The 119,261-nt window shown below is 39.4% G+C and overlaps 2 protein-coding genes across 5 annotated transcripts; both read left to right on the top strand.

Moving 5' to 3' along the window:
* Positions 1-6,976: 6,976 nt before the first annotated feature.
* On the top strand, positions 6,977-70,605 carry taf3 (TAF3 RNA polymerase II, TATA box binding protein (TBP)-associated facto). Its single transcript, XM_053508770.1, has 7 exons — positions 6,977-7,331; positions 8,738-8,998; positions 55,181-56,832; positions 64,990-65,066; positions 67,129-67,372; positions 68,674-68,780; positions 69,979-70,605. Exons 1-7 carry the CDS (start codon positions 7,166-7,168, stop codon positions 70,091-70,093), a joined length of 2,622 nt encoding a protein of 873 aa, XP_053364745.1. The 5' UTR covers positions 6,977-7,165; the 3' UTR covers positions 70,094-70,605.
* A 14,271-nt stretch (positions 70,606-84,876) lies between these two features.
* gata3 (GATA binding protein 3) lies at positions 84,877-102,195 on the top strand. 4 transcript variants are annotated; one of them, XM_053508705.1, is made up of 6 exons: positions 84,877-84,980; positions 90,507-90,914; positions 92,709-93,278; positions 96,066-96,211; positions 99,044-99,169; positions 101,463-102,195. In XM_053508705.1, exons 2-6 carry the CDS (start codon positions 90,686-90,688, stop codon positions 101,748-101,750), a joined length of 1,359 nt encoding a protein of 452 aa, XP_053364680.1. In that variant the 5' UTR covers positions 84,877-84,980; positions 90,507-90,685; the 3' UTR covers positions 101,751-102,195. The 4 variants fall into 4 exon arrangements, with proteins under 4 accessions (XP_053364680.1, XP_053364682.1, XP_053364681.1 ...); XM_053508706.1 differs by lacking the exon at positions 84,877-84,980 and adding an exon at positions 90,102-90,327; XM_053508707.1 differs by lacking the exon at positions 84,877-84,980 and having other exon boundaries at positions 90,101-90,914; positions 92,709-93,221.
* The last annotated feature ends 17,066 nt before the right edge of the window (positions 102,196-119,261 follow it).

Here is a 119,261-nt window from a genome sequence, read left to right as displayed (position 1 = left end):
GGCTTATACACCAAGATGTCCAAAGGTCAACAGTACAGAGAACCACTTAAAATTGGGACTAGATTTAAAACAGCACCCTGGATTAATCCCATCAGTGAACTCCCATGGGTGCACTCAGTGTTATTGAAGTGGTGTAAAGTTACTCTGAACCGATTACCGCTGAACCCAATTGACTTCACGAGGCTTGCATTGTTACTTTTAATAATTGGAGAGCAAAACAAGTTTAGTCTTCTCTTTTTAACCCTTTGTAATATGAACCTTTCTCCTATTTAATAAAGATTTAGAGTCAAGTGTCGCAGGATCACATTGGATGGTGTTACATGACTGCAGTTTAATAGGTCTGGGCTCGCCGATTAGCCTGTCCGATATCACTGCACAAGGGGAAAGTTTAGTTTGGCCCAGATAACATATTCATTATTTAAATATTTGCTAATGGATCCTTGCATGGCGAGGTTCTTGATCGGGGTTCATTTTATCCATCGCTTCATGTGTAAAGGTGAGACTGTTTTCCAGTCGGTTTTAAATGACCGTAGATGCATAAGTAGTTTAGTGCCAGTTTAAACCGAGAATACAAAGTCAACTCCGATACTGCTTAATGCATAAGTTAGAGAAAGTGACAGATGATGCTTGCTTAGATACTAATCCAGGGCCTTGTCCTTAAGATTAATGTTTTTTTTCATTATTATTGTTATTTTTATTGTTATTTTATTCCGGCACATGTCATTTAACTTAATACCTCAATCAGAAGGTCTTTCTGAACTGAAGTGTCAGAGGGACAGTCACACAAGAGGAACAGGGGTCATCCTGTATCTAAGCTGGTAACCTGTCTGTGAAGTAAAATCTAACACGCACTGGTCAGCACTATGGCCTTGCACCACCAGTGTCTGGGATCGATTCCCGCCTCAGGTCTGTGTACATGTTCTCCCTGTGATTGTTGGGTTTCCTCCGGGTATTCCGGTTTCCTTTCACAGTCCAAAGAGATGCAGTTGTGATTAATGTAATTGAGAGTGTGAGTATTTGCATTTAGATAGCGGGCACGAAGGGTAGAGGGCATGTCAAAAGAAACTGGTGGGTGAATGAAGCTTTTGCGTTGGCCAATCAGCGTGCTGAAAGGTAGGGGGCGTGCCGAAAGGTTTCTCATTGGTGAAAAGAGCTTCTGCGTTGGCCAATCAGCGGTGATCCTATTTATATGTAAGTACCTTTATTTTAGCGTGGAAGAACTGCGGCAGTAAGGCTTGGTGTGGTTATTCAATATAAATAATTTTTTTCTTTATTTTCGCCATTTAATTGTTGTCGACAGACACATATTACTGTGAGACAAAACACAGACAGGTTTTCCCTCTAAGTAAGGGTTGGCAGTTTGTATCGGTGTCCGTTTTGCGCTACAGATGTTTTTAGGCCTCGTCATTTTATTCTGACTGAGAGTTTGAAGGATTCTGTTCCATGGACTGCTACTACAGCATAAATAAATGAATGAATAAACAGATTGAGTGTACAGGTTGGGTGGAGTACACTCTTAAACGGACCAGCTCTGCCTCTAAATAAAATGTTATATTGGCTAAAATTGTCTGTTTACTGAATAAGTGCCGCTTCAAAGGTTACTAAACTGTACCCATCCTCCTCTTTATTGTGGTGTTTTATGAACTATTACATTATACATTTTACATTATGCTCATATCTATTTGTAAAATCCTATCTACCGTTAATAACATGTATATATTGACCACCCACTGTAAATTTATAATTATAGTTACTTGCAATATGTATACTATGCTTACATAATATCCTGCACATTATGTTCATATCTATTTGCAAATTTCTGACTACAGTTAATAACAACCTGTATATACGGCTCATCCACTGTAAATGTATAAGTATAGTTACCAGCAATCTGTATAATATCCTTCTGTAATAGTTACCTATAGCTTCTCCCTGCACATATACCTCTTAAGTGTACACAGACTTTATACCTTTATCCTGCACTTTCTGCTAATTGCACTTTTGGTTGGACCTAAACTGCATTTTGTTGCCTTGTACTTGTACATGTGTAATGACAATAAAGTTGAATCTGATCTAATTTGGAGAACTTGGAGAACAACAGAGGTAAGATAATTGAGTTACTGTTCTGCAAAAAGGGACAGTTTACAACACAGAAGGCTGAAAACAGTGCAATAAGAATAGTGCAAGTGTGCTTATTTTAGTTGATTTAAGTGACATTTTAAAGAGCAATATAAAACAGTATAAAAACCGGTGAACAAAACAGTATAAACAAGAATGTTTTTAGTTTTTATGCAGTTTTAGTAAATCTACAGAAAAACAACTGTCAGTTCAAAACATTCTGAATGACTAATTCTGTAACTTTTTTTGGTCTTGTTTCACCAATACAAAGTTAATAGTATTCCAAAAATAATAAAATTACATTAAAACATTTATGAACAGCTCGTAGTACTATATTCTTTTAAATAATTGTAATTTGATTTTGATAATGGGTTTAATACAGTTAAGGCTAGAAGGAATACAGCTCGAGCTCTATTGGGCATGCGCACATCAATCTAACGTTTTTTCTCTCTCACTATACAACAATAAAACTTTTTGTATTACAGAAAGGATTAGTTTTAGACGTGAAAAATGATACAATAGGTATAACAATTCATTTCATTGTTAGTTTCCGGTCAGAGCTATTTATTCCTTCTAGCCACGACCATGACTCAAACGCGCGAGGATGACGTCAGTAACCCGTGGCAACGCAGTAGAATGTTTAGAAAGGAAAATTTGTAATATTGATATTTTACAGGAAATTTTTTTTAATTTTAATATAAAAAATTATGTTGGCTACATTACTTAAACGCATTAGAAAAAACAATAGCGTTTAATATTAGCCTGTTATGTTTCCGATAGAGGTCGTAACCTTTAAACAGGCAACTTGTGCAACCAATCATGAAGAGCTTTCGGCACGCCCCCTACCTTTCGGCACGCCCCAATCTTTCGACACGCCCATTACTCCGAGCTGCAGCTACCCCTGTCTCCCTCTTGGTTTAGGTTTAAGTGTATGCGCATGCGCAGTTATGTATATAGGACTAAATATGGCGGCCACCATGGAATAAAAAATGAACGCAAACCCTACGCTTCTTTTAAATAATAATAATAAAAAAAATTGCACGCCTTTTTTCTGGACATGACTCTTTACCAGCGGAACTATGAAGACTACCACGAACTCTTTTTCCCAAAAAGCGATATTTAAAACGTAAACAAAAGCGCCTCGCTTTTCCTCCATTATCCATCGATTTATCTGCGCTCTGCTTTTAGGATGATAAAAATGGCGCCTGCGGTGAAACGAGTGCAGTTATTATGATTTACACACCCGATGAGATACGTTGGGTGGCTTTCTGGATTATATTTATCAGGGAAAGGTCATTATATGCGAAGTAAAGATGTTTAAACGAAAAACAAGGAACCTCTTCAATCACATCGATTGCTCTGTGATCGTTATTTTAGGACCTAGATCCTATCGATTGCTAAATTCGATTAACCTTTGCGCAAATACGAATATAAACTCAGCAAAAAAAAAGAAATGTTCCTTTTTCAGGACTGTGTATTTCAACAATAATGTTGTAAAAATCCAAATAACTTTACAGATCTTCTTAAACAATTTAAACAATGTTTTCCATGCATGTTCAATTAACCATAATCAATTAATTAACATGCACCTGTGGAATGGTCGTTAAGACCTTAACAGCTTACAGAAAGTAGGCATTTAAGGTCACATTTCTAAAAACACAGGACACTAAAGAGACTTGTCTACCGACTGTGAAAAACACCCAAAGAAAGATGCCCAGGGTCTCTGCTCATCTGCGTGAACATGCATTAGGCATGCTGCAGGGAGGCATGAGGACTGCTGATGTGGCTAGGGCAATAAATTGCCATGTCCGCACTGTGAGACGCCTAAGACAGCGCTACAGGGAGACAGGAAGGACAGCTGATCATCCTCGCAGTGGAAGACCACGTGTAACAACACCTGCACAAGATCGCTACATCCGAATATCCCACCTGCGTGACAGGTACAGGATGGCCACAACAACTGCCCGAGTCACACCAGGAACACACAATCCCTCCATCAGTGCTCAGACTGTCCGCAATAGGCTGAGAGAGGCTGGACTGAGGGCTTTTAGGCCTGTTGTAAGGCAGATCCTTACCAGACATCACCAGCAACAACGCCGCCTATGGGCACAAACCCACCTTCGCTGGACCAGACAGGAGTGGCAAAAAGTGCTCTTCACTGATGAGTCACGGTTTTGTCTCAGCAGGGGTGAAGGACGGATTTGTGTTAATCGTCGAAGGAATGAGTGTTACACCGAGGCCTGTACCCTGGAGCGGGATCGATTTGGAGGTGGGGGGTCCGTCATGGTCTGGGGCGGTATATCACATCACTATCGGACTGAGCTTGTTGTCATTGCAGGCAATCTCAATGCCTTGCGGTACAGGGAATACATCCTTCTCCCTCATGTGGTACCCTTTATGCATGCTCATCCGGACATGATCCTCCAGCAGGACAATGCCACCAGGCATACTGCTCGTTCTGTGCGTGAGTTTCTGCATGACAGCAATGTCAGTGTTCTGCCATGGCCAGCGAAGAGCCCGGATCTCAATCCCATTGAGCACGTCTGGGACCTGTTGGATCGCAGGGTAAGGGCTAGGGCCATTCCTCCCAGAAATGTTCAGGAACTTGCAGGTGCCTTGGTGGAAGAGTGGAGTAACATCTCACAGCAAGAACTGACAAATCTGGTCCAGTCCATGAGGATGAGATGCACTGCTGTACTTCAAGCAGCTGGTGGCCACACCAGATACTGACTGGTACTTTTGATTTTGAGCCTCCCTTCAATTAGGGACACATTGTGAAACATTTTTAGTTTATGTCTTATGGTGTTGACTCTTTTAGTGTTCATACAAATATTTACACATTAAGTTTACTGAAAGTAAAAACAGTTGAAAGTCAGAGGACGTTTCTTTTTTTGCTGAGTATATATTAGTATTGTACACTTGAATCATTACAGGCCAGTACAATGGTTACTTGCTGGGGGACAGAGGATTGTCTTGTCTGCCCTATTTAATGACACCCTACCCTGAACCTGATCCTGGACCACAGACACGCTTTAACCTGGCTCACAGCCAAACACGGGCCAAGGTGGAGATGACTATAGGGATCCTCAAGTCTAGGTTTCAGTGTCTGCGTGGGCTCTGTATTAAAGAAGATGGCCCAGAGGAACCTCTACAGATTTTTGCATACAACAGAGATGGAAGACGGGATTTGTCGAAATTACTTTTTTTTTACTGAAAAACAATTAAAGTAAAATTAAATAAAATGTGTTTTTTTTAATGACATTGCTTTATATCGCAACAGATTAATATACGCATAAGTTCTCACCTTAAGGCGACGCTCCAGTAATTCGATTTCTAGTGTTGCTTTTTTAATGGATAGCCTTTTCTCTTCCATTTAAGGTCCATCTCCATGTCACTTTTTCTTATTTGTTTTTAAAGCTGGACATAGGATTTACAAATAATTAAATAAATAAGATTCTGTCAGACAATAAAATTATAATATGTTCAACTGCACACAAATTCTTACATTGATTAGATTGTGCATTGAGGTTGAAGGGCCTTCATCCGTGGGTAAATCCCCAGGTATGGACTGTAAAAGAACAATGACAATTTATTACTTTAATGTAAAAAGGGGGCATGTATTCTACCTCAGTGGATCCACCAGCATTATCCCTTTCTGTCACAGCAGATGTGGTCTCTACATCTTCATCCTTAAGGGAAAATATGCAAGTATATGTTATCTGGCAAAAAAATAAAATAAAAGCAACTAAAGGTACCTGTCAACAAAACACTTACAACTGTAACAGACTGTTCTTTCTGAAGTGTCCAATAATACAATCCCTTTATTAGTATCTATAAGAAAATACAACCCATAGAATTCTCAATATTATCAATGTAAAAAACAATAATGCAGGAAAAAAACATGACAAGGTAATACAACTAAGAGCACAGTAGCCTATACATCATATGCAGTTAAATACAGTAAGCCTGCATAAAAACATAAAGCATGTTCAAAAGCCTTTAAGTGATAGAGATAGTCATTTATTAAGTCGTATAATGAAAATAAATCATAATGGTAAACTTACATTTCACCATGTTAGTGTCACTGGTCGCCTTTATTAAGGGACAGAGCCGCTCCTCAGATGGGGTGAGGGGATGTGGTGGTGGACCCCCGCCGGTTAGACGGGCTTCAACCTTCTTTCTATTAGCTTCTACATGACAGAAAGAATATACTAAATCATGTTCAATAAATAGTTCAGTGATCGTGTAATCAAATATTACCTTTTTGCAGAACGTTTTTGTGTTTCGTTTTCACTTGGCTTCTGGCTCCAGAAGGATTACACCTCATTAAATAAGAAACCATAAATTCCTAGTCAATATACATTGGTATTTTGGAAAAGTAAATGCTTTAATTTAACAGCCAAAAGGATGCGGATGGGGTGTTTAAATTTTTTTTGCATTATAATTAAAGGGGAGGCGATGAGGCTGTGAAGTATGCCGCTCTCTCTCTCTTTTTTTTTACTTTGATTTTCCACTTTGACTCGTGAAATCGGCGATCCATTGAAAATGTCTGTATGAATGCACCGTGCACGCGCACTAACTCTGGGTAACCAGCAGAGGGTTGATTAAACTTACTCTTATCAGGTGTTTTGGAACCGACATACTCGCGGTATGCGGGTTTGGGGTTAATTAACCCAGAGGTTAAGATTAACCAAATGGTAAGTTAACCAAGCTTTCTGGAATACCCCCAGTTAAAAGTCAGAGGACGTTTCTTTTCTTTTCTTTTCTTTTCTTTTCTTTTTTTTTGCTGAGTTTATAACACGTAATATCTTGATGCGTTTTAGGAGTGGAATTTTGCATTAAGTATGTTTGAGCAATGTAAACATCGTCGATCAGAGGCGGCTCGAGTGCGCATGTCCGATCGATTTCTCGGCACTCGGCAGTCCTGGAAACTAAAGATGGCGCCCGCTATGGAAGAAGCGCCGCCGTTGTTATTCGCGTAAATGTGACCCAAAGTCAGGCGAACAGCGCGCTTCCGTGGATTTGAAGGCTCGTGGCCGGCGGGGAGATGTGTGAGAGCTACGCGCGCTCGCTGATGCGGGTGGCGGTGGCGCAGCTGTGCCAGGCGCTGGGCTGGGACGCGGTGCAGCTCTCCGCCTGCGAGCTTCTCTCCGATGTGCTGGAGCGCTACCTGCAGCAGCTAGCCCGCGGCTGCCACCGCTACTCCGAGCTCTGTGAGTCCCAAAGCACTGCTTCACCGCGCTCTATGGGTGCACACACACATACACACACACACACACACTTTCTCTCTCTCTCTCCTGTACACACCCGTGTCTGTTTATTTACAGGGTTAGCTTATCCTGGAGAGCAGAGTGCCTTAGCATGCTAATGCTAGCTAGCGTAACTTAGCAAGTTAGCAAGAAGCTAGTCGTCAAAATAGAGAGAAAGTTCTGCATCACGGGTTCCTCTGCGGAGTTTGGAGTCTGGAAGTGAGAAAGTGCTGTCTGATAAACTATTATTAACACTCTGCTTCAATCAGAAACTGTCACGTTGTTCAGTGTTGGACTTGGACAGAAACAGGACTTCCCAAACTCTCCACATCTGTCACACATCGCCATGGTGATTTCTAACACCAGGATCATTGTTTATTTCTGCAGAAATTGTGACAAACACTGTGTTTAGGTACTAATGAAAAGATCTGAACGTTTCTTCTGCGCTAAACCCAGAGCTTTGTGTCAGTTCACAGCAGCTCAGTTCATGACTGCAGGAGGAGACCCTGTGTGTGTGTGTGTGTGTGCATCAGACAGCTCTTACACACGGTTTAGTCAACACTTTCCCTCACAGCATTAACGGTTTTATCAGAATCATAACTTAAACAGGATCTGGCAGTTGGATAGTGTTGAAGGGGAAATAAAGATAAACTGAATGGTCTTTGCTGTTGTTGTTCCTGTTATTTCTTTAAGTTCTCCCTTTCATTTGAGTAGGTTCACATCTTTATTACATTATAACACTTCAGACATCACTGGAGGTTCTCCTGTCATTGCTGTACGGTCCTCAGGCATTGCTGTAGGCTCTCCCGTCATTGCCATATAGTTATCGGTCGTTGCCGGGGGATGTCGCCATATGTTGTTGTGGGTCGTCCCCGTACATCGTTGCTGATGGTTCTCCTGTCATCGCTCAGGCATTGCTCTGGGTTCTCCCGGCCTGGCGCTGTGGGTTCCTGTCAGTTTTGTAGGATCTCCCTGGTTCTCCTGGGAATGCTGTAGGTTCTCCCTGTCCTGTCATTGCTATAGTGTTCTCAGGCATTGCGGGAGGTCCTTCCCATACGTCGCCGTGTGTTCTTCTGTTATTGCTGTGGAGTCCTCAGGCATTTCTGTAATTTCTCCAGCTGTTGCATTAGGTCCTTAGGCGCTGCTGTAGTTTCCGTGTAGGGATCCAGTAGGTATTTCCTTACATTGACGTAGGTCCTTTTAATTGTAATATACTGTATATAAAAACAAAAACAAAAAACACGAGTATCTGCCAGGAAAATTGCAATTGGTGCAACTCTAGTCTTTAGACACCGCTGTAGGTTCCTTCTGTACATATTTTTCAATTTTTGTCTCTGTTTCTCACACCACCCTTTTACCCCTCTCCTCAGATGGACGGACAGACCCTGGGCTGAGTGACATTGAGCAGGCTTTCGGACTGATGGGGGTGAGCGTGGCGGAGCTGGAAGACTACATCAACAACCTGGAGCCCGTGGGGTTCTTCCACTCCATCCCCCAGTTCCCTATCAGCAAGAGCAGCGTGCTGCAGTTCCCCACCTCCACCTTTGACGCAGACGCCCGCAACGCTCTGCGCGGAGACAAGAGGGAATACATCCCAGAATACCTCCCTCCCCTCGCCCCGCTCCACCAAGGTACGTCTTACAGAATGGGGTGCGCTCTAAACGTGTCTCGGGAACGTATCTCAGCAGGTCAGACAGATAGGATTTTCCCAACATCGCACAAAATAAAGAAATGATAAAAAAAAAAAAAAAACTATAATAATAAAAAGTGGATAAATATTTATTCATTCTGTTTATTTAACATACATACTTTTTCTTGTCATTTAACACTTACATGTCTTTATTCCAGTTTAAAAATCTAGTAAATGTCACATTGTGTCAGTACATCTCGAATGATTTTTTTAATTTTTATTATTATGATGTTATTGTAATTGCTTATTCTTCTCAGGATGTCCCTCCGGCCAAATGTATAAATCTTTAAATGTTAATACTATAAATAATGCACCGCAATGCTCAACAACGTTTTTTAAAAAATAATCTCAACAATATCAGAGTTAAAACGTAAACATCACTCGGGATGTAACTGTTATAATAAATGTCTCCCTCTAGAGGTTATCCTTTTACCTGGAACGGATTGGTCAGATTTTTACATTTTTTTTTATGTTTGTTATTTATTATTATTATTTATTATATTTGTCATCCAGTAATGATACTGATATCGATTCCACCCTGTGTGGTTTAAGCACTTCACAGTTAAACCTTCTCACATTTAATCACTGTAACTGTAAATATAATAAATTATAAAAGTAATACTGCTAGATAAAAAAAAAATCATGTGAACATTGCCAACTGTTAAAAATAATTTTTTTCTCAGTTAAGTTTTTTTTACGTTTTTTTACAGGATTTAATCAGATTTTATTATCATTATTATTTTGAAATCTGATCCTTCATGCTATTTTGGTGTCAGGTTGGTTCTTTTGTACATCCGTATTTAAACAGTTTATCAGTAAATCATGACCGTATTTAACAATTAGTACCAACTCTTATTACGTAATGTATTTTTAGATGAGTCTAGAATCTTTATTATTTGATTATTGACTCGTAATCATGTTTTAAATCATGCCTCGAATCACTCGGCTTTCCTTTACTATTTTGCGCATGTGTGAAAGAGAGACTCGTAGTCGAGCCAGAATAAGCTTTTGTGAGAGGTGTGTGTGCGTTTCCTCAGGTCGAGGAACACGGAAGCAGTCTGCTTGGACCGGTTGTCCTCTGTTCAAATTTTAGTCCCTTTTCCTTCGTCTCACCTGCAGACATCCTCCTACACTTCCTGTCTGGCTCCTGTCCTAGCGTCTGGCACCACACATTCGCGCGCTCGCACACACACACACACACACACACACACACACACACACTCCTTCTCAGGACACACACGGGGAACTACTGTCAGCGGGTGGTGAAGAGGCAGACATGATCGGGGTTGTTTTAGGTCAGCCAGGAAGTGGACTCTGTGTGTGTGTGTGTCTGTGTGTTTGGGGGGTTTGCTGGGGGTCTGGTCCGGATGGCAGAAAGCCTAGGTAGTAGAAAGGTGTGTGTGTGTATAAGAGAGAGACTTCAGCCAGGGCAGGAGGCCTAACTGGGCTTGGAGCCAGCGCTCAGCTGGGTGCTTCTCTTTCATTTCTCTCTCTCTCTCTCTCTCTCTCACACACACACACACACACACAATGCAAATGCACTCCAGAGTTACTGTTACCGCTGAAACTGCTGCAGTTGTAAACACAGCCATATGTGGGAGCTGTTTATCCACAAACGTCCTTCAGTTCTTTATGACTTTTATCTAATCGAATACAGTTACTGCTATTTTGACTCAAATATGCCTAATGCTACTATACAGGGTAGTAAAATTAAACAATAAATACGATTGCAGATCTCCTAATGATTTGAATTATTTTGACTAATTTTCTGAGCTGAAATAGAAAATCAATTTCTTTCCCTCTTTCGATGCAATTATTCATTATTTACTTGTACCGCAGTGTACCTCTACCATCACCTGTTTAGCTTATTAAAAAGCATTATTTTTAAAAAGCTCTTACAGTGCTACTGTCTCCTCACGCTCCCGGGCTTAAGGGTTCGATTCCCGCCTCGGGTTCAAAAACATGCAGATTAGGTTAATTGCCGGTCCCAATTAGCCCATAGTGTGTGTATGACTGAATAGAGAAGAGTGATGATGAAAAACCTGTGTGTGTGAGAGAGAGAGATGAGCGAGATGAGAGAAAAGAAGAGAGAGAGAACTTGTGACACGCGACTTACAGAGGACTTGCACGTGAAGCCACGAGCAGCGGGTGAGTCTTCGCTCCATGCAGTCCTAGAATGTGGAAAAACCTGATCGGAGATCAGATCATGTGACATCGAAATGTGCTCCTGTTTTGTTTTTTCCCTTTCTAATTGAGTTCCTCTTCCTGATTGACTGCTTCACCCCTTTATCTGTAATTATGCACCATGAAACGCGCAACGTCAGCTTTGTTAGTTACGCAATAACGCAGTCGCACTGTTTGAACACCAGAGGTCCCTATCCGCACATGCTATGAATTTAAATACACAGACACAGTCGCGTTCGTTCACAGAGAACCCGATCGAGCCCTGTCTCGTTACTCCTGAGAGACTCATGCGCAACTTGTAAAGTGAACGATGGATTGAAATATGAAGAAAAAATATATATATATAGTGGCGGTATAATAATGAGTTCCTAGAAGTGACCTTGTGGGGTGTGTGTGTGTATGTGGATCAGGAGTATCAGAAGCAGGGTTTGAGCTTCTGGATATAACAGATGGTCTGATTGTGGAGGTAGCACAATAAAAATTTTTTAAAAACACATACAGAACTGAGTTCTTCATCCCCACACGTCCTCAGTCCTCAGGTCATCGCTCGAGACTCGCCGTAACTTTGCTCTCATTGTCAGCATTCCTGAGTAAGTCCCTCAGCAGTAGCTGCGATCTGCAGTACGTCATTCACAGAGATCCTCCGCAGCAGTGATGCGTGTACAGAATTACACACGCTCTCGGCTCCGCTTCGGCCGGGGGTTGGCAGGAAGCCACGCTGACGTTGCGCAAGATTTCGTTTCAAACACGGAATAGTGAGCACTTTGTGGGCCTCATTTATCAATCTTTCAGCAAAGTTGTGTGTAAGTAATTCGATCGAGTCGAGGTTTACATTAGTTAGTCTTCGTGTGTGTGTGAGAGAGAGAGAAAGTGTGTGAGTGAGTTTTGGCTCCTCGATTCCTGAAATCATCCCAGTTTTAGAAATACACTTTTCATAGTGATTACAGCTTCCTAAGCGGGCAGTTTGTTTTATTCTTTTTTTTTTAAATGACATGCCAACGTGGGCCATGTTTAAAAAAACAAAACACACACACACACAGCAGGTTAGTCAGAAGGTAGGGCCCGAATTTTGTATAAAAGCACTAAAACAATACTTTCATGTACAAAACCATTCACTATTTCCAAATATAAATTGATGGAGATTAAAGTAAAAAAAAAAAAAAAAACTTATGTGGGCTTCTGGGTTTTGCATGAAAATAGAAAGAAGACAAGTGTGAGAAAGTTACATAAGAACTCCCCAGCACGCTCAGTAAAACCTAACAGCTGTTTTACTTATAAATCTGTAATCTAACACTACTGATTGTTTCCAAGCAAAGAGCTGTCACATCTTTAGTGCTTTTTACAAGTTATACAAGTTCTTTTATGTAGAAATGTTTTTATAGGTATCTCTGCTTATGTTTTTTTTTGTTTTTTCGTATGTTCCAAAGACGTTTCCACACTACTGTAAGTAAAACAGCTGTAAGTTTTACTAAGTGTGCTGCAGAATTAGTTCTTCTGGTAACTTTAATACACCTGCTCCATTTTATTTTCATGCTAAACCCAGGGGCCAACATTAGGTTTTTTTATTTTTGTTTGTTTTTGTTTCCATCTGAAAACTGATCAGTCATCTAATATGCGTTCTTTACAGGCATGCAAATATTTCAATATTTTGTAATCTTATTAATATAATTTTTTTTTTTGCATAACACAGACATAAACATTTAACATTTGCACTAAGGATTAAGCCTTTGACTAAGACTTTGCCTAAGACTTTTGCCCAGTACTGTATGTAGATGCACATCAAAATCTAATCATACTGACAAAAAAAAACTTATGATATTTGATCTGTTAAAGCTAGTGTAGAGTAAGAGACATGTCTGTTAACAATGTCAGGTCTCTGCATTTGTGCTGAGCAGGAAGTCTTCCTCCTTAAGGAAGTTTTAGGACTTGTGCTGCAAGACAAACTGCATTTTTTTTGTTTGTTTGTTTTATATTATTTAGAAAATGTACACGTGGATGACGTAACCTGCACATGAGTGAAAGTAGATTGAGGAGAGGTAGTTCTTCGTTTACATTTACACGTGATTAAAAGGAAAAAAAAGTGTTTAAATGTATTTAAATATCAAAATTAGTGAGCTTGCTTTAGCTCACTTTACCCTTGGTGTTCTTTCATACCAGGCACTCGGACCTTTATCCCGCTTTGATTGTGTAATATTAATGCTCCATATCAGCATGCTGTGAGTCAAAATAAAAAGTGGTCTCAAGCGTTGTATAGTGGGACGTCCTAAATGAAATATGAAAGCTAAAAGTTCCTGAACCCGGGAGTGGGCGGCTGGTTAGAAAGTGTGACCTCATTAGCTCCGTCTGTCTTCTCGAAACCATAGCTGATAAAGTAGGAAGGCATGCCAGAGGGTTGGTTTTAACATTTATTTGCGTGAAGGTTGACTTCCTTTTTCTTTCAATCACTTTGTGATTATTGGCTTCCGCAAACTGATATACACGTTGTCCCCCAAGTTATGAACGAGTTCCGTTCGTAAGTCAGATTTGTTTTTAAGTTTGACAAAGTGAGTCTTGTATGCCTTTGACACAAACATACAATGTAAAGCGTACCAATCCACTTGACTAAATCTGTCCTCTTTTTCCACACTGCCATCATGTGGCCAAAAACCATAATCGTGCCTAAGGAAATTAATCTCGCAGTGAAATGTTGACTCTGTGTCTTTAAATCATCTATTCATAACTTAAATGTTCATAAGTCAGGAACTATCTGTATATACTAATACAGACAATATTAATAATAGTAATAATGTGACCGCTGCTGGGGAGCAATGGTTGGTACGAGCAAGTTGGTATGAATTATTCACTCCTTGAGTGAAAACAGCAATTGAGTTATAAAAGTTACTAAAAGCATATAATTTATTCAATCTCTGTCTCTTTTTCGCAAAACCCGGGCGAGCTTGTCCATGAGGATTCCTGAATTCAGAGGATTTTCTGAATGCTAATTCTTTTTTAACATTAATATAATTTAGGTTGGAAACAGTGACTTCGGTCACGCCACACTGTTGTGATCTTATAGGGAAATAATCAACATTGTAAACTACTTGAGCACTGAAAAAGTAGTGAGTCATAGACATCTTGATGTACCAATATTTCTGAAAAAAGGTTCTCACACTCGTTTAGAGTTGTGTGTGAGAGAGAGGGTCTCAGTCTGCAGGCGCTTGTTTGTCTATTGTGCTGAAGCTTATTGTCGTCAGCTCCAGAGGGAAGGAGGGATGGCAGAGCGAGAGCGAGCGATTGCATCTGTACACTGAAATTACCAGCGATCACGCCGAGTGATAAACAGCCGCTCTATGCAGAGAGAGCAGGAGCGATAGGCACAAGATGAATACAAGTAGGAGAGAAGAGGTTTCTCTGCCTGGTGCAGTATGATGATGTGAGATTACCGCTCTGTTTCAACTTATTAGAGTCATTCAGGTTAAGGCCAACTTCTGTCCAGTACGATGGGACACCAAAGAAAGGAACAGGGAGAGAAAAAGAAAGAAAGAAACTTGTGGTGACCTTGCCATATTCAGCTGTTTTTAACCTTCAGTGTTCTTGACATGTTTGCTTTGGCAGTAAGAAGAATTGAACAGAGAGAGACAGAGTGAAACTGTTATGTTTTTGATTTATTTAATTCACCACTCGGCAAATATTCAAAACCACAAATTAGTCTCTCTTGTTATTCATGCCATAAAAAGCACCATGAGTTTTCCCAGCACAAGTAAAAAGCAAGCAAAAAAACCCCCACACTTTTTTATGTGCTTTTTCCCGAGCTTTGTAGGTGAACGTCCTTGCAAGGGTCGTTTTTATTTATTTAGTTTTGTTTTTTATATGGCCATCTTATAGTGTATTATATAATGGGATTAATAGTATTAATACTTATTATAAATTAATAATTTATATAATATTTTATCATAATTATATTTACTTAGTGCTACACAGTTAATTCCACAAGCATTAAAAATGGCGAATACGGACCTGTGCAATTGTTTAATCACAAAAGACTTGGGACTTTTTGTTAGTCAGTGATTTTAAGTATTTATTTTGTTTTAATATTATTGAAGTAAAAACTAAACATCCTCTTAGTGAGATCATCTGTGCCATTATTTGCTGTTAGCCAGATAAATACATTTACATACAAAATTCAGTAGTTAAATATGGCGGTTAAAATCATGGTAAAATAATCGCAATGTGACCTTTACGAACTTTATTTATTGTATATAGGAAAACACAAAGGGGCGTGATGAGTATTAAATATATAGCTATAAAATATACCGGACCCTGATGTTTTTTCTTTTGATAAATAAGAATAAATAACTATATACCGGAGGTCCGTTCTTCGTACGTCGCTTGACACATCCGAGATGAACTGACACATCTAAGATGAGATCATCGTGCTAATTACGATCTGGCTAAGTCGGTTCTTCGAGCACACCTGTTGTTGATGATTAGTATAGCTGGATTGAGTTGTCTAGGATTATTGCGGGTTCGTGCGTTGGTTTAAAAGGCGATATGCATCGACAATAGAAACACTGATCACAGGCCCTCTGATTGGTTGATGAAATAGAAAAAGAGCGGCTCAATTTTTTTTGTAACGTGTCATAACGTGTTATGCGCTGAAATGCCCCACTGCCATGGATTGCCCCCCTACGTTATCGCTATCAAATATTATATTAGAACATAAATTCATAGGTTTATGGTTTTCAAATTACAAATTACATGAGACAATAAAATAAAATAAGCAATATGAAAATAAATATGTTGTACATGAAAAAAATAGAAATATTATGTATACTTTTATATTGTTTATTTTATAATAAAATTTGTTTCGTCCAATTTATCATTATAAAATATTTATTTTTAATATATAATATTATATATAGCATATTTTTATGACAAACCCCTGAAAAATAAATGTGTTACAAAATAAACATTATACACGAATTTGTATTAATGGTCTTGACGGCTGTCTCGTGCCTAGGGTTTATTATAATAGTAATATCATATTTGATAACAATAAACCTATGAATTTATGTTCATATATAATATTTGATAGCGATTATGTGTGTGTGTGTGTGTGTGTGTGTGTGTTGTCCATGGCAGGGGGCATATACTTTTCTTTTTCCACGTGAGTCAGTCGTGCTCTTTAACCAATCAGATGTGACCTCGCCATTTCAACCAATCATAACCTGCCAGGAGCGCAGGCTAAATCCCGTTTACATGAAATAAACCTGCTCCCGAGCAGGTTCAAGCTTACGGATATGTTGCCATGACAACAAATGCTAGAAGCGCATCGAAGAACGAAACAATCCAAGATCAGGACAAATCCACAACAATCAAATCCAGCTAACTGAGTTAGCGACGTACGAAGAACGGACCCCAGTAAACTAGTTTTTTTGTTGTTGTTGTTATTTTGGTGCCCCCCACCTCCTCAAGGTGGGCGTGGCTATACACATTATTTAACAGAGACAATCAGCATGATAGTTTACTGTGTATCGAGAGAGAGTTTCAAAAAAAAAAAAACAGAAGTAAAAACATGACTAATTTAAAAAAGTAAGGTAGACTATAAAAACTGAACCTTTCAAGGTGAATTGACAGATTTATGTATGTCTATTCTCCCTGCAGTAAGTTTAAACCCAGTTTGTCTCACACCTTCCAAAACCACGGCGATAATAAAAAGCAGTGATGTGAAGCGTCAATATGAGATAAAATACGAGCAAACATATCCACCACAGTCCGAGGTGAGGTCGTGTAAAAGACAAAAGCCGACAACACCACAAGAAAAAATAAACCCAAAATTCAGATTCAAAAAAAGTGTATGGACCGGACCTTCTTAAAACCTTAATTCTGTAGCCCTGATTTAGAAGAACAAACTCTTCTGTCCTGAAGACTTTTCTTTTTCCTGTGGTATTAAACCTACTGACTGCTACCAACAGACGACACCTATGACATCCGAGGCAATGTTAAACAAGCACCTTCATACAGTAAGCTCTGTCTGTTTTCAGTAGCTGTTTGTTTATTATTGACGCTCGTTCTTAATGTTGGAGAAACTCAGTTTTTGACAAACTGACAAATTGATTGTTTTTATTAATCAATTTACGCATAGTTACTCAGAAATGTACAAACAATAAATGATGATTTAACATGGATGAATTCCTAAAATGGGCCTTTAGCAAACGAAAAAAGAAGGAAAGAAAAACGCTCCCGTCTTCTGCCAATACTCGTGTTTTGTGAGAGTATCTCTGCTTTTTCTTGGTCAGTTCATGGTCAATTGGTGCAGTACTGTTTTGTATTAAGGAGCGGAAGATTGTTAGGAGAAAAGGACTCGTGTTACACCGCATCTAAATGTTTATAAGACACTTCTGGTAGTTTTTAATAGTACAAAATCTATAATAAATATAGCTGCTTAAGACAGTTGACAGTTAACATCAGTGATCAAAACTCAAAACGCCCCAAAATAAAATGAATCAGTTTGAATCAAAAGTCTGCCTGGGATTCACAACTCTGTTAAAATGATGAAGATGATGATGATAATACAGCTGTGACTAAATGGAAAAAAACTATTTCAACCTAAACGTTCCAATTTTTTTCTGCTTAAACACACACAAACGGATTCCAGTCAGTACCTGATTTATCCAGACTCCAGAGAGACATCAGTATTTAGCTCATTATGTGTTTTCTCAGTGCTAGCATGCTGATTTATACCTCAGTTTTTCAGTCCGTCTGTCTGTGTGTGTGTGTGTGTGTGTGTGTGTGTGTGTGTGTGTGTGCCCCTAGCCTCTGTTAAGTTCCGAATTGAGTGCGGTTTCGGCGTTTGAGCCGCCTTGTTATCGGGCCTCTTTTGAAAGCCTCACAAGGGCGTAAAATGATTAGAGGAACAGCTGACAATGCGTGAAGAGATTTGCACCGTTTCCGCGGCGGCGGCGACAATGTCAGGTACAGGCGTGACACCCTGAAAAGAGAAAAGGATGAATATTAAAGGCGCCCTTCTGTTCTCCTTTTCTTTCCCCGCGACGGAAGAAACGTCTTTGCGTCTTCTTCAGGTAAGGAAGGTCCCGAGGCCCGTTTTTCTATCGCCAAGTGCGCCCTCACTTAGCCAGGAGAATCAGGCCTGATGAAAAGTGTTTCATCTTTTAAGTATAATTCTCATTTTACACACACACACGCTCACACACACTCACTCTCTGTGTCTTTCTCCGAGTCTCGTGCTACTTGTGTGTTTTCCCAGGCCAGTTCCCATGCAGTGTGACACTCTGAGCTGATGTAGTAACTCCTGTATTATCTCTCTACTCCTCTCTTATCTCAATGTATTTCCCTTCCTCTTTCCCAGAGAGAGCGAGGCTATCTGCGCTTTGTACTTTTCTGACTATTTATGTCGGACAAGGTCAGAATCGTTTAAACTTGCCTGGCTCGCTCAGACCCCGCAGATAAGATGCGAGCAGAAAGGATAGAGATCGATGGAGAAGTGCGCATCTCTCTCTCTCTCTCTCTCTCTCTCTCTCTCTCTCTCTCTCTCTCTTCCGTCTCTCAGTTTGTCAGCCGTGTCCATTTGTCTCTTTAAGAGTCCGCGAGGCTGCCGTAAAACACAGTACTGCTCCCTAAACGCGCCACTTTGCTCACCCAGATCAAATCAGAAAGCAAATTAAAATGCTATCAAATAAATCCGAGCCGTAGATGCCTGTGAGGAGCGACCGCGCAACGAAGCAGGAGTGCTGCGCTCTCTCTCTCTCTCTCTCTCTCTCTCTCTCTCTTTCAGAAGCATACAAAAGCCAGATAGAGATACTGTTCATACATAATAACGAACAGTGGGTGTATCTACAGTTTCCTCTTGTTATATAACAGTATGTCACTCATTTGGGGTGACGTGTCGTGGAGCAAAGAGGTCGGAGGAAAAATGAACAGACATGAAGTCAAACGGACACTTTACACAACCACGATGAGCAGAAAAGCATCCCAGAATGCAGTACGCAGTCAGAATGACCCCTGCATCCGCTGTCTAGGTTAAACGTTTGGTTACACCTGGTCTGTGTTTTTTTTATTGTGTTAAAAAAAGCACCGTTAGTTGTTATATTAGGATTAGCTACTAGTATTGAATCTGTGTGTTTTATTGATAAGCCACAGTGGAGCATAATGGGAAGCTAAACAAGTTCTGATTAGTCCATTAAAGTAAATAGTTATCAATTGTCAGTGTGTGTTTAGTGTTTGCATCTTGCAGATGTATTTGTGGCATCCTATCCTGATTTATTTATTTTTTTCCCCCACGCTTGAAAGAGAATAAGTTTAGAAGCTGTGATACCACTTTCTCTCACTATATCCTCTTCCGCTTCGCCGAACAGAGTGGAATGAACGGCGATTAGCGAAGCCATTTATTACCACACACACCCACACCCTAGTGCTTTTCAGTGCTAAATGTGTTAAACATGCTATTGAGCGTCTCACATCCGTGTTTCTCTCTCTCTCTCTCTCTTTCTCTTTTTCTTTCTGTCTCTTTTTTTTTTTTTTATGTTTGAGGCTTGTGTGTCGAAGAGGAAGAATCACTTCTTATGTTACTCTGTCCAGGCTGTATGATAGATGGCTCAGCACAACCCTAATGCCCCCTGTCACAACCGTTTACTTTCGTCTGTCTGTAGCCTGTATATAGATGTGAGGGAGAGAGGGAGAAGGCCTCGGAGCGCTGCTGCGTTATGATTGACAGGGCTGGGATGACTCCCTGCTGTACAGAGCCAGGTACTGCATAAGAGAGAGAGAGAGGAGGCAGAGAAAACCCCAGTGTGTGGCTCGTGTTGAGGGGTCAGCTGACCCCAGATCAGTCCTGTAGAGAGGGCCGCCCTGCTCACACTAACCACGTACTAACTCAAAACGTCTGTGCATGTGTGTGTGCACGCGTGTGGCAAACACAGCTAGTTTTATTTACTTTTTTTTTTTTTTTTTTTTTTTAAATCCTATTTTTTTTCCCTTTGCCTCTGTGTTCAGGAGAGACGAAGGAACAAGAATCGATCACGAACCAGGTTCGTGACATGATTCATTTGTTTGTGTTGCAATTCCTGTATCGCCGCACTGACTCCAAAATGAAAAGTCTTAAGCACCATATTATATGCTGTCCAAATTAATATTTCCTTATATAACTTAATAATAAATAACATTACAGGAGAATATATGCATGGCTGTGAAGGAAAAAATATAAATTACAAGACAGACCAGTTTTCAGATGGAAACAAAAAACCTTATGTACACACCTGAAATCTGCATAAAAATAGAAAGGAGCGAGTGTGACAAAGTTACCGGAAAAACTCGTATTCTACAGCAAACTCAGTAAAACCTAACAACTGTTTTCTTATAAAACTGCAAAATCTGTGTCTAAAACTTCTGATTTTAAGCAATGCGTTTTCAGTCTAAATATTGACTGTTTATTTTATTGCTCTTTATAGAAGTTTCTTTTATGCAGAACTGTTTTCAAAAGCACCGTTGCGTATGCCATATTTTTTTATGTGCCCAAGACTTTTGCACAGTACTATAAGTAAAATAGTTGTTAGATTTTAGAGTTCTTTTGGTAACTTTGTCACACTCGCTCCTATCTATTCTTATGCAAAAGACTTTTGCACAAAACTGTGTGTGTGTGTAGATAGATAGATAGATAGATAGATAGATAGATAAATAGATATGTATATGTAAAATGTTGGTATTCCACTATAGTCCAACAGGTGGCGCTCTAACCTATTCCCACGTTTGCACCCTGTGTTTAGGAGCGAATTATTTGCTAACACAAATCAGGATCGCTTCCCTCACAGTATTCGGGCTACACATTACGCCCTGTACACCCATGGTGGCCTCTTTAATAGAAACGCATGTAGCAGAACCCGCTCATTCGGTAACTATCCAGTCAGTTAATCAGTCACTGACCTGCATTAACTGGAGCCCGAACATCCAAACTGAGAAATCATACAAGTATTTCGTGTTAGTTTTTTTCCAGTGAGATTTCCACACACAGCGGTTCTGGATGTCGTATAAAAAAACTGTGAAAGCGGTCAAAGGTTGTGTGAGCAGCACAACAAGAAAACCGCTTGTCGATTAGATGCAAATAACAACTGCGCTAAGCAGAAAAAGGGTCTCCGAACACACGGCTATATGACGGCACAAGACCACATCAGGTTCCACTCGAGGTTACGCTGGGAGCAGGCAGGGATTTCTGATGAAGTCGTCAGTCAGCGCCGGTTTTCAGAGAGGTTGTGAAAGCTATACGTTTCACACCATGTTCTTCTCACAGGTCATATAATCAGCCAGCCGTGGCATGAAAGAGGTCCAAATCTCGCGCACAGGGTTCTAAAACCGCATGATTAGAAAAGCATCATGGCTGCCTGACAGCTCCAGCATCCCGAGTTTGATTATAAGCTATGCTGCATGTGTCTGTGTAGGTTTCCTCAGGGTTCTCCAGTTTCCTTCCCCAAAACAAGCCAGTAGTGGGCATTTAATTTAAAATACCTCCTACCAGTGAATGTCCCTTATTGTTAGTGCTTAACCCTTAAAAAACTTTTTTTTAGCAGTTGTTATTTTTTGTTGTTGTTTATTTATTTTTTTGCATTATAGTGTGTTAACAAATGTTGACAGACTTCCAAATTGTGCGTTAAAATTTGCATGTTTAATAACAACGATAACTTTGGTGCTGTGTGACATTAGAACAGTTTGTACACAGTGTACAGTTTGACATCTGAAGCCGCCACAATCGACACACGCTAGGAAGACCTCATGTTTCTTATGTTTAGACCTATGTTTTTTATTTTTTATTATTCATTTATTTTATTATTTATTTATTCTTTTTTGGGCCAGTGTCATGTTTTAGCACAGATTAGTGTCGTTTAAAGATTAAAGACAAATAAATGAGGAAACGAGTGACTGACGTAAGGAACAGACATTGTCAGTAACATGTTTTCGATGTCCCAATAAGGCCTGTAACATGTTTTCGTACTTGGTTTATAATTTTTTTTAATTAGGTATTTTATGAACCACACGGCAAAGCATTACTGTATTTCATTCGCAATTTCCCGTGTACAGCCAACTGAAGAAGCATCACGTGTCTTGGGTGATTCACTGGATTTAAGGAGAGACCGGGTACATTGACTTTATCTACTAGCGTTTGTCCCGTGCGGTTCCTGCCTTCTGTCGTCTGCGGCGTTTCTCTCACTGCTATGATCAAGTCGTGTGCATCCTCACTGAATGTCTGTCACCAACCTGTGCTGTGTGTAAAATGTCTTTAAGCAGACTTCATACACTTATTCCAGGTTCATGTTCCGGTTTCTTGTTACTCTATATTTATTGTGTGTGTGAGAGTTATTCTTATAATTGTTTTTCTCATCATCTTTGGTCAGGATTTTCTTATTCTTGCTTTACCACGTCCTCTAAGGTGCACATCGCATGGTTCTCCTCTTCCACACCGCTGCTGCTGTGCGTCTGAACTTACTGAAGCGGCCGGAGAGAAAAACAAAACAAACAAAAGGTGGAAAGTAAGACAAAGGAGGAAAAAATTTAATTACTAAAAAAAAGAGCAATGTTATTTTTTTCCCCCAGATGTATCAAAGCGTTTTCTTCGCTTATCATTACTTCAGGATGCTTTGATTCCCGGCTGTGATGTGGGACTTGCGTTTATGATTTATTATTCTTATTTTTTATGATAATAACAACGTTTTTTTTTTTAAGCATTTCATTTTCCTAATGACGATCTTATTAATTTCTCAACACTGTGTGAAATACTTTATAATTAATATTTTTTAAAATATTATTGCATGTTTTTAGCAACCAAGTAAAGCATTCAAATTTTATATTTATATTTTAATATATAATTTATATTTCTTCGAATTTAGATCAACACCACGGATTCATCAGTTTTATTTCAGATTCAAAAGCAAAGACGAAAAGCGTTAGATTATTTTTATTTGGAACAGAAAGAAGCGGTGTGTATTACTGAACCACCTCGCAGTACTGCTTCTGCCTCTAGATGGCACTGTTGCATTAGCTAATTAAAGCACTTCACCTTTTCTCTCTCTCTCTTTCTTACACACATACACTTTCAGTGTCAATGTCAGCCTCCTTTTTACCAAGCCAGGTTATGTTACTAGCTGTGTGTGTGTGTGTGTGTGTGTGTGTGAGTGTGTATATATATAGCTGTTTTGTAATAAAAAAATTTTTCTTATCATGGCTTCAATTATGGCTGGACGACGTGACAAAATTCGATTACAGCACAAGAAGGTGTTTTCATTAAACACGAGGAGGTGTCGTATGGAGGTGTTGAGTTTAAACCCTTTGTGTGTGTTTTTTTTTTTTTTTTTTTTTTTGTAAAACCGGCGTCCTAGTTCATCAACATCAGCGCTCCTCGTTAAGCAGGATGAAGATGGCCGACTCTAATTAATACTGGTCTTTATTTAGAGCGTACACTCTGTACTGTTCGGGCTGTGTTTGCGTTACTTGTCTCGTTTTATTGCTTTTGTTTATGTCTGTTTTATTCACATGAACACACCGATTCTGATGGCGTGACATTTTATTGTATGATATCTTAAAATCTGTGACACCACAGACGCATTCATGCGTTCCATGAATCCACGATGCACCTTTGTGTGTGTCTGTCTCTCTTTCACAGACACACACATACGGTTGCGCAAATACAAATATGTTTACTTCATGAGATGTAAATGGAGCATTGTACTACTAGGGGTTAAGAAATAAGTCTTAAGTTTTCTAAAGATCAAGTTTAAAGAAGTCCAAGTTTAATGCTGCACCTAAAGAACCAGTGTGTTATCTAATGCTGAAAAAAAAAAAAAGGAAAATATCCGGGGGAAAAAAAAATCCATAAAGGATTATTTGATAATTTCAGTTATTTCAATATTTGAAAGTTTGTAAATATTGAAATAACTAAAATTCACTTAAATTTAGAAAAAAAAGTGTTAGTTTGTTGTGCTGTAAAAGTATAGCAATAATAATTTAAAATAATAATAATAAAAAAAACACGATATTGAAAGGTTATTTGTCCATACTTTTTTTTTGTCATATTTTTACTTATATGTAAAGATAGATATTTTTGAAGAATTTTTCTAATTGCAGTCTTATATTTTAGACATTCCACAATAAATGTAGCTAAATACTTGTTTAACTTACTAAGTTATCTCCCTTGGATTTTAAAGGCAGCGTACCTACTGTATTCCGCTGTACATTTTTTTTGAAAAGAGACTTAAATCGTTTAGTATTTGACTTCACTTGAATTCCTAATAGATGTCATACAGCATAAATTTTTTTAAGTATTGTGACATGATCTGTTTATTTCGACCATCCCAAGTTCGTGGTCAACAATGGACTTTTTGATGGGATGTACGCTACCAGTCAAAAGTTTGGACACAACTTCTAATTCCATGGTCTTTCCTGATTTTTCTTTATTTCTACATTATAAAACTATACTGAAGGTGTCCAGAAGCCTTTATAACTGTTTTAATCTGAGGTGCTGTTTGGTAATTGGTGGTAATTGGCAGAGGTAGGTTTTGGTCGTGCTTTCCTGGGATTGTTTTCTTTTTCATCGTGGTGCTTGATGGGTTTTGCACATGAACTTGACAATACTGTTCATGAATAACAGACCTTCATGTCTTAAAATAACAACTGACTGTTGTTGTTACTTAATTACCTAATGCCATGTGTTATTTAATATTTGGTGAAGAAAAAATCAGTATTGTTTTAGAATGTAGAAAATTAGAATGTGTGTCTAATATTATGACTGGAAATGTAAATTAATACACGTGAAGTCACCCCACGTCTGATTTACACAGTTCACTCATCCTGTGCAAAACAATCATAATTACTACAGCTATCCTCCGGCTACATCCATAAAAGATGTTTTAAGTCTTTAAAACTTTTTTGGAGGCTTTTAAATGATGCAAGTTATGTGTATTTTCCTTTATCATTAAATTTTTTACATGGCGAAAAGATACAGATTAAAAGCAGCTGATTTGGGGTTCATTGTTGTATAGAACCTTTACATTTGTAAAAAAAAAAAAAAAAATTGGTGTATTATGGGTTTTTCTAATTTTTATTTTGATTGCTTTTTATTTTTTTACGTACAGTCTTAAGCAGCTTATTTCTTCATATTTTGCTTCCAAAGAGACAGACGACAATGTCTGACGTTTTTTTCTTTCTTTTTTTTTCTTTCATTTTCAGTCCAGTTTCAGAGGAATGTTTTTGTTGGTTAGGCCACACAGTGACGTATGCATCGTTTAAGCATAAAGGTAACTTAACCCAGGGTAAGAAACGGGTGCAGATGATGACAGATGATCAGGTCGGTCGGTGATTAGTATACTGCTGATGCTAAGTGCTGAGTGGTTAGAACAGACGAAAGGGGAAACGAGGCTGGTGCCGATGCTGGTACATGAGCAACCATTTTTTAAAATTGTATCTTTAGGCACTTTGCAGCCTCTCAAAGTGAAACATTTGCTCTTTAAACTACATCATTGTATTTCATTTTATATAAAGAAATAATAGCCTTAAGTCTTTTACTCAGTGCTCTATGCTTTGAGTAAATTTGAGTAAATTGAGTACTTTAATGGGTATTTAATTTTTTTCACCCACCCCTAGTGCCCAAAGATTTCTTTAATAATTTTTTAATAAATATTTACTTCGGTTTTTTATCACCAGTTTGTGTGATTTTTTTTTTTTTTTTTTTTAAGTGAAAATGCTGTAAAAGCTTTAATAACACCTTTTAGTTTTGGCCTAAAAAAGGTACGTAAGTAGGTAATGAGTCTATAATTAGGAGAATTATTAATGAAATTAAACCGGTCTTATGTAACTTATGTCTCGACAAAGTCAAAAAGCCCTCGGGATCTGTACCGTAGCCGTTGGAGAGTCTGTCTGGCATCTTTTTCACAGGTTTAGCTGAGAGTGGAGTGTGTCCGGGAGAGATCTCCAACAGCTCTGTGCTTTATTTGACTTTATTTTGATTCTGTGGCAGAAAGATTTTGATGGATGCTGATTAATTTTGGACAATTTGGTTGTGTGTGTGTTTGTGTGTGATGGATGAGTTATAATGATAGGCCGTTACTAATTGAAGCAGTGGAAGGGAGGATGCGGAATGTGAATGGTTCCCCAGAGAGAAAGACAGGCCCGCAGACTCGGCCATGTCTCCATGCCGCGCGCTCTGGGTGGGTCACAGTTAACCGGGGTTAAATGTCTCCATTTGGGTGTGGTCACACGTCCTGATTTTTCTGAATAACTCCCAGCCGCACCCACCTGCCCGTCCTGCATGTCTCAGACCTGATCATGAGATATCTGCTGTGGGTTTCCCTTTCGTTTCTTCAGCTCGAAGCAGCGATTAACACAGGAACAAAAAAACAACAGAGTTTAATTTTATGAGGTGATCATTTAGAAGCACTTCTGTCGCTAAAATGTTAATGTTGGCCAGCAGCTTGCTAGCAGTCATGTTTAGTAACTTTGCAGAAACAAATTAGTGAATGTTAAAGCTACTATTTTGCATGAAATTAAATTAAAAACGTACCTTAGATCACTAGTGAAATTACTGCCAAAAAAAAAGTAAACTTAATTACCTGAAGTTAATATCCTTGTGCAATACCAGACTCCAACAAAAGTGTGTGTGTGTGTGTGTGTGAATTTGTATCTGGGGGAACAAATGAACATCTGATGGATGTCTCTGTGATTATTATTTTTTTATTTATTTACCCCTCTGGAAAATTTTTTAAGAGTCTACACATTTTCACACGTCTCTCTGTTTGTGTGTGTGTGTTTGACACACGTCCTCTACATCTCCTGATTTGCCACGAATATTCCTTTCCCTTTCTGCAAACTTCGCCTTTCGCTCAAAAGCGCACAACTGAGGCGGCCCTGCATTCGAAAAAGCCTTCTCGAAACCTCTAGCGCGCTTCTTCTTGTTATAAGACACCTCGAAAATAAATGTGAAAAGAGCAGACTGCTGTAATAGCCACCATCGCCCCACACACATACACACACACACACACACGTACGTGTATACGCACACATGCTGCATATCTGTGAAGCATTAAGCAGTGCCAGGGAATTAGTTTGTGTTTATTGTGCTAGCAGAGAGGGTGACTGGGTAAGCACTTAATACCAGCATAGACCCAAGAGGTGGGAGAAATGGTATTCTCTGTGTGTGTGTGTGAGAGGAAATGAGAGAGAAACGGGGGTAGCGGAGTGGACCGATATGCTTATTTATAAGTAAATAAAACAATATTTAAAACAAATCATTTCAGTTAACTATTTCTATTACTATAATTTATTTTTATGGGAAAAAAAAATGAAAAAAACTTCCTGGACTATCAGTATCGTCAATCAGAATCAGATTATTAGCTGGTAATGCACTGATGGTACGATTCACTCCTGCACATCGTCATCAGTACAGATGTTGGCCTGAAGCGCCGAATCATAACGTAATGACATACAAACGTATGACCTCAAATTACTTTTATCATCTGGGTGTGTTTTGTTTTTTCAGTTTCTTCCTAATTTGGCTTTTTCCAAGCTCTCTCCGCTATCACATGAAGAATAGCACATGCTCCCTCTGAGAAACGTGAAGCCAACCAATCACATGGTTTAAAAACTGCTGTGTCATGGAGGAACACACTAGGTCTTCTAACGAGGCGAAATAGCGCTTGTGTAAGCTGGTGTGTTTGGCTTTTTCAAAACGTGTAACTATGTGTAAAAACGTGTTTCTTTTGCGCCACACAGAAGCCCGTGCACTCGGGACAGGATCGCTTATGTCCAAGGCTGATCGATCGCGGCTGAAAACCCAGACAATTCCAATCACAGGCTGATCTGTATTATAAATGTAGAAAATCGTTTAAAATTTCAATTTTGGCATCAATGTGGCAATACATGAATCTACACGCAAAAGAATCTGTTCATAACATCACTATCTTTGCGTTATATATACACTGTAGGTGGAATCTTTTCCACCCAGCACCTACCTGCAATAGGTTTGCTATTTTTACTCGACTCTTTTTCCAACATGTACATGCACACACACACGCACACACACACACACACTTCGAACACACACTTTCCCCATCCCCGCTTAGGTCCTTGCTTTTACCAGTTCACCTGTTAGCTTCCAGACGCAGATAATAACAGAGCAGAATTATGACCGGACTTAACCCAGCCTTTTGAATCCACGCTTAAGAATCTTAAGAATTGTCTCGGCGCGTTCGTTCAGGATACTGAAGCGGGTCATAATTACTATACAACACCGGATAGATACAAACCAGTAGTCGAGTGAGAGAGGGGCAGTCAAGCATCGGCATCCTACCAGATTACACCCATCAGCTCTGTGCTGAGAGACTCTCAGACACTCACACACACACACGCTGTTATCTACATAAGGAATGAAATGGTGCATTTATACCGTTTCAGCCTGGACTGTTATTGAAGCTTCCCACATCAGATAGATGAGTGAAAAATATACCACAGTGTGTCTGTGTGGGTGAAATCAAACCTCAGGCAGCGTTTTGCCGCCTGAAAAACCCTTTACACACGTACAACAAAGCAACGCCAAGTATGCTGCGTGTGTTTTTAAAAGCGTAACTTTTGTCCTGCATGCTTTCTCCTTCAACCTTATTTCGTCAAGTGGGCTCTTTTAACCAGTGAGGAGGTAAGGGATCAGGCGAGGGTGTGTTGTCCTCGTCCATCAAAAAGGATTTTCTTTTTTTTTTTAAATTTAACCTGACTGTTTGTCAAGCGTTCTCATCAAAAACTGGCATTTTGCTGACTGACTGATCCACACTGTTGAAAGGCGAGCCACTCGGGACGTCAATAAACTCGGAAAAGATCAGTTAGGAACCCTGCAGCAGCACCACTGTCGCATTTAACCCACGTTCCAAATACCATTAATGCCGCCTTCTGTGCTTCAGGGTTTAGATGAATGAGCAAGATGACAAAAAAATGCTTCTGTACTTCACAAAATCGTACATATTTATATTAAAACGTACATACACAAGTCTAGCATCATCGGTTTACTGTGTAGTTTTTAATACGGAGGTTGTTTAAGTCAACCCAGGACTTGTAATGAAATAGAAGCTAAGTACAATCATAAGACTCTTGATATCCGTCTGTGTGAACCGTACACATAGTCGTTCTCCTACACCATTTACACATGACAGGAACTTGGCTGCTGCATCCAATGTACAGTCCTGACCTCGCTTCAAGCCATTAAAGGAGTTCCTGGGAGGCCAGTGTTTTAGACATGAAGCACGCGGAGACATCATCTTGATTTTCTCTAACACTTGTTAAATACATGCATAAGTGCATTAGTGTAGCAGATTATAAAGAGAAATAAATGAAGTTTTTACTCTCATAACTCTGTTCAGCTATTTTGCACAATCAAAAGTCCTAGTTTGACTTGAACACCTTGACTAGATGAACCCTAAATCCAAAGGAAGTTCAGAAAACTAGTGGATTCTGTAAATGTTTTCCCAATAATCATCATCATCATCTTCATCATCATCATCATCATCATCATAAAAACATGCGATTTGAATTAGTAAACTAATCAACACCTCCTGACCAATCAGAATTAACCATTCAACACAATATAAATATTTCTTAGAGTAAATTAGTAGTAGTAAAAATGTGTATGCTGTAGTGTTCTATGTTTTAATATTTAAATTTATTTATAAAAAAATTCCAGATAGATTTGCATCATTCTGTTTTTTTTTGTTTGTTTTTGTTTTTTTAAACCGACAGCATTTAGTTCCAGACAATGAGAAAGCGAGTGGGAGAAGCGACAAAACATTGGGCTGGCGCGGGAAGACTGAGAAACCGTCAGGGAGATGGGGAGAGAGAGAGATGGAGGGAGCGATGGCTCGCCCGCTGAATACAAACAGGGTTTTTCCATCCTGAGGTTTTGCCCTCATGGCACCGGGAGAGGCAAGGAAACAGCTTAGATTAATGCACTGATAGAGACGGAGAGGGGGCTGTGTCAGGGGAACGAGGGAGAGAGGGAGCGAGGGAGCACGCCAGACAGAAAGACGAGTAGAGGATTAATTAAAGTGATGGACAAGTCATCTTTTAGAACAAAGTTTTTTTTTTTATTTATTTCTTTAAATATTTAGTTAACTTGATGGTTATATTGTTTTGGGATGTGTTGTTGGGAAAGCACACTTCGCAGCAGAGTCCACCTTCAGTGGTGATGGAAATGGTAAAATTTGCTAATAATAAAAAAAATAATAATTATTCATGTAAACAATCAAGCTTTTATTTAATGATAAGCGAACCTAGATATTAGGTCTTATACGCAACACGACTTCTCATAACCTGGCCACACGGTTGACGTGCAGACCGTGTTATTAAAATTTTGGACATACAGCATTAGTTATCAGTTGATACTCCGAGCTCTGATATCGTCCCCGTAACACTGGGATCAAAACCCAAAACCTAGTTCTCGCACACCTGATCGATTTACTAGGAAATCATAAAACCCCACTGTTATTGTTTTCTAGTTTCTGTTTATTTACATTCATTTCTGAATCTTTTCATCTCTCTGCATTTTTTTTTCTTTCTCTCTCTGTCTCCACACACACACACACACACACACACACACACACACACACACACACACACACACACACACACACACACACACACTGGTATCAGGTATATCAGAGGTTATATCAGCCTGTAATTCCGCTGTTGATATAGCGTTTGGGCCTGTGTGTGTGTTGTGCTTCTGTTATCATGAATCACAGACTCTCAAGTAAGTGTGTGTGCGTTTGTGTGCGTTTTGTATTTGTGTGTGTTGGTTATCAGCGATCAGAGCGAGGTTGTCTAGGTCATATGTTGCTTTATATTTCATCATCTCCGACTTCTTATCTGCCATTCCTACATATAACCAAGCTCCTAATTCTTTTTCATGGCGCGCGTACACACACACACACACACACACACACACACACACACACACACACACACACACACACACACACACGCACGATATTACTGTTACAGCCTTATGAAATGCATTGACGCTTATGAGTTTAATGTAGTTTAAGATACATGCAAGATGTCAAACACCAGATTTCACACATTGTCCAGTTTATTAGGAACCCCTACCACGTGGCTATTTGTTATTTTATCAGGAAATGATCTTATAAAAATATAAAGAAAGAGAGCACGATTGCCACTGCCGATTCCACTCTAGAATCGCTCCGAGCACAGCCCTGATTCTGGCTCGGTCGTGTATATGGAGTCTTATCAGGTGGAATTGTGGGTATTAAACACCTCGTTATGACAGCCGGAGTGAGAAGACATCCGACGGCTGTTGCTCTGGTGCTCAAGTGTTAAAGGAATTATGAAACAAGATTTCATCTCTAACTGCACATCTGCAAGATGAACCAGTAAGAAAGGTTCATCGCGAAGGAGAGTCAAAAATTATCTGCACTCCGGTTATATTGAAACCTCTGTTCACGGTCTTATCAGCGTTTTCCGTTCAAGGCTCCAGTCCAGTTCCAGTCACTGCTGTGCAGGTGTGAACGGTTTACATCAGTTCATTTGTAACTGAGAAGAGAAATGGATGTCCCGCTTGTGATTTTCTCAGAGCAGCGTGCAGTGATGGGTTTCATACGGTCTGAGGGTGTACCCAGTGTCGAAACAACTCACAGAAGAGAATAAACGCAAGTGTTTCGAAATCTGCAAGCAATATTTGGACCGATACTCTAAGAAAGGTGGAAGTTTTTTTAAAGAGAGTCATTACTGGTGACGAGATACGGGTTAATAACTACGAGCAGAGTATAGAACAGAAACATCCTCAATCGCCGACAGGGGGAAAAGTTTCAGCTGGAAAATCGATGCTTAGAGTTTCCTGAAATTCTTAAGGGCCAGGATTGGTGCATCATCAGGAAAAATTTAAACAATGCTCCTGAAAGCAGCCCTGCCAGGATGAAGATTTGCTCCTGAAGATAAAGTGAAGGCTGTAGTGCATTTGTGACTTTCAGCCTGGCACAAAAATAAGTGGATATTAGTTAGACAAAGTGTATTGAAATGAAAATGATAAAGTCTTGTCTTTTTCGAAAGTGAAAAGTTTATTAAATTCTATAGCCAAGAGTGCGGACAATTTTTGACTCACCCTCATGTCTCAAGATGAATCCCCTGTCTGTTAAAGGAATCAGTAACACTGTGACTGTTTCTCTTTCCTTACTCACTGAGCGATGTAGTGTCCGATTAGCCGTTTCCTCTCATCTATTTATCTAAAATGAAGTATAATTTTACCCGTTTAGTTTAATTGTCCTTTATTAGCAGCGTTTGGGAAGTAGACTCAATCTCTCGCTTTCTTACTGTTACACAAACACACACACACACACACACATACACAATCTCAGACAGTGGCTGGCCCGGTGTTGACCTGCGTCCATGCATTTATCTAATAACATGATTTAAAGCATTTCCTGCCTGGGCCATAGGGTTACTAGAGGAGGAGTTTCTTTAAAATGTAAGGGAAAAGAAGTGAGGAACACACACACACACACACACACACACAGAGTCTCTGTGAGAATGTATTAATGATATAATTATTAATGCTGGTAAGTAATCTTGTAAAAAAAAAAAAAAGTAGAAGTTTTATTTTTGTTTTTTGTTTGTTTGTTTGCTTTTTGTTTTTTTAATCCAAACGTTCAAAAGTTTCACCGTCAATTTCCTCACAAGGTTAGAACTGGTAGATATTTCTCCTCTGTTTTTTTAATCCTTATAGGCACAGTGGGTCCTCACTAAGCTGTAGAAACACACGTTTGTTTGTGCTTATGATTATGTATTGATTTATTCTCTGACATTGAAACTTTTCTCTCACACATCACCTTGAAAGAGTGTTATTCAAAGCTAGGACAGTGCAGCACCACACGCACGGGGCGTTCAGGTCAAACCGAGATTATTGATATGTTAGGAGAGTAAAAACTGTCTTTATTTCTTTATTTAATCCCCTTTTACACTAATTCACCTAACCCAGTGTTTCACTAGTCCTTGGATATCATCGAGGTAGAAGGTTTTCTCAGTACGCTGGAGCCGTGATCGGCGTTCGTGCTTAATATCTGGAAGCTCTGGCCTCCCAGGAACCCCTTTTAGTGGCCCATACATGGCTTGGAGTGAGGTCAGGACTGTACGGGGGACATGGCAGTAACTTTCCTGTAATGTGCAAGTGGTGTTGGTGAGTGTGTGTGTGTACAGCTCACACAGACCGATGCGTGTTTTCCTACAAGTTCAAGTCAGTTCATTTTTAATGATCAGGCGCCTCAGCTGAAATCCTCATATGTGGGATCTGGATGTGTGCGGCCTTTTTACTGCAGTGTGTGCGCGCGTGCGTGTATGCATGGGTGTGTGCGTGTGCGCCAGTATATGTGTGTGCGCATGCTCCTCTGCGTGTGTGTGTGTGTGTGTGTGTGTGTGTGTGTGTGTGTGTGTGTGTGTGTGTGTGTGTGTGTGTGTGTGTATGCGAGTGCGTGTGTATGCGAGTGCGTGTGTGCACATTCTGATTTGTTTGAGTCTGATTTATTTTGAGAATGCACCAAAGTTCTGTACTAAATATTATTTAAATATTATTACTTTCACACATATCGAAGGGTTAGTGAAAGCAGAGTTTTAGTACTGTGTGTGTGTTTTCCTTTTCTTTTCGAGTTGGTGGGAATTTGATAGGAATGTGGGAAAGGCCTTGACCAGGTTGTGATTTGTCTAACACGTGTTGTACAGTAAGTAACACACTAGTGAAAAGATCATGCAGATGTGTTGTATTGAAACACACCATTGTTTATTTGTTCAGCATGTTTATTTTGTGTGATGAGGTTTTTATATTGTTATCCAGTTGATGTTAATGTGCTTTACTGTAACCTACATGATGTTTTTTTTTTTATGTTATTAGGGTTGCATTTGAGAAGAGCATGTTTTGGTTCATTGTTTTCATCACATTCAGGGACGATCTTTAAGAACGCGGTACTGGATACATATTTTTTTATTATATTTTTTTTGCTCACCCAGAAGTGTTTGAAGGGGCGTCCGGCTCGGCCGCTGCCTCCAACGATCTCGTCACGCTCAGATTTGTTTTCTGTTCCGTTGTGAGAAGATACTCTATCCTCATGTCCTCATGATATTGTCACAGAGTTGTTGTGACTGGTATCATTAAGCATGAAATACATTTCATGACAGGACAATGTACGCCAAGATAGCATCACCCGCTATCAGATGTTAGTACCAGCGCAAGTAAATGAGCACAGTATCAGACTCGTACACTAACACCAGCATTCATTTTAATGTGTCGGTTATCCACAGAAAAAAAAAAGCACCACAATATGCAAACTGTCGTACACACTAATACCCGGAATGTATTTATTTTTTTAAGCTGATTGTTAAGGATAAGGGAATACTGTTTGTGGTTTCGGACACATCCGCTGCTCACTGGTGGTGACTGTCTGACCTATATAGAGAATATTGTGTGTGTGGTTTGTAACACAGAGGCATCACAGTGATTGGTGGAGATCTGTTTGTGTGTGTTATTGTGACCCACGTGGTTAACCAGGACTGAGGTTTGAGACACAGTCAACTGGTGGTCTCTAATGGTTTCTATAGTCTGTATAATAATCTGACAGTGTGCTGTTTCAGACACTTGTTCGGGTTTAGTGGATGTGAATTTTGCCTTCTGCGCTTCAATGAGGACCAGTGCTGTTTAAATAAATAAAAAAAATTTTGGTACAGTGGTGCCAGTGGGTTAAATAGTACACCCAGTCCAGTAGTGTTTAAAATTAAAGGGAAACCATTATAAAATATTGTGTGTATGTTTAGGATTATCGTATCATTCTAATTCATACACAGTCACATTTCATACAAACTTAAATAATTATTTTGTGTAAAGCTGCGTTGCGACAATTTCAATTGTTAAAAGCGCTACACAAATAAAGTTGAATTGAATTGATTAGGTCACACGCATTGTAAAGAAAAGCAAAATTTAAAGGAAACTAATAGATCAAATGTTTTTTGTTTAATACAACAATTAGCTCTATGATTAACACGCTAACATTGATTACATCACAGTAAACTGGTGAGAAGATCTCGGGCACTCAAGTCCCATTTATGTCTGTTGGGACCGAAAGCCAGGCCCGTTCCCACAGAGAAAGCAAATGCAGCGTAAATCACTGAGGGGGAAAAAAGACCCCGTCAATGCTGGATATGATAGAAGGGCGGCAGGACACCCAGTGCACCCATGGGAGGACGCACCAGACAAACACATCCGATCCACACATCCCATAGCACCCAAACACTCACCCCTCCACACACCACCGCACACCTCAACAGGTGCTGTAGGGTCATGTGCTGCCCAGGTGGAACACACACACATACACACATACACACACACACACACTCACACACGCACTACATCAGGCTTAATGTCTGGCTGATCGGAGCGCTCTGTTCCATCCGTAAATCACATTACAATGTTTGTACACGTCTAACTCCGTATCCGTTTCTGATCACGGTCAGTTTTAACCATGCTGTTCATTCACACACAAACACACACCCTCCTCCCCACCTCCCCACCCCAGTCTGTACACTGTCCTTTTCCTGTTTTCCCATCACTCCCTCCGGAGCGTCCCTCGGCAGCTCCGCGGCACGCAGCTGATTGGCCGGCTTGGGCGGCGGCGTAATTGTTGGGACTGGTCCGTTTAGGCCTTGGTAATGGCTTCCTTTTTTTTTTTTTTTTCGGGGAGGAAATAGCAAGCAAAATGTAAATTAAGCAATTATGTGTCTTAGCGAGGGCAAACAACAGTGACATTATAGACTGTAAGCCGCGGTATTTATAGACCTTAATAACCTTAAGTGGGCCTGTTTGGAAGCTCGACAAGGGAATTAATGCAGTCTAAACAGGCTGGATTCTGTTTGACTCGGCACTCGCAGCCGTCACGTGTAGGAGACAAAGGAAGCATCTCGGCTCGTCGCGGTACTTACACCTGAGATATTTCCAGCTTAAATTCTCCTTCGCTTAATCCCAAAGCAAAGCACGTGAAGAAGGACCTTAAGATCCTCCGATTGTGTTTTTGTGTCAGTATCACTCGCTGTAGATTTTCACTTCGTGTGCCAGCCTAGCGGTCACGCCCACGTTTCTTTTGAGGAGGTGCACACACGCACAGTCAATAGACATGCTTGTTTCAGTACGAGGGGCGTTCAAGTCAAAACAGGGCTTCTGCTTAATGAAGGTGTAAAACCAATCGGCTAGACACGAACCAAGAGGTGACGACCGCAAGGATGGTGATGGTGGTGTTGGTGTGAAAGTTGAAGCTTTAAAACGTTCTGTGTTAGAAAGGCACGGCATCGCTGGGTTTAGGTCTACAGGATGCAAGGATTAAGTCCAATCAGTGCTGATTTAGAAGGTGTGAGCTTTAGAGATGTGCAGTGATGAGATTTCCACCCAAACATAAATAATTTGATTGTGTAAAGCTGCTTTGTGACAATGTCAATTGTCATTTCACACACAGAAATCCAGTTCTGTTTTTTTTTTCTTTTTTTTTTTCTCTCCTTACAGGTCGATGTCTGTCTATCATCACACTGATGTAAATCAGAATAAACAATATTAACGATCCTGTCTGATTTCCGGATCAGAACTTTCTCACATGCTCAGGTTGCAGGTCTTCCGTCCGCACCAGTGGCTCCGTCTTTAAGTTGCACCGGGGCTGTGTAAGTTCATAACTGCTGATTTGAGGCCTTCGATGTGAGCTGGAGCATCGAGTCGATCCCACCAGGAAATATTTCCGCATTGCTGATTGTGCTAACGGCAGCACAATTGTATTTTTTTCTTTTTTCTTTTTTGCCAGAGTAAGCATTCAGGCCTTCTTTTAATTTTTTTTTTTTTTTAGCTCAGCCCCTCATCCTAAATGCACTTGCAGTGTTTTTTTTTTCTTTTCCTTTTTTCATTTTATTTTTTTTATTTATTTTTTTTTATAAAAGATCGAGTCGCGTCCGTCTCAAGCGAGGAGGCGGTTCAGGATTATTTTTCCTCCCGTTTCGAGATAGAGCAGCTTTATTTTTTTCCCGCTTAGCCCGAGACTCGGGCGCTTGTTGACCCAGCGGTTTCTACGATTTTAGGAAATCAAAATAAATTGTGAGAATTAAGGAAGTTATCTTAATACACCAAGGGAGAAATTTGAATATGTAGACTATTGAGCTTGGCCTCCTGGTGCGTCTTGTTTATTTGTTGGTTCGAGTCGTTAGTTCAGTTTTCAGATCTTTAGAAAGTACGTCATATTTTCTTGAAGGTAAATAAAGGGATATAAAGGCGTACGTGAGTACACCTCACCTGCATGTGTCGCTCTGAATGGCGCGCCAGTTACGGGATAGTAGCGCTGCTAACTTTTCTTTTTTTTTCCCCTCCTGGTGCCATCCTGTCGTCTGTTTTCTTTTTTTTTTTTTGTTCCCTATTCTCTCCCTCATAGAGGCTAACAAGAGTATTCCTAGCAAGAGATGCAGATCTCTCTCTCTCTTTTTCCTCTCTCTCCCTCCCTCTCTCTCTCACACACGCTCGCGCACACACTCTTCCGTCGGCGTTCAGCCGTTACGAGAAAGCCAGACTGCTGGCGCCGGCCTGTTTGGGCTCCACATGACACTCACACACACTCACATACACACCTACATTTACTAACCACTTGAACTTCTTACTTCTTTGTAAGTTCTGACAAATTTTTTATGCCAAGCAATTGTTACTAGTGAACAAACAGCATTATTACACATGACATTTGTCTTTCTAACACCACTCTCTTCTTCTTCTGTCTCTCCCTCTCTTTCTCTCCTCTACACACACACAATGGTGTGCGTTCACTAGCTGTAAATGAGGCGTATTGTTGTGTTGCGCCGGCTGTCTGCGAAACAGAAGAATGTTCTAGAGTTCGGAGTCGTGGCCCTCATGCAGGCTGGGAGTTAACCAAATTTCTATCTTTCCCTTTTTTCTTTTTCTGTTTTTTTTTTTCTCATCACTTCTCGATCTCTTTGGGTGTACCTCTCTTTATCAGTATCATCCTCCGATCTTCACCAGAGGTGAGGAGTTCAGAGACACGAGCTCAGGTAGACGGGAGAGACCTCTCTTCATCCCATGTCCCTCTCTCTCTCTCTCTCCCTCCCTCGACTGAGACACACCGAATAGCCTTTAAAGCAGCAGTGATGAGGACGCGACACGTTGCTGATCCTTTCGTCTCATTCTTCAGTAATTTGTCACACAATACCTGACTGTTGTGTTCATGTTAAAACTCCAGCTGTGTCGACTTTACTGTAAATACTTGAACATGTACTGAGTTGAGATCGATCCGTTCCTATTTCCCCCATAGTATTTACTGTATGTATTTTCTACACCTGGAGCACATGTGGATGTGCAGCGCTCGTCAGGACACAAGCCGGGGAAAAACATGGACTCGGGAGGAGGGGGACCAGGCCCGGCCATGTCATGTGACTCTTTATTTTGCTGCGCGAACACTTTTCGGAAAAGTTTATTTGACTTTTTCCTGAGGTACAATGTTTACCGAGTTGAAATGTCGATTATTTATCCAGGCTAATTTGAAGCAGCGCTCCCTTCTCACACTCACACTCTCTCTCACACTCTCTCTCTCTCTCTCTCTCCTCCTTTCTTTTCGCATAATTCCGGGCCAGCAGCGAAGGAGCGGAGTCAGATGAAAGATTAAATAAATAAATAAAGCGCATTGGCTAACATTCCCCTCCGATTGACCCGACCCTCTGACCTCGCAGACACTCACAAAGAGGTCACGGCCCGGCCGACTGAATACTCTCACACTTTTTTTTCTCTCTCTCTCTTTCTTTTTTTCCTCCTCCAGAGAATTTCTAGTGAACTGTTCCTTTTATCACACCCTGATCAAACTGTACAACACATCACACAAAACACACTTCCACGTCTCTGTAATGCGTATTGTGAAGCTGTAAATCCTGACGTTACGTTCGCCGCCAGCGATGGGCGTCGCTATTAGAACGGTTCATCATTTCATCAGTCATGAAAAACTAATCCTGTCTTCTCATTAGAGTTTTCTATTCTCCTTCACTAATACAAGAGGCTGGTTTGTTGACTGAAAGCGCTAACGCATAGAGGAGTGTATTAATTGAGTCCGTATCAGATGTTGGTCCCGGAGAGACGGCGGGAGTTAACACTGATAGGAACGTATGCACGTTAGCAGTCGAACAAATTGTATCACTGGGAAATTGTGATTAAAAAATAAATAAATGCAGTGTGTGAATTAGGTGTACAATATATGTACATATACTGTCTGAGCGCATGAGTCTTTTTGAATTGTTTGAAGTTGTGTATAAAAAAAAGTAAGTTAAATCTAGAAATATTTTGGATTAAAGAATAGAAAACATTTTTAAATCTTAAAGGGAAGTTAAATAATTAATTTCATAAAAATTTTCTGATTTTTTTTTATTATTGATTGATTTATTTATTCCCCCCTAATATGCATTTCACCTGGCTTGGAGTCAATTTGTTAAACCTCATTATATCAGATCCTCAGGTGTGTCGCCTGAATGTTCAGCTCAGTAAAAAAAACAAAAAAAAAAAACACCCTAAAGTACAATCCGATTTTTTTTTTTTTTTTTTTTTTTTGTACAAAGTGAGTTAATATCTAGAAATTTACATTAAATTAAATTAAATTAATCAGTGAGCTACATTTATAATAGATGATGTTTTTTTGTTTGTTTTTAAGATGAAAACTTTTTTTTTTATTATTTATTAAAAATGGTGGAGCTTTGTTTTAAAAAGAAAAAAGCGTCCTAGGTTTACATAGTGTTTTTCACATGTGCTAAATAAAATAATAATACTAATTCAATTTCATTAAGTTCCCTTCATAAGATCAATAAAGTGTATCTATCTACCTATCCATAATAATGTGTTTAAACTAATGAAAAAGACAATTTGTAACATAAAAAAATACAATATTATTAGCACAAATTATTTCTAGTTCATATAATGGTTATTATAGTTTCTAGTTTATTCTATAATGAGAGAGAGAGAGAGAGTTAACTAGAGAAAAAGGTCAGTAATTCACTTCTATTTGCCTTATTATTTTTGTGTAATATGCACAAACCTTTTTCCCCCATAATACTTAATCTTAGTCTTTATACAAATTAAACATAATGGCTTATAATCGTGTGTCCTCCAAATAATCTGTAGAAATTCTGTTAAGATGTTTGAGTCGAGATGAAGAGTAATGCAACGAGTATGAGATAACACCATGGCATCATGTTGAAACGAGGAAGTGTTCAAATATTTATCTGAACGATAAAATTAAAGCGTCATTTAAACTGTTTCATGAATGTGGTGCCAAATATTTAGAGTCATTACTTTCTCTAGGGAGTTTATTATTTAAAGGCTTTTTATCTGAACTGCTTTATCCAACAGGACAAAAATTTTCCTCATTACGAGTATTTTTCTTTTTTTTTTTTAAAGCTAAGAAGAAATCAGGAGCCATGTTTAATATTTTCTTGACATCTTTTTTTTATTAAATAATGGTTAAATTAAGCAGAAATTCTATTAAGATGTTCGAGCAACTAATAATCAGTGAGTTCTTTTGTAAGAAAATCAACTTTGACCTATAGATAATTGTGAATGCTAAACATATCGTTAGATGTTACATAAAGCAACAAACAGTTTGTGGTGAGCAAGAACCTACAGTTAGTTGTGCAAATTGATGTTTTACAACAAGACGAGCTTAAAACATTTGCAAAGAAGGTAAACAAATCCTTGCTTAGATGAAACATGGAATGTATGCTGTGTAGTGCAACAGTTAAAAGGAAGCCAGGAGAATGCACAGAGGTGACTGCAGCCGTTTAGATTTCTTAAGCAGGTTTGTGTCGCCAAATGCTTTGTCTAAGTTTATTTGTGCGTGGAGCTTCTGCATCAGATGGCTGTGCGCGCGCACGCACGAAAATGTGGTGTGTCTGGATGCCCGACGTCCTGTATGAGTCACGTTTAACGTCGGAGTGATAAGGTGCATATTTGAGCACATTTTTTGATCTGCAGATTGACTTGTCCTGTTTGCGCGTTTGAGAATGGGTTGTTTCAGGGGTTGTGGAGAATGTAGGCTATTGTTTGTTTGGTAAAATATTACATCGTGTGTGTGTGTGTGTAATGTATATGCGTGTATGTGTGTGTCTAGATATAAATATGCACCACACATGAACACACACTGTATTTTACAAAATGGACAATAACATGTGTATGCATGCTATTTATTTTTTAAAGATGCTTTTAAACAGCTAATTTAATTATACACACACAAACATTACCCTGTATATATAAATAAGCTACTTATTTATTCATTTTGTCATCATTATAAGATTTTTAAAAAATGAACTAAAATAAAAAAATCATTATAATAAGATGTAGCAAAGATATTCTAGGAAAGTCTATTGGCCATAGATTACAAATAACTAATTAACAAGTAACTGATTTTATCATAACCGTAGTGGAATTGGTAATAATCTTGAATTTGTATGTTATTCCAAAAGTGTGAAATTGTGAAGGCAAAGTTTGTAACTTTATAACGATAAATCAAACAAATTTTATTTATGTTTAATGTAAGTATATAATTTTATTAGTATCATGTTGCAGTAAGTTTTAACATGATGAACAACGAAACTTGTTCAAGGTGTAGAAAAGGCAAATGTGCCGCCCACTTGACACTCAAGTAAGTGATAAAGTAAGTAACAATGACAGCATTGTAAGTAAAGTGGAAGCAGTTTATCTAACCAATATTTAAATTTTTTAAATTTATTTCCCAGTAGGCTTTTGTCAAATTTATAAACTGCAACTATAAAACTGTACTTTCTGCCAAATGTCTGCCAAAAGTCACCTAGACTTAACTATTTAACCTTTTAACTATTTTTATTTAAATGATAACATACACATGTACAGATAAAGTCCCACTTTTTTTCTTTGATTGGTATATGTTTTTTTATTAATCTGAATTTGGACCTTAACAGTAGTTTGGGAAAGACAGTAATTCATTAATGATATTTATACATTTAATATTTATTTATTTATTTGTGTGTGTGTGTGTGTACGAGATCAGCAGCAGCACCCGCAATAGCCGAGGCTCATCAGCTCCAGCAGCAGGCCAGCCCGACTGATCTCTGGGCAGAACAAAGTCGTCCCAGCGATACGCCACCACACGGTCCTCCTTATCTGTTTACGCTGCGTACTTTTTCAAACACAAACATTTTCTTTAGATGCGCTGGGAACACGGCGCCGATAGACATCACACACACACACTAATTGCTTCAGATAGGGAGCGCGTTATTAGCATCAAAACCGAGCAGAAGAGTCGTTCTCCCTGAATTAAAACAAACCTCTGTGATTTTTTTTTTTTTCCTTTCCTTTTTTGAACCACGCACACAGGCAGAGATATCGTACTCCCTCCCTCCCTCTGCCGCTTTAAAACCATTTCAAATCTGGAAACAATTGGTGAAATATTTTGCCGTATTTTCATTCGGTACTCTTGATTGGACCTGTTAATGGTTTTCTTTATTGTTTCTGCGACTGCTGAGACGTATACAGTGTAGGCTGTGTGTGTGCGCGCGTGTATGAGCATTCACATAAGTAGGTGCATAGGCTCAGCCTTCATTTCAACCCGGCTCTTGGGTGTGTGCGTGTGTGCATGTGTGTACGTTCCTGCTTGGCCTGCTGCGGGGGCATTCCTCTGCCGGTTCACTGGCAAACCTCAAGTAGGGCCCTTTTTTCGACCCCTCTAATTGCTGAAAGACATAATTGTGGGGCACTTTGAAGTAAAAGTCGATTTGCCACGAGTCCGCTCTTAAGTGTTTGACTCAAGCAGCTCTTTTCCTGAGAGCTCACCGCGATGTATCGATAACGCTAAGTCAATTTGGGTCTGTTTATTTAACAGGGCCAAAAACATCACCGTTCCCTCGCGTTCATTTACCTTGAACGACTGCACATGTTTTTGGATCACACTTAATAGATTATTGCCGTCGAGCAGCTTATTATTAAGATCAGCTTATTTTGGCTAGTGAGGTCGCTGCACACGTGTGTTTGTGTGTGTGAGGGACAGCAGGTGTGTGTCCGTTTAGCAGCGCGATGTCGTAGCTTTCAGCGCGTGTGTAGGTGATGACAGTATTTAACGCTTTCTGGCACGGCGCCTCCACGCTCTGCTTCTCAATGCGACTCAAATTAGTCATCAGACACAACGTATGCACTAGCACTGAACCCGTGGGCGTGTTGGGTGTGTGTGTACGTGTCCTACGCCACCCGACTATGTTTATTGTTTACTGTTCTCCGTTGGCGCCATAGCTCGGAAAAACAGAAGCCTTAAAAACACTTTGTTTTGGGGGGGAGGCCGAGTTCTGCGGTATTCTAATCGCAAAAGGCGATCAGGGCCCCTGATCTACGGATAGAGAGAGAGAGGGAGAAAAAGAGAGAAGGGTTGCATTCTGCATCCTGAGAACATGTGGGTGCTCCAGCCAGTCTGTCTCCTGTAAGAAAGAATGAGAGAGAAGAGAAAGAGCTGCCATCAAAGGAGAGAGAGAATGAGAGGTTTCAGCATGAACGTCTGCAAGGTGTCTACTGTAGTTACCGCTTTATTCCTCTTACGCCGTGCAGAGCGCAAATCTTGGCTGGTGCCGATAATGCATTTAATCTTACTCTTCATCTCTTCATGATTACTACATGATAATCATTTATGAGATCGCAAAAACATTCCAGTTATGTTTAGCCAGTGCTTTAGCGGAGAAATCACTGGTTATTTAAAAAAAAAGTTTTTCAAACTGTAATAGAATTCATTCAGAAGTACTGTATGGCATTGCTTTATTATTTCCTTCACACGAGAAACCATTTGCTTTGATTAAAACTTTATTATGAACCAAGAAGTTCAAAACTATGGTGTAAAAAAATAAAAACACCATGAAACAACTGACACTATTAAGTTTATTTAAAATGAGGAACGGTGCATAAATCTACACTAATATAGTTTTTTTAATTTCACAGCTCACATCTTTTTTTTATTTACACAAGCTTACACGAGGATGTGCTGGGAATTTGGTTGTATCCCACGTTTTGTATTCCCAGTAATGTATACTGAATATTAAGAATTTAGAATCACAAGGTACTTTTCGATACATCACATCACAATACCTCGTTACCGATTTCGTGACATTAGCCCTATAAAGGATAAAGCGCCACTTGTTCTTCTAAGGTTTTTTTTTTGTGGTTTCTTCACATGCTCAATTTTAAAAAAATGATTAGAAAGGAATCTGCTGTCATTATGATGCCTGAGAGTCCCTCACACAATCACACAATTTCACTGCAAAGCTCATAGACACTTGCAGGTATGCCCATGAAACCTGGTACACATTTCGAGCTCATTGAACTCAACAACTTCACATTGCATGTCAGGGTCTTTGCGCAACAGAAAGTCAGTTATTTTGGGTCGTTTACAAAAGGCACCCAATGGATTTGGATCTACTTCTACTAGCTGATTTATACAATCGCCAACAAACCAGGCCTGTGTGACGTCATTACAAAAGTTGCGGATATCACAATGACATCACTTTTTTTTTCTTTCTCTCCAACATCTGGGAATTTTTGAAGATCTAAACATAAAATTCCTCTTTGTTCTAAAATGATGTCATAATGGTATCGGTATGTCCCACGGTGCTTGGGCCCGCTCATTGTTGCTTGCAACTATATTTTAAGTTTTTGTTTCCCCCGGATTTTTTTACAGTTCTAAACAAACTTGCTCACCACACTTGATGCTGTGCTTTGTGTGGTTTAGAATGCCCTACCTGTAGGATTATAGAAACAATTTATCACTTTAAATAAAAATGTACATAAATTTTAAATGTTTTTTTATTATTATTATTATTTATTTTTGAGTCAGTGTGGTGATATGTTAAGTGCCATAGAAGAATCATGATATGTAACTGAATCAACTCCCCCACTCAGTAAAGTTAGGTAAAACATTGGCTCAATTCAGCCAAGTACAAGTGAAGAGAAAGCCAGTCCATTTTAATAAATTATTCATTTGATCGGATTATACTTTAATATACAAACAAGGCTGTCAGGTGTTAATCCTTTCAGCAGGTGGTTGTGATGGGGGTTGAACAGAATGTTCCCGCGTATGATAAGGGAGGGTTTGGGCAAAATGTTCTCAGGGTATGATCAGAAGGTTTGAGGTTTGATCAGGAGGGATTTAGACAGAATGTTCTTGTTGTATAAGCATATTGAGTTCGCACGGGAGGTTGTAAGTTGGGTGTGGAAAGTGGTGGTTGGGTTGTGTTTGGACAGTAAGTTATAGAGCTTAGCTGATGTTGCTGTGCCCTTTAGATAGATGGTTAGGGTCATAAGTGTCCTTGTTCTTGAGTTATTTTTGCCTTTCTGTCAGTTCACAAGACATTTTGTCTCAAAAACTGATGCTCACTAGGTTTGTTTTATTTTCTGTACCATTCTGTGTAAACTCTGTTTATGTGTAGTGTGTAAAAATCCCCAAATCCAGATTCCACATTCTGGTGTTTGATTTGTACATGAACACAAACTCTTGACCTGTATTTGTGTGATTTTTATATTTTGTCTTTTTGCTACACGACTGAAAGACTGGATAGTCGCGTGTTTAAATAGTCGTGCAGGTGTTGCAGATAAAATAGCTCTGGAGTGTATATCCGTACTTTATATATTCACGTTACAGTTTGACGCTGTGACAAACGCCCTGTGTGTTTATCGTTAAACAGTTAAAGGAAACTTTTACGCCTCCCACACGATTTGTCTGATTTACTTTTATTTATGCTATACATCATTTATCATCCTCGGTCTTTAACACAACTGGCCTGAAAAAGGTGCTCTCAGGCTAAACACGGTGTACCGGCCCCCCATTCGTCACTGCTGTGTGTGCGTGCGTACAGGTCACAGCGGTCACTGTCACAAGGTAAATCCAACATCTACCCTACGACTGAAAACTTTTTCTCTTTTTCTCTTACACAGAGCTGCAGTGCATTGCTGCGCGCACACACACACACACACGGAAACTGCAGGGTGTTTGATGGTACACTGGGGTGATTAGGAGAATCAGTAGGCTGTGGTAGAAGGCCTTGCAGTAAAAGGGGGAAGAGGGGGGAGCGAGAGAACGCAGCAGCTCTTATCACAGGCAATTAATCAGCCAGACTCATATTGCGGGACAATTATTCAAAGCATTTCTTGAATAAGTTACAGGCGGAAGCCTCTGAAAGTCCCCCCCACAAAATCTCCCCTGGACATGAAGGTCATGAGAGCGGGGAGGTTAAGGGGGTCTGCAGCCTGAGAGTGTGTGTGTGCGCGTGCGCATTGCAGCAGGCAAGGTCGAAGTTTTTTCAAGTAACACAAATTCAAAGAACAAACTTTACCAAAGTTCTTTCTTATAAGAATGATAAGAAGAACAGAGCACACTTGGGGTTTGATCTTGAAGGGTGACTTGAAATTCTATTTTCACTGACAACTCACATGTACTTAAATTCCGATACTGAACAATTCAAGCATGAAAATTTTAAGTGTGAACGAACAAACAAACAAGAACATGTATTAAGGAATCTTTATAGACAAAGAAATCTAGTGCAGATATTCATCACAGAGTTTAGTGTGCCATGTTGTGCAAGGTTCTGTTCAGGGGTTCAAAACGTCTTGTTTCAGAAGACATTAGGACATTTGTCGTCTACAGTACCCATCAAAATATTGCACCTTTAATTCAATGTTTTTGTTTGTGATCTATTTTCCCATATTCTAGAACAATACTGGATTCTTTTTTCAAAACTATGAAGTAACACATGCAATTGTGTAATCAAGTAACAGCAGCACCAGTCATGGTTATTTTAAGACACGTAGATTAGCTGTTCAGTATTTTCAGGTGCATTTGCAAAACCATGGGTCTCAAATCTCTTCCAGCATAGATGACCGGCATTGCAAGATCTCCGTAACCAACACGAATTCCTGATTTTGTGTGTACTTTTGCCCATCATTCTTTATAGAAGGTACTCCTGTAAGAGTCTAAATCTTAGACACTTTTTATTTTTTTTTGTAGAAAAAAACATCATAGTTCCTCTGACCGTAGAGCGTGTCACGCTCTAGTGTTCTCTCGGTGTCTGTATTGATCTGTGAGTCACTTTTTTTGCTATCCATATTAACATTGATCCACCTCAGCCTTAAAGTCTGCCGTCTCTCTGAAAATAGATATATTTAATTTGCCTCAGTGGTATGATAACACTTAAATTTACACTAATTGATTTTGTAATCTCTTTCAGGTAATTGCAGAAGTGGGACTGATGCACTGCTGCTGGTTTGAGTGTGTATCGAAGTTCGGCGTATCGTGTTTTTTTATTTTTTTATTTATATATATATTTTTTATTAACCCTGAATCTGAGCAGGGAATACAACAGCATATTATTTTTAGACCGATTGGTCAAACTAATATAATAACACCTATTACCTTTTATTTATTTACTTATTTTTTTTAAGTGCACACTTGTAGCAGTCTGTGTTTTTATTACTTTATAACCATATAGTAAACTAGCATAATACCGTTCCATTCCGAGGCGTTCCTCTGTCATTTGAAGAAAACGCCTTCTCTGCGAGGGACGCCTAGTGCTCTTTTAAATTTATCGCAGTTTACGTGAGCACTAGGGCTGCAACTAACGATTATTTTGATAATCGATTAGTTGGGAGATTATGTTTTCGATTAATCGATTAATCGGATAAAACCTAACCACTTCTTTAATTTGATATTTCGCTTATAACTATATATATATATATATATATATAGATATGTGTGTGTGTGTATATATATATATGTGTGTATATATATATATATATATATATATATATATATAAAAATCAGGGTATTATTTATGTATAAAAATTAACTTTTAAAAATGAAAAAGCCACATATAGAGTTTAATAATCTTTAATTTTGACATTTTAAACCTTAAATGAAATGTAGTATATAATATATACAGTATAAATATATATAGTTTAAAAAATACACTGATGTATTCAGTTGATAAGATATAAACAGCTAAAATAATGTAATTTTGTATAATAAAATGATGTATGCATAAGTAAAACCAGTTAATTACAAGTTAGCTTTGTAGTGGACTATAAAAAAAACTGTAGAAATGCTAATAGTCACAAATGTACTGTTATTTGCATTTGCTGAAAACCACAACAATCACTAAATGTAATATTCTACTGTTATTCGCACCGTGTAATTTAAGCTAATCTAAAGTAGCGCCATTTAACTAATCACTATTGCTCATGAGGTGATTGCGCAATGTGACGCTAGCGAGTAGCACGTGAACAGATCTAGCGCGACTGTCCCGAGGTTAGCAAACAGTTTAAACAAAAGCACTTAAACTTTTACACGATGAAGGGATACAGTTTTTACTGACCCTGCTGACGTTTCGCCAGCCGTAACACCAACATGTTTTTTTTTTTTTAAAGTATTCGTGCATGACATGCCATGAAAGCTCGGTCTTGCAGGTTACGTGCAGGTTACCGTCTTCTTAGAGGAGTTTAATGTAAATCACTCCCATACCCTGGAGGACTCGGGGCGCGCGCTTTTTCCTGCAGACGCTTCTGTAACCTCCATTGCGCGAGCGCCTGTGTATCTGTGTATATTTGTGCATCTTGTGGTCGCGCGCCTCAGTGACGTGAGCAGCCCAACTAATCGATAACGGCATTCGTTGACAACGAATTTCATTATCGATAATTATCGATTTTATCGATTAGTTGTTGCAGCTCTAGTGAGCACCCTTTTTGATCTGGAGATCATTTGTTTTGTGAGGGGGGGAAAATTTTTTAAAAATGCTTACTAAAGCAGGCTGTTCTCAAATTTGTGTTCTTTGTCTGTACTACCTTACTACCGATCATCTACACCTACATTATATGGTAAAACGTCCCTGGACACCTGAGTCTTGCACCCATGCACCATATTTTGCACATCTTGTTCTAGATTTAACTGCTTATAATAACCTCGACTTCTCTGGGAAGACTTTTCACTAGATTTTGGAGTGTTGCTGTGGGGATTTGTGTTCATTCAGCTTTAGAGAAGTCAGGCACTGATGTTCAACAAGAAGGCCAGGGGGGACAGACCTGCGTTTATTTCAGTTTAATTATTTTAGGTGTGCAGTGGAGTTGAGGTAAGGGTTGTGTTGCGGGATACAGAAGTTTTTCTAAAACAAAGCTTGGCAAGCCCCGTCTTCAACTATGAGGTATAAAAAAAACCTGGAAAATCACATTGTAGGACTTTTTCTGTAAATTATGTTGGAAAATAAGTATTTGGTCAATAACAAAATTTTATCCCAATACTTTGTTATATTCCCTTTGTTGGCAATGACGGAGGTCAGACGTTTTCTGTAAGTCTTCAAAAGGTTTTCACACACGCTGGTATTTTGGCCCATTTCTCCATGCAGATCCCCTTTAGAGCAGTGATGTTTGGGGGCTGTTGCTGGGCAACATGGACTTTCAACTCCCTCCAAAGATTTTCTATGGGGGTTGAGATCTGGGGACTGGCTAGGCCACTCCAGGACCTAGAAATGCTTCTTACGAAGCCACTCCTTTGTTGCCCAGGTGGTGTGTTTGGGATCATTGTCATGCTGAAAGACCCAGCCACGTTTCATCTTCAATGCCTTTGCTGATGGAAGGAGGGTTTTACTTAAAATCTCACGATACATGGCCCCATTCATTCTTTCCTTTACATGGATCAGTCGTCCTGGTCCCTTTGCAGAAAAACAGCCCCAAAGCATGATGTTTCCACCCCCATGCTTCACAGTAGGTATGGTGTTCTTTGGGTGCATCTCAGCATTCTTTTTCCTCCAAACACGACAAATTGAGTTTTTACCAAAAATCTTAATTTCATCTGACCATATGACATTCTCCCAATATTCTTCTGCATCATCCAACTTTGGTCCCAGCTCTCTGCAGGTCATTCACTAGGTTTCCCCGTGTGGTTCTGGGATTTTTGGTCACAGTTCTTGTGATCATTTTAACCCCACAGGGTCTGATCTTGCTTGGAGCCCCAGATAGAGGGAAATTATCAGTGGTGTTGTCAATGTCTTCCATTTTCTAATAACTGCTTCCACAGTTGATTTCTTCACACCAAGCTGCTTACCTATTGCAGATTCAGTCTTTCCAGCCTGGTGCAGGTCTACAATTTTGTTTCTGGTGTCCTTTGACAGCTCTTTGGTCTTGGCCATAGTGGAGTTTGGAGTGTGATTGTTTGAGGTTGTGGATAGGTGTATTTTCTACTGATAACGAGTTCAAACAGATGCCATTAATACAGGTAACGAGTGGAGGACAGAGGAGCCTCTTAAAGAAGTTGTTACAGGTCTGTGAGAGCCAGAAATCTTGCTTGTTTGTGGGTGACTAAATACTTATTTTACAGAGGAATTTACCAGTTAATTTATTAAAAATCCTACAATGTGATTTTCTTATTTTGTTTCTCATAGTTAAGGTATACCCATGATGAAAATTACAGGCCTCTCTCATCTTTTTAAGTAGGAGTACTTGCACAATTGGTGGCTGCCTAAACACTTTTTTAGCCCCACTGTATACAATTAGTTTGAGGAAGCCTCACATACTGGTGTGATGTTTAAGATGTCCACAAACTGTTGGCTATAAAGTGTATATAATTGCATAACAGCAGAAACCGAGACTCATCAGACCAGGCCACATCTCCCAATCTTCTGAGACGTTCAGAATTTGCCATAAACATAAAAGCATGCATCCATCCTGCCTTGTATCAGCGGTCCAGGATGATAATGGTGGGGGGATATTTTCTTTGCATACTTTGGTCCTTTTAGTACCAACTGAGCGTTGTTTTAAATCCCACAGTCTACTTGGGTATCATTGATGATCATGTCCATTGCTTTATGACCACAGGTTAACACACCATGTCACAAGAATTACGTCACTAGAAACATCTCAAATCTTGTTCTTTGAATTCAAATCGCCTCCACGTTCACCAGATCTTGAACCAGTTGAGACAAGAAGACTCTCATCATGCATGGGATGGTCATGATCATGTGAATACAGACCAAAACCTCTAAGAGGAGAGAGAATTACGGTAGTTCTAAAGGTTAAAAGGGGTCCAACCCAGTACTAGCAAGGTAGCGATAGGGTCCACTGATTTGACCTGATTATATTAAACTCCTACAGGTTGTGTGAACACGCATGCACACAGCCAAAGAGCACTCTCAGATGTTAGTAATTGTGCCATGACCATACAGAGGCAGAACATTAAAAGCTTCTTATCTTTTTCTCGTTTAGACCAGCGATTCTCCTGCTCATTGATTGGAGCCCGATAAATGAGCCAGTGTTAATTACAGGGAGCCTTAATCCATGCTCCAGATGGCAGTGGAGAAGAACAGAGGTGCGGGCAGGGATCTTAATGGAAGTCATATGAATTTAGTCCCAAATTCCTTTTACCTGAGCACAAAGTCAGTGTGAGCGAGTATGAGCGTTCAGTGTTGCAATGAGACTCAAGAGCCAATCAATTTCATGAGACAGAAGTGACCATTTTCCAGTTTGTTTGTGTTCTTTCTTTCTCACTCATGCTCTCGCCTCTCTCTCTTGCTCCGCTTCCCCACCCTCTGTCGTTCTCTTATCTCCCCATTTTAATTACTTCCCAACGTGCGTCTGAGCTTGTTTTCATTTCTCCGTGCCATTTTTGGCTTTGCGGCTTTCTCCTGTTATCACGTCCTGTCTGTACTCTTTCTCCCGTTTGTAAATGACACAATCAATTATGACTCACGTGTGTGTGTGTGTATTTGTAAAGCTTTTTTTTCTCCCCCTCCAGTGACAAATTTTAAAAGAAGGTGGGTTTATTTTTGATATTGGCATGAAAGGGTAGTTTGTGATTACAGCAGGCCACGATGCGAAACAGCTGAGGCAGAGATGAGCAATACCTTAAGGATATCACACCACAATACAAATAAAAAAGTAATTTTAACAGAGTTAACATAGTATTTCTACAGCTGGACACAAGGTGATGGGAAAATGGTTTTATTTTTATTTTATTTTATTTTGCCCTGATTGTGTTGTATATGAAGAAAGTGTATGTTTAAAGTCTGTCATGAAATCACAAACGTAAAAAAATAATAAGAATAAATCCTGGAAAAGCGCTTAAATATTGTAATTTCCATAAATTTCAGTTAGTGCCCTATTAGGGTTAAAAGTTCAGTTCAGTTCTTCTAAAATCAAAGAGGAGAAAAAATAACACAAAGTTGGACGCAGACGTGTTGACTAGAACTATGTCTTTGATTGCTGCAAAATTACGAGGGCATATCAAAAAGTTTTGAGTTTCGTGCACCACAGATCCGGTTCCTTTTTGCCACACGTCCTTCCTCAGATGCCTCAAAACCTTGATGAAGAATTTGTTCTTCATCAGCCTGGAAGAATGCCACGAATGTCGACAAAGACAATGAGTCTTGGTCAGATAAGACAATAAGAACTTGGTGAAGCTGCGGGCCTGCCTCACCTTTTTCGGTCTTGGAGATGAAGAGCTCTTCCACTTTAAAGACTGTTGTTTGTTCTTAGGGTCATACCATTACATCCAAGTTTCATCACCTGTAGTGATCCTCGACATAAAGGACTGGTCATCCACGGCACACTGACAGAATTCTTGGCAAACTTCTAACGCATGTAACTTGCATGGTAAGAATATCACCAGTTGCACAGGACAATGTCTTTTGGCACTTTGACTTATGAAGGTCGATGCTCCGTGTGACGGTGTTTAGCCTTGCCTTTCCGTATCTGTTTCCGTGTTACAAAACTAGTCTGGAAACTTTTTAAACCACCCCGTACAATTTGCCTTTACTGGAACCAAAAGGGCAGCATGGTGGCGTAGTGGTTAGCACTGTCACCTTGCACCTCCTGGATTACGTGATCGTTTTCCTGGCTCGTGTCTATGTGAGTAGAGTTTCCATGTCTCCCCCCACCATTCGTGGTGGGTTTCCTCAAAAACATGCAAATTAGGCAAATTGGTGTTGCCAAACTGCTTAGTTTGTGTGGGTCACTGTGACATTGACAAACCAACTCTGGTTTTGTGCACAGTGCCCTTGTTCAACTGGAACAAGTTTGGGCCTTTCAGTTCCTTTAACTCAAGCATTCTGTATGTGAGTGTGTTTGTGTCCTGCGATGGATTGGTACCCCGATCAAGGTGTACCCTGCTTGGTTCCCCTGAATCGCCTGGAATAGGCTCTGTGACCCTGTACAGGATAAGCAGTATAGAGAACGAGTAAGTGAAAGTATGTTCCAGCATGACGTTACCAATGTGCACAAAGTCACATCGATGAAGACATGGTTTTGTCACTGTTGTAGTGACGCGAGTATCCCGCACAGACCAAGAATAAAGTGTCAACTTAATCAAGTATTTCGTAATGTAATCATGGCCTTTGCACTTGCCTATATAAATGCAGCTCTCTCAACAGTTTTCTTTTGTTAATTTCCTTACTTTCGTTCTCTTACACGTAAGAGGATATTGACACCTTTTGAAACATTTTCTCCTTTTCTTTTCTGTTTTTTTTTCTCACTCCTTTTATTCTTCCATCCTTGTTTTCTTTCAGTCCTGTCGTCTCAGTTCTTCTCCCTTCCCTCTTTTTCTCTTATTCCTTTTCCGTCTTCTCATTGTCTCTTTATTCATAATTTCTGTGTCTTCTCACACTGCACTGTGCTTTCTCAATCTCTCCTTCCCTTACTTTCTTTCTTTTCCTGTTAGTGCCACTGCTATACGAGTCATTAAAGTCCCTTACATTATTTTTAGGAGAGAGATACTCAGAGAAGCAGGAAAATGAGGATAAAGCCATAAAATGCAAATATTGTGCGTACTTTCTCTTCCTCTCTCAATTTAAAAAAAAAAAATTAAATGTCAATGTCGTGAAATATTGTCAGTTTCATTTGCGCTGAGGAGGCAATGACAAATCCATATTCTTCCTTTAAATAAAAATTCTTATTACAGCGCAGCGGCGGCTCGTAATCACAGCAGCACAAAGCCAGCGGTGATTAACGATCGCAATTTATTGTGCAACGAGGCTCCTCGTGGAGAGCACGGGAGAAGCAAAGACATCATCTTTATCATAATTCATATCATAAATAACCATGCTCGGCCAATCATGGCACGGCTGACGCGCCGTTCCCAAATAACCTTTGATAACTATTACCATAGCGGAAGAAAAGCCCAAAGTCACAATGTTATCTCATCCCCATTCAGCGCCTATAGAATACAACAGTATTACCATATAGATTACACTATTTATAATGGAGGATGTCAGAGGAGAACGGCTGTCCTCCTATGTGCTTCTGACACCCACGCTTAACCAGCAGCACAGCAGCCTAGGATGTGTGTGTATGTGTGTGTCTGCATGCGCACCTAGTCTGAAGCACTGGGAAATATTAGAAAAGTTTGATTTGGCTTGAGATTACTCTCCTGCAGGAGCGGCATGTGCTTCTTGTTGTTGTTGTGCTGTGAATGGCTTTGATCTTCTGCTGTGATAACCAGCTTTTGTGACCAAATGCTACTCCAACATGGTTAATATTGCGTTGCTCCTTTCAGCATCAATTCTGTGCGTACACTAAAGAGTGTAAATGATCGTACATTTGTATCAATTCTCACTGTTGCATGCTACAGCTTGATGGATATGGTCTCCTGACCTATCGGTGACACGAACATGTTCACCACCCAAATAATATCTGGTTAGTGGTTGGTCCACACTGAGTACTGCAGGGCTAGAGATGTGCTCCAGTCAGTAAGCGTGTACATGAAAAGTGCAGTGTGTCCTCCGTGAAAGTGGAGACAGTATAAAGTAAGGGGTAGATGTCATGAATGTGTGTGTAAAATATATTTTTTAAATATGTGTCCTCTGTTTGTGTGTGTCTCAGATGAAGAGGAGGAGGAGCCAGTTCCTGCCGACATGGGCACATCTGCCGAGGCCATGCAGGTCTCTCTTGGCGAAGAAGAGGACGGCGAGGATGAAGAGAATGACGAGAACTGGCTCGGCCCGCGTGGCTCAGATAGCCCCAGACCCGAAGGTCTTTTACCTGCTGCCAAGCGTCCTCGCATGGGCACCAAGCCGGGAAGCAGCCCCGAATGGAGTTTTGAGCCTCGAGAACCACTCATTATACTCAACACCCAGCACATGGCACGCTCCCCTTCCCCGACGCCACCCATCGAAATTCTTCGCCCTGCTGCGTTAACCCCAATGCCAGGGCAAAAACCTAAACTGCCTTCCCTTTCTCCTGCTCGTCAGAAGAATAAATCACCCAAAAGAGTGATTGGCTCCACCCCTCCTGCCATTTCTGCTCGACCTTCTTCAGTGACTCCACCCAAGAGTGCACAGAAGGCAGGGAAAAGGTCTCCTGGGAGACCCAGAAGCCCCCGGAGCCCTCGGCCAGGGCCCACACAGTTAGGACGGGGATGGATGCTCCCTAACACAGAAGAGGTTTCGCAGGACGTCGAGCTCAAAGACGAGGCCATCGAGGACTCTATTGCGGCCGTTATAGCCAGGGCGTGCGAGGGTGGAGTGGGTGTGCCCGACCCGTTCGCATATGACTCGGACTCAGACAGTGATGGGCTTCCAAAGAGCCCGCCCAAACATATACCCAAACATACGCTTGCACAACCAAAACTTCCACCTGTTCTTGGTGTGAAACACCCGCCCATGATGCACCCGCCAACGTCGCTCTCAGTCATCCCGAACCGCTGGACCATGGATGACTCCATAGATGAGGTCATTAGAAAGGCTAACCAGGGACCTCCTGCGCCCTGTCAATCACCACAAGAGCCCGCCTACTTCTCCACCCCATCAGAGTCTCCGCCCACCCCACCACCTCCAATCCTCAACCCCCCACAGGAGCGAAAAGATCCCGTGCCTTCGTCTCTCCTTAAGAAAAAACTTAAGAAAGATATCAAGACCAAACTGAAAAAGAAGGACAAGGATAGGCTGAAAGAGAAAGGAAAAGACAAGAGCAAGAACAAAGAGAAAAACAAGGAGAAAAAGAGAGAGAAGGAACGATGCCAGGGGGATGATGGAAAGGTTCACTGGACAGAGTTAGCCTTAGGAGCGGAGGAGAGAAGAGACGGTGTTGGCCTGAAGAAGGAAAAAGACAAGCACAAGGACAAGAAGAAAGATAAAGAAAAGAGCAAGAAGGACAAAGAGAAAAGAGACAAGGGCAAGGAGAAGGGAGCAAAGGAAGAGAGGAGGCTGTCGCTTGTGGTCAAGGAAAGCGCGTCCGCTTCGCTACCTCTTTTCAGCCCTTCTGCCTGTCTGCGCGTTCCCTCGATGCTTCCCCCTCTGCAACCCATCCTCCCTGAAACACTGTTCCACCCCAAAGAGATCAAGAGCAAGGAGAAGGACAAGAAGAAGGACAAAAAGGAGAAAAAGAAGAAGAAAGACAAGGAGAAGGAAAGAGAGAAGGAGAGGGAGAGGGAGCGGCCCAGGGAGAAGGAGGAGAAGAAGAAGGAGAAAGAGAAAGAGAAGAAAGAAAAAGTAAAAGAAAAAGAAAAGCCTAAAGTGGAGAAGCCTAGTTTAATGGTAAGACCAGGGTGGCAGCACGTGAAGGCCTCAAACACAACAGTCAAGTTCTTACACAACACACACATTTGTTTAGCGTTGTAAAAACCACAAATAACAATAACAATATTTCAACTTATTCCAATTCCAGTGAAATGTATGCAAACACAAGCCTGTGCTCTCTTCTTCCATTGAAAATGCAGTCAGATGCAAAATTATTGGCACCTTTCGTAAACATGGGGCAAAAAGAAATCATAAAACAGCCTTGGTTATAATCCAGAATATACTGTATGAGACCCACCTAACGTGTCACAATTATTGGCACCCCTGAATTTAGTACTCAGTGCACCCTGTCTTTGCCAGTATAACAGCACTGAGTCTACCTCATGCTCTTTTCCCAGGCTGCTCCAGGATTTTGTGCACTCCTTTGATTACCTGTGATCTTGATCCAACCACAACGTAGTTTTATCTTCATGACAGATTTTAATTCAACAGTTATTAATCCTGGATACTACATAGGCTTTACAAACACCTTCAGGGTACTTCATGGAGTCTGTGATGCGATGTATCCTAATGAGCCTTACAAAGAAAAACAGCCCCACATCGTCCCAGATCTCCCGTATACTTAACAGTTGGTGTTACTTTCTGTTTCCTGAAATCCTCCTCTTCGGCCTACATTAAGTTGATATCGCAAAAACCCTAAAATGCGGTCATGGTTGTGTGTCCTGTAGTTTGAGTGAAATGGGATGGTAGCATTGCAAAGGATTAGCATGCATCTTGCGTATGCTGTTTATTTATTGTCCCACTATCGCTTATCATAATTCTAAATGAACTGTTAATTGAACATTGTGCCAGCTTCAGTTGAGTCATATGAGGTGTGGTTTTAGACAGTCTATCACTAACATGATGCAGCTAGCATAAAATATTTACCCAAGTCTGGGGCTTGTACAAAGAGAGAGAGAGCGATTTAAAGGATTTAATATGGTGGCCATCACGTATGAAAGTGTATAAAGTCAAAAATTATTCACAGTCTGGCCATAGAATGTATTTAAATTAGCTATTAGAACAGACAAATTCATAATTTTACAACATTTCAATACTAATACTTTACTATCCTTAAACAAGCTTTGGTATTCCTTTATTTTAAAAAAATGTTGTAGTCTGATCTGGGAGCCACAAATGCACCGCTGTCTTTACCCAAACTATAAGGAATCTTCATCCTCATAGAGCTGGTTTCAGGGGACCAAACAGGCCAAAGTTTGATTGAACGAGACCCAGGACTATGGGGAGGATGCTTTAACACCTCTAAACTTAGTTTCTGTAGAATGTTGACAGTGTGGGACGTACATTGCCAAACAAGATCACTACGCCTTGGACACCAGTACTCTAACTGAGTTTAGGCTTCAGCTCTTCGATAAGCGCCTCACTGTAACGAGCACTGTTGATTGTTAAACCTTTTTCCTGATAATGTTTCAATACTGGCCCTTGAGAATCCCTGAAAACTATAAGCATCAGGATGCTTCAACCATCGGATGGGTAAAGCCATTTGTACTTCCTCTTGATCCGTGATTAAGGATGCTTCTGTTTCACACACTGTTATTTACTATCGTATCTTATCACCAGTAATGATCCTCTTTAAGAAACTTTCACCTTTGTTAGAGTATGGGTCCAAACACTTGTTTATGCTCTTCCGGTGAGTTGTTTCGGCAGCAGGTACACCCTCAGACCAAAAAAAACCAAAATACTGCACGTTGCTCTTCTTTTGTGCAAATCAGTAGCATCCATTTTTGCGCTCGGTTAGAAATGAACCTCAATTAACACGTTCACATCTGCACAGCTGTGCCTGGAGAGACGGTAGCCTTTAGCAGAAAGCGCTGGTGAGAGTTTTACACTCGCCTTGATATAATAATACTGGAAACTACAATTATATAGATAAGTGACATATAGTGTTAGAATTCACCAGGACAATTCCAGAACAATTCAGTGTGCATTAGGATGATTGAGGAATGCATATTGCACAGTATTGACTTGGTGGCTGTAACTTTCCCTACTTGTACAAGCAAACCTTGGCTGATCGAATGCTTTTGCGGTAAACGTCTACGTTTTTTAATGATTTTTCTTGGCTGAACTATTCATCCGACAGGTCTACTGACACACTCAAATCCTGCTTGTCCAGGTGCCTCTGTGTACTTCAGTACCTTTCATAGATCATGGCTAGATTGCCGAGTGACATTTACATTTTCCATCTTTTCCTTTCCGTTTGTCTCCGAAATCCTGCAGCCCTCCGCTCTTAGAACAAACACCCACACGCACAAAGCTGTCAATCTGTGTGCAAATCAAACAAGGGATAATACACCTCAAAGCCTCTGTTTACCCAGTCTGCAGAGGGTGTGTGTGTCTTTTTAAGAGTCTACGATAGAGAAAAGAAAGATTGTGCTAATTCCACTCGAGCAAACTCGTACTCCAGTGTCTTTTCACAGTCCAGCGCAGCGATAACGCATGTACATCACATAAGATCTTTCAGGATTGATTTACACAGCTAAGTGTAGAGTTCCATTTCTCTTGCCGTCTCTTTCTCCCTCAATAATTCACCCCTCTCTCTGACCCTTTCTTTCTTTCTCTGTCTTTTTTTCCCCCTTCCTTCGTCTCTCATGCCACCCCTGCTAGATGGGATACAGAAAGCGATTTCTCTTTCCACCCCCCACATCTTTCTCTCTCTCTCTCCTCTGCTTAAATCTCTTGATCGCTTTAATTTTTTGCAAGGCTGCTTTGCTGGCGTCCAGAGGAAAAGCAAGAGTGGCAGGAAAGAGAAAGCGGTGTTGAGTTAGGGTGGTTTATCAGTAGTCGCCCCGAAGGTATGTGCAGAAGGGACTTAAATCCGCAGAGATTAACGGAAAAAAAAAATGCCGTCCATAGCAGTAAGGGGCTTACGCCACTGGTTGCATTAGTTCAGGTGAAAAGAATATTGCGTTTACATAAAAACTGGACAAATCCAGGCACAATGGCTCCGACTGGGGGCCACACAGGAGCCCGCTATCTTGGGACCTCCACCTCGTTGAGTCCCCCCCACACACGCATACACACACACACACACACAGAGGGATGGAGGGAGTCAGGGTATGAGATCAGTAGAGTGTTTCTACTGGATAGAGGGGATGAATGTCATTCAGAGACCTGTGTGAAATTGTCTCGTCTGTTTCAGCTTCTAGATCATTAACTTTAAGCCACAGTTGGGAGTTTTTGACAAATTGGACACCCAAAAGACAGGGAACTAGAAGACTGTAAAAGGGTTGTCCTCTAAAAGACATTGTATTTTTACTCTTTAAGAATTTCAGTAAATACGATATGTAGTATGAGGTGCCATTTATTAATATTAATATTATTAATGCGAGTACTATTACGTATACCAAAAGTATTTATTTAAGTAATGGCATTATTGTTAATGATTATAATAAGGTAATAGTATAATTATTATAAGTGTAAGGTGAAGTATTACTGGAAAAAGTGTCTGTACTGTTGTTTAAGTATTACTTTTAATGGTAAAAGTATTTGTTTTATAGGGTTAATTATCAGTCTCGTATGAGCATAGGTCGTCTTAATATTAGCGTATATGTATATAATATACCAATAATATTAATATATACAGTAGATATAAATAATATATAAATTAGGGATGCACCGAAATTTCGGCCGCCGAAAATTTTCGGCCGAAATAGCATTATCGGTTTCGGCCGAAACGTAAGAAAGCGCCGAAAATAAAAGCCGAAATTGTCGGGACGCCTCTCCCATCCTCCCGTCTCGTTCGCGCTGTCATTACGCATCAAACACGGAGTATGTCGGCGGTTTGGAAGCACTTCAAAGTTTCAGATGAGGACAGCAAAGTTGCAATAATTTTAATTAATTTGTAGTTTTTTTAATACAAACAAAAAGAAAATATTTTAAACGTTTTTTAACGAAGCCATTTTCGGTTTCGGTATCGGTTTTCGGCCAAGTGCATCCAAAAATTTCGGTTTCGTTTTCGGCCCAGAATTTTCATTTCATTTCATCCTTAATATAAATATAATACTAATATAATATTCAATTCAATTCAATTTTATTTGTATAGCACTTTTAGCAATTTTCATTGCCGCAAAGCAGCTTTACATAGTCAAAAGAATTATTTAAGTTTGTATAATATCAGTATATGTAGGTAGTAGTGTTAGTAATATTAGTGTTAGAGGTACGAAAAGTAGTGTTACTAGGGGTATAAGGAGTATTACTTAGTTATAATTCAGGGTATAAAGTGTTGGTAGTAATAGTGTTGGGTAAGTAGTGTTCGTAGTTTTAGTGTTAGGGGTATAAGTAGTGATGGTAGTAAAGTTAGTTATAATAGTTTTGGGGTATTTGTAGTGTTATTAATATTGATACAGGGGTACATATAGTGTTAGTAATATTAGTAGTAGTGATATAAACAGTGTTAGTAGTAATAGTTTTGGGGTACAAGTAGTGTTATTAATATTAGTGTTAGGGGCATAAGTAGTGTTTGTAGTAATATTGGCATTAAATGTGTAAGTAATGTTAGTATTATTAGTGTTAGGGGTGTAAGTGGTGTTAGTAGTTATATTGGTGTTGGGGTATATGTAATGTTAGTGGTAATACTAGTGTTAGGGATATGAGTAGTGTTAGCAGTGATGGTTTCGGGGTATAAATATTTTAAGTAATATTAATGTTAAGGGTAAAAGTAATGTTAGTGGTAATATAAGAATTAGAGATATAAGTAATGTTAGTATTATTAGTGTTGGAGGTATAAGTAGTGTTAGCAATTATTTTAGTCTTAGGGGTAGAATTAGTGTTTGTAATCTTAGTGTTGTAGGTATAAGTGGTGTTTGTATTATTGCCATCGGTCAAGTATGTATTTAGATAATGATGTAAATAATCAGTTACAGTATCCATATCTCCATCACTTTCAGGAACCATCCTGCCATGTGACGTGACTGAAAAATGTTTTAAAATATTAATCCCTACATTGCTACCTCCGAGGAGCTGTATAAAATTTCCTTATCTGTTTCGGCATCTAAATAATTAACTTTAGCCACAGTTGGGCATTTCACAACAGAGTGGCATTAAGCTCTCTAAGACTCTCATGGATGACATCTGACTAAGATTTACCCTCACATGCACATCTCTGCCGCGTCTTTACCGAACCGGAGGAATCTCTACATCCGTTACTGTCACAGCACTTTAAAGCCCAGAGGATCCTAAATCTCTGATTGCTTTCTGATTACCTTGAGCTTAGGGTTAATTAGCCACCGTATGCAGGAATGGAATATGAATGACTGGCGATGGCATGGTGTGTATGCTAAAACGTTATTAATACTCCAGAGCTTGAGATTGATTTCTGTTCAAGCTTTCTTTACCTTCACTAATCACAAGGCAGTACTAATGTCACTTGTCCACCCTAAATCACTTCAATTGAAATTATTTGTTTCAGTGTGTTGAATTCAAGGTCACTTTTGAGGGAAATTGTATGATTTTTATAAATTCTTTTTCTGCTTTAAGCCTCATTTTTACAATGTACCTTCCCTAACACTGCCCGAAGCTGGTAGAGTTCCTGAGTGAGCATTTAATTTAAAAAGTATTAATGGATATTATTTAGCATTTGGGAATGGTAAACTTTAGGAAATGCTCCAAGAGATATCGGAAGAGTCGGTCGTCTGCGTTACGCAGGATGTTCTAGCTCCTGTCTGACTTTTGATCCCAGGTTTTACCATTGGACGCCTAGAAACTGACTAATCATTCCCTCATCTTCATGGCAGCTAAACGGAGGTTCTGTTAAATTATATTGTATTATATCTCATTATTCTCCTGTAAAACATTTTAATAAGTTTTTATTTCTTTTTATCGGCTCCAGCGAGTGACTCGGGTCATCGGGCCATCCCGCACATTCATTTAATAGCCGATTAATCCGTTCGTGCGTGCCTGTTCGTTTTAACACACGCAGGTGTGCGCGCGCGTGTTAAACGAAAGCGTGAGCGTTTGAAGCGCCGGACTCATCGTGATACAGGGCAGGTTAAGTAGGACAGGGCACTTTTAGGGAGAAAGACATTGCAAGCCACTTAAAGACTAATTAACATAAGCAGATAGCACTATCTGAACCTGCCATTGAGGGTGACCCTGAATGTGTGTCCTTAAACACACTCGCGCGCACGCACACGCGAGCGCCTTATCGTGTAGGGACAGGGCCTCAGCTCCTCCTCCTTAGGGAGGCCAAAACACACGTGTGCCGGTAGGATGGAAGTGCGTATGTGAAGAAAGCCTGGTCCCTGCGGCCCCTTCCGGAGAGGCATGAATGTCTTTGAGTCAAAGTGAGCGCAGCCGTACGTAATCTCCAATTCATCTCCGTCTGCTTCCTTATTTAAAACTTTCCTTTTGTAAAGTGAAGCTCCTAGTGTGAATGGAAATATTTAAAACTGAAATCGCTGACGAAGGAAGGAACAACTAATTCCTATAGGTCTTTTTCTTGGAGATATGAGAGAACACTACACCTAAATAGGAGTGTTTTATTGATCAGTGTTTGTACATCAGATTCGTTTAAGCTGACCGTGAAAGCAACTAACTGTGTAAAATAATCATTCTTTACAACCGTGGTGAGGTGAAAAGCATCTCTGAAGGCACCAAAGGTTTTAGCTCAGATCTGATTTCTGCCATCCTTACCCAAGATCCATGTGAATACAGGAATCTTTTTTTAATTTTAACATTTATTATGCGTAATTTTTTTTTTCATTTTATATATTGATGTAAAAAGAAAACACCATAATTTCCATTTATTTCAACATCAAGTGACATTTAGAAGCATTATTGGCTAAAATCATATTAATAAACTCAATGCTTTTGAACCAAATGTAAGCAGCATTCAAAGAGTGCGATGATTCTAGCAGTAGTATATCTACGTGTACAAGTGCACTGATATCTTTAGTGTGTCCTTTTGAGTCCCCCGGTTAACTTAAGAAGCGCACCAATCAAACGGAGTACAAACTGTGGATAAATCATTTATAGTAGTTTAGAGTTGCAGCCCTCACGTAGCCCGGGCACCGCGTGTCCTCTGTGTATGGAGCTTATCCTGGATGCTGGTTATTTTCCACATGATCAAGTGAAAAAAGATATACGATGCTCAGGTTAGAAAGCGACTTGCATTCCAGGCTAGAGAAAGAAGAAAAGATCAAAACCTCGCCCATGTTTGTGCAGAAAGCCTGTTTGTTTAGCCCACAGTAACACAGCGTCCGAAGGCCTTCCGGTCTTCCATCATAATGATGCAACGTTCTCCTGATTCTGCTGATCCTCAGTTTGTCCTGAAGAAAGGATGGATAAGGATAAGGCAGGCTGATGTGGATAAAGGAAAGGAGGAGGAGAAGGAGGGGTTTCAAATTCAGGAAGGGATTTTTTTTATACACACAGACTAAATGACAAACAAAACAGTTACAAGGGAGAAAATATGTGTTTTTGAGCTAAACGATTGGGGCAACAGTAGGGATTCTCTGTTTCACACACACAATTAACCCTGCCGAGGCCTCGCCTTTGTCTTCTCTGCCTCAACTTGTCTTTTCATCATCCTGCAGTCTCTCTTTATAAATCTTGTCTAGAACTCATAATACAATAAATTCACCCTTAAGTTCATCAGCGTGACGTGAGGACGGTGTGGAATCTGACATCTAGGTTCTACACTGCTGCAGTGTTATAGGAAAAGTAGTGTATAGTGGTGTGCAGTGTATAGTGATGAAAAAGAGGTTAGGGATTCAGCATAACTGACTGTTGGAGGGGCTGGATTAAAAAAAAAAAAGTTGATGGATAAAAGAAACTCGAGAGGGTGTGCATTGAAGAAGAGAGTAAAGAATCGTCTTATTCATAAGACGATGATGTTTTACTAAATAATACAATGTATTGATTGTTGTCTTTTGTTTTCTCTCTCCTTTTGCTTTTTTCCCCCTTTTTTTGAATTATTGCTTCCCCCCCCATTCTCAATTCCTCTCTATCCTTTTGATCATTCTCTCTATTTCTCCCTCTCTTCTTTTATCTCTCTTTTGTTTCCTACTTCTCTTCGGTTCTCTTCATCTTTCTCCCTTGTTTCTCTTTTGATCATTCTCTGAACCCCTATTTCTCCCTCTCTCCTTTTATCTCTCTTTTTCTTTCTTTCTTTCTCAGGTCGAAGCCCCCGTGGTTCCACAGTCTCCCGTCATACCCAGACTGAAGCTGAAAGTCGGAGCTGGACAGGACAAAATGTAAGATACACACACACATCCACACACGGTGCTCCCTGTGTGGTCAGAGACTGCGTGTCTGCACGCAGGTGTGTGTTTCAGCCTGTGGGTCATGTGACCAGTCCCAAACGGCCCACGGTTTTTGTGCGAGACGCGCACACACACAGACACACACACCTCCTGCTGCACACTCCCGTCAATAGTCCCAGTGTTCACACCACTTAACCCCCCCCCCCCCACACCCCCCACACACACAAGAATGACACACACTCACTCTTAAACATACACATAGGCTAAAGCTAAGGTGTGTATATGTTTGTGTGTGAACATGTTGACGCGGTTTGATTGTGTTTAGACTTTGCTTTAGTCTTCCTCCCTCATCCTCACCGTTCCACCAGCATGCGAGGCAGGAAACATTAACGTATGTCCATGTGCGTGTGACGACAGGAAGGCCTTTCTTCTGCGAGCGCGTGTGATCGTGTATTATGTCTTTGTCGTTTCGGTCTATTGTGCTTCGCTCGCACCTGTACTCTGGTCTCTGAGCATAATCAACTGGCCTTTCTGTCTCTCTGTTTCTCTCTCTTTCTCTCTCTCTCACACACGCGCTTTGATAGCAACTGTTACATAAGAACAAAGCCTTCTACAGTGCTTATGTTTTAGGTTTGTGTGTGGTTTTTCAAAACTTCATTTTTGAGCATCCAAGTTCTTTGGGTTAAAAAAAAAAAAAGGTTTAAATAAATATGTGATTTATAGCATTATTAGTTTTTTAATAATGCAACAATGCTTTATTTAAGATAAATAAAAATTGTAGTTAATAAATTTTCTTAAATATCGTTATGAGAATATTAAATGCATTCAAAGTGCTTCAGTCTTAAACAGTCTCCTGTTGGATACATAGTGCACGATTTTCCACTGAGTGCCAGTATGCGTTTCCAAACCGAGCCATTTGAGATGCGGCCGAACTGTGTCGAAAATGTGCACATGTTGCTCTGCCGCTGGTATCCATCCCGTCTGCAGGAGCTATTACGATACAAAAACGTTTCACATTTTTACAGAAATCTAACCATCGATGCTTTAGTGTCCGAGTGAAGTCTATGCGCGCGTATTTGTGTTTCGTGACACACGTTAAAAGCCTCAACAGTGGCTCCATTGATGCAGCCTGGACGCCCCTGACCTTCGACCTAACGGAGTCACGAGGGACTCATGAGGTCACTTCCTGATCGGCCCACACCTTGCGGCATCTGAAGGAAAGCTGTCACAGAAGTGCGCCCACAACAGTGCGTGTTTGTGCGCGCGTGGGTGCGCGCGTGTCCATGTACCTTCAAGGTGTCATTCAGATAAGACATAAATAATGACCATGCGCCTGTGTGTGTAACCGGAGCCGGTCGTTTGGCACACCCCTCTCAGGGTCAAAACCACGGTGACCGGGGTTGCCTGCACTTACTGGCCTTGTCAATCACACTGTTGCCTGGCAACAGCAGGGGGTCACGCAGGACTACTTGCGCTGAGATTAACCTTGCATCATATAACACACAAACCGGATAAGGTGTATATTTTCTTTCCTTATGTCCGTTATATACAATCCGAGCTCATTACCAAGAGCTGTGGACTCTCTGGGCAATGATTGATATTGACTGATCTTCACTGTTTAATACGCAAAATTACTGTACACCACAGGGACGAGCGCACATCCAGGTCAAGAGCACTATTTCTGTAACCTCATGCTGTTCATGTAAAGGAAGTGCTTTCATGTCAGGAGACTGTTGAATTTGAATACATCACATATTTATGTAAAACATTTGACATTCAAATGCTGTTCAGTCATTTTTGTAACACACTTCTTAGTTAAACAATAAGCCATACATTTAAACTTTAGTGTTTATTGGCCATAATGTTTTATATGAACTGAAATAATAGTGTGTATCATGGTGTAGTATTCCTGCTGTTTTTGTAAGGACACAGCATTTTGAACATGAACTAGAAAACACTAACTCATTTCTCTGTTTGACATTTCTTCATTAAATATTTTCGAGCCATAATCATAATTTGGGTTAATATCTCTCTCTTAATCTTTCTCTCTCAGCGTCATCAGTAAGGTAACCCCTGACTTGGAACCTACCCCTACCCCTCCGCCTCCTCGGACGCCGGTGCCACGTTCCGGTCCCGGTGCTCGGATGCGTTCTCCTCCTGCCCCTCCTCCTCCTGTTGCACCTCCACCTCCCCCACCACCTGTGTTGGTGCCTCCGCCTCCGGTGTTTCAGCCCCCAGCCATCCAGGCTAAAGCACGCGGCTGCAGCGTCGTCACGGAGACCGTCAGCGCTTACGTGGTGAGGCTCGTCATCTTTGTCATCATCATCGTCAGCGATATATTCTGATTTGAAAGAATTGCAGTAGTCCTGTATATGTGTTCGTGTGTGTATATATATATATTTATCATGTCCGCATAATTATGTACAAAATCATTCAGTATTTCTATATATAACTCAAAAATTTATAAATAAATAACATTACAGTAGAATATATGCATGGCTGTATAGAAAATATAATATATATATATATATATATATATACATATATATATATATATATATATATATATATATATATAGTACAAGACAAGTTTTCAGATGGAAACAAAAAACCTAATAGAAATCGAAAGGAGCGAGTGTGACAAAGTTACCAGAAGAACTCATATTCTCCAGCAAACTCAGTAAAACCTAACAACTATTTTACCTTTAGTACTGTGCAAAAGTCTTGGCCACATACAAAAATATGACATAAATTTAAAGATACAAACATTTTTGCATAAAAGCAGCTTCTATAAAGACCAATAAAGATTAAAAACAAGTAATAAAATAAACAGGTTTTGTGCAGTTTTATAAGAAAACAGCTGTTAGGTTTTACTGAGCTTGCTGGAGAGTTCTTCTGGTAACTTTGTCACACTCGCTCCTTTCTTTTTTGAATGTTTTTAATAACTATTATTTTTATCCACTGCTTCTGATGAACAGGACTTCTGATAAACGAAGGCATAAAAAAACGTTTAACATTTACAGAAGACTTAAAACACAGTGCGGTGATGAGACAGTAAAACATCTGAATGCCGCAAATGTTTTAAAGAAAGCTATAGATCCATGTATGACGGTGGCTCAGAGCCCACTGCAGTCATTCCCATGAACATTCAGTGAGTGAAACGCCGATCAACGAATAACTTGTCGCCAACTTGCGAAAGAGACTCATCTGTCTGTGGGAACTTTACACACAATCATTCATGAACCCAATTTGCACATTCTAGGAAAACGGCGGGGAGTCATTGCCACATCCACCATACAGTCCTGACCTCGCTCCAAGCCATTTCCACATGTTTGCGGCTTCACAGGATTTCCTGGGTGACCAGCGTTTCAGACATAAAGCAGGCAGTCCGATCAGGGAAACTTTTCTTGCCTGATGGTATCCAAGCGCTAGTGAAACACTGGAAAAGTGCGTTAGTCTAGCAGGGGATTATATAGAGAAATAAAGGCAGTTTTTACTCTCCGAACTGTGTTTTGTTATTCTGCACAATCAGAAGTCCTTTTTTTTTTTTTCCTTTTCTTCCCTTTGTAAAGTTTTGCCCTGTGTGCTTAACCTACAGATTCGTGATGAGTGGGGTAATCAGATCTGGATCTGCCCTGGCTGTAATAAACCTGATGATGGCAGTCCTATGATCGGCTGTGATGAGTGCGATGACTGGTACCACTGGTAAGAATGACAACTTAACGCATCCCAATACACAGAATTTCATTAACACATTTATTAACTTGCTTTTTTGTGAAAAGGGATATCTTTGTCTTGTGTTCATGGATGTTTTAAGCTAATATGGCTTATGATTAGTATGTGTGTGCTTTAGAGACAGGCAGCACAGCCTCTTGTTGCAGGAGTGAATTATTTGGTGACATTGTTCAGAATTGTAACAGAACCTAAAAACACAAGTGTGTGTCAAATTGCGTATTTATAAATTATGTCGCTATTTTAAAGAGAATTGAAATACACTATTGAATCATCAGCTAGATATCGGTACTATCATACAATAATATCGTATCATCCGGTCTCTGGTGATTCCCATCCCTAGTGTGCATGCATAGGTTACAGAATGTTAAATGCAAATGTTTTCAGATGTCTAAAGTCTATGACGGTGCTTTCTTTCGTTTCATGCCAGTTAACAGTTACATTGGACTGATGGATTTCCTTTGTGGTGCACATCCAAGTGGAAAAATTGCTAGCTTGTAGAATACCTACATTCTGTCCAGTCATTCTCTCGCATTATCAGTGACCAAATATTTCGTTTATCTGTAATTAAAACAGTGGAGTGTGATTTAAAGGCATTCTGTAATAAACGCAGAGGGTAGGATATGCTCTATAGAATACCTGTAGGTTGATTATTTATATACATACATAAATACATACATATGTATATTGTTCTATAGCTATTCTGCCTGACTGCAGGTTTGATTTGTTTAAAATCAGTAATAGAAGTATAAAGACCAGTTATCATCTACATCTGATCAATAGGAAATTCAACTCCACTGGTTTACACTTAATTAATAATCTGACACACTCTTATAGTAACAATAGTAAGAGGGCTGTACTGAAAGTAATGCACAAGTGGGCCGATTTTTATTATTTTTATTTTTTTAATTAACCAACTGCACATTGTGGTACGCCAATGCTGAACCCTTGTTAAAAGAAAATCCCCCTAGTCACAGTTGATGGTTACTTTTGTAGTACAGAATGGTAACAGATTGAAAAGGTGACAAGATCAAAATTACTTTTTTTACATTTAGATTACAGTTTACCAGATTAACCACGGTCCTTTTTTACTAGAGTTTGTGTTCTGCGCAAAAAGTTGCAGAAGAAAAATTCCCTTTGAGTAACACGGTTCTCTCACTTTGTTTTTCAGGCTCTGTGTAGGAATCATAGCGGCTCCTCCAGAGGATCAGTCCTGGTTCTGTGTGAAGTGTTCTGGCAAGAAAAAAGACAAAAAAACAAAAAAGAGGAAACGTAAAGCGCACTGATCATCTTCGTCTCTCTCTCTCTCTCTCTCTCTCTCTCTCTCTCTCTCATTCTTTCTCCTTGCCTTTCTGCTGATGCGCACTCTTCTCTCTTCCTGCTGTGGTTTCAATTTGAACTTTTTTTTTTCTCCCCCTCTCTTCCTTTTAATCCGAGTCTATGTAGTCATTTATGTATTTTTTAAAATGAAATTTTCAAAAGTCTATATGTTAATTTTTTATGTCAATCACCCTATGATATGTGTATATGATCTTTGTACGAAAGCCAACAATTGTTCAGTAAGTGTGTGTGTATAAGTGAGTGCGCGCGCGCGCGCATCAAGATTATAAACCCTTAACCGGGTTTTTTCAGCCGTGCACTGACCCATCGGGATCACATCGCTGAAAAGAGAAAAAGAAAAGAAAAAAAAAACACGCCTGTACATTAGTCAGCCTTTTTAAATATTGTTCTGATTTATTTAGACTGGAAGTGCAGTTTCCTTTTATTATGGATTCGATTAAAAGCTGTTTTTTCCACAGTGGGTGGTCATTACTTTTTGTATACATTTCCAGAAATATTTCTTTATATAATATATATATATATATATATATATATATATATATATAAAAAAACGAAGAAAGAAACGAAGAAGAAACAGAGGATTGGGATCATTTACAGGTTTATACTTTACAAGAAAGTTTCTTCAGGAGATCATGAACCATATCCTGTAATCCGTATTAGATATCATACTGTCCCAGCTCTTCGCGTGAGAACGACTGTGTCTCTCTCTCTCTCTCTCTCTCGTCCATCACTGGTGTCTGTTAGCTCATGTGTACTGAGTTAATGGTGCTCATACAGAGGCTTCAGGTAGCGGCACAGATGGAGGAGAGCTAGATAATGCGCTGGGATTCAAGTAAAAAAAATGTAATTCTCTCACAGTGATTGCAAATTCATGCTCTTTTAGGAGTTGACATTCGGTGTTTGGCAGACATTTTTTATCTGAAGTGACTTGAAAGTGATGCAGAATCCAATCCAGAGAAAGCTGAGTAGTTCGAGGTTAAGGGTTTTGCTTAAGGGCGGCTTTCTGTCAGTTCTCGCACAGAGCTTTAGCCACGTGCTACCTCTCCACCACTGAGCACTTGTTCTGTAAGAGGAATTGAGTTTATGATGATAATTATAATAACAATACAAATAATAATCATATATTTATGTTTGAATAAATAGATTTTGGGGTTCCATACTGATCTGTATGCACTAGAATGAAGTAACCACGTGTGTTCGGTGTGCCATCGTAAGCGTCAAACCCTGTCCAATCCCTAAAAACCTCAGACGCTCAGCATTTCCTGTGAGCGTGAAGCGTGGCCCTCCAGGTACCGTGCGCATGCCAAGTTTTTCCTTAAGATGCATGCACGCAGGAGAAGGTGCCCTTAAATGGGTTTCCCCATATATAATAATATATAAATATACTGTATATATAACAAAAATTTCTTCTATGCAGACTGACAGGAGTTTCTGCAGTAGGAACAAAACCACATTGCCCTTTAACTTTATCTCCTGTGCAGTAAAATCCTAGCCTTTGTGGCCATGCCAGGGCCCATGTGTGTGTTTAAATTACACGCTGTAGCTCTTAAGTGTTCCAGTTCACCTGATGCTCAGCCTCTCCTGTTTCCTTCGCCGATCACACACTTTGCCCTGGCCCGCACTTGCCCGCTCGAAGCTCTGCGTCGTCTTTAATATCTTGTTAAATATGCCAGAGTTACCTGTCGTTCTCGTTAATCGCACTCAGATGTAGATTCCCGAATCAGATCGTCGCTGCGCGATCGAACAAATCAAAGGCCGGTCCAGCTTTTATGCCTGCTCCTTTTTTGTTTCCACGCGATAAGAAATGTCTTCCACATGCACACTGTACCCATAGCGGCGCTCATTAAAACGAGGAGATAGGAAGGTCGTGCTCTCGCTCTATGATCAGAGCCTCGACACAGGGCCTGGGATGCAGAAACGCCCGCACAAATACAAACGGTCACGAGAACGCACAAGGCCCGTCAGGGTTACTTACACACATGACCCTGCAAGTGCACAGCTATACATATTATGTATATAATGTATTAAAATTTCATGGTGTAAATCAAGCACAATTACATGTTTTATATTTGATATAAACATGAAAATGATTGGATATTCTGAAATGAAAGAGCATTGGATATTCTGTTTTATGTAACTGGATATGCTCAGCGTACAAGCATGCAAAACTTTATGAAGACTTCATGGTGTCTGGTTACAGCTCGACATTTTCATCAGCCTGGATTTTATACATATGCCAAGGATGGATATGAAAAATAAAACTACTATTTTTAATCTTTTCAATCAAAATGTAATTGGTCCTCAGTCGCATTACCTAGCGTTTATTTCAAAAATTTTATTCACAACTAACAAAGATAAAAATAAAAATTAATAATAAAAGTTAAACCTGAGCATGCATATGAACAGAGCTGAACCATAAGAAGAAGATGAAGCAGGGGTGTGTATTCTATTGCACCGGTTACAACTGATGTTTATCTGAATAGCTTACCTTATGGTTAAAGTGAGTTTAAGCAATAAATATGATTTATTAAAGCCGTAAAATTTTACCCCAGCGGCATAAAGTTGATGGTATAATTATTGTGGCATATATAATTACACCTGTTTATTATCACAGCATTAAAATGTTCATGTTAAAGTTCCCTGTTCATTATTTAACTTTAAATATCATGCTAAAGAGCTGAAGTTTGGACTACACAGTCGAAATCTTACTAGGCATGTCATCTAGGTTTTTTTTTTTTTCCTATTGTTTTGTTTAGCTTTAGATGGACAGCTTAATTTATAATGAAAGTGTTTCGGAGCGAGAGTCTTACACACCACTGAGTTCAATTACCAAGTAAGCACATGATTTGTCCCAGTGTAACACAATATAAAAAAGAGTGTGTGTGTGTGTTTTTGTTAGCAGTCAAGGCAGATTTGAAGGTGAACTTCAGTATGTGGTAGGTCCAAAGCAAAGGTCAAAGGTGAAATGGGGTCAAGGTCCTTTGTACTCTAAGGCTAAGTAAAACTCAAAGCTGACGATTCCTTCCCATCATGCCATCACTGACTGAATAAGACTGCAAATATAATTTTATTATATATCAAAATGTGGGCTTTTAAAATATTTATTTGTATTCTGTTTTGTTTGTTTTTTGGATAAACATTTAAAAGTTATTAAAAGTTACGAGTACATTAAGAAGAATAGCTCTCTTCATATGTGACAGGGTAAGAATAAAACAATCTACACAGAACTAGCTTACTTACTTACTAAGTATGAAGCACTCTCATGTTTCATGCTCACTTTCCCATTTCCAAACATATTTCCCAGAATTTTCTACTCATGGTACTCTACCTAAACTTTACCCTACACAAAGCCCAGTCTATAACACCCCAATTTTTGAGACATAATGTGGGTAATTAGGCTTATCAGATTTGTCTGAGCTCAAACCACAATGAAAGGTAACAAAGTAGTGAGCACTTTATAGGTCTACTGTATATTTATCTTATTCCATTTATGCACAGTTCTGTGAACGTTCTTATTGCTTGGATTGGTCTCAGTTAGCCGTAGTCCTTTACTGTAATGTATGTGAAATAAATTCCCTGCTCCAGCGAACAGATTTGAACGGATAACCTTATAATGAGTTGATTATTATGATGTAGTTATTATGATTTCTGAAACAGGAAATCCTATAAAATGAGAACTGAATAACTGGGACTAAAAGAGCCAGAATAGAAAATCCTGCTCTTTTACTACAGGGATACACGAAAAGGCTCGGACGACTGCTCCGGAGTTTATTAAAGGACAAGAAAACAGCAGATTGTTGATTTTCTAGATTTTATTTATAACAGGTGATTTTTTTTTTCTAGTCATATTAAGTTAATAGTTGTTGGTAGTTTTGCTTTTTTTAAAGCAATTTTATTGTTTTCCAGAACTATAATAAGCAAAGTGGAGTGTAACATGTCAAAGGTTTTATATATATATATATATATATATATATATATATATATAAAATGTGTGTGTGTGACTGTACAGCTTTTATAACAGCTTTTATATCATACATCTTTAAATTCTTTCTGTCCCTATGTGTTTGTGTGTGTGTGTGTGAGAGAGAGAGAGAGAGAGAGAGAGTGTTCACTTTTTTTTATTGAATTACTAAAAATAAATCAACTTTTTGATGATATTTTAATTTATTGAGATGCACCTGCATGTGTGTGTGAGTGATTGTGTGTCTATAGGCAGATAAATAGATTTGATTTTTGTTATATTTTATTATTTGGATATCTAACCTACAGACAGTAATATTACTAGATGGATAGATTTGATTATATTGTATTATTACTTGGATACTCCAACTAGATAGATAGATAGATAGATAGATAGATAGATAGATAGATAGATAGATAGATGGATGGATGGATGGATATAATTATTTTTATACATGTTATTATATGATTATATTTATATTAATATATTACAACAGAAAGACATTATATAAATAATATAGTATAATATATAGTGTATTCTCATGGTTTCATATCGTTGTAATGTTAGAAATAAATGTATTACTTAACTAAATTATATACACTTAAGTAAATATATTTAATTTATACTGTATTTTGTAGTTGAATATTATCTGACGCCCCCTTTCGGTTAAATTACAAGGTGACTTCAAATAAATATCTAAAAAACTCCCCGGGATTATTAATCAGTGCTACATACAGAGAGAGAGAGAGAGAGAGAGAAGGAATTGAGTGCATTTTCTCATGTTTCGGGTTTTATTGGAGTTAAGGCGGTACACAGACTACAGTAACAGCACTTCACATAACTATACGTCCTGACATTGGAGCACAGGGAATCTTCCTCACTCTGATAGAAAGGGTTGTTTTTTTCCCGCGTCTTTTTAATTGCTTTTATTATCGAATGACTTCAGGAGTTTGACACGTGTGAAGTTTTCCCTTTTTCTCTCGGTCTACTCTTTGAAATCGGCGCCGTTTTTGAGAATCATCGGCGTTATCACCCCAAAAAACAAAGATTTTTCACAGTGATGCCTGGAGTCTATTTCTATAATTATTCATTCATGGAATTATTTATGTTCATTATATTTAGCCTCAGCAGTGTTGCTAGTGTTGGTTGTGCAGCTCTTCAGGCCCAATCTCTCTGCACTTCTTTATCAATTGTTTGGAAACGAAGAGCTTGAAAAGCAATTACTGACTGGGTGCAAAGAAATATAAAACAAATCACTTCTAATTAGAATATTTATTTAATTTAGGTTATACCCCCCCCCCCCTTTCCTGTTTCAGCCTGGAGCGTCTTGTGCAATTAAGACGGAGAGAGTTGAAATGTTTGGATAGCCTGATCAATAGCCTGAACACTGCTATGTTTATATAGTCAATATGTTTAATATGGTTAATATGTAATCAGCCTCACAGGCTTCACGCGCAAACTTTGAGAAGGTGCACAGAGAAGATAGAGCTTATTACAGAACCAAAGGCACTAATGAAGCCTGTTTCTCTCTCTCTCTCTCTCTCTCTCTCTCTCTCTCTCTCTCTATCTGCCCTTATTGCACGCATTATACAAACTTTCCTGCGATCCTGCTAAGAGAAAAAAAATAAATATATAAATAAAAGGGGGAAAAAACAAACAAATTATTCACCGGGCAATGCACCAAACGAATCGGATGACTTGTTTATAATAACAATAATAATGCATGCCAAAGCAAGCTAAATTCTTTATTTTATTTTATTTTTTAATGAAGAAGCCAAACAGGTGAGTGAGTGCTCTCGGTGTCTCGGTGTGCAGAAAGAGATTAATTAAAGCTGCACAGATGCACGAATAAATACACACATAAGGATCATTGTTGCATGAGCTTTTTCGTGTGACATCAACGTGCAAATCACAAAAGAGAGAAAGAATGAGATGAAATGAAATGGTGGCACGCGAGCCGCATGGGCCAGTTCAGTTCAGCCTCGCGCGAGATGGACGTCATCAGAACGATGCTGATGTTGCAAAGAGAGAGAGAGAGAGAGAGAGAGAGAATCATAAGTGCGTGCTGTTGGCTGAATGACTTTGTGACGACCTCTGTTGCCGAAAGAAAGAAAGAAAGAAAACGGCTGCTATATGTGTTAGAAATCACGGCCCCTGGCGCGCGCGCACGCGCACACAGAGCAGACATGGAAATGGGCTTTGGGCGCTATCACTGTCTCCCAGGCAACCATCACGGTCCCGCATCTCGCGCTCCCACAAATGAGTTATGAAAAAAATGTAATAAATAAATAAATAGAAAAGGGGCTGGAGTGAAGCAAGTGGGGGGGATTAACCATGATCCCCCGGGTGTCAATCAGAACTAAAATAAACACGCCCCAGACTGCATTCTGAAAACACATACACACTACACATATTTATATATTTATATATGTATATATCATGTTATATATTATACAAAAAAAAGGTATGTTATTTAAGCGCTGATAATGAAATCCAGGCTTCAGTGCGCTATAAAGATGGGAAAAGTTGTTGTGCATTAAAATCCTTCACGTGAGCGGATTTAAACCTCTGCATGGATTTGTTCATTAATTTCTTTCTTTTTTTTCAATTACCTAGATTAATTGTGCTGAATACATTATACACCAGGAAATTCGAATCGAGATCAAAGTGCGTGATGGATTATTATTATTATTATTATTATTATTATTATTATATTGTCGTTGCCAAAATAAGAACAAGCACTGAATGAAAATGCACTAAAATGAGTTTTAACTCTTTCTCCTTCTGCATGCATTTTACACACACAATTACTTTCCCATGGCGAAATACTATTAAACGACTATACTATTACGCTATATGTGCTCTTTTCTTATCTTCAAACCGGAAGCAGTGTGTCTGTGTGTGTGTGTGTGTGTGTGTGTGAGAGAGAGAGAGAGAGAGAGAGTCTAATCAGTGCTCCTGTGTAATGACTTATAGAAAGTTTATGGCAAAGCGCGGGGCACTGTAATTTCTGTCATTTCTGTCATTTTATACGATTTTAATTAAACAAAAAATCATTTATTTCAATTCGCTTCCAGGCTATTAGGACTAACAAGCAATTATGAGGAGTGAAGCCCACTGGGTAGACTGCACACACAGCCTGACTAAAACAAGCACACATCTTACTCTTATCGTATCCATTCCTGTAACAGCCTCTTCATTCGAACCTTAACAAAAAATGTCAATAAATAAATAAATAAATAAAATTCTTCATACAGTATTAGCTCACGACTTACAGCTCATTACGCGTCTCAAGGCCACTCTATACTCATAATGTAACTCTTTTCATCCTCTTTATGTCATATTCGTTTTTCTCTTTTTACAATCTAAAAAAAAAAGTGCACTAACCTGTAAACACTTATTTTTCCCCTTTTGTCTAGAACTCACTCGCTCATCATTTTTCCCGCTTTATCCTGTACACAGGGTCGCGAGTGGGCCAGGAGACTTGTACACCCTAGACGGGTTGCCAATCCACACGCTCATCACACACACACACACACACACTCAAACGATTATGGAACGCCATTTAACCTAATCTGCATCTCCTGGACTGTGGGAGGAAACCGGAGTCCACGGAGGAAACCCCATGCAAACAGACCTGAGGCGGGAATCGAACCCCGGAGGTGCAAAACGACAGGGCTAACCACTAAGCCATGGTGCGATTTTTTATCTATAACTGGGCTTTGCAATATACCTGTATAATAGCCTATAATATAATTGGTGCAATACATGTACATTTTCACATGAATTACTGTATGAGGTGGAATACTTTTGAGGAGACAGTGTTTTTTTTTTCTGGCAGTGCACTTTGATGTATATTCGGAATGATTTACATATGCATTTAAATTCAAATAAATAAAATCGGTTATGAACGGTAAAAGTTGCGTTCAGAAATAATTCGTTATTCATAAGCAACAGGTATAAACCAAGATTCCTAAAACAGACTAACAGTCCTTTTATGTTAAAATAACGTCCATAAATAAACGAACAACCACAACAAAGGCATTAAATTGCATCCAAACCGCTTGAAAATCGATTTAGTACTGTGTTTAAGGTAAATCCCCCCCATCCGGTTATATTTATGTTATAGTCTTTATTCTAAGTGGCCCAACTCCTTATCAGCGCACACATCCCTGACACAAGCCATTTACTGAGACAAGGGGAGCATAAACACACAGACACACACACACACACCAATAGACACTGGCTTTGACCCACTAATGCTATTTGATATTTAGGCTCATTGACACTCGTTTTTAAGACGCGCGCGGCTGCAAAAGCACAACGCGGACATGCCCGATCTGCTGTAATCCGAAGCCGCGTGCGAATGTATGTACGTGTCTGTGTGTGTGTGTGTGGTAGTTATATGCAGGGGGCGACAGAAAAAGAGAGAGAGAAAGAGAACACCTGATAGCCCGCGCCCTCCGAAAACTCTCTCTCTCTCTCTGTCTCTCTGTCTCTCTCCCTCTGTCTCTCTCTCTCTCTTTGGACATCCAAGCTCGCGCTCGCTCGAGCCTGCAGCGCCAGTGCGTCGCCATGCCGGCGTGCAGGAGAAAAAGGGGGTAAACGCTAAACCATTCGGCTATTTGTTCCAAAAGATTGCAATGAAAATCAAGATCTGCCCCCTCCTTCCCGCTTTCCTCCCTCCCTCCCCTCTTTCTGTCTCTCTCTGTTTCCCTCAGACACTTAAGATGCCAACAAATAGCCATTGAGTAAGCAGCTTAAAGACCCCCACCCCTCCTCACAACCATAGATAGGGTTATAATTTTATTATATTTTAATAATAATTAAATTCTAACTATGTGTTTTCAGATGTGTCCTGTCCTAAGGAGCCTATAAGACAGAAAATATTTAGACATTGTGCATGGAAAATGCCATATCATAATAATGTCTATCGATATGTAGAAATATAGGATGTGTATAAAACGTAGATATTTATTTATGCCATGTTTATTTTTACCTTTAGCTGATTAGGTGTGTCATGTTTCGGTTTTGGGGGAAATAGACTTGTTTTGAGGGAGTAATTGATTTAGGAGACAATAGATTTGATTTTTGTTATATTTTATTATTTGGATATCTAACCTACAGACAGTAATATTACTAGATGGATATATTTAATTATATTGTATTATTACTTGGTACTCCAACTTTAGATAGATAGATAGATAGATAGATAGATAGATAGATAGATAGACATAAATACCTTTATCGTCTCAGGTGTGAGCTGTAGGACATATTTTTTATGTTAAAATGTTTTTGTAGTTATGTATATAGATAGATAGATAGATAGATAGATAGATAGATAGATAGATAGATAGATAGGGCATTTTATAAGAGTGCAGGATGGGGTGGGTGATTGGGTGAATCCTGCTGGTCTCGTGCTCAAAAACTCATTTCACACCGGAGTGCTGCGGCGCGCGCACGCCCCTGATAATAAATGTCTCGTTAGAGCGCGTTTTCGGCACTGATAAAGCCACGTTATTGTGCGCGCGACCCTCTTGGGGGCAGACAGTGGTGTAAGGAGGGGGCGTTTGTCCCTAATTCCCCTTTGTTGTCCATTTCATTAGCTTAATCTACTCCATCTCCATCAACACCTCCCTGCGCATCATCTCCACCAACAGAGAGAGAGAGAGAGAGAGAGAGAGAGAGAGAGAGAGAGAGAGATGATGCGAGGTGATAGGACGGAGCTGGCCGTCATACCGACCTTCAGAAGACATAGCATTTGAAGCTCACTGAGGCTATTTTTGTTGTTAAATGTTGAATCGGGAATCGGGTCTTGCTCTCTCTCTCTCTCTCTCTCTCTCTCTCTCTGCCTTCTGAGCGAATCCTTGACATATTCCTGACCTTAACGTGAAGGAAATGTTTCATAGCTTTCAATGCTCTCTCTCTCTCTCTCTCTCTCTCTCTCTCTCTCTCTCTTCCTCGCCCATATCCTTCTGTTATTATAGTTTATTTTATATTTCACTGTTTTTTCGCTCTTAATATTCCCTACACTCATCTCTCTTTCTGACATCTCTCACTCTCTATCCCTTCATCTCCCCTCATCTCTTTCTTTTTTTTCCTGGCGTGAATAAATAGAGGAGGAAATAAATAAACCGATACAATCTGTTCGAGTCTGCCAGAACACTGGAAATGACGGATCATCCACAGAGAGATAGAGAATGAAGTGAGAGAGGGAGAGACACAGAAATAGACAGAAAGAGAGAGAAAGAGGGAGACGTTCATCAGTTAATTGCTGCAGAAAAGATGAAAATGTTAATTTTATTAAGGAATTCAAAACAACAACCGTACATCAATAATAATAATAATAATAATAATAATAATTGGGTAGAAGGTTTTATAGCTAGTGATTTAAATGCGAGGCAGAATGCAATCCGAGCATGTAGCTGGCGGATAAAAACCTTGATCGAGCGCCAAACACTGGCTTCTGACTGTCCTCGGATTTGAACTCAACATCTTGTGGTCAAGTGAAATCGTCATTTGATTATTATTATTATTATTATTATTATTATAATAATTATTATCGCCTCTAAGCTTCTCTTATCTTGTGAAGAATGATGAGATAATAAAGATAAAGGAAAAAAACCTAAATCCCAGACTCTAGTTGTATCAGCTGTTGTATCTTTTATCTTATTTTGTTGTAAGGGTATTTTTCGGTTCATGACGATAATCTTTATCTTCGCTATTGCTTCCGTATTAGTCTACCACCAGGACATATACATCACTGGTACAGAGACCCAAACCCATCTTTCCACCTCTCTCTCTCTCTCTCTCTCTCTCTGGTTTAATGATATTTCTCCAAAGACTGGTCATGGAGTATTAGAAATCCTGGCGGTTTTTCAGTAATGCCGCGGTTTAGTTTTGGAGGGATGAATTAGCTCCATCGCATCTTTTTTAGATGCAAATATTTCCGTTATCTCCGCGTTGCTGCACTGTTTTCGGTGTTTATGATTAATTATCTGCTCTTGCTGAGAAATAAATCATGGTGAAATTGGGATCTCTGCCAGTGATAGAAGGTCGATGTTGTTCTGGTTGGAATTGACACACTTAATTATAGGCGAGTGCACACTGGAAGGCGAGATTACCCCTGACTCCTTTTTTTATTTCTTACTTCTTCATTTTTTTATCAGATCCCCTTATATTTGTACCAATTAAAAATTGCAGAGGCATTTTTCATTGCCCCCTGGGATAAAAAAAAAAAAAAAAAAAACACCCCCTTTCACAAACATTGGCCATCGCTACACCCCACTCACCCTCCCTCATCACCAGCAGCACCAGCACAAGCAGCAGCAGCCCAATCAGATTCATTGTGATGTATTAGATGCAATAAATTATCCCATGTAACAAAACCATGGCGCGCTGAAAGGCTGATGATCTGGAGGGGAGAGATAAGGATTCATTATGGCTCATCATTATGGCCGCGCTTCTTCTTTCTTAATCAGACTCTGTGATCCTGCAGGATCTGGGCGAAGAGCAGATAAGAGCAGAGCAGAGCAACAGCAGCACCAGCTTATCATTCAACACCAACACTACCAACACCTCTATTATACCATTAACACAACACCAACATCAACAAAAACCACCAACATCTAATCCTAACACTATAAACACAGACAACACCAAAAATCCAACACTATCAGCACTAACACCTCTATTATACCCCTTAACTCAACACTAACATCACCAACATCTACACCAACATCTAATCCCAACACTACAAACACTGACAACACCTAAATCCAACACTATCAACATTAACACCTCTATTATACCCTTAACTCAAAACTAATATCACTAGCAATGTTTAATCTCACTCATAAACACTGACAGCACCAAAATCCAACACTATCAACTCTAACACCTCTATTATACCCTTGACTCAACACTTACATCACCAATATTTACCCAGAACACCATAAACACCAACAACACCAAAATCCAACACTATCAATTCTAACACCTCTATAATACCTATACTCAAGACTACCATTACCAACATCTACACTAACATCTATTCCCAACACTATCAGCACTGACAACATCAAAATCCAACACTATCAAGGTTAACACCTTTATTATCACCATAACTCAACACTAACATCACCAACATATACACTAATAACTAATTCCAACAGTATAAACACTGGCAATAACAAAATCCAACACTAATAACACCAACACAAAAACACCAGAATCTAACATTATATCTGCTAACATCATCATCATCTCAAACACTATGATCCCTCTATGATCTTACCTTACCATATACTCCACCAAAATCTAATACCAATACTATACACATGAACATCAGTACCTAAACAAGTCATTAATACATCACTACACACACCAACCCTACTTAATTAGTAGCACTAGCACTAAAACACTCTTAACATTTACACACTATATCAGCCACAACACTCCTGCCAGAATTCTTCACTAACAACAGCATCAGCAACACTAACACCCCCATTCTAACCCTCAATAACACTAACAATAAAAATCAACTTCATTAACACTGCTGACATAGAAATCGAACAGCACCAATTTAAACACCACTACCATTCATACAAACACCACAAAGATATTCAATAGTAGGGTAATGAACTTATTTAATAATTCTTTTAATGATGAAGTTAGGAAGAATGGGGGTGAGGAGAGAGAGAGAGAGAGAGAGAGAGAGAGATCCAATCGATGTAGTCACTATTAGTAGATGTAAGTGAATTACCAAAACTATAAAACATGAATTACATTTCAATTTACTTAGTATAAACAATCAGAAAATCTAAATTTCTCTGCTAAAGTCTGACACTAGTTAACCTTCCAGGCCTAGCTGTTTTCTTTCGCACACTAAATCACGGATCTTCACTCTGTCTGTTTTTACGAGCTTGCGCACAAAATTCGTGTGTTGCTTTTGTTCCAAAACCTCTTACTAATGCAGCATCAGAGTCACACGTCCATGTCCACTGGAGGACGTTTTCGTTTCCCAGAATTCGGTTACTCGTTCCTCTAACCACAGAGGTAGAAATTACCTGAGAAAGAGAAAAGAGTTAGCACCAGGTTCAAACAGTGTTCACACACACACACACACACACACACGGTGTTAAATGACGGTATAATACATCCTCACTGCCTCATGGCTTCTGGGGAGATGACGCTTCCAATTTCGTTTTGGATTTTGTTTATTTATACGACGAAGCGAATCCGCTAGCTAACCCAATCGCGGCGATGACGTCGACGCGCGATCCAGTTTTAAAATTGAAACGGCTTAATTGGACTCGTGCTCGCGCTGAGCCTGTGCCATAGACCCTCGATAACAAATAAATGAATGAATGAATAAATAAAAAAATAAATATTTAACAGGCTTATCGTGCGCATTAAAAAAATCGCATGATTAATGATGCAGTGTAGAAATGTAAAAAAATATTCACCTTAGTTACAAGCTCTTATATAATAATAAAAATAATAATAATAATAATAATAATAATAATAATAATAATAACAATAGTAATAATCATTATTATCATCATCATAATAACAAAAATGATGATGATCATATAAGTGTGTTACATTAAATCCCCCAATGCTACTAATAAAATTAATTAATTCAAGTCTTACTCTTTATGTATTAGCGTTATAACGCGTATTTATTATCTGTGACGACTTGTTCTTCTGTGTATACGGTAACCAAATAAAAAAATCCATATCATTGAATCGGCATATTTTAAAATGTTGCAAGCTATCAAAGCTTTTCTAAAAATATATTTTATTTTTTCTTTTATGCAGGCTACAATGTTTTTTTTTTTTTTATTACAGATGAATAAATCGTTAGCATTTCCGCTCGATTCTGACTTGTTTTATTGAATATCTAACTACTGACAGGAGATGAGTTGAGGCCGGTACGGATGTTGGAGAATATATAAATGACATGAACAGCTCCATGTGAACTCAGTGACATTTTGGGGTTTGTAGCTGATTTTTACTGCTTGTAAATGCCGAGTGGTGGTGGTGCCCTTCTTTCTCCTGATCTTTTTCTTTTTTTTCTTTTTCTAATTTTCTCAGAAAAAAAGACTGTAGGCTAAATATACTCTAGAGAAATCCCCAGCTCTGTCCCTGCACCTCTGGACTAAATTAACCCCCAGAGCTAGGGTTAACACCGACACATTGTCCGTTTGATCTGCAAACAAACATTTCAGTAGTGATTTTATTCAATTATATAAAGTAAAATAAAAATTTAAAATTATATTATTATATTATTATATTATATTTTTATATTATTCAATTATTAATATTAAAATTAATAACCCTAAGTGTTAAGCAAGCTATTAATTTATAATTGGATAATAATACATAGGCACAGATTCGGTATTGATTTAAAACTGGAGATTTTTTAATGCACGTGCTAAGTAAAAAAAAAAAAAAAAAACTGGAGGCGACTGCTGCTTTTTCTTCCGAGACCTCTTGTGTGCGTTGAAATGGTTTTGTGTTGACTCCGGTTCAGAATAAGCGCGCGCGTGTGCGTGCGTTCGGGTTTGTGTGTGTGTGTGTGTGTGTGTGTGTCCGCAACCTGTACGCGTTTGCTGTACAGTACGTACGATAACACTTTTCCCCCTTTTGGTGTGTGTGTGTGTGTGTGTGTGTACGCGCGCGCGTGCGTCCGCGCGTGCGCGGGCGCGCGCTCTAGGCTAGGAGGAGAAAACAGCACGGCTCAGCGCATAACCCAACCCAAGGTTTTCTCTCTCTCTCTCTCTCTCTCTCTCTCTCTCTTTCTGTAAATGCCAACCGCACCTCGATCCGAGAGTTATATAATCTAATCAGCAACCACAATTCAGCAGGTCAGTGCATTATTTATTTACTATTTTTACATTTCTGTAGGCAAACCTTCCATTCATTTTTTCAACAGCAGAACATCTCGAGCTTTTTTTCCAGGGCGCATTAATTTAGCTTGGGTCAGCTTCCGCATCACTCGTGTGTACCCTCGGTGTTTGATAGTTGCGATTTACATTCGGTGATTAGTAATATTTTGTAACGATAGAGAGACCCCTAAAGCATCACGGAGTGTGTTCCTATTTCCCTGTCGCGTTTAGCACTGCATGATGGGAAAGTGTTTCGATATATTGATGCAATATTCTTAGACATTAGAGCGTGATACAGGAAATAACGTTGATGCGATGATGCATGGATGATGAAGTTTCTCCTCCTCCTCCTCCTCATCATAACAAAGTGATTTATTGTAAAGGTGATGCAGTTTTGTAAGCGTGTGTGTGTTTGTGTCTGTATGTGTGTGTTACCAAATTCAGCGGCACAGGCAGATGGCGAATCTCTTACAGTCATGAGTGTGTTACCTCGTTTCCCAGGTCAGATGCATGGGCTGTGCGCCCACGTCCACTTTCCAAAAAACTGCTAGGTCGCATTTGATGGTGGGATGTGGTGGAGGTGGTGTTACTGTATATTAGTATATGCCTTGATCCTCGCGCAGGTGAAGATGAAGGAGTTGTAATGATTTATTACCATCTGAGTGTGTAGAAAAAGTCTGCCGTGAAATTGATATGATTAGGGTCGTAAAAGCGAAAGAGAGAGAGAGAGAGAGAGAGAGAGAGACTGTGTGTGTAAGAGAGAGTATTTCATTTGATAGAGATAGAGTAAGAGGGATTGATTGGAGCTGAATGGTTGTCAAGCAGCTGCTTTTGGCCAGATAGTGATGAAGTTGAACCACATTCATAAATACAGATGTGCGAAACAAAATCCACAGAACAAGTAGAGTCGTGATTCATTGCTTGGCCTTCATGAATGAATATTTCTCGCTGGTCATATATATATATATATATATATATATATATATATATATATATATATATCAAACAAATGTAGAAAAAAATAAATTGATGCAGTGAAATTGTCACACTAACCTGTGTGAAGCTGTAGAGATGTTGATGAAGAGAGAGTGGGTGTGAGTGTCGTTCTCATCGTTCTGCCTGTCGCTTTCATGTCTTCCTTTCTTTCTGATTCACCAAAAACAAGACACACACACACACACTCTCTCTCTTTCTCTCTCTTTCTCTCTCTCTGATCTTTACCATTCTATAATGTCTTGTGTTCTTAGAAATATCTGTTTTCTCTCAGTTTGACAGCACATTTCAGGATTTTTCGAAGTTCTTAGAAGCGGAAGGGCCTCAAATATCGCAGCGGACTCAAAAAGAAATTTCGTTCTTGAAAAGATTTGAGAAAAGCACCAGCTTCTACACTATTAATCATCCTGAACCTATTTTTTCCCCCTCTAACGGTTCAGTTCAGGCTTCGGTGGCTTAGCATAGCCATATTGTTGTACACATCGCATTTCAACCTCGTTTATTAGTAAGTAAATCAATAAAAATATTGTTCGAATGGACTTCATTAAATAGCATATTATTAAAGAAAAAAAAAGGCTGGTAGAAACATAATCTCAGCTTCCTGACGTAAGAAAGCACAAATCATATTTTTTTTATCGCTCATCTGTGTGTGTGTGTGAGTGTGTGTGTACATGTGTGTTTCCGCTTATTAATCGGCTCAATCTTTTAATCTCTCCGCTGTTTTTATGCAGTTATCATATCGAACCCACCGCCAATATACACATTAATTAAGCTATATAAAAAAATTATGCATTACACAAGAGAAAAGAAACAAAAGATGGAAGGATGATGGTGAGACATGAGCGGCTACAAAAATTCTATCCCTCCGTTTTAACTTCATCTCTTTTTTTCAACTGCAATAATAATAATAATAATAATAAAATATGAATGTAGAAAATATACAGATTGTGAATATATGTAAGCATGTTTCAATTCCGCTTTGTTTAAAATATTTTTTTAATGTTAACAATATAATAATAATAATAATAATAATAATAATAATAATAATAATATATAAAAAAGCGTGTCAGCGTGAAAGAAAACATGCAGTTCTAAGAATGACCTTGAAGCTGAATCACCAAGCGACTATAGGTTTTCTAGATGTACTGTTTTCTTTGATTACGAGAAATGTAATTTGGCTTAATTGTATTGATGGATTTTATTACATACAGTCTATAATAATAATAATAATAATAATAATAATAATAATAATTTACCCACCTGAGTTTTACATCACACTTATAACACCACAATAATACATATACACTTAGGGGGTTAAATATGTGTCTGGATGGTTTTATGTGTGTAGATCACTGGTGGCCGATAAACACACTAAGTGTGCTGTTATCTGAATGCATCATCTTTAGCGCGAGCCCAGAGAGAAAAGTGCGATTTTCACCTGATGTTAATCTAACATTAAAATAACTCTGAGATTATCTACGCCATCTCCAACCTGACCCACTATCGTTGCTTCTACACTGATTTAGTCTCGAGCCCAGAGAGGGTGTTTGATTGAAACACACACACACACACACACACACACACACACACACAGCGAGAGAAGGAGTATATAGGTTTATGATATAAAAGCTGTACAGTCGCGTAGGCTGGTCCACTTTATGCACTTCAGATTACAGACTCAAATACACACTGACAGTAAGGTTGAAACACACACGCACACACACGGGCAAACTTCCGAATGCATTTGCGGAAGCTGAGCTGCGGTGGTGTAAGGTTCCACTAAATCAGCAATTTTTATTTTATTTTTCTGCTTCTTATATCATTGCTCTTGCTCGCCTCGTCCATATTTATGATGAGGAATGCGACAATTTATGTATTACGCCTGCGCACACACGAACACAGACACAGACACACACACACACACAGACACAGACACACACACTGCCCGGGCCACTTAATGCATTTCAGATTACAAACTCCCAGGTGGGTTTATTCCATTGTATCGATTTTTGTATCAGTTCTACTGAATGCCAGGACACACACACACACACACACACACTCTCTCTCTCTCTCTCTCTCTCTCTCTCGCTTATTTCTGGTCAGTCAGCCCTGCCGGGTTTCACACACACGAGCTTAAATCTGTAATTCGGTTTGTCTGTATCAGTACCAGTATGCAGTATGAACACATTTTAGGTACACGTGTGCTACACCACGTTTTTTATGTACGCACTGAAGTTGTACCAATGGTTCGAGGAAAAAAGGGGGGAAAATGTGCTGTGCAATAAAAGTGCTGTAACACATCCGCGCGCGCGTTTTCATCTTAGTAAAATGTAAAATAAAACGTATTCAAACTAAATTAAGCAAGAAATATGTGATCTAAAATAAAAACATATAAATAAAAATAAATGTAACTAAAGCTAATGAAAAATTACTTAAACCATATTATTTTAGAAACACAGTATTTTATATATGCATATTTCAAATAAAGAATACACACACACACACATACAAAATGCATAATTAAATCTTATTTTACGCCAGCATAGGTGCAGTATGCATTTGTGTTTTTATGAATATATACACAATGTAAAGCAAAAACAACTATTGCGTATTTTGTGCTTATAACTCAATCTGTCAATGTAAACAATTGAGTTAAAATGTAATTAGCGTAAAGGATACACTAAATTGAAATTAAATGTTTTAATAAACCTTCTTATTGTGGAAACAATGACGTCACAGGATAACTAAACGCTTCACCTGCAGCTGCACGTGCTGCTTAAATAACTCGCTCGCGCCATGTCACCCTACAGCACAATTCAGTATAGAGCAACGTATATCAAAACGCAAAGCAGACCTTCACCTGACTAATGTATGGCATCTGGTTGCATGAGATGCAAAACAGTCTGTAAATGACTGTTTTACACGCAAGCAGAGCCGTTTTTTTAAATGAGTAATGTCTCACACCGTTCATGTGAAGACGGGGATCCAGTCTGTTTTTTTTTAACACACAAGAGAAGCCTGCGTTTAACTTCAAGAATAAAGCAGAGCGCATGAGGTAGGGGACAAAGGGAAGTGCTGCGTGGTGAAAAGTAGCCTATAAACCCCATTTTGAACGAGCAGGATGTGAGCGTTAATAAGAAAAGAAAAGAAATCTTGCGAATGTCACCGCGAGAGGACGCACTAGTGTCGCAGTTTTAAAAGAACAACTGCTTGTGTTAACAAGCTGACACACACACACACACACAGACACACGAGGTCACAGCAAGACTGGAGGTTAGGAGGATTCTTTATAGATTAAATAAACAAAATTAATCAATATTTACAGCTAAACAGCTTTTAGGCTTTTGTTCTAAGCATTAAGTACACAGTAATCCATTAGTTGGCTGTAAACAGGATTATAATAATAATAATAATAATAATAATAATAATAACAATAATAATAAATTTAACGGCACTCAAAGCTTTTTTATTTTTACAATTTACATCATCTATAATTTACAAATTAAGTGTTTTTTTTACAACAAAAAGTTTTACTTAAAAAAAAACCTTCATCATATTTAAAATAAATGTACAGTGTAATCTTTAGAGTATCTAGGATAATATGTATATATTACGCTGATAAATATAGTGAACTAAAGAAATAAAAATTGTATTTGTATTTGTGTGTGTGTGTGTGTGTGTGTGTGTGTGTGTGTGCACAGAGGCAGAGAGGAAGCGCTCCAAAGCTCCTGGTCATCTTTCCCTGTATGGCCCCCACTTTATTCAATTAGTCCGAGTAGTGTGGCCCCTCCCCTACTGATGACACTAAGAGAGAGAGAAAGAGAGAGAGAGAGAGAGAGCGAGAGAGAGAGACCCTCCTTAAGTTGCGTCGCGCCACAAGCTGTCTGCGAGCATTGAGCTGCCTGGCGCCATCCTAAAAGAATGCCTTCACTGTAAAAAAAAAAAAAAGAAAGAGAGAGAGAGAGAAAGAGTGAGAGAGAGAGAGCTGGGACGGTGCTAGGTTTAGACGGAGAGGCAGGGAGCGAGCGAGCGAGGGAGGGAGGGAGGTGGGACGGAGGGAGGGTGGGAGGCTGTAGAGGGAGGGGGGGTTGAAGGTTTTACCGCTGCGCATAAACAGAGATTTTGATCAGTGCGTTAAAAGTTTCGGTGGAGTCCGCGCGCACTGAGACTCTCCACAGCAAGCCGACCTGTTGAGTCCGCGCGCGCGCCGTCACGGAGCAGACAAACGCGTACAAAGCCGCTGGAGCAGGACTCGTACAACACTGGACTTATTTATTACTAATTACCATTCGCTATCAGAGGGCGCTCTTTGCATTTTTTTGTGCATGCGTGTGTAAGTCCCATGTGACATTTTATTAGTTGTTAATTTATTTATAGAAGCGCTCAGTCTTTCACAGCGAGGAACGGACATTGTTGTTGCTGTTTTTTTTTTATTATATTTTGAACCAAATGATACAAAAGACAAAAACAAATTGGACGGCAAGGTAATTTTTTTTTTTTTTTTTACCTCAGTTGCAGGTGATCCTCGGAAGTTACTTGTGAAGAGACGTCTGGATTAATCTGAGACGGAATTTGGGACTTTCATAAATATTACGACTTGTCTTTTCGTCTTGTGTGTGTTCTTTCCACCCGCGTGTATATGAACGTTTGTTAAAGAAAAGCACAAAAACAACAACAACAACAACGAAGCGATGGAAGTGAGCGCGGAGCAGAGCCGCTGGATAGGCCACCACCCTCACCATCACCCTCACCCGGTGCTTAACGGGCAGCACGCGGAGCCGCACCACCCCGGACTCGGCCACTCGTACATGGAGCCGCAGTATCCGCTTGAAGACATGGACGTGCTCTTCAACATTGACGGACAGAGCGGCCACCCGTACTACGGGAACCGGGCCGTGCAGAGGTACCCGCCGCCACACGGTGAGCACTTGATGCCCTTTACTGTCTTGCTCCGGTACCACAAAACAAACACATTATTATTTACACACATTAAAAACACCTGTATGGAGCTTAATTAGTCCTTAAACCGTTTAAAGTATCACATGCCGTTTACAAAGTTTTATTATTCGCATGTTTTTTTTCTCAATATCTCTCTATATAATAAAATTTTATTTAATCAAAACTGCGTAATATAACTGTGCATACGGGTTTAAATTCAACTCAACCCTTTAGACCTTTCATTATTATTATTTGTATTATTATTGCTTGAATGCGTTTATTTTTTAAATATAAACGAGTGTGAATTATACAAAAATGATAGAATAATAAATAAAATGACTATAAATTATTACATTATCAATAATATACATTATTGCATTGCTAAATTACTTTTTTTCAAGGCAACTACTATGCTATAAGCCAGGCCTTAGACAAGTGCTTTTTATTTGTCTCGATTGGTGTGTCAGTAGTTTCACATCTTTCTAGTGTTCAGCTCATATTTTCCACCGTAAACTCAAATTTACTGTTTGCTTCATTCGCGGCCTTTTTGCTGTAAGAAAAAAAGCAATACACCCTATATAATAATATAAATTTTGGATTAACCATATTTTTTGAAAAGTGTACTCATTTGTGTCACCTATTCGAAATGACAAAAGTGAAAGCAGTGGGTTCTGTGAATTATTAGCTAACTTGACAGTAATGCGCCGTTTAATTTCAATTGGAATAAATGTGCATTTCTAGTGTTGATGTATGGCCTTAGAACTGACCCGTATACATAAAAGGTGGAAAGAAGTTCGGGTAGACAAATCATGTTATTTTTGTTACTGGGTTTAATTTATTGCGGTGACTACGTGCACCGTGTGCAGGCAGGAAAAGGCCTGACATTGTTTTTCTTTTGAGGCTTGTCTCTTTTCAGACATCTCAGTATTTTCACAATTTTTCCCCGCAATGTAGGCAGATACTCAGGGAGGAGTGGTGGGTATCGACGGCCTTGATAATGAGAGCTAATGAGATGCATAAGGTGTTAATTTTGACTTCTTCAAACCCAAGCGCACTTCACCCAGCAGTATCGTTCAAGTTGTTTTTTACTGCTTGGGAGACAAGCAGAATTAGATGCCTTCAGTATCGCAAAACTAGAAATCCAGATGCACCAATAATTTTCCTTTAGCTAAAATAGAATGCGCGGTGTTTCGTTTTTTCAATTCGAATAATCTCAGCCATAATGGCATTATTATTATTATTATTATTATTATTATATTTTTTACTTTTAGGCCTACTTAAACGAAAATGCTGTGGTTAATTTAACAATATAAAATATATATATATATGGACAATGTATAATGGGTACTACATCATCTACAACCATTCTTCTAATAGTCACGTTATATCGTAATTATACAATACTTTATGATGAAATATGCAAACACATTTCACCGTCAAACCGGTATATATATATATATATATATATATATATATATAAATCTCAACCGGTGTGATGAAATATGTTTGCACTCAATTCTTTCAGCAGTTAATTATCCTACCCACACCTACCATATTTGTTTTTTAGCTGGTACAGATTTCCAAAAATTTTATTTCTCTTGTGGTTTTCAATGTGGTTTTAAAACCTGGCAGTCTATTAGTGATGCCACTGTCTCTTTTTTTGTCATGTGGTTTGATACAACTTGAAACTGAGTGTTTTGATAAAAAAAAAAAAAAAGCTGTGATGCTGGTGACGTTTTTGTTAACAGGCCTTTGTGATTCTATGTGCTTTTTCAGGTAGTCAAGTGTGTCGCCCATCATTGCTGCACGGCTCTCTGCCCTGGCTGGAGAGCAGTAAAGGGATCGGAGCACATCATGGTGCCTCACCCTGGAACCTGGGCCCCCCTTTTCCCAAAGCCCCGCTGCACCATGGCTCCCCAGGGCCTCTGTCTGTCTACCCTCCTCCACCCTCGTCCTCCTCCTCTTCTTCCTCTTCATCTTCTTCACTGTCAGCCGGCCATGCCAGCCCTCACCTCTTCACGTTTCCACCCACTCCACCAAAAGACGTGTCCCCAGACCCAACTGTGTCCACGCAGTCTTCTGGGTCTTCACTGCGGCCCGAGGACAAAGAGTGCATCAAGTACCAGCTGCCTGAGGGCATGAAGCTGGACGCAGCCCACAGTCGTGGCATGGCCTTAGGAGCAGGCACAGTGGCATCGTCATCCTCTGCTGCGCATCACCCCATCGCCACTTACCCTCCCTATGTGTCCGATTACGGGCCGGGGCTCTTCCCACCCAGCAGCCTGCTAGGTGGGTCCTCCTCTAGTTATGGTTCCAAAACGAGACCAAAAACAAGGTCCTGTTCAGGTAGGCGTGCGCTTTATTACCCATTTTGATTTAAATTAACCACAACATAGGAAAATCATTTCACCATGGCCTTTATAATTGTTATAATCTTATTAATCTTCCTCACAAACAGCCTCCCGGAGTCAGGGCCTTTCTTGGCAAATTGATTTGGGTTTGAAAATTTCTGCCAGCACCAAAGTCTTACAGCAAAATCCTCAGGGTCGAATTAACTCTTACAGCGTTGAAATAAAACCTACAGTGTTAATTTGTGTCCAGCTGGCCTTATGTGAGGACTATTTGTGTTAATTTAACACTGGGGAATTTACAGTGCTGTTTTTCTCAAATCATAGAAAAGGCCACAGTTTGGAAAACGCCACAAATACCTACTTGTACAGTCCATGTTAAGCAAACACACCGTCAAGTATTTTCATAAATGTTTTGATATAAAGATTATACTGAGTTAAATTTATTAAAGCATAATGCTTTATATCATCATACCACTTAGAAGCAGGATAGTTTAAATGTAAATTTATTAACATAAAAACAGAATCCAGAAGGGCACAAAGTTGTTTCTTACCATCTACAATGCACATTTATATTATATTATATAGACTATTAGACTACAACTGTTGTTGTCCAGTGATAAAGCCGAATTAAGTCCATCATGCGGGATAATTAAACACCGCCCAATTTGTTCCGACTAGTCCGTTTTTTTTTCTCCTGGTGTTTGCAATTTTTTTATTCTTTGCATCTCCTCTGATCCCGGTCTCCGCAGTGTGTTATGTGTTTAAGCTAATCCACTTAGGTTCAGCCTGCTGCGCTGTTTATTTTAGCGCTGAAACTCTGATGGAGAGGCCGGATGCTGCTGCATGAATCTCTGTCCAAACACGGAGGGAAATTACTGGGGAAAAAGGTCATTCAGTCAGCAGCGACCAAACCGGTTTTACTAGCACAATACTGCTGACAGAAACGACTAATCTTATTTTACTCCCTCATCGAAGTTTAGATTATTATTTTTGTATTTATATATTTTTCCACTTTGTTAGCACACTAGCTGGAATAAAAAAATAAAATCAATGCAACGTGAACAACCAAAAATAATCATTTTGGCCTTTTTATTCAGTAATACATAACGAATTTAATATAAATATCATAAAAAATATTGTTATTTTACCATAACTCTTCGCCTTATGTGTTCCTACAACACATCGCTTCATGTTTTGTCAATTAATCGACGTACTGACCACTTAATTAAACAATACGTTAAATTGCAATTTCTGGGCTAGCCTTCCGTTTCAGCTTATATTGCGATATTGCTATCTTGTGTGATGTTTTGTTCTCGCCATGTGTGAAACTGTGGCAAAAAAGTTGCTAGAAAGCTCTCGAACAAAACCCGACCTAATTAGATGAAATTTCTACTATCTTAATTGAATTAAATTAGTTGAATATTATGCTACCAGTTTGTTGTGACTGGCTGTCACTAGCTGTCGGTTTGCCACAGTAGGGCCGATAATAGCCTACTTATATTGTGTTGATATCACTCACCTGCTGTGTGTATGTGACCTTCAACCTGCAGTGTTTCATTTTGTGGTCGAGTCGCAGCCCACAAACCCGGAACCAGTTTGCGCAACATCAGGCGATATTACAGTGCAGACAGAAACCCCCACACCGTAGCCTACTTCGTTAAAATAACTTTTATTTCTTTTACATTTTTAAATAGTGTTTACTTGTTAGGTTTATTATTTATAAGGCTCTCGAGGACATATAGACTGACTAGCAAACAAGAAAGAAATATTTTATTTTTAGTTATTTAAAAAAAAAATCTTTCCATATTTAAATATATATGTGACTGACCGAAACCGTTTACTGTAGCACCACACGAGTTAGCATTCGCAGTGGCATTTTTTCTTCTGCACTGAGCATGCGCGCGTTCCGACTGTCACTCAAACTTGGAGCAAGCAAAGACTACACACACACACACACACACACACACACACAAACAAACACACACACAGAGCAAATAAAAATAAAATACTGAACTTTTTATTATTATTATTATTATTATTATTATTATTATTATAATAATTAAAATTCAATAATATTCAATTATATTCAATAATAATAATAATAATAATAATAATAATAATAATAATAATGATTTTATCCATGGCTTGATGGACCGGGAGATTGTTTGATAGGAAATGAAATATGACCCATAATTTACACATAATAATGCACACCCTTTTTTTTGTATATGAGTAGTCCGAATTCCGAATAGGAGAGTTATATTTCCAAAATATCAGCCTCGTGTTTATTCTCTGCATTATGATGGCTTGGATAAAACCTGCATCCGTAACGTCGGATATAAAAACGACTGCTCTGATCTTTTTACGATGTACACTTCAATATATTTTTATTATTATTATTATTATTATTATTATTATTATTATACTGTAGTTGTTGTTGTGTTTGTAAATTTAACAGTTTATTATTGCACTTCTGTAACGCGCATTTCCGCGCATGTTTACTGCTTGGATAGATAGATAGATAGATAGATAGCACATTTATTATCAGTGTTTAAAGAGGAAGTGAATTTAATTTTTGTGTCTGTAATTTCACGTAAGGATGCTCTGGTGCAGTCGCATCTCTGCACGCGTTAATGCACGCTCTTATTTAATGATCATATTTTTCGAGATATAGATTTACTTCGATTATGTATTGACCCATAGTCACTTGTACGTGTTTGTGCATTAGTCCTTGCTTCATGTGCGTGTGTTTTTAACAAATGTGCATGCTTTGTGCGTACAGAGGGCCGGGAATGCGTGAACTGCGGGGCCACTTCTACCCCTCTTTGGCGGCGGGACGGAACCGGTCACTACTTGTGTAACGCGTGCGGACTGTACCACAAGATGAACGGGCAGAATCGACCCCTTATCAAGCCGAAGCGGAGACTGGTAAGTCTTTCCCCTTATTCCCTGTGTGTAGCCCAAATACCCAGTGCACTGTACACTGATTTAAGCTAAATTTATTTCAGACAAATTATTATTATTATTATTATTATTATTATTTGACAGATGTTTCTTATTTCTATCTGGGTTAGTGTAGGCCTACAAAAAAAAAAAGAAAAAACAAAGCCCGCATTTAAAAGTGTAATTAAACACCCGCGCACTGTGCATCAACGGCAATGTGACAATGTGTGTGTGTGTGTGTGTGTGTACAGTTTAGACATTTCCAATACCTCATGCATGATTATGTATTCCTAGCGCAGTATTCAGAAGCGCACAATCGGTATTTCCACTAATACAGCAATAAAACCGCTTAAAATATTACCCTGCCCTTTAATGTACACTGATATTATTGTTATTCTATTTATTTCTTGTTTTTTTTTTTTTTTTTTTTTCGTAGAAGCCGTTCATCACACATATTGCTACCACATGCTCTGATTTGGCGCAAAATCTCTGTAGAGAGAACGAATACATGAATTTCAAATTACGGATGGGAAATCTATATGGTTAAAAACAATGAAATAAAACAAACAAACAAACAAACATATATATATATATATATATATTAAAATAGAATTTAATTATTAAAACCTATATAAAATAAAAGAAGAGTATAATTTCACGTCACTGCGGAAGGCATAGAGCTGCTTCACTGAAAGCATGTGATGGAAAACTCACAGAATTGTGCTGAGCAGCAGTTCTACAGCGACTGTAGGCATCTTTTAGACTAAGAAAAGTGGAACGCTGTTCTGTGACGTCACTCCGTTCTGGAACATATTACCCTCACGCAGGTACTTTATCCTAAGCCTATAATCGTACTAAAACGAAATGTGGCCCAATTTAAGCAGGAAGGAGATATGACGTCACGGTTACTCATCATTTCTCATCATTACTCATCATTACTGGTGTGTGGCTAGAAAGTTGGTTAGTCTGTTAGCTAGGTAAGCAAAGTCTAATCTTTACATCGTGCTGTTTAGCGTTCTAGGCTGTAAGCATGTAAGCCTTTATAACATCATGATGCATCTGAATACTAAAAAAACATAATTGTCACATACATTTCTGAACCAATATGGGCGTCTTTCGCCTCTGTGCCCTGAGTAATGTTTAATTGAATTTCTGGAACAAAAGGTCGTAGCACATGTATATTGTCAAACGCATGCTAATGTCCTCAGGGTGCCTCAAGAATCAGGAAACAAATTACGGCTATGGGTTTTGAACACACACACACACACACACACACACACACACAAATGGTGGCCAGGATTTGTCGCACAATCTCAATTGTTATGCAAGGCTCAATGTTGCTATGCAGTAATGCACACGAACCTCTAACATTAAGGCCTAAATAGGTTTGCGGACCACAATCTGTTTCTTAGCAAGAAGAGATCAATTAATAGTTTGTTGAAGCAAGGTATAGCTGTGGTGTGCTTAATGTCAGCTAAAATAGAGCTGGCATTAAAATGTGACGATGTTTAAGACATTTAAAGGTGAATGCCCTGCATGCAGACTGTCTTTCTAGATTTAGATATACCTCATTCAAGGCAGGGGAAACTGTCAGAGGGCAACTCTATTTTGGCAGCTCTCTCTCTCTCTCTCTCTCTCTCTCTCTCTCTCGCACACGCTCTCTGTCTGTCTCTCTCTCTCTTTCTCTCCCTCTCTCTCTCTCTTGCTCTAATGTAAAAAGCTGACTTCCCAGGAAAAGGCTGCCGGATATCTGAGCACTGCTGATAAAGTCCCCAGCCTAAACATAAAGGCAGGCGGAGGGGGCAAGAGTCACCACGACTCCTCAGAAGGCAGGGTGTGTGTGTGTGTGTAGGGGGGGTGTGTGTGGGAGAAACAGAGAGTGTGTGCCTGATAGAGAGAGACAGACAGACAGAATGGGGATGAAAAGAGCAAATGTTTGGGGTATACTACTATGATTCCTTTCTACAGTGTAGTAAAGGGTTTCCCTGCTGCCTTTCAATATTTTGTCCTCACTGCTTATTTACAGGAACAGCTAATAAGCCCATTTCCTTTATGCTTGTTTTCCAGATGTGGTCAAATATTTGTGCGTTGGTGATTTTTTTTTTCAACACTGTCAATAGATGAACTCTACTTATTTATGATATGTATTTAAAAAAATCTAAACTGTTTTAATTTAAAGATTGCGCAAAATAAAGCAAAAGACAAAAACAGATGGTATATATTAAGAAGACAAAATTATATATACAGTCGGCCTAAAAAAACCCAGAAAGCACAAGATTCTGCAATGTGAAGAGGCATGAAAACATGCAACATGAATATGAATCCATCTTGGAGCGTGTTGCCCATGGAAAAGCTATTTGTGGGCAATGCGGAGTGACAGGAATGAAATTTACGCCGGGTCTAATTGAATAAACTGTCAGCGTGATTGTTTTAAATATGAGACAGGAGCTTCGTCTTGCCTGCTCTTAATGCCAACTTCTCCGTTTAACAGGAAAATTTCATCAGCCTTAATGGTCGCCATTTAAGCCTACGCTTTTATGCCCTTTTATAAATATTTGCGTTTGAGGGAATATATTTTTAGCACAGTCGAGGGACGGCTGTTGAAGGTTCTTTACAACATTATTCATTCGACGTCGTTCTACGTCACAGAAGAAAAAGAAAAAACACAAAGTCCGTCAGCCATTATATGAGAAGGTTAAGAAAAAAAAAAACAGCATAGAGGAATAATATACTGTATAGTCATGTATGCTTGCTAAAACTGAGGTGTGTGAGCATGGGTCACAATGTCTGATCCCTGTGTTTCTCTGCCTTTTGCAGTCTGCCGCACGGCGAGCGGGAACCTCCTGTGCAAACTGTCAAACGACCACGACGACGCTGTGGAGGAGAAACGCCAACGGTGACCCGGTGTGCAACGCCTGCGGCCTCTACTATAAACTGCACAATGTAAGCGCCTTCTTTCTCTCCGAAGTTATTAACGTCCGAAACTTAAAAACTTCTGACTTGAATAACAAGACTGTGTGAACAATTGCTGAACACACACACACACACACACACACACACACACACACACACAAATTCCAGTATTCCCAATCCAACAATCAAGTAGAATAAAAACATGAGGAAAATTATTATTATTATTATGATTACTTTAATGATTATTTTTGTATTTCTATTATTGGAATTAAAGGTCATAGTTTCAAGCAGTAGCCTCAATCACACCCTATTACTGCACTCATAATCGTTTTTGGATGACCCTTATCAGCCAAAGTTTACGCCAACTAACAGAAAGGGATATTTCTGCCTTAGAAACAATCATGGGACCTAGTACCCGGCGTATTCGTGAAATAAGTTCGATTTTGGTCTCGAAACACATCTTAAATTTCACTGAACCTTCTGTTTCTCTTCTCTTAACCTTAACCTCTATCAAAGGCACGCTGAAACCCTATGAGAGAATGAAACCTTGCACTGGAGTGTGTGTGTGTGTGTGTGTGTGTGTGTGTGTTTGTGTGTGTGTATGAGTGTGGGAGAGAGAGAGAGAGATACTAGCTTTGTACTGAAATGTCTCACACTGGGGTTGTGGTCACCCTAGGTCTTTTTGGAGTAAAGTATGGAGGGTGGGGTTAGCATGGTGGTTAGTGTGTGGATGGTAACCACAGTGTTTCTTGTGTTTCTTGTGACGGTCAAGGATATATAGCACAGATAAATACTTACATCAAGCATCAGTCTGACCAACTTTGCTCTCTGTAATGGCTTACTATGCACGCTAACGTCTGAGGAAAACCACAGTCGCGTGTGTGTGTGTGTGTGTGTCTTAGCTTGTTCATTGTAAAGTGAGCAAATAGTAAGCGCAGAGCCGAATACTGACAACTGACCTCCTGAATGACCAGGATGAGCCACAAAAAAGGCACATAGGCGGATATTAATATAAGTCCATTATTGCTTCACCTTCTGATATTTCTGATATGAACTTTTATTAAATCCTGTGAACAAATACAAGCTATTCATGCTTTATGTATGATAGCTATCCTGTAAACATGTGGACTAACAAGCGATAGATGTACAATTCTAAGTGCAGTGAAATGAAGGAGGAAGCTCAGACAGAGCTTATGTGGAATGATAAAAAGAAAGAATGTTGATGAATGAGGAAGCAAGAAGGAGAAAGAGAGAGCTAAAGGTTAAGGAGTATAATTCTGTGATGGTGATGCCGGCTGGCAGGAGAGTGAGATGTCGTGGCAGTGCCACTGTGCCCGCGCTCGCCGAGCCAGAGTCTGGGGTTTCTCTCCTTGGCAAGCCTGGCATCAGCCGTGCCTGGTGTCAAGAAATCAACAGCTAATTCCAGCATGGTGCCGATAGAACCAGACACACACACACACACACACACTCTATATTTTCGATTCTTGTCAGATCCTTTACTCATCAGAAATATTAAGCGCGATGCTGCCCGTAATCTAACCATAATCGTAACCTCAGCAACTTAAAGGAAACCAACTAACGTCAATGTATTTTCCTTTTTTTTCATTTTTATATCTGCTGAATCTAAAACCCAACCATGTAGACGCTGTAGATGGTTTCCTTCTGACGCTGCTGTTCATGTCAGCGGACACTCACCCAAACAGTATAGACTATTCTTACCTGTACATTCTGATATCAGCCAGGCATTCGTTAGTTAGCACTAACTATTAGTTCTAATTGTCTGCATTTAAACGCTTTTATAAATTGTTTCCATTCACATGCTGCAGATTGATCTGGCGTTCACGCTATCAAGCGATAAAGGTAGATGTTTACGTCTTATGTAGGTTTGTGCCGTTCAATTCAAACATCAGCAGCAAGCAAGTGTGATGTTCTGAGTTTCCTGGGAATCAGTTAAAAAACAAACAAACAAAACAAAACAAGTGTAAAGCAGCAAATCAGCACCTGATTGGCACAAATGATTGATGATCCCGATTAGTCAGACTTGGCATTTTGGCTGCTAGGATTTTGTCATTGGTGCATAATGGGCACACCACAGGTACAACACACGATTTGTTGTTTGCTAGTATGAATTGTGGGTCAAACCATTACCAATGCTGTTTTGATGGTATGTGACTTATAATGCTTGAGAAATCTCTGTCTGATTGTTTTTTTGAATCATTTCATATACCACCTGTCACCTTCTGATTAGCCAGCATTAACGAATCTCCACTCTTCTTCTTCTTTTTCTTCTTTCCCCCTCTCTCTGTCTCTCGCTTCACAACAGATCAACCGACCACTCACTATGAAGAAGGAAGGCATCCAGACCCGCAACAGGAAGATGTCCAGCAAGTCCAAGAAGAGCAAAAAGTCTCAGGACAGCATGGACGACTTCTCCAAGAGCCTGATGGAGAAGAGCAGTTTCAGCCCGGCCGCCCTCTCACGTCACATGACCTCGTTCCCGCCCTTCTCGCACTCGGGCCACATGCTGACCACGCCCACGCCCATGCACCCCTCCTCCAGCTTGCCCTTTGCCCCCCATCACCCCTCCAGTATGGTAACCGCTATGGGTTAGGCTACCTCCAACCCTGACCGTGACCTCAGCCTCAACCACGACTCCTCAACCTTTGACCCTCATCCCTTACACCTGCTCTCTCCCGGCCCACAGACGACCGCTGTGAGCCTTGTAAAACTTTTCTACGCCTTTACTTCTCACCACCACGACAGAGAAAGTGACAGAGCGAGAGGCTTTCTTCATCCTTGGTTCCCGAAGCCCGGAGAGCGTGCTTACATCGTTAACCTTATAATGTCACCATCATTATTCGTGTACAGGTCCCCTCTGTCATCTAAAAGTGAAGCGGAACGGTTTGAACTGTGTTCTCCTTCTATCTATCTCTCCATCCTTCTGTCCATATCCCTCCATCTCATGTCAGTCGTCATCCTTCCCTTTTGGTTTTTCTCAGTGAGAGATGAGAACTCGTGATCTGTAAAAAATCCAAAAAAAAAGAAAAAAAAACACAGAGGAGACACACTCTGCATATATTTGTACAAATTGTATGAAATACAGTACATTTAAAAGACTTTTTAAAAGAGAGAAAAAGACTAACAAGGAGGGCGAGAGGAAAAAAAAAATGTCCACGGGCAGCTAAAGACAAGAAGGGTACGACTTAAACCTGGAGGAAAGACAAGACGCCGAAGCGGGACGTTGTAGCGATTCTTCCTCGTAAAGAAAGAGACAGAAAGAAAATAATGAGAATAAAGGAATGTGGGCTCTCTGTGTAATGGAACGGTGTGTAACGCATTAACGCTTGTGTAGTCAGGTCTGTTCCTCTGACTGCCAGCTACTCTTCTGGATGTGTAATAGATCTTGGGCAATCGATTTATGTTCACACACACACACACACACACACACACACACACACACACACACACACACACACACACACGCATATTCTTATTACACACATTGTTTTGTTCACCTTAAGGACTTTCTTCTGGCCCAGGTTATATGCATTGTGAAAAAAAAGTTCCTGTATTTGTTATTTGTATGTATAATTCAGAGTACCAAAAATACGAAAGAAACAAAGATGTAGAATTATTTCTTTATGTAATGCAGACTGAATGGTTGTACAAATTTAATAATCAATAGTGTAAAAAAAAAAGACTTGCTTTTTTTTGTTGCGTAATTTTTTTCCCCTCTTTGAAAATAATAAACTAGTTTAATCTCTGTTCACATCATGCATACTTTTGAGGAAGTGGTCTTTCTTTCATCTTCACATCTATGTGTGTGTGCGTGTGTTAGTCACAAGGCATATGTGGACTTGTAGGACATTGAGGTCTACTGCTAATAGGAAGGCCTGAAATAAAATGTGGCTTGTTAATAGTCATAGTTCATTCTCTCACAGGCACACACACACACACACATACACACACACACACACACACACACATACACACACACACACACATGCATGCTGCAGTGGCCAGGTTGAAAAAAGTGACAAAAAGGTGAAGCCTGAAAACACGGCAGTGCTTCCTGACATGTAGCAATAAATAAGTCTGCTAACTCTATATTGAAACTCAGTCATGCATAAAAAAAAAAAAAAAAAGGTTTCAGTGACAGGTTGCTCAAGCGGATGTGTTAGGGTTACTATTTTTCCCCTGACTCATCCTGAATGTTTAGCATCCTGTTGGAGGTGTGATATTCAAAATGGTGTATTTTAATTTCGGAGCTCTTGTAGAGAAAATTTTATCAGGCCATATCAGTCAGAGGGAGGGGGGAGGAGGGAGGAGGGGGGGTGGGGGGGCGGCTCTCGACGACCACGACACAGACATGAATTGTTCATCCAGCATTAAGCACACAAAAGGTGAATGTAAAGCCACAATAGGAGGATTTAACTTTCTAAACATCGTGAGTCACGTAGCCGTTTCGCTCCGCGTCTGCGCGACGGAAAGAAGGAACTTGTGTTGGGCCCGCCAGTCGGATTCTGTAAGCCAGAAGGAATGTCCATTAATATCGATATGGCCGCAGAGCACCTAATGCGGTTTAAAGCGGAGTTTAAACGGGGCCGTACACAAAGAGGAAACCTCTTTCCTGCGCTGACTTTGATCAGTGGATCATTGGGGGGTCACGAGGTCAGTGCACGCTGTTCCATTGTAGACAGCCATAGTCTACAGTCCACTAACTTTTATTGGTCGTAAGAACAAGCCTGCCTCAGGGCCTCGGGTTTGATTAGCAAACACTCGCTCTATGGGAGCGCGGTTCGTGTAACCACACGACTAATGTTGTTTATTCGGTACACAGTAACTTCTATTCCGCATGCCACGATATAATAACTTTAACCCCCCCCCCTCTCAGAGGATAGAGAGTTTACACAGGACACGATGCAAGTGAAAGTAGAAAGGAAATCTACTGTAGAGTGTAAAATGTAAGTAGTGGGACTGGCGTAGAAGTGAAATGAGTACTGCATCAGCCGCACCGCTTCGGGGACGGAGTCGTGGTTTGACGTATTTGCATGGCAGCTTGTTGAGAGTCACTCAATGCAGGGAGAAAAGGGGAACTTGGTCCAGACCACAGTGTGGCCAACTGCCTTTAAACACTCACTCACACACACACACACACATGCACAAACACCCAGAAACAGGCCCTAGGCAAGGGTAGCCCAAATAAGCTTCATGGCAAAACTGATGCAGAAGCTGAGGTGTAGAAAGGTCGCTGAACTTGGCTTCCTCTTCTCTGACTCTTTCTTTCACCTACAGGATATCAACATAACATAATATCATATGCATGTAATAGATCAGCATTTTATACCGAATTCAAGCTTCTGCCTGATAGTAAAGCCTAACAACGTGTTGGTAACATGCTTTTAAATAAGGATTGGTGCACAACCTAATCCAGGTCTACAGCGGACCAACAAGGTAAACAAATATTAAACCCAACGCATAATGTGCGATACTGGCTCTGACCATGTGTAAGCAGATTCATCCCAGGTTCTCGCGATCGATCCCATGTCACAGATTGGCACTCTGGAGAACTTTTAAAGAGCACATTTGTTCCTAATCCATTGTAGTCATGAAATCACTGGCAGGAGGTGTGGATCGGAAACAGTGTCTATACAGGATCCAGTTCAGGTTAGGAGTTAAGCACTCGATTAAGGGCCTTGTTTAAGTAACTCTCAGATGCGTCCATCCTAGGATTGGAAACTTCCAGGAGATTACTTCTTAACTACTGAAGTAACACCGCTTAAACATTACACATTACTTCAACTTCTACCACGTTTGTTCATTTGAAACACAAACGTTTAAGGCTCTTTCATTTTTTTTTCACACATATACAATATGACCAGTAACATGAACATTTCGGAGCCCGTGCAACTGTATACACATGTGCCCATGTTGCAACATCTCAGTGTCAGAAATAAGAGCCTTATCAGCTTCTGCTGCTTGTCTTTTCTCATTCAAGCATACACACACGCACACACACACACACACACACACACACACACACACACACACACACACATACACACACACAGTGTCCCTCAACAACACATATATGCAAAAAAACGCCTCTAAAAGCAAACTTACATGGATCAAGTATTAATGTCCAGGCAGTGTAAGTATACAGAATACCCAAGCATACGCATCAACATCTTTATGCCATGAACATGAATAAGAGAGATTTTTTTTTCACAACCGAATAAACATTACACACCAAACCTGTCAGGCCAAATCCTTTTCATTCTGGGAAGCTAAACAATGCAGGGGTGTGCATTTGTTATTTTTCAGATTTTTGTTTTTTTTTACACTGGAATTTGATCTGCATTGGTTTTGCCGTGCTGTTTTAAGAAACGTGTACGGCTGAGAATCTCATTTTAAAACATAAGTAAAACTTAGTTTATCATAACATGTGAGAGATACTCAGGTTCCAGTATGTAAATTTATTCTGTTATTAAAGGGGTTTCTATTTCTATTGACTTACACTTCCAGGGGTGTTAAAATACTGCTGGTTAAAATGCTATAAATGGGGTTCAAATGTTATAAATGCAAATGTAAATAATTGACCATATGGGATGTGATTTCAAATTTAAATTTAAATTTGAAATCATGGAATTTAAGGTAAAAATTTAGGGTGAAACAGCTGATTTCTACATATAGCGCTAGAGTGAATTGTGCTTTTAATAAGAAACCTTCTCTAACACTGTACTACCAATTGATGGGATGATCATCATGTATAGGTGATTTTCTGTGCCTTTCAAGCAATCACCCACTCATCATCTAAACTGCTTATGAATAGGCAAATCCATTGCAAGGCACAAACACATACACACACTTACATGCTCATTCACACACTATTTTTTTGGGACGCTAATTAGCCTAATCTAATCAGTTTTTGTACTATGGGAGGAAACTGGAGTACCCGGAGGAAACGCATCAAGAACAGGGAGAACATGCAAACCTCATGCACACAGACCCGAGGTGTGTACTTTGGTTTTAGGAAATAAAAATAAAAAATACAAGTAAAAAAAAAAAAAACAGTAAAAGAAATTCTTAACAGGAAGAGCGTGATATGCAAAATCGTACAATGGTAAATACTAGTTGGCTTACAATGACAGTGTACTTCTGCTTTGACAGCTATGTCATGTTTGTGACGTTAATATATATTTAGTAATAGATTCTTATGCGAATGATCCTACTTGTTAATGTACTCTGGGTGTAGTAACAGTGAATGGTGGTGGGATCGATTTTCAGGAAACACAGTGCAAACAAGAAGCATTATACCGTGATTGGTTTACTCAAACTAATGATTAATTATGGAACTCCTATCACAAGCTCTACCATTGTTGGATATTCTTCAGTTTAACAGTGTACCATGAGAAAATGATTATTTAGAAATATCGAAGCCTCCTTTTTGTATCCAACAATTATATATAGCTTATACCATAGAAAGGCCTCCTGGAAAATGTAGACCCAAGAACATTAAACACTACTGCTCTCAAAAGGGAAGTTTGCTCAGCCTTGTAAATGGACTGCAAGTGGAAGTTTGAAGGGGAAGTGAGTTTAAACAATCAAGTCAAATAAGGAAGATTCCTTACTGTGCTAAATGACCTGAAAAGTGTTAGTGACATGAGGTTTGTCTCCTCGTTCCATTAAGGAAATAGTTTTAGGGTAATGGAATGGTGATATTTTTGTCCTAATTAAAATGTATTGAAGTTGAAGAAACTTTTTAGCATATTCGATCACTTAATATCAGGTTTGGACATGAAGTGTCCTGGGAAGTTAATAGTGGCTATGTGGGTTTTGTGGGTTTCCTCTGTAATCTGACACTGGATAGCTTTTTTTTTCAGTAGCACATATTCAGTAAGCACCTCCTGATCATGGTTGCTTGGGTTGGCTTTATATATTTTATTTCTTCTGACAGTCATGTGGTACTGTATATAGCAGCATCTTCACTAGTGCTCTCAGACTTCTAGAGCCCACAAACTAAATTTAGTAGTTTAACTTTTTTGAGGTGTTAAGCCAATTAGTCACCAATAGGTGAAGTGAATAACATGTATTATTTTTTATTACAATGGAACCAGTCAACGGGTGGGATAGGTTAGGTAGCAAGTTGACGATGATTTGATGACGTGCTAGAAACAGGAAAAAATGGGTAAGTTTAAGGATCTGAGCAACTTTGACTGGGGCCACATTGTGAAGACTAGAGGACTGGGTCAGAGCATTTCCAAAAACACCAGATCATGTTCCTGATATGCAGTGGTTAGTACCTACCAAAAAGGGGTCCAAGTAAGAACACCGGTGAATGGCTGAGAAGGTCATCAGCACCCAAGGCTCACTGATGCACATGGGGCAAAGGCTAGCCTTTTTGGTCTGAACAAAAGAGCTACTGAAACACAATTTCCTGCCTATGATAGAATGGTGTCAGAACATACAGCACATTGCACCTTGGTGCATATTGGGCTGTGAAGATACAGATCAGTAAGAGTGCCCATGCTGAGTGTTTGTCACTGAAAGCACCTACAATGGCAATGTGAGCATTGGAACTGGACCACGGAGCAATGGAAGAAGGTGGCCTGGTGTATTGAATAACACTTTATTTTATATCATGTGGAAGGCAGGGTGGATGAGATGGCACCAGGAAGAAGGCAAGCCAGTGGAAGAAGGCAAGCCAATTTGGGAAGAAGTCAAGCCAGCGGAAACAATGTGATGTTCTGGACAATGTTCTGCTGGAAAACCATGGGCTCTGCCATTCATGTGGATGTTACTTTGACACATACCATCTACCTGAATGTTTTAGACGTCCAAGTACACCTCTTCATGAAAACAGTATTCCCTGATGGTAGTGACCTCAATCAGGAAGATAATGCTCCCTGCCACACAGCAAAAATGGAATGGTTAAGAATGTTTTGAAAATTCTACGGCCAACTGTTCAAGACTTGGCCTTACAAATTCTTCAGATCAGACTCAATCTGATTACGGATCTTCGGGATATGCCCAACAAGCAAAGCTCAGTCCATGTTACAGACGTAATATGATAAGCCAATAATATGATGTGCCATATACTGTACTGTATATACTGATGAAATTTCAGCGCCCTCAAAGTAAACATCCATTCCTTGCCCATAATTACCAAATTCGAATTTGTAGTGAGAGTAAAGTAAGTTAAGGTTATATGCCTGCTGGACATTTCTTATATAAACATGTTATGCCACTACATGCTGCTGTTGCAGAGACAAGCAATCATCATTTTGTAACTGTCATTAATGTCAACTGCCAAAATATGACTTTTCCTCCTTTCTATTACTGGAATCTAATCTTAGGTAATTACCTTGGATTCAATGTTTACCCATCAATAGTCAGATTTATGACTTGACTACGATCGAGACAAATACAGGAACTGGGAAATACTTTGGTTAAACAAATATCTTCCTTTTGTAAAAATTTGCATGTTATTCTCATGATATTTATGCCTGAAACCTCCTGGGAGGTCTGAAGATACCTATATAGAAAATGTGGTTGTATGCAGGTATAAAGGTATAAAAGAAACAAATATAAGCCACACCAGTGGTTACTCTGCTGGTTGGATTGGTTTGGTTATAGGTAAGTCAGGTGCTGTGTACATGCATAAAACTGCTTTAAACTATTTTAAGCATGGCCACATATGACCTAACTAGTTTTCCCACAAAAAAAAAGGGAAAACAAACACACGTCCACACCCCACTCAGAAAGTAGTCTAATTAGACATAACACAGAGCTCTGCTTAAGGCTTTGATGGTATTACCACACACACACACACACACACACACACACACACACACACACATACATATCAAAAAATCAAAACCATAAAGACAAGCGCTGTTACTGGGTGAATGTCATACATGGTTTTATTTGGCATGTCTGACATTTTCGTCTCGTTCTTATGGAGCGTGAATGGTCAAAAGAATCATTTCAGTAATTAACCTTACAGAAAAACCCCTGCACATTTTATGAATCAAAACCATGCCTGGTAGTTCTAGTTAGGTGAATAAAGAATCAAACACAGGAACCGAAATAACCCTAATTGACACCAATTACTCATCATTTACAATTTCCAACTCCTTTATTAGACTTTTAAATAACCCCTTTAATCACCTCAAAGCAAGGCAGAAGATTTATTGCTAGGTATTTTTAACAGGGCCAAGGTGCATGAAGGCACACGCTCAACTAGCAGCTCTGTGCTAATGTATGCATAGCTTCAGAGAGCGCCCCATGTGAACTCTTTTTTTTTAACTCTCAGCCCTGGGATTGTTGTTGCTACACCCAACACCGAGCACTTATCACTTGGAAATCTGTTGTGGGGAGCTCGAAGCAGCATGTGAGGCCATTTTGCCACTTGAGAAATGTGATGTTGGGCATTGTCTTCTTAACAATCGTAAATCTTTAGCATAATCTCCTGTCACAACACGACAGATAACAGATAAACATCTCTCTTTCTCTTTCTTTCTATCTCTCTGCCGAGGTAGCTGCAGGGCTCTGGATGATCTAGGTTGACCAGGAAAGCGTGCACACTCACACACACACGCACACACACACACACACACACACACACACACACACACACACACACACACGTTTTTCTGTGGATGCTTGGAATTCTTTTTTTTTCTTTTTTTTTTTATATACAGTGGTACCCCGGCATACAAATGCCCCGCCCTGCATTTGTAGTCTGTATTTTAGGCTTATGATTGGCCTAGCCCATCGCACGTACTTCCGTTTGCATGTACTTCCGGTAGCCAAGCAAAGTTAACATTTTATTTTTTTTGCGTTATTTTAAATTTGCTTTGCATTTAGTGTAGTGTTAGTAAAGACATAGCATCATGGGTCCCAAGAATGTTATTAAGGAGCACCACAATAAGAAAAGGGACCCACTTTCAGTTTTGTTTTTTATAGCAGCTGGTGCCAAGAGGTATCATAAATGAATCATAAATGAATTGAGGTTTAATGTCTATTTGCATGTCTTTTCTTAATGTTCTGATTGTTTTTATATGCAAAAATATAATTTCAGTGTTGGAAATGGGTAATATTGCTAATAATTTTAGGTGGCAGGAATGGATTATTTCCTGTAGGAAAATGTGCTTTGCAATACAAAATTTTTCGCAACACGAAAGAAATCCCGCCTCCAGAATGGATTTGTTTTGTATGCCAAGGTAACACTGTACTACTATAAATTAAGTGAATACGTAATTCACCAGTGATGTGTCTCTTACACACACTGATAATTTTTTAAATAAACTTTCTAACCAATAATATGACCTTAAACATCTTAAATATATTTGAAAGGTTCAATAAAATGGGTGATGTTCACCTTTACAAGGTTTGCACTAGACCAAAAAATGCTATTGTAATTCATTTCAATTGACAGGGCACACACGAATACACACACTCCGGGCAATTTGTGAACGCCAGCTAGTATAATCTGCATGTCTTTGGACTGTGAGATGAACTTACCAAGCACGGGGGGAACATGGAAACTCCACACACAGACACACACAACTCTGAGATGGGAATCGAACCTGCAGCGTACTTGATTTCATTATATAAATAAATTACCTGAATTTAGAAATTATTCATACAAAGACGATACATATCATCATCATTGCGATCAGTATTTATTGAAGATTTTCAATGCTTTTCAACGTACTTGGGAAAGTCTTTTGCCTGATCTGTGTACTACGGTCAAAGATGGTTGCACCGATGAGGTTAGAGCATTCTTCTGCACACCACATTTTTATTAAAAAAATTTGATCGCAAAGTATCTTAAACAAGTCTGTATAGCATTATTGATGTAAATAATGCATGAAATATAAGTTCTGCTTAGACAGACATAGACGATAGTTATTTGCTAGCTGCATTCGTCTTGTAGCTTCTGTTACAACAGATGTAACTATTTACAATGCTTTGCATATTAATAATAACTACCATGACATGTTCTTCTCACGCACACCCTCAATTCTAAAGAACCTGTATTTAATTAAGCTGCATTATAATATTAAGCTGTTAAATCATAAATAAGGGTTTCAGCTCTTTGTTAAAGTTATCGTAAGTCATGAGTTTACATGTGACAACAAGGATGTAAAAACATACAAGTGTATATCTGCCTGTGTGTGTGTGTGTGTGTGTGTGTGTGTAGAGCAATGTGAAACAAGTAATTATTAATATTTATTAGTTTACCTGAGAAAGAGAAAAGATATTACAACACACACACACACACACACACACACACACACACACGCACACACACACACACACATACATATATACACAAACACACACAGTTCAGTAGTTCACACGAAGTGAGCAAGAGAGAGGGTTTAGATTCAGATAAATGACATGAGTGACAGATGGAGTTCTTGAGGAGGAGGGAGGGGGGGGTTAGGGTGTTGTAAGCTTTTAGTGAGACTTTCTGGAGAGTTGGACTTTGCTAAATAGGGAGGACTGATGAAAGGTGTGTGTCAGAGGGAAGAGAGAGAGAGAGCTCAAGAATTGAGATAGAGACGAAAGCTGCTTTAGTTACATTTGCTATTAAATTAACATAAGAACCAAAAAGTTAGGTGTGTGTTTGTGTGTGTGAGAGCACGCAGGGGTGTGTGTGGGTGGGTGTGTCTCAGGGCATTTTCTTCTAACGGACACAGGGCTTTTTAAAGCCTGAGGCGTAACTGTCAGCTCTCTTCATTCCCCTGCTTTGCATAGGTCTGACATGTAAACCTCTGTAATAGGGACATGTCTGTTCTTTTTCTCTCCTGACTTTATAAAATGCTGGTGATGTTGCATATTCACTTACCTTAGCTTCTGCCTTTAGTATTATCTTCATATGGACCCCCTGTTCATGTATTGTGTCAAGACCGAATCTTGGCATGAGTTTCTCCATGTGTTGGGACAGAGAGGTCTGTCCCTTCAGTAGAACTAAAGCATGCCTTCATACCTGTTACACCACGTTAAAGCCAAACACTGACTGTGTCTACTCATGATCGGTTCTCAGTGTGGGTTACTGCACATGCTTTCAGTGTGGTTCCTCCATCAGGCACCTGACACCCTTAGGTTAGGATGGATTGGGAGGAGGTTAACATTGTCTTTTTCTCTATAGAAACACTGAATCTGGACTGGTTAGTTTATTCAAGGTCAAGGTGTTTATTCCCGAGCTCTCTTGCTCTCATTGCAATGTGAAAAATGTAATCGGCAGGAACATGAAGTTGTTAAATCCAAATTATATTCTGTCTATAAACAACAAGAAGTTTTTAGTATGAATTTGTCAGCGACATTCATTATGCAATGAAGGAAGTAGAAAATCACAACTTATTCACAGTCATTTTAGATGTGTCATTTAGGTGCCTAATTGAGATACAGTATATGCAAATTAATGGGCGGACATGCCTTGAAGGCTTTGAAGAATGTCATTGACATTCATATACTCTATGCACAGGCTTTTTAGTTTTTAAACTGAGTTTGCCGGCTCCTGTATGGGACTGACTTTAAACCATGGCTAACCACATAAAGCAATTTATATTAACTGTTTATATTAATCTATTCACATTGTCATTATCAGAGTACATCCTGTCATTACTTTACCAACGTAACCAGTGTGTCCTTTAAAGCTGTAGCTCCTGTATCTTCTCAGACATCTGTCAGCAGCTGGCTGGTATTAACCGGGTTTGCTGGCCATCTATGTAATTTGTGAAATATTAATTTAAATAATTATATATTTTTTAAATAATCATTTTTTTAAATATTAAAAATAGCTAACACAGCACACACCTAAGACAATTTGAGAAATAGTTCCTAATGTTCAGAATTCACCCTTAAAGGTCCCATATTTTACTATTTCTTTACTAAGTTAACTCTCCTTCAAAGAGAGTTTGTTACTGCGCTGGCTTAAATACCCCTCAGACAATGCATTTTTTTCATACTTCAAACTTTAGTTCACTCCTCCTTCAAAAATGCAGTCTCAGTATCTATGTAAATGAGCTACTCTTGTGCCACGTCCATCCACAGGGATAGGGCTCTTCTTATATACTATATGAGGTCACAATAGGAAGAAATTCGAATAGGCTTGTTTAAGCCCCAGCCAGTAAAGAAAATTGAAAAAGCAGGAAATTATTTTTTATTTTTAAATGCATGCACAACAAACCAAAAGAAAAAACAAAAAGTGAATTTTGCATTATAGGTCCACTTTTTTAAAAACCTAAACACCAGCCAGCCAGCCAGCCACAGGATGTCTGAGAAGGAACAGAATTTCTTAAGGAAAGTCTAGGAAACACTGGTTGAGTTGGTGAAGTAATGACAGGATGTACTCTGATTAGGAAATATGGACAATGAAAATAGAAATTATAGTTAGCATAAATTGCTTTATGTGGTTAGCCATGGTTTAAAGTCAGTCACATACAGGGGCTTGTCTGTAAACACATAAACGAAAGTAAAAAACGTTCACGAAGCAGCCTCACACACTATGCACATGCTACTTGTGGTACAGAGAGCATCATAGTATTTGGCTTTTAAGCAGGCAGTTTTAAACTGCCTTATAGAGACAGACTGTTAGAGAGAGAGACAAGTTCTTACATTTATCATACACAGCAGGCTACCAAGTCAAATAAAACCTATTTGGAAATAACTTTTCAAAAACGCTTTTCAACTAATATTTATCAACAATCAAATTATCTCCTGTTTAAGACATAAGGATGGATGATAATTAGTGTATATGGTACTCTATTTGTTTTTTTTTAAAAGAAACAAAAAGGTCTGTTTGTCTGTCTGGCGTCTAGACTCCTGGGAATTGTCTACCTGTGTTTGTGTAGAAGGTGGAGAGTCCAGTGGAGCCTGTGTGTGTTTCCTGGATTTCCACTTTGGTGAGCTAATGTCACACTGATAGATGCACATGTGAGACTGAGAGAGAGAGAGAGAGAGAGAGAAAGAGAGAGAGGGAGGAGAAATTTTATGGAATGTAGTTCTGCACTGTCTCTCTCTGCGAGTCTGAATGGTAAAGACTGTTTGAATGGGAGGCAATTTGTCATCATTGTAGCATGGCTAAATTACTAACAGTGAGCCCCATTTATCAATGTAAGTTACAGTATAAAGTAAAGCAGTATGTAGATGTTTCTGTAGAGCAAATCGAAGTAAAAGACCGCACCAGATTCACAGTAGTGTTGATAATGTTGATTTTCTTTACTCACAGGCATCTTTTGATGTATGCTACAAGTATGAATTTTAGGATTCCATAACTTTATAAAAGGCAAACTTCATAGAGATGAAAAGGATAAAATGATAAATAAATGGTGAAAGAAGCTATCGTATGGTATGACAACTACCTGTCTGGGAGGGGTAAGGACTAACAGGAGCTTCCTCAGAGAGACGTGAAACAAGCCAATAACTTCTGCTCGTGCTGCATCACCTGAAGGCATAGGGAAGCATGCATAGGGTTCACAGATGCACAAGAATCTCTTATTCTAATGGCCACTGCAATTGATAAGGAAGAACCATGGCCAGTTTTGCTGTCTTGGACTCCCACTCAGAAATTTCTGTGGCATCTTCGGGATTTGAACTCATGATCTCTGGATAATAGCAGGAAAGCTTTTCTGCTGCACCAGATGGGAGCCCTAAAGCAAGTTTAAATGTCTTCATTTGAAAGATTTAAACATGACTACATAATCTGCTAATAAAACTGCAGAAGCTTATGTATGATATGCAGCTGAATAAAAACAAGGTCCAAATTAATAAGTGTAGATACTAAGTACTGCGCTAAAGAAGTGTCTCACTCCTCATTTCTTCTTATTTTGCTTCTAAAGAGCTAGACACGATTTTATTGTATTCTTGAGGAACAGTTCTCAAGCCTTCCTGGAAGACTGTTTTGACTCTCATTTTTGGCAAGTTCTTTATCAGTCCATTTTTATTCCAGTCCCTGTACCTGACCAGTTTCAGAGGAATGTTTTTTTTTTTTTTTGTTTGTTAAGACATATGATGACCTATGAATCATTCAAGCATAAATAACTATCTAGCTTAAGCCATGAATCAGTGAGAAACAGGTGTAGATGATGACAGATGTAGATCAGGTCAGTGATTAGTAGACTGGTGATGAATGCTGAGTGGTTGGAACAAACAAGAGGGGAAATGAGGGTGCTTCTGACGTTGATACATAAACACCAATTTCTTTGTTATTGTATCTTTAATTTGTAAATCTTTAATTTAATCTATATAATTTGATATGAATAACTGCGAAGCTCATAATCTTTGCACAGTACTGTATGTTAATTTATACATACAAACTCATGAAAAAACATTTCCCAAACTAATTGACTTTTCAACAATACCACATTTGGTTGGGTAAATGCTAACAGTTTACAAGATTTATTTTTGTCTCCAGTATTATGTTTACTCCAGATAGATGCTGGGTTTGGTTCTAGAGGTCAAGGACACCTGTCCCAGGTAATATTTCCTGCCTGTGTGCCCTTGTTACAATAGGTAGGACTCCTTGTTTGCTTGGATCATGTGTCCAGCAGTCACATTAAAGTCATTGAAGCGTAGATGATCGTAAGCGAAAAAATTTGTTACCAATTGCTATTGTTTTACACAGTAGGAAGGCAAAAAGATGTGGGTGTGTAGACCTGTAATAACCCAGGTCAGAAACCTTAAACACATTAAGGATATCAGTGAATAGATGTACACACACTCTGAACATGTGGGTCGTTCTTACACACACACACACACAGCATACCGGCCACTACATTAGGTACACCTTGCTAGTACTGTGTTGAACCCACTTTTGTCGACTATCCCCAAAATCCCAAAAATGCTCTACTGGATGGAGATCTGGTGACCGTGGAGGTCGTGTGAGTACAGTAAACTCACTGTCATGTTCAATAAACCAGTTTGAGATCATTTTAGACTTTGAGCTCTACTTATTTAAAAAGGTGTAAGGTGAGATTGTGATCATTTAGCATGACTAAACTGGAAACTCACAAATAGTCACAAACAGTAAACTGATCTGACAGTTACTAGAGCACTATAAACTGATAAACTAGCAATGCGGCATCTATTATATTTCCGAAAAACAAAAACACCATTGCACACATACAGTATGTATGTAGCTTTTTTTTTAAATTGCATTTGCATTAATGACTATGCAGTTTTTGGTATTCTGCTTAAAACCTCAAATGCACATTAGTGTCAATTCAAACATTAATATAGTCACCAAAAAATGCGTTGCCTGACCAAGAAAAAAAAAATCTAAATTTCTGAAGGTTACGTTATTGGCCAGCATCATAACCACACAAGTGCACAAGCTATCCCAGTGCTGGCACAAAATATTAGGAATTATTTGGAAATTTTAGTTAATCAGTGCTTGAGATGGCAGTTTGTTATATTTCCCCGTCTAGTCAAGAATAAACTCAGTGTCATGGTTGAGAAACGCAAATCTTATTACCATAACACAGCACGTCTTATACAATAAACATATAATTCAAATGATATCTAAATTTATGAACAGCTAAGGCAAGAAGGTGTTGTGGCATTTCTTTAAATTAGCATGTGATATGTTGTTTGCCATTGCACTTTGCCCAAAAGGTGTTATTCAGTGTGTGAGTGGCGCTGGCAACTGTAGCTATTCTTAGTAATAGGGAATTGAGTGTTGCAATGTTTGCAAGTGTAGAAAAACAAGTTATAATAAAACTCACAACATTTGCTTTTGCTTTCTGTTTTTCAGCTTGTTAAATCAAATGTTAAATGATCTTAACAATCCACGATCCAGCACAAATGTAGAAAATTAATTATAAGGTGGCTCAACAGTTGTGTAAAAGGCATTGTCAGGCATTGACACCCACAGAGCCCAACAGAGCAGAACGGGTTTCAGGAGAGATACAGAGACCTATCAATCACAGTGAGGGACTCTTATGTACTTATTCCAGCGTTTCACTAGTGCTTGGATACCGTCAAGGTAGAAAGCTTCCTCTGGTCGCTGGTGCCATGATTGCACTACCAAGTGCTTCAAGTTCAAAATCTTCCAGGAACTCCTTTAATGGCCCAAACTTATGGAAATGACTTGATGCCAGGTCAGGACTCTATGAGATATGGCAAGTCCTCCCAGCTGAGGGTTTGTAATGTGCAAGTGGTGTTCTGGAATGATTGTGTTTACAGTTCTAACAGACAGATGCATCTTCCCATAGCATGTTGGTAAAAAATTATCCATCGATTTTCAAGGATCAGATGATCCACTCACTGAATGTTGACATTGAATGCAATGGGCTCTGAGTCACCACGACCAGGATTGTCATTCACAGACAAACAGACTTCTTTAAAATGTTTACACCATTCCAACGTTAACTGCAGCTTAGAATCTCATAACCATGGTGTGCTTGACGTCTTTTGTAAAATCAAATCAATTTTATGCCTTCATTCACAAAGAACCCGACAAGTTCCAGTTTGACTTGAACACCCATTTTATGCTTCATGAGTGGATAACGCTTTTTTTTTTTTTTTTTTTATTCAAAATTTGTTTTCTGTGAAATACATTGAGCAAAAGTTTTATATTGGGAATGACTTTCACTTTCTCTAGTTCTCATTCATTTGTTTTCTATACTGCTTACCCTATATAGTGTCGAAGGGGGCCTGGGCCAAGGCGGGATGGAGAGGTGCCAATACACAAAGGACAGGACATACACACAGCAGTTTGGGAATGCCAATTAGCCTAATGGGAGGACACCGAAGTACCTGGAGGAAACCCACTGAGCATACGGAGAACATGCAAACATCATACACACAGACCCAAGGCAGGCATGCTTGACCCACTATACCACCATGCTGCAGGTCCCGTTATTATTATTTTTATTATTATTATTATTATTATTATTATTATTATTATTATCATTATTATTATTATTGTTATCATCATTATTATTATAAAAATCAATGACATACTCTTTCTCTTTAGAACTCTAATACAAATGTTGTTGTTTGTTGTTGTTCTTACCCTTCAGACCATGGGACATGAAAAGTGAAAACCTTTTTTTTTATTTTTTTTTTAGGAAAACTTCAGAGAATTAAGTTGAGTCAGCTGCTGGCGAGTCTTAGCAAGCGAGTCACAAACCGTGCTCCAATTTCTTCCTCTTTATCTGAGTCACTGACATTATTAGACTACTTTACTGATGAGTCAGAAACATAAGTAGGCTTTGTTGCAGGGATTTATAAGACAGCTTTAGTCATATACAAGGTTTTTGTGGGTTTTCTAGGTAAAAACCTGAACACCACGGACAGTTAAATGTCAGAGTTTAAACTGAAAAGCGTCCAGTGTGATCATGTTGATGTTCTAATAAGCAAACAGGTTGATTAACAAACTAGCAGCATCATATTATACAGAACGCACTGCATGTAGCAACAAGCATGATTCCTAGACACATAAGCGATCAGCCTGATTGCTAATTAGAAATTCGTAGGAATTGTGACCAACCAATTGCAAACAGCCAATTGCACTTTTATTTATAAATCTGATCAAAGATCAGTCAGACTTTAACTCATTGAGTGCTAGTACTAACCATCTGTACATTTCGCTACATATTGCTTTGTTAGAATTCCACAATTCCGTAAAGTTCGCAATTTGTTTTCTTCAGCACTTTAGTTCTAACTACGCGGATCCTTCCGTCAACCAGGACGAGGTATACCGGAATGTTCAGAACGTGCTGAGTTACCATACTTTGCTAAACCCATTCCTTTTCTTTTACACGGCTACCGAGCTGGAAAAAGCAGGTGCTTGGCGCTAACGGTCGAGCGGCGTTGACACGTACATGACAGCTTATGTGTGTGTGAAAGTAAGTGTACTGGATAAACAGGTTGGGGGGGGGGGGGGGGGGTGGCGTAGAAGGGGGTGGTTGGGGAATGTTTTGACCAAAACAATCAGCTCTTGGAGGAACTTAGTCTAACTGACTGAGAGTTAAAGGGTGGGTGTGTGAAAGAGCGAGAGAGAGAGAGAGAGAGAGAGAGAGAGAGAGAGAGAGCACGTGTTCATTTTGGGGTAAAAGTTTCTATTGTGCTTCCATTTACTCTCCAGTGGTCCAGGACAATCCAT

Source organism: Clarias gariepinus, chromosome 12 (genome assembly GCF_024256425.1).
Source record: "Clarias gariepinus isolate MV-2021 ecotype Netherlands chromosome 12, CGAR_prim_01v2, whole genome shotgun sequence".
In the NCBI taxonomy this organism is placed as follows: domain Eukaryota; kingdom Metazoa; phylum Chordata; class Actinopteri; order Siluriformes; family Clariidae; genus Clarias; species Clarias gariepinus.
This window is presented reverse-complemented; position numbering and strand designations above follow the sequence as displayed.

What these genes read in the sequence shown, in the direction of transcription:
- taf3 (XM_053508770.1), top strand. Translation starts at nt 7,166, where the DNA reads ATGTGTGAGAGCTACGCGCGCTCGCTGATGCGGGTGGCGGTGGCGCAG. An exon ending in CCACCGCTACTCCGAGCTCT is followed by an intron (nt 7,332 to 8,737) that starts GTGAGTCCCAAA and finishes CCCTCTCCTCAG; the next exon opens with ATGGACGGACAGACCCTGGG. An exon ending in AGACCGTCAGCGCTTACGTG is followed by an intron (nt 67,373 to 68,673) that starts GTGAGGCTCGTC and finishes CTTAACCTACAG; the next exon opens with ATTCGTGATGAGTGGGGTAA.
- gata3 (XM_053508705.1), top strand. Translation starts at nt 90,686, where the DNA reads ATGGAAGTGAGCGCGGAGCAGAGCCGCTGGATAGGCCACCACCCTCAC. An exon ending in GAGGTACCCGCCGCCACACG is followed by an intron (nt 90,915 to 92,708) that starts GTGAGCACTTGA and finishes GTGCTTTTTCAG; the next exon opens with GTAGTCAAGTGTGTCGCCCA. An exon ending in AAAAACAAGGTCCTGTTCAG is followed by an intron (nt 93,279 to 96,065) that starts GTAGGCGTGCGC and finishes TTGTGCGTACAG; the next exon opens with AGGGCCGGGAATGCGTGAAC.